We start from the raw sequence: 144,179 nt of genomic DNA, 5'->3' as shown, positions 1-144,179 counted from the left end.
AATTAAAAAAGCCCCGGGGGGGGGGGTTGGGCTACTTATCCTGGGATCCATGCTGATTGCACGGATTTATACAGGATTGATGGTGTCCATCTTTCCGACAAGGGAAATGACACTTTTTTGGATGACTTAAAACTTGGGCTTCGGGAAATGCTAGGCGTTTAGCGGGTGCAGCTGCCTAAGCAGAGGCTTGGTCTTGCGGTGGCTGGGTTTTTTGCCTAACTTCTGTTATACAGCTCGGTGAGCACCAATAGCATCCCAGTTTTGAGGCATGGGGTCTAGCTAAATCATTCCTGGGCCGTGCGGACTAGTTGAGTGATGAAGCAGACTGCCTCGGGTTTGCATGGATTGATCCGCCCTTCAGACGTGCAGATGGGGGTTGGAACTCCAGGGCATAACCTTTGCTAGGCCGGCTGGGTACGAGCCATGCATTTTGGCTATACCTAGGGACAAGGTGGCTCGCCCGTCATGTGGCAGGGGAGGGGTATTTCATCCCCTGGCCCTGCCTTGCTGCCTGTTATGTTTATAGCCCTTGTTGTTAATTTAATAATAAAGAAAGTGGCCCTTAGTTACCCAAACCCTTGTGTCCGTCTCTTCCTTATGTCTGTGGGGGCAATGCAGCTCCCAACCAGAGGCAGGCTGCACAGCCTTGTCTACGGGGGCTGTTTTGCCCCTTTGTAAGGAGGAGGAGAGGGCAGGGCATTATGGGAGGTGAGGGCGAAGCAGGCACACGTTAACGGTTGTCTCCGCTTCTACCTCCCAGTCTTTGTCTTGTGCTCGGCCCACCCTCCTGCCCTTGAGGCAGTATGGGCAATAGCTGGTTGCTCTTAATTTATATAGGGGACCGGGTAGGAATCTCTTCCTGTTTGGCTGTTGGAAGTGGTGTTTTTTGCCTACCTCACACTGCTTGTAGAAGGGATTGTGGAATTGGCTAGGGTGTGGCTGATTTAAGTAGGCTGGTCACTTTCAGGTTGGTTGGGTTTTTTGCCTAACTTCTGTTATGCATCTCGGTGAGCACCAATAGCACCCCAGTTTTGGGGCACGGGGTCTAGCTAAATCATTCCTGGGCTATGCGGACTAGTTGAGTGATGAAGCGGACTGCCTCGGGTTTGCATGGATTGATCTGCCCTTCAGCCATGCAGATGGGGGCTGGAAATCCAGGGCATAACCTTTGCTAGGCCGACCAGGTACGAGCCATGCATTTTGGCTATACCTAGGGGCAGGGTGGCTCGCCCGTCATGCAGGGGAGGGGTATTTCGTCCCCTGGCCCGGCCGTGCTGCCTGTTATGTTGTTAATTTGTTGTTAATTTAATAATAAAGTGGCCCTTAGTTACCCAAACCCTTGTGTCCGTCTCTTCCTTCCGTCTGTGGGGGCAAACCAGTTCTATGACTCTATATGATTGTATGCTTTTAGCGTGGAATGTCAGCTTGGGAACAGGGCTAAACAAGGCCTAGTGCAAAATTGGTCTGAATGAAAAAGGTGGATGGATCCAACCCGTAGATCAGTCTTTATTCGGAAGAAAACATTACATTTCACAATCTTTAGTATGGCTATTCTGCTGGCATGAGGGGGTGCTGCCTTCACTTCTTCCATATCAAGGACCTTCATGAATCTACACAGAAAAGAAAAGGCATCTGTGCAGAGCTCTGCACTTGAAGGTGCTCATCTCCTTTGTCTTCTGTATTCTCATCCAACCTGATAGCATTACTGTTCGAATAATAGCAACATGTGGAGGCAGGGATCCTTCCAGTTCTGATGTACAGTGCATAATAACATTATATGCTAGATAAGAAAGGGAGTGCTTAAATTATTCAAAGAGTAAAGAAGCCTAGCTTCAATGATTCAGGTTCTTCTGATAAAGATGACTAAGAAAAAAAATGACTTTAAAAAAGGAACAACCATAGCACCAAGAAGATGCTTAGAATAAGGGAAGTGATCTAATATTAGATTCCAAGATAAACAGTTTGAGCCAGAATCCAGATGCAATATTGGCATATAAAACAATGAACATAAAACCAGCTTTTGTCACTAATGGGGCTGTGGACAGTTCTAGGGGGTAGCTGTGTTGGTTTGCAGTAGAACAGCTATTTAGTCCTGTAGTACCATAAGAGTCAAACAAGGTTTTTTGGGGGGTGGGGGGGATGAACTTTTGTGAGTATAAGCTCCCTTCATCAGATACGAGTTGGAATGGAGATCTGAGTCCTTATATTGCAGTCAGAAGGTGGGAAGGGGTGTTGCTAAGAAGGGACTCGGGATGCAGAGGTACAATGTACATAGGAACTGGCTTGATAAAAGCAGAGAGGAAATGCTCAGGGACTGAGAATTAGCATCTATAATGAGATGCATCCTGTGCCTCTATTCAGCCCTGGGGGAGCCATTGTTCTGAATTTGTGAAGCTTCTCTGTTTGAGGACTGCCACTCTAGGTGAGCAACTGAATGACCTGGAAGATTAGAAACCACAACATTCTAATCTTTGAGGGAGAACATTTTAAGCTTTGAGGTCATTCCATTGCTGACCTAAGAGCAGCAATCCTCAGAGAAGCATCAAGGGGAGATTACAACATGAGATTGCTGAACATGAGTTCATTCATAGATTCAGAACAATGAATCCCCAGGACTGAATAGGGACATAGGATTCTTAACTAACTACAGGTTCTAATTTTCTACCCCCAAGTATTTCCCTTTTGCTCTAATCAAACTGATAATTAATATGCAGTGTACTTTTGCATCCTGAGTTCCTTCTTAGCAACACCTCTCTCACCTTCTGTCAGGGATATAAGGACTCAGAGATCTCAATTCCAACTTATATCTGAGGTAGGGAGCTTTGATTTTTGAAAACTCATACCAAGGCTGTAGCCAGCAGGGGGGCAGCACAGGTGGCACCCCCTATTGATTTTGCTGCACCCCCGCCCCTTCAGGGAGAAAAAGTGGACAAGGGTCACAACTGTGCCTGCCTGCCCAGCAACAATTTTAAGTATCTTTCAGTGAGATTTATGATGTTTCTGAGGAGTCTATTTAATCCACAAAAAGATAAGAGAATAATAAACTAGTCATAGCTGTTGAGGACCTTCAAGTCCATCCATGAGAGCACCTTGGTCTGAACTCCCCCTTATAAATGTCTCATTTGCCCAAGTTGCAGGTCCCAGAGGCAGCACTTTCAAAGTTGGTTCCCTCCTCATTGGGACTGGAAGTGCCATCCTAAGCAGAACCTTCTAAAACCATGGGCTTACAAGGGTGTAACTCTGCTTAGGATGCCACTGTTAATGTATCTTTGTAATTATTTTATTTCCAAATGTAAAGGCAAAACATAAGCAGAAAGGCTTATGTGAAGCAGCAAATCTGATGCCCCTCATCAGATCTTCAAAACGTGATGGAAAAGGCAATGTAAAAAGAAGAAGGAGAGAAGACCCTGTAGGGGGCAGCAAGAAGACAATGAGCAGACTGAGGATAGCACCTTCTCTTCTTTTAGGTGTCATTCCTTGTCTGCCTCCAGATTGCTACTCTTAGGGCAATTTCCTTCTTCTCATAAATTCTACACAGGAGGATGACTTGCCCCAGGTTGGCTGTATGGGCACACAGCACATCCCTAGATACTGCAACTAATGCAAGACTTTAGATAGAGGAAACCAAACCAGTGCAACTCTTTGAAAACAACCAAGGATGCATAAAACTTGCACAAATGGAGATCAGCTCAAGAACCAAACACATGGATGTGAAGCATCACAGAGTAAGAAACATGCAAGAAAGGCTTGTTGAGTTATCCTACAGGTGAAAATGAGTTGTCCTCCTAACAGATGAAATGTTTGCAAATGCACTCACCAAGTCATTTTCTCAAGAAAAGTTTGAAAGTCTATGTAAGAAGATGAATCTTGTAAACTTTGTACTCTAGACCTTGAGAAAGGATGTTAGAAAAGGCAATGTCTGTTGTACAAAGAAAAAGAGGACCCTGAAGAGGGCAGCAAGAAGACAATTAGAACAGCACCTTCTCATCTGTTAATTGTCTGGCTGTCTCCAGATTGCTATTCATTGGGCAGTTCCCCCCCTTCTCAGAAGTGTCACATCTAGTCTTCCTCTCTTTCTTGGCTAGAGACATACAGACCTTTCTCTGCCTCTCGTCTTTCCTATTGAGTATGTTAGTTCCTAAATAAATCTTTATCTACTCTTTAATCAGGTTGTGCACCATAGCTGTGTTAATTATCCAGCCAACAAAAAGGGACCCTGCCCATACATCACTCCTTCTGTCCCTTCCAGACTACTAATCCACTTTCCTCATGCCTGCCATCTCCCTTCAGCATCTTCTCCAAACGCTGATGGATAAATTGTTCCTAAAGTCAGATTCCACACTGGTCTAGAAACCATATCCAGACATTGCACTGCATCTCTAAAACGGCATATTTATTTGGGGGGAGTAAGTTTTAAAAGAATAAAGAGAGTCCAGTAGCACCTTTAAGACCAACAAAGTTTTATTCAAGGTATAAGCTTTCATGTATGTAACACAAAAAAGTTTATACCGATTAAAACTTCGTTGGTCTTAAAGGTGCTACTGGACTCTCTTTATTCTGTTGCTTCAGACCAACACAGCTACCTACCTGGATCTAGTTTTTAAAGGTCACTTATTGCTTCTGTCCATTAGATAAAGTAATCCAGATGGAGTTGTTTGGCTGATTTAGTCACAGAACAGTGGTCCAAGTGGACTCTGGCTTTTCTTCTTCCCCATGGAAGTTTACTCTCTTTCTTTGTATAATCAAAGTCTTCAGTTCCGTGAATTTCTCCTCGAAGGCTTGAAGCCAGCTGTGATTTATCAAGTGTTAGTGCTCAAATTAAAGTAAATATTTTAAACCTCAACACAGGCAGGACTGTTGTGCCATTGTGTCTACTCAAGACGCCATCTTGATTTTGTTTTATAGTGCATGGCCTGTGGGCTGTTAAACTCAAATAAACTGGACTTGACTTGAATATCCTGATATAAGCTTTTTGTCTCCAAGAGGAAGCTTTTTTCTGTGGCTAAGAAAGAGGAAGCACTATTTAGTATGGGGGAGACACAGAAGTACAGACAGATTATGAGGCACAGAATTATTGTCACTCTGCTAAAGTGTATATTGGAAACTGAACTAAAGGAATCTGGAAGATTTCCCTGACGAAGCTGTACACAAAATGTATATATAATCATTAAGGATTATTTCCTTTGCACCAGTTGTCTTTTCATCTTTGTTTTGCTTTGGTGTGACCCCCTCTTTTCTTCACAGGGAGGCAAGTCACTGCTGATTTTGCCCATGAGATGTTATAGCAGGTAATAGCAGATGAGCTGTAAAGGCATATGAGAGAGAAGAAACTGTTGAGAGATGTATTAAAGCAGAAGGTATATGATGAGAGGAGAGTTAGATAGTAGTGATTAGGGATGAGCAGTGTGATTTAACTGAACCAAATATATACATATCTGAAAATATCTATTTTTTAGAAAAGGCAGTAATAGTGGCTGTCTGTACCTGGACTCAATTGATTTTAAAAATCTGATGTTTACAAAAATGCACTTCTATAGCTTGCACCCTTAATAATAATAACAACAACAATAATAATAATATTTAATTTGTATCCCTCCCTCCCTGCTGAAGCAGGCTCATCTGCTATTACCCTTAAATCTTCACATCACTGAAATACTTATGGGGGCTTCTGTGGATACTACAGTCCTTTGCTGGAATGGCCTTGGGGAGGGAAGGAAGGAAGGAAGGAAGGAAGGAAGGAAGGAAGGAAGGAAGGAAGGAAGGAAGGAAGGAAGGAAGGAAGGAAGGAGACTAAGGAACATGTTAGAGTGTCACTGCTGGAGGACTAACATCCTCTGTGTCTTTGGTGTGTTTTGCAAGTCAAGAAAGCAGGTCTGCCCTGCCTTCCTGCTTAAAGAAGCCCCCCCTCCCCGCAACCCTCATTTGATCCCGTGCAAGTGTGCTGCTGGTGGGAGCTCTTTGCAGAGCTGGCAGCATAGGCTAACGCACCTTGGAATCCAGAATCTTTGAGCATCCTTGTTAAGTCAAGAGTCTAATCCAGGGATGGCCAAACTTGCTTAATGTAAGAGCCACACAGAATAAATGTCAGATATCTGAGAGCTGCAGGACATGAACATCAGATGTTTAACAGCTGAAAGACGAAGGAAGGAAGGAAGGAAGGAAGGAAGGAAGGAAGGAAGGAAGGAAGGAAGGAAGGAAGGAAGGAAGGAAGGAAGGAAGGAAGGAAGGAGACTAAGGAACATGTTAGAGTGTCACTGCTGGAGGACTAACATCCTCTGTGTCTTTGGTGTGTTTTGCAAGTCAAGAAAGCAGGTCTGCCCTGCCTTCCTGCTTAAAGAAGCCCCCCCTCCCCGCAGCCCTCATTTGATCCCGTGCAAGTGTGCTGCTGGTGGGAGCTCTTTGCAGAGCTGGCAGCATAGGCTAACGCACCTTGGAATCCAGAATCTTTGAGCATCCTTGTTAAGTCAAGAGTCTAATCCAGGGATGGCCAAACTTGCTTAATGTAAGAGCCACACAGAATAAATGTCAGATATCTGAGAGCTGCAGGACATGAACATCAGATGTTTAACAGCTGAAAGACGAAGGAAGGAAGGAAGGAAGGAAGGAAGGAAGGAAGGAAGGAAGGAAGGAAGGAAGGAAGGAAGGAAGGAAGGAAGGAAGGAAGGAAGGAAATAGATGGGGGGGAGAGGGGTGGAAAGAAAGAGACTTTAACTTTAAATATCTTCTCCAAGCTGCTGGCTTGCTTGACTTGGAGCAGTTATTTAAAGAGAGAAATGTCCTCTCCAAGCTGGCCAAAGGGGCAGTGGGGGCTTCAGGAGCCACACAATATGTATGAAAGAGCTACATGTGGCTCCTGAGCCACAGTATGGCCACCCCTGGTCTAATAATGTTTTGCAATTGAGTCTTCTAGTAATACAGGAGAGGAGACACTTTAAAGTGCCTCTAATTATACTTAGAAGAGGAAAGTTTTATTTAAAAATCTCACCCTCACTCTCTATTATTTCATTGCAAATGAAATCAGCCTTTAAACAATTAGAACAATTGGTTTTCCTTTTAAAATACTTATGGGATACTAATTACATGTTTAGCTTTTCTTAAAAGTTTGTTAAAGTGTAGATAGAAATAAAAAGTCTGTAACTGAAGAGCAACAGATTCCAAGCCATTCCTCCATTTACTTCAGCAGTATATTGGCTACTGTGTTAAGACCATTATTACTGATTGAACTTAAAGTTTTATGAAGGAGTGGATTTCATTAGGGCTCTACTATTGTCATCTTTTTCTCAAGATTTCACTGTGACTTCTCTGTTCATATAATGAGAACTTCAGAATTAATAGGAGGGCTTATTTCTTTGATGTCTAACTAGCATTCTTTGATTTCTTTGCTATTAAGTGTTCATCTCCATATTTCTGAATACTGTTTATAAAACATACAGGGCTGGTTTAAAACTCTGGTTTGGTGGTTTTAGAATATCAAATGAGGAGGAGAGTCATGGGGAGAGAAGGTGACAGGCATGGGTTGTATCTTTTGACACCTTGCAGCCCACTCTTCTCCCATGGTCAGCAAAGATATTCCACAGCCATTTGGAGCTGGGGGTGGAGGTGGGGAAGAGACAATAAATCAGTCTTGCTAACTATTTAGAAATCAAAGAAGAGAACTGCCTGTGTAGCTGGAATTTTATTTCAGTGTTCTTAGCATCAATTAGTTCCTAATGCCCTCAAACAAAAACCTCTGTGCAGTTTTCAGTAATAATAATAATAAATTTTATTTATATCCCGCCCTCCCCACCTCGGCAGGCTCAGGGCGGCTAACAACATTTTATAAAAACATACAATAGTAGATAAAAGCCTTTAGATTTAACAATATAAAACATTAAAACATTAAACTTAACATTAAAACCAATCCAATAAGTACAGTACACCTTGCCTGGTTGGCAAAAGAAATTCCTGCAGTGAAGAGTACAAGCAAAGCTCCTGCTGTGCATGGAGTAGTTTCCCCCCCGTCATATTATGTACCCATCCTTTGATTCCAGCTTTAAAAGGGTAAAGTCTAACCTAGAGTGCTGGACTATGGTTTGGGAGACCTGAGTTTGAATCTCTACCTTGCCAAGGAAGCTTGCTGGGTAACACTGGAATGCTCTCAACCTCTGATGGAAGCAGCTTGGGTTCCCATTAAAAGTAGGGTATAATGTTAGCATATGAAAATGCTCAGTAAGGCGTGAGGCAAGTGAAGCATGCTGATCTGACAGCTAGTGTCAAAACAGATGAAATCAGTGTTCTAGCAAGACTCTGCCAAGTAAGAACTGGTTCCAACCAGGTTGATGAGGTAACAAGGTGATGAGTGCAGAATAACTTAGCACTGAAAGCTCATTGGTACAGTGACTAAGGGCATATGTATAAGTAATGCTGTGCTGTATATAACTACCCTTCTACTCTATATGATTGATTGGCAGAGCACTTTGATGGGAGTCTGTATATATGTAAATAAACCTGTATATAGTTAAGTACACAGAGTGTTGTTGGACTGTGTCTTACTATAGCAACTCACCTACTGGACTGGTGGTGACTTACATGGACTGGTGGTGGTAGGACTAGGCAGTCACAAATCTGCTCAAACAACCACATATAAATCAGGATTGCCAGCCTCCAGATGGTGGCTGCAGATCCCCTGCTATTACAACAAAGGTTTGAAGGTCAGAAATCAATGTAAAGTGAGAAATTTCAATTTGGAAGGGGGAAATGGCATCACAGGAAGGTGTTTGGGTCCAATGTGCTGGAAGTGACATAATTTGAAGGGGTGGTGCTTGGGAAATGACATCAATTGACCTTTGACCTGGAAGTGACATCACAGGATATGACATCACAAAGTGATGTCACATCCTTTCTCCTGGCTCCACCCCCAAAGTCTCCTGGCTCCACCCCCAAAGTCCCCAGATATTTCCTGAATTGGACCTGGCAACCCTAAAACAGACAGAAACATGAAAAAAGTGCATATTCACCACTGCCATAACTAGTTGACCCTTAAAGATAGCAAAAGCGACACAAGTGGTATGGCGTTTCTAGGGGAAGAGACCTTTGTCAAAATGTATTGGATCTTTGTGACCAGGCACATGAGAACCTCTCCCTGAAAAAGTGCACAATATGCATTGTTTCCATTCTAGTATGGTTCCTACTTGATCCTGCCTGCTATTAGCAGGGAGGGCAAACTAAAGATTGGGTATGTGAGCATGTGGCAAGCAAGTGGGTCTTACTGCAGATTTCTTGCTCAAGGGCCCGCAAAAAAGTGGAGCAGGATCAAAGCTGACACACTGTTGAGTCTAAAAAGTACAGCAACATGGATATTGTAATGACCCACCCTACCCACCTTACCCAAGAGGACCTGGGAATCAGAAAGGAGACTTGCACTCTTGCTCCCTCCTTCTATCAAGCATGGTTAGTTGCCACCACTCAAACTCTCCCCTTTCCTCACTATCATTTGTTTGAGGTACTGATAGAGGTAACTGATTGTGTGTTTCACTTATGGCTTTTTTTGTAGCAGGAACTTCTTTGCATTTTAGGCCAACACCCCCCCCCCCCGATGTAGCCAATCCTCCAAGAGCTTACAGGGTTCTTAGTACAGGGCCTACTGTAAACTCTTGGAGGATTGGCTACATCAGTGGGGTGTGGCCTAATATGCAATGGAGTTCCTGCTACAAAAAAAGCCCTGTGTGTATATATATTAGTGGACATGCGTTTGCACACACATGTCTCTTCTGCTCACTTGCTAACTAACTCTAGCCCAGTCAGGAGTTTTTGTCTATGTGTGGATGAATAGCCAGTCACTTTGGGTAAGAATCTTTGGTCACAGTCTGAGATCTTTTAAATTAAAAATAAGATCTCTATTCACTAACAAAACATATTTGGGAGCACAGAAACATGTGCAACTCATGTCAGAACATTAGCAGAAATGTTACAGAAGATACATTAAAAAAACATCAACCCAAGAGGCTTAGCTAACTAGGTTGTACAAGTCACTGGTTTACCCTTGGCATTCCGTTCCAAGGAATGGACACAAATACAGCTGGAACATTGACATAGAGGCTGGTCAATTTCTCCCTATCCCTCAGTCCTTAGCTTACACACCTTTCATAGAGTGTGCTAAACTTTTTAACTCTTCCCCCCACCCTCACCTGGGAAGATTTCTCCTGTAATTGGGTTTTGAGTTCCCATGTGTACAGCCCTGTGCCTTTTCCAAATCATAACAGGGCGCACATCCTCCATTGTTATGGCCCCAATTCAGGATATACAAACAGCAGCTTCTCTTGATCTTCCTGGGAAGTGAGTAAATGGTCATCTTTATCTTGCCCATGTAAAGTGTTCCCTCTAAACTGAGTTAGCATGAGCTCGCTCACAGATTTTTAGCCTCCAGTTCACACATTTTTGCCTTAGCTCAGCCCAAGCACAATAATTTATGCAGTAACTCACAACTTTAATGCCAGCAGCTCATAACTTTAATATCAGTAGCTCACAGAGTAGAATTTTGCTCACAAGACTCTGCAGCTTAGAGGAAACATTGCCCATGTGTCTCCCTAAAGAAAAAAAATATCCTGAAACATAAGGAGTTATTTGCTTCATTCTTCAGAAAGATGGTAACTTATCTGGGGGCTACTGCCTCATGTATTAAACAAGGTATGCTACATTTCTTTATCTCAACAGGTAGTAAAGATAACATTGGGTTTCAAGACCACATGATTCTTCAGTAAGCGGCAATGATCTCTCTAAGCTGCAAGTCTTTTGAGCAAAAAATCTACTTTGTGAGCATTAAAGTTGTGAGCTACTGCATAAATTAGTGTACTCTGGGGTCATCCTTCCTGAGCCAAGACAAAAATGTGTGAGCTGGAGGCTAAAAATCTGTAAACTAGCTCATGCTAACTCAGCTTAGAGGGAACACTGGTAAATGGACAAATCAACCCTTGAGGTTTGCTGCTTGCTGACTACTATGGCATTCATAAATTTAGTCATCTCCCTGTGGATATTAGTCAGGTATTAGCAGGATTACTCCCAAGAAAGATTGGAGTTTGCCCTAGGAGGCTAGGAGGCTTCCCAGTGATCATTCCCAAATCCCTCCAGTAATTGTTCTTGGGGTATATGTGCACAAAATGCACAAACTTTTAAAAAGTAATATAAGTAAATATAATCAGTTTCTTTCACTGGTTTAGCAGGCGCAGAAGCCACTGCACCAGGTGAGCATTGCTAAATCTGCAGGACAGCAGGGCCCTTGGGCAGATCTCTTTAATTGACAATAAAAATGCTGCAGAAACCGCAGCAGAGGTGAAATTGCCCAAAACAAAGTTAAAATTGGGCAATAAATTTTCCAGAAGGGAAGAAGTCTTGGAATACTTTCATTCCTGCAGTATTGTTTTGTATTCTCAAAGCAGAAATAGTCTGTTTTGTACCAGTAGATTATATTGGCCTTGCTTTGTAATTCTAACTTTTGTGTTTATTACAGATGTTGTAATTGGCATTAGCGATTTTTTTTCCAGGCTACTGAAACTATATTTTACCTTGACATGTGGCTGTCATGACTTGAACATGTGAACACATGAAGCTGCCTTCTACTGAATCAGACCCTCGGTCCATCAAAGTCAATATTGTCTACTAAGACCGGCAGCAGTTCTCTGGGGTTGGCAGCAGCTCTCAGTAGCTCTCCAGGGTCTCAGACTGTGGTCTTTCACATCACCCCATACTATCTTTTTAACTGGAGATGCCAGGAATTGAACCTGGGACCTTATGCATGCCAAGCCGATGTTCTGTCATGGATAAGCATGAACTAGGAGTTCAGCAGGAAGAAGGTATGACAACTATGTAGACATATATTTTCAGGGCTTTTTTTGTAACAGGAACTCCTTTGCATATTAAGCCACACTCCCCTGATGTAGCCTATCCTCCAAGAGCTTACAGTAGGCCCTGTACTAAGAGTCCTGTAAACTCTTGGAGGATTGGCTACATCAGGGGTGTGTGGCTTAATATACAAAGGAGTTCCTGTTATAAAAAAAATCCCTGTATATTTTACTTGTTGTATTTAGATATTTATAACCCACTGTTCTTCACCAGTGAGGATCCAAAGCAGATTACAACATTCTCCTCACTTCACTTTTGTCTTTACGATAACCCTATGAGTTAAATTAGGCTGAGTGACTGGCTCAAAGCCCCCCAGCTAATTTCCATGAACTATATAAATATTCCAGATTTTAGTTTGACACCTTAACCACTACACCGTGTTAAAGAAGCATGCACTCACAGTAAAGTAGCAGTGTCTTCCTTATGGGCATGGTTATTTGACACATTTTCCAATACATTTTGGAGACATAAAGGGTAAGAACCTGAAGCTAAATTCTGACACAAATTCCCATACAACCTTAAACTTCACTGATATTTGCTATGCCATTTTCAAAGCTGAGGAACTGGGTTGATGAATGCAACCTTAAATAAAGGCTGCTCTTAATATTTGTCTTAAAGAGTTTCAAAGAGTGCAGAGGACTATTTTAGTTTCACAGCAACCCTGTGAATAATTTTTATAGAAATCTGTACATATTAAATTTATTATTATTTTTTTTTTTAAATGGAAACATATTTTAAACCTCCTGTGAGGCAGAAAGGCTGACGAGTTAGCAATTTACAGGAGTGGTCAATGACTGTGGAAATTTGAACATATATTTTCCACAGCTGAAACAAAACCTTGAGAATTCCTCACATCACCCATTTTACCTCTCTGTTTTGTCAGGAGCCAAACTCTCCACAGAAATGCAGTACTTCCTCAATACCTCATCAAAATGACACTTATCTGGACACCCAAACCAAGGATGTGAATGGTTTACAACAGTACAATGTCCAATGATGCGCAGAGCCAATCTCTGACCACTGAGACCCAAGATCTGATTCTATTCTGGTTTAGTTACAAATTTACAGAAAGCAACTGCAAAAGCCACCATCCATCAGGCTTAGTTCCGCAAATCTAAAATGGGGATAATAGAGATTCAATTACCTCAGAGGGTTGCTGAAGAAAAAGAGACTAAACATTGTGAATGTAGTCATTACAGAAATGATTCATAAAAATTAATGCAGAATTAAATGACTTCCAATTTGCTCTTAAAGTATTTGTTGTTGTAAATTGACAGCATTTACTGCTGCTCTATAAGCACATTTAACCAAAGAGCTCAGTACCCAAATTCATGCATTAGATTTTTATTAAGACAAGTCAGCTGCAGAACAATCCCTCCCAAAAAGACTTGCCAAAACAAATGTCAAGAATTTTTGGCTTTTGTTGCAGTGGCAGCTCTGCTCCCTTTGTTTCTCAAAAAATGAAACAAATAGATGTGAGTCTGTTCAATGCAATGCAGAACACGTCCTGACTGAGCAGCAACATTGGTGGCTCTTGTAGTCCTATTTCTTTATTTATGGTAGGGAAATATTAAAAGTAACCTTTTGTTTAACCACCTTGGTGTCATCCCTCCCCAATGTGTGAAGTGCTGGCTTCCTTATCTGTCCTTCTAGCTTGGCCTGCCAACACATGTACATTTTTAGGCATGCAGGATAACTGCAATGATGATGGATAGCCTATGAGGGCTATCTTTCCCTTGAGCACTCCAATACAAGAAGTGAAAGGATGCAGTCATTTCCATAAAAGCAGTAAGCTGGAAAGAGGAAGGAACGTGGGCTGAAGGGAGCTGGGATGGATCTGATGGATCTAACCACAGAACCCTTTGTCATAACAAAGCCATGTAGAACATATAAGTGTTTGTGGTAGTCAAATAGAAGAAGATAGAAAACACATTCCTTTGGGGTAGTCTTATTTATGGGGAAACCTGGGTAATTGCCCAGTGCCCCATACTGGAGCAGAAAGCCAGCTTGGAGTGATATTCTACATGACCTACTATAGAATCCACTAATTACATCACCCATTGTATAGAATTAACAGTGTCTTTAATCCATTTCAATTCTCTATGATAGCACAAAAAACAAAAAAAAGGCCAGCAACTAAGTAGGACTCAAGTTTCACCTTTAAGACTAACAGGTTTTATTCAGAATGTGAGCTTTCGTATGCATGCAAACTTCTTCAGACGAAGAAGAAGTATGCATGCATACAAAAACTTACATTTTGAATAAAACTTTGTTGGTCTTAAAGGTGAACTTGAGTCCTACTTTGTTCTACTGTTTCAGACCAACATGGCTGCCCACTTGGATCAGTCCAGTGACTAGTTCTAGACGTCTACCTGTGCTTCACAAATGAACTATTCCATTCATGCTAGTAGTTTTTTTTTAAAAGGCTACATGTGATACGTCTAGATAGTTCCATTTGTCAGTTGTAAATTTCTTTAATGACACAGTCTTCATCAGTTTAGTTAACGTTATTTTATAGCATACCTAAGCAAAGTTAGCCAGAAGCAATTAAACAAAATTATTCAAGCAGGGCAGAGAAAGGAGGGGGGGGGGATGCAGAGAAGAAATTACACAAAATTTGCAAAAAGTACTTTCTTCAAAAGTAAAAACAAGAAAGAAGCAGTATTCCTGTCAGGAGCGGCTGACAGTACTGGTACAGATTTCAGTTTGAAATCAAGTTTGCTTATCTTTGGATATGGACAATATTATATCTACTTCAACATGAAAAAACACCTTACTTTACTACCCTGCCATGGTAGCATGGAAATTAAGATAAATCTTGATTGAGTTTGGAACTGAAAGGTAACAAAAGACGGTGAAGAAGGTCACAGGAGCAATCCTAAACTGAAATACTCAGAAATCACTATTTTACCAGATGGCACTTACTCACATCCACATGAAAGTTCTGCAGCCTAAGTCAAGTGCCTTAAAAAACTACAAAACTTGCTTCACCAGAAAAACTTCAGCTGCTATACTTAAAAGAAAACTTGCAGGGGGGGGGGGGGAGGGTAGCCATAATTGTAAAGGGCTTACAATGTTACTATGTACAAATAGTAGTTTAGGGAAGCAATACTCAGAGCTAATCCATTAAGTTTGGTTTTTAAAAGTGTCTTCAATTAACTGAGCAGCAGATTTAATTGTTTTTTAAACGGTTAGTTCCAAAAACAGTGGATGGTAAGCACCTTTTAAAAATGGCATTGCTCCTTCTTTCTTGTATACGAGGAAATGCCTCTTTTCACACCTTGGTCTCCAGCCAGCCAGCTAAGCAAGTGCTTGGGAAGGCACAATGAGAAAACTGCTGATGCATCACAGGGGCCTGGTTCACTCCCATTCCAGCCCCGGGATCACTCCACCATCTGTGGCATGGGAGTAGGCTTGCCAGTCCCCAGGTCTGGTTGGGGGATCCCCTGGTTTTGCAGGCTCCTCTCTGCGACCAGCCAGCTGGCCGGTGGGGGGAAGCCCCCGCCCCAAAAGCCATGATGTGCAGGTTCAGAAGCTTGCAACTACTGTTTTGGAACAGGCATGTGCGCCTTTAAATCTCAGCAAGACTAAAGCTGGGAAGGTGAGCAGAAAGAGCCACATGTGTATGTGAGAGAAAGAGGGAACCAGAGAGCCCAATCCCTCTGTTCATTTTGTGTTCCTTTTAAAAGCTGAGTAATAAAAAGGATAGTAAAGAGTTAACTAGAACTTGAGTATGGGATAGAGGAAAACTCCACCCCTAGACCTCTGTCTCTGTAAGTTGGTTGAAATACAGCAGACAGTTACATTCAGCAACTCCAGTAGGTAAAGCTAGCTATACCATTGCCCCAGGGAGGTCACAAAAGTGTGAGCATGCAAGCTGTTTATTCTGGCTGTGTTGTGAATGTGTGTGTGTGAGAGAGTTCACTTTCATTTTAGTGGAAGTACAGCTGCTGTGGGAGCACTTGAATGCAAAAAAGAGGAGGAGGAAATTCAGGGGAATTGCACTGCTATATTTTATTTATTTTTAGGGAATGGGAAAGTCTCCTGGCTCATCAAAGTCCTTATTTTCTTAGTTGGACTTCATGAGAGGGGTCTGGTATTCCACACTGCCACTGGCCAAGAAGATGATGGGGTATGTACTTTACCTGGGCAATGAAATACTGTGAGCCAGCCTTTCCTCATCTAAGATAATGCCTACTGTGAATTATGGAAAAACAAAGTACCCCTGTTTCTGCAGAAGTATAATTTCAACCATATGCAAAGTGTATGTAGAAGTAATAAATACATTTTTATTGAAGTTCCTAAGATGAATTGACTAAAAATTCCAAAATCAAGAGGCTTCACTGGTAATTACATTACCCATTAAGATGTGAAAATATTTGTTTAAACAATAAACAGCCAATTTTCTCGTTTTGTGCTATAAGCCAGGAATTGTTTTTAAAGTATAGATGCTATTGGTGGCTGGCTGTATTATATATAGATGCTTTTAAGTGAGCTGTACTACTGTTTTACAGAATTATGCAGACAGAAAAAAGAACACCACCTCTTTAGTATCTCCATTAACTAATCCTCCTTCCAAATAAAGGCTTATGCAAAAGAGATGCATCTTTGTTATTTTAGCAAGGCACTTTAGCTAATGAGCAAAGGCAGGGTAGAGAAACATACAGAGGCCATTAAACATTTAAAAGGGAAATATTAATACGCAGAAGGATACTTTGAGAAAGTCAGTCCTCCTAAAACACATCATATTGCTTTGCTAAACCTTGCCTTTTAGGTTAAATAGAATGGACGCTAAAAAGAAATACAAATTAATTATTTAGTTCAAAGTCAGAGGCACTTAAAATAAATCAAAATAAGATGGAACTTGTTTTGCGCAAATGTTCATCAGATGGGGAACCCCCCCCCCCAATAAAGCAAATGCATTCTAATAAAGTATAATGAAGATACCATTGTGAGGAAGTTTAGCAGGCATGGCTGCCACGAAGTGTGCAACGCCTGAATCAACTCTCTTCTATGAGCAGGAAACAATGTCTTAGCCAGTAAATGAAACCAGAAGGGAAATTATGGCAGCTGGAGACTATTTAGGCAGCCACATACTTGGAGATAGGCCCCTATTATAACTGATCTCTGGACTACAGAAATCTATTCCCCCGAAGAAAATTACTCCTTCGGGGGTTGGATCCTATAGTATGATGCTGCTGCTAAGCTTCCTCCTCCCAAACTCTGCCCTCTCCAAGTGCCAGAGAGCCAGCATGGTTAAGAGTGGCATACTCCAATCTGGAGAACTGAGCTTGGTTACTCACTCCTCCACATGAAGGCAGCTGGGTGACTTTGGGCCAGTCACAGATCTCTCAGAACTCTTTCAGGCCCACCTACCTCACATAAAGTGCCAGTTGGGGAGAGAGGAAGGGAATTGTAAGCTGTGTTGAGACTCCTTAGGGTACAGAAAAGTGGGACATAAAAACCAACTCTTCTTCCCCCTTTCCCAAATCTCCAGCTATTTCCCAACCCAGAGTTGTCAGCTCTGTGGACCAACCCAAAACCACAAAGGAAAATGCAGGAGAAACAGTTTACTTTAGCATTTCTACCATGCTGAAGATGCAACCCACTTTTAAAATTTAAACTGAGGAGCAACTTGCCTTTTCATCAGTTAAACTGCTGCACTGGAACCAAGGACATTTGCAGAAATTTGGGTGGAAGGGACTGAGATACCACTCTAGACCTCTTGCTGACTAGTTGGAAATGTGTGTCAAGATCCATTTTAAAACCAGTAAATTTAGAGTTTGGGGTGAGTGTCCCCTCTGCCCTGTTGTAGACACCATGACTGGAACTCCAAATAAACTTTTACCTACCAACAGTTTTGCTGGGCCACAAAAGACAAATGCAGCAGTTGAGTTTTAGGTCAGAAGTTTCCCAGTGGTGGTAGCTGAAAGATTTAAAAAATGTAATGGATGCAAAGAATAAGCAAACTTAGATGAGGATCTTTACTTCATAAAGTTAAACACATCATGGAGGTAATAGACTATGGATTACACAATCATGACAATGCTCCAGTGCAGAGAAAAGGTCTGAAAGATAGTTAACATTCTTTAAAATGACATCTTAGTAAGAGTATAGCTCTCAAATAAATCATTCCTCAACAATTTTCCATAACAGCCTGCCCACATGATTTCTCTCTGTCACATTCTGAAGCTCTATTTTTACATTTCAAAACGTAGTTTTCCAATCTGCTTTTTATTAACCCCCAGTGTATAAGACACAGTCAGGTTTACTACGGAGCTCTTATTTTTGGCTGGGAACACAAGTTTCAAAAATAAAATAACTCTTGGGGCCTGTCTGTGCTTGTACTTTTTTCTCGTGATATATGCCAAAATTATCTTGCCTGTGATGTATATGTGGTCCTTATTACTGCTCTATCTCTGAAGATTTTTATATATAAGATTAGTGTCATATCTACTGTTCTTCACATGGTATTATTGCTCATGTTTGTTTCAGTTATGATTATGTGGTTATGATATTTGTCCTGGCCCTTGTCCTACTGGGTCTCCATTTTCTGAGCTTTACGAAGTGTATCTTAGTGTCCAGTGCTATCAAGTGGCTTCTGATTTATGGCAACCCTATGAATGAATGATCCAGGTGGGCAGCCATGTTGGTCTGAAGCAGTAGAATAAAGTTAGGGTCCAGTAGCACCTTTAAGGCCAACAAAGTTTTATTCAAGGTATGAGCAATTATGTGCAAGCACAGCTCATAACAATGAATAAAACATCGTTGGTCTTAAACGTGCCACTGGACTCTAACTTTATCCTATGAATGAATGACCTCCAAAACACCCTGTCATTAACAGCCTTGCTCAAGATCTTGTATATTTAGGGCTATGGCATCGTTTATTGAGTCAATCCATCTCATGCTGGGTTTTTTTCCTGATGCCTTCAACTTTTCCTAGCACTGTTGTCTTTCCCAGTGAGCCTTGTATTTTCATAATTGACCAAAGTACGATAGCCTCAGTTTAGTCATTTTAGCTTCCAGGCAGAGTTCAGACGATCTTATTTGTTTTTTTGATGGTTTGTAGTATCTGTAAAACGTTTCCCAAATACCACATTTCAGATGAATAAATTTTCCTTCTGTCTGCTTTCTTTGGTGTCCAGTTTTCACACCCATACATAATAATGGGGAACACTATAGTATGAATTATCTTGATCTTGGTCAGCAGTGACACATCCATATACTGAAGGATCTTTTCTGGTTCCTTCATGGCTGTCCTTCCCATTTTAATCCTCTTCTGATGGTTGCAGTCTCTTTTTTGAACAAAGTTGGAGTTCAGTAGCACCTTTTAAGACCAACTAAGTTTTATTCAGAATGTAAGCTTTTGTGTGTATGCACAATGAAGTGTACATGCACACGAAAGCTTACATTCTGAATAAAACTTTGTTGGCCTTAAAGGTACTACTGGACTCCAACTTTGTTCTGTTGCTTCAGACCAACACGGCTGCCCACCTGGATCACTCTCCCTTTTGGTTAATGATGGAGCCAAGAAACAGAAAATCTTTAACCACTGGTTCATTGTCAACCTTAAAGTTGTATAATTACTCAGTAGTAATTACTTTCGTCTTCTTGATGTTCAGCTGTAATCCTGGTTTGGCACTTTCTGTTTAATCTTCAACAGGAGTCTTAAGTCTTCACTATTTTCTGCCAGCATTATGATGTCATCCACATACCTAAAATTGTTGATGTTCATTCTTCCATTTTTCACTCCATCTTCATCTAAATCTAATCCTAATCTAATCTAATCTAATTCCTAATAAACTCTGCATATAGATTGAACAGATCGGGGAAATAAAATACATCTTTGTCTCACACCTTTGCCAACTGGAAAACATTCTGCTTCTCCATGTTCTGTCCTAACAGTAGTCTCTTGTCCAGAGCATAGATTGTGCATCAAAACAATCAGACATTGTGGCACATCTGTTTCTTTTAAAACCAACCATAGATTTTAATAATCCACACAGTTGAAAACTTTGATGTAATCTATGAAACAAAAGCTGGACTGTTTCCGTGTTAGCACTTGCCCCACCATCGGTCTTCCTAATGATTCAAGGCAAGTGATTGTTTTCCCATTAGATTATCCACTGCTATGGTTTGGTCCTCGTATTACTTCCATTAGCTCCACAGCTCCCTAATCCTGGCATTGCCTGATTCCCACCCCGCCCCCCGCTCCATTTATGAACACACGGCTAACGTGTGTGGAATTCCACCATTTGCACTGTATCTTTCCTGCAAAGCTCCCATTGGTCAGTTTTCACATTTCCCCACCCATTCCACAGAATGATCTGTCATCATTGGGATTCTTCCTCATGATGTGCCTTTGGTGTGCTTTGAAATTCCAAGGCGATGTGGTCACATTACAATGCAACCATGCATGCACTTAAAAAAACAAGAAGTCAGGGCACAAATGAATGGTGTACAGGGGGAGTGGCAAGAATGCTAGCAGATGTGGAACTTGAGAAGTGGAGCAGGAGACTATGAGCAATGAAGATAAACAGGTAATACAGAATCCATGCAGCAGACTTGAAACGAAGAGACTTGCAGGGAATGAGAGGCAACTGCCTAATGCAGATAAATGGTCCTGGTTTTCTTCTAAAATTATTTTCATATTAATTGATTTAAAATAATGGCAAATATGAACACTTACCACTTACCACCAACAAAAAGTTCCTCTCTCTCTAGCTGGCTCCCTAAGATGTTCCACTTTCAACTGCATAGGGTTACCAACCTCCAGATGGGGCCTGGAATTTTTTTCAAACTACAACTGATCTCCAGACTACATAAGCTTTTTTGGCTAACTACACTGGATTTATCACAGTACGGATTTCTTTGAGAATAAAGAACGGCCATGTCTTTCTTAAAGGAATAAGCCTTGTGTGAGCTTTATTCCGTTAGCTCCCTTTCACTATGCAAAACTAACAGTAGCCCAACGGTGTAGTCTAAAAGGAGCAAAAAATAGTCACCGCAATGTTGCAGGGATCTCTGATCTGACCAAGAGATTCTCTTGTGCTTTGCTTCCTCCTCTGCCTCCAGGCCCTTCTCCTGCTGCAAAGTGAGGGTTCTGCTGAGCTGTGGTGGGTCTCAGCGTGTCCCCAGTCCTGCTCCTAGTTCACCCATGCCCTGGGAAATACGAAAAACGGAATGGTAAAATCACCTCTGATTGCAAGTAGTGATAGTGCCACCTACAGGCAAAACTTTAGAATATTTCTCACATAGGTTCACATGAAGGAAGATGATCCTAGATGGGTAACTCTGTAGTAGTAAGATAAAAAAGGAGTCCAGTGGCTTTTGTAAGTTTTTCAGGTGCCATGAGATTCCTGCTTTATTTAGGGACACATGGATAAACTCATTGTGAAGGAAGTTTAATACAGCTACAACTCAGTGACATTTCCATTACTGTAATTGCTGGAAAAGATGTTTCTCACTAGATGGGCCAGATCACTCTATTCAGTTGTAGACACAAACATGATTCAGCACATCATTTGGAATTGGGATGAAAACATAATGGGGAAAACCCCCCCAGAACTTTTAAGTTATTTTGTTATTTCACAATTGCATTCTTCATACAACATAAAATACAGAGTAAACTGAAAGGCCATTTAGTAAAATTTTCACTACAAGGCAGGACTTTCCTTCACCAGTCTTCCTTCCTGACCAACCTATACACACTATATCACAATGTCTATTAAAAACATGCAATAGCCAAAGAACAACTTCAATTTCAGGGGTTACTGGAGTGGGTGTAATAATGTTTCTGAACTGCAGGCTGGAAATGGGGCCCCAGGACTGGAAAAGCTGGGAGTTACAGCTGCTTTCTGGCACTGGGCTATGAAGGGCCCCAGAAGGGTGCATTCAAGGCAGGAGCAGCAACAGGGAGTTAGGATGTGGAAGGGGAAGATGCTCCCCCCCACCCTCTGAATCACTGTTGTCAGAATCCTCTCCAAAGAGTGTTTGCAACTGCTGGTGTCTGAGCAGTTACTACCAACTCTTTTGCCTCTCTGGTGAGCCCCAGGAACAGATCAGGAGAAAGAGGCTCCGAGACCCTGCTACAGCCGAGCTCCTGTGTGCTGGCAGGACGGCTTTGGTGCCCAGGGATGGGGGCCTGTGGTATGCAGGGGATGGAGGACTTCTTCCCCCCATGACAAGACTCTTTGCACTCACTTTCACCCTCATGGCGCACAGAGGTGTTCACAATCACAAGGGGTGAGGGGGTATAAATGTGGGTCCTCAGCCACTGAGTAGTTAAGCCTCTCTGTTTGGTGTGAATGGAGAGAGAGGGTGGCTTAGTGCCTTGTCCACCTAACACTCAAACCCCACTAGGGGATAGGTATTCACAATCAGGAATAAATGAATGTGCTCTGCTTTTAACAAGTTCTCTGCCTCTCTGTCTAACTGCTAACACCCAACAGAGGAGAGGATGCATAGCAGAGTATACTGAGAACTCTGTTATTGGTTGCCAGCGGTGCCTGTTAAACTTTGGAGGCCCCCTATTGACATTTCCAAGGCAGGATAATGTTTGATAAACATTTCGATTGAGTGGAGACTGTCTGAAAATGTATTCATTCATGAACTGCTATGAACCACCACGAACCGTTTGAAAGTTTGTGGAACGTTCATGCGGATTGACCTGCCATGAACTTCAGTTTGCGAACCACAAACTGGTCAAAATCCATCATAAATTTTAGTTTGTTTCTTTTATTAATTTTTTCTTCCCTGGTCTTTTTTTTAAGTCCTTTTCTTTTTTATCTATTTCATTTTGCAGTGCTGACAGCCTTTCTTCTCTTGCTCTTTTGTCTTTATTATTCAATGTAATTAATATACCCCTCATTACTGCTTTATAAGTGTCCCAATCCCAAGTTAAACATTTGCTGAATAAAGAATTAGAATGGAATTTAAAAAATTTGAAACAGAAATCGTTTGAAAGTGCAAACAAACCTGGTAAATACCTGGCCTGGCAATTAAAAAAAAGGAAAGAAAATAAGACTATAAATAAAATCATGGCAAATGGGAAAACAGTAGTGGATCAAGAAGGAATTAAAAGAGAATTCTTTAAATACTATGCAAATTTATTCAAGGGTGTGAATGTAAGTAAAGAAAAAGTGGAAGAGTATCTACGAAACATTCAGGTGGCACCTTTGACGGAACATATGAAAAAGATATTAAATGACCCAATAGAGAAAATTGAAATAGAAGCAGCAATAAAAGCAATGCAAGAGGGTAAAGCTCCAGGGCCAGATGGATTCACGTCAAAATTTTACAAATCTCTCAAGGATGAATTAACACCCAAACTGTTGAAGTTGTTAAACACGATAAGAGAAGAAGGGAAAATCCCAAAGACCTGGAGGGAAGCTGTAATCTCTCTGATTCCTAAGGAAGATAAAGATAGCACAAACGTAAAAAATTATAGACCAATCTCATTGTTGAATAATGACTATAAGATCTATACAAGAATTTTAGCAGAGCGACTGAAACAATACCTGACCAACTTTATAAACAAAGACCAAGCGGGATTTCTTCCTAAAAGACAAATAAGGGACAATGTAAGAGCTGTTATTAATGTTGTGGAATACTATGAAAAGCACCCGGAAAAAGAAGTGGCCTTATTTTTTGTTGACGCAGAGAAAGCCTTCGACAACTTAAATTGGGACTTTATGTTTGCGGTAATGGAAAAAATTAATTTAGGGGAACAATTTATAAAAATGACAAGAGCAATATATACAGATCAGCATGCAAAATTGTGTATAAATGCAGACCTTACCAAAGAATTGAAAGTGAGTAAAGGAACAAGGCAAGGATGCCCGCTATCACCATTGTTGTTTATAATGACTCTTGAAATTTTGTTACAACAAATTCAAAAAGATGAAAAAATAGAAGGTCTAAAAATTAGAAGATTCTCTTATAAATATAAAGCTTTTGCAGATGATATAGTGTTCATAATGGAGAATCCGGTTCAAGTGTCACCACTGCTGTTAGCTAAGATAAAAGAATACGGAGAACTAGCAGGATTATACATAAATAAGGAGAAATCGAAATTCCTCTGTAAAAACATGCAACCAAATAAAACAAACGAACTACAAAAGGTGACAGGTTGTGAAGTCACAACCAAAGTTAGGTACCTTGGAATAGAGATAACAATGAAGAACATTGATTTATACAAAAACAATTATGAAAAACTGTGGTGTAAGATGGACAAAGATTTGATGAAATGGAATAAACTCAACTTGTCCTTACTGGGCAGGATAGCTGCAATCAAAATGAATATTTTGCCAAGGATAATGTATTTGTTTCAAACCATCCCGATTGTAAAAGAAGCAAAACAATTCAACAAATGGCAAAGGAAAATCTCTGATTTCATTTGGGCCGGAAAGAAACCAAGGATAAAGATGAAGATCTTAACGGATGCCAAAGAGAGAGGAGGTTTTCAACTTCCCGATCTAAGACTATACCACGATGCAGTTTGTTTGAAATGGATAAAAGATTGGATAATGCTGTTAGATAAAAAACCTTTGTGGTTAGAAGCTCACGGAAATAGATTCGGCTGGCATGCATACATGTACTATGGGAAGAATAAAATGGATGGTTTTTTCTCTCACCACTATGTCAGAAATACATTACTAAATACTTGGATAAAATACAAGAAATACGGGGACGAGAGAAAACCATTATGGATAGTGCCAGCAGAAGTAATAAAAATAACAGCTGATTCTGAAGAAAAAAGAGAAATGTCATATAACCAACTGCTTAAGATTCAAGGAGACAAAATTGAATTAAAAACCTCAGAAGAGCTAAATAACAATTATGATTGGTTTCAAATGCAACAAATTAAAAGTTTGATGGAAAATGACATAAAATCAGAGGGGATTAGACGAGAACAAACAGAACTGGAAAGAGTCCTGTTAGGTGACAATGAAAAATTGATATCAAAAGTATATAAGTTATTATTGAAATGGTCTACAGAAGAAGAAGTAGTAAAGTCTCAAATGGTCAAATGGGCAATTAATGTGAATAGAGAAATACAAATGGAAACATGGGAGCACCTCTGGAAGAACTCAATGAAGATATCAACTTGTCAAAGCATTAAGGAGAACTGTTTTAAAATGATGTATAGGTGGTATATGACTCCGAAAAAATTGGCTAAGATAAGTAAGAAAATGTCGGATAGATGTTGGAAATGTAAAAAACATGAAGGTTCTTTCTTCCATATGTGGTGGACATGTGAAAGAGCGAAAGAATTCTGGAAGATGATACAACAAGAAATCACCAAAATTTTGGGCTATGATTTTAAGAAAATTGCAGAGACGTTTTTACTTGGATTACAATTAGAAAAATACCCAAAAGAAGACAGGACTTTAATTTGGTACCTGTTATCAGCTGCTAGGACTTTGTACGCGCAGCTTTGGAAGCAAGAAAAAATACCAGAGAAATGGGAATGGACCATGAAAGTTTTATCGTGGTGTGAAATGGACAAATTAACCAGAACACTAAGAGACTATGATTTAGAGATATTCAAAAGGGAGTGGAGAAAATTTAAAGGATATATGGAGAAAACTTGGAAAGTAAAGAAATATTGGACATTTTTTTAGTTGTAAGAATATATATACGGAACTTTGAGCAATCAGAAGTGCCTTTAGTATGGATTTGAACTTATAACCTCGGGGAAGTCAACATTGGAGGGAGGGGGGATGGAAATGTCATATGGGTTAATGTGAAAAAAAAGAAAAAATTAAGAAATAGATAAGCTTTGTAACCATATGCTACCAATAAATTGTTTAAAACTATAAATTTTAGTTTGTGAGCCAGTTCGTGCCCATCCCCTACTCATACAGGTGGAACTTACATAATTGCTTGGTATCAAGGACTTCACTTCATCATGGGATGCATCGAACTGGTTGAGTGTCTAGAAGGGGACAGAGTTCGTGGAATCAGCTCCACCTCTTTTATGGTATTATGCTGGATCCATTCCGGAACCTTGTCTTGGGACTGAGCAGCCTTTGAAGCTAACGCCAGTTTACATAAACTAGAAGCACCTATTTTATCATGATGCTTGTGATGAGTTTTCTTTTCTGGAGGATTAGAAAAGCTGCAACTAGGAAAACTTATGTTGAACTTATGTACTTATGTTGAAACCTTTGTTGGATTTGCGGATGGATCTGGACACATCAGTACCAGTCTCAGAATGGTTGGAACCAAGCAGCAATGTGCCTACCTTTCTGGAGTCTTGGGCGGTGCTGGACTCAGAAACATAGCCAGAGAGTGCTTTCTCCCATAATGTCACCTTTAGGTGTGAGACTGGCCATGTGTCACTTTTGTGTGAATTATTTGCAGCTGAGGAATTTGGGAACATTGTGGCCCCCGTCAGACAGAGAAGGTATAGTGTATGGTAATCAGAATGGGGAATTTCCACTGCACAGGACATACATTTTTAAACAGAGCTTTTGGGGCCATTTCAGAGGCTGTTCTCTTTTTTACAAGAAAAAAAAAAGTCATTCTTCCACTAAGAGGAAAAAAAGAAACTATGCCCTGATTTCTTTAGACAGAGAAAAAAGCAAGGCTGGAGGTCTTCCTCAGAAAAAGAGCTCTGTCGGAGACAACCTCTCTCACTGGCAGCAAAGAGGGGACTGACAGACAAGCACCCCTTGCTCTTCCCTTTCATGCCCCAAAAGGCAGAAATTCAGCATGGGGGAGGCGGAAGGGAGCATTTTCTGCTTCTTGGAGCTTAGAAGAACCTGTCCGTAAAAACATGCTAAAGAACTATAGTAGGATGAAAACACTCACTAATTCAGAAATCAGTACCATACAAACTAAAAGAATTATCTGAAAGAACTATCTGTCTCTCACTAGTATCTGGTTGTTTTTATGGAAGAACTATCTCTAGCCCCTGTCTTAATTGGAAATGGTAAATCTGCAAGAAAATATAAGGAAATGCAGATGGTACAATTATTGTTTGAAGGAGCATTTCTGCTACCAGTGGCTGAATAAGATGTGCCTTTGCTGAGGTGGTTGGTTTGGTTTAAACATTATTGTTATGGCAGCTTCAGTTCTAAGTCAAGTATAATGTAGTCAAACCCACCATGGCTTTCTACGACAGCAACTCAAGTCAGAGTCAAGGAGAATGCTAGTTGAATGGCTGTATTTCACTGAGCTAGCAGAAAATTTCTGCATAAAGACGTATCACAGTGGGGGGTTCCTTGTGATCAGACACAGCATGCATCCAAGTGCAAAGACAGGAAGGGTGGATAACATAAACAAGCTGAAGCGCTACCTGGGCACAGTTAAACTATTAATTTCTTAAGCTGAGCACATTCTGAACCATTATGAGTTCCAAATGCAGCCATTTAATTAAAACTGTAAGATTGGCAAGGGCATTTATAAAGATCCTTGAGTAACACTTTTACTACTTGTGTCTTGGAAGGAAGCTTTATTTCCTTTGTGGTTAATTTGAGCACAAGTTTTTTTTTAAAAAGTGTTGCCTGACCTCTTGTTGGGGACACATTTTATTTGCTTAAAAATTGTGCATATTGACAAAGACAACTGTCAGGTACAATGAGTGGATTTATTTATTATTAACTTAATTTTTATTCTGCCCTACCCGCAAACAGGCTCAGGATGGATTACAATAAAAACCCCTGTAATAATAGTAAGATTAAAACTTTATAAACATTACATCCAATCAGAAATGCAAGATGGCAATTTAAAGCTCGTGCTATATCAGTTCTAGTTCAGAGTTCATTGGTATTCTGATATAGCCAGGTCTAAGAGTTCCAGGTATACTAACTCCCTGCCCACAAACAGTTGGAAAACAATTTGGCAGTTGGGCAGGGAGTTTGAGCAGAAGGGGCCAGATAGCATTAGACATCTGTAGCCTCAACTAAAAGCCTGGTGGTATTCCTCTGTTTCACAGGCCCTATGGAATTTTTAAAAGATCCCACAGGACCCTGATCTCTGTTGGGAGCTCATTCCACCAGGTCAGTTGGAGCAAAATAGATGACCAATTTCCCACTAGCCTTATGCCACTCTCACTCTCCTCTCCTCTGTGGGGCTTCCATCGGATTTCACACTATCTGCCCCGGGGCTGCAACTCACTCTGCCTTTTTCGCGCACCAAACAAGATCCTAAAAACCAGTTTCTATTTGTCACATGAAAAAAGCAAAGCTAGTTGCAGCCCCGGGGCAGATAGTGTGAAATCTGGCGGAAGCCCCATGGAGAAGTCATGAGAGCGGCATAAGACTAGTGGGAAATCAGTCAATGTCTTTTGGGCTGGGGATTACCAACAGATGTTGATTGGCCAGATGTAAGGCCACTGGAGCATATACAGGAAAAGGGGTCCTGCAGGTATGTTGGTCCCTGGCCTTAAAAGGTTACAACCAATGCCTTGAACAGATCCGGAACTATTGGCAGCCAGTACAGCTTGCACAGCACCAGCTGAATGTGCGCCCACAGACATTGCAGACAACAGTCACACTGCTGTGTTCTGCGCTAGCTGCAGCTTCCGGATCAGGTACAAAGGCAGGCCCTTATAGAGTGAGTTACACTAGTCTAATCAGCCCTCATAGTGGATTCTCACTATGCAGTTGCTTTATATAGGATATGGAAGAAAATGAACAAACAGCATGGTCAAGGAGTGGGAAGTATATGATAAAATATAATCATGTAAGTTTCAAATCTAACCAACAACAATACTATTCACTAGTTATAGTAAAAAATAGTTAAACCAGAACTGGGTGGTAAATCCCAAATTTTGCTGAAAGTTAACACCTGTAACTTTTAAAATTCCAAACCTTTATCCAAGCTGGGGACTGTGATCTAGCTAGCTTTCATTCAGCAAAGCTGTGGACCTGACCCAGGCATGTCTCCTCAGGGAAATAACAATAGCGAGATCTCTGACTATACAACCTGTAATATGTTTGGCTATGTTTATCTGTTGTTTTGACAACTTAATAGCCACAGACCATAGGAACTTTGCCAATTTTCTCTTCTCCTCTGGAACTAAATCCAAGAGTGAGGGTAAAGTTTCCCACAAGAATAACCGATACTTCCCCATAATGGCTTGATAATTCGCTATTTTTAAATGTGATAATGGAGAAGGAATAGACTTTCTTTTGTTAATGGCTGAGCAGAATGAGATGTATTATTTTCTTTCTCTTGCATGGCTTTCAGCACTACAGAACTGGTGATTTCAGAGGGCAGCCTTGTTGGTCTGCAGTAAAACAGCCAGATATGAGTGAAGTAGCACCTTAGAGACCAACCAGATTTTTGGGGTCTACGCTTTCAACAGGCAAAGCTCTCTTCATCAGATACATCTCCAACTCATATCTAGGGATGGGCATAAGTCAGAAAAATGAGGTTCGTGTTGGTTCATCATTTGTGGCCAAAGCGTGAACTGAATCAACCGGGAGGTTCATTCGAGAATTGAACCAGTTCTTGGTTGGTGGCCCTGAAAACCCCATTGAAAAGGGCCACAGTCTCCAACCAACAAGTCCCTTTTCATGAGGTTAGCAAAAATCCCAAAAAACATCTGGGCAGCAGGGAGAAGCATGGACTTGCTTTTTTCTGGGGAAATCCTACACAAATATTAAATGTATTTTTACAGTTGTACATGACCTAGAGCCCAGCACCAGCTGGTGTGAAGCAATTAATCAAATAAAATGCTACTACTACTACTACTACTAATTCCCTAGGTAACCTCTTGCATCACAATGAATAGCTGATTTGAGTAGCTGCCTAAACATACTATATATTTCCACTCTAAAATAACAAAAACTATGTAGTGGTAATGAATATAATGTATGAATCCTGCAGTCAGTTGAGCCTTATGGGCCAACATGATAGATGCCACCAACTGCACAGGTGCAAAGAGCAGTGAACTATTCAGTCACTTTAATGGCCTAACCAGAGCCTTGGAGGATACATGACTTCTTCTCTAATGACTGAGAGGGTTTAGTTCGTGAACTGCGCAACCACAGGAGTGGCAGCAAGTTGCAAGAGTAGTTATTACAAGAGGTAATGTATTTACTAAAGGGCTACAGTGCATGTGCAAAGCTGTTTAGCACAGCACTCCAGTGAGCTTCAGAATCTTCCATGGCTCAGCTGTATATGCACAATTCCAATGTGGGACTTTATAGACACACCATGATGACAGACTAATGCACCTTTATCTCCCACAAGCACTGTAGTCTCTTCTTCCTCCAAGGTTTCTCTTTCAAAGTTCAATGGCTGGAGCGCCTGATATAAAAGCTACCTAGTTTGTCAAAATGATCTTGCCTAAAAATAAAGTGTACTTTCTAGTTTGGTGACTATACAATTTGGTATTAAAAGGTAATGTGTGCAGCTGTGACATGGTAATCATTATTTTAGTAACTGACTTCAAAAGATTTCATTTTTATCAAATCTAATTCAAATTCTAGAACTCAAGAGTACACCACAATTCTAAAGGCAGAATTTCAGTGACAAACTTCTTTGGGAAGTTTTTAGTTTAATGAGGTCAGGTAATGGGATGGATCCCATGGAGAAATTCACAGGAGTTGGCAGAACAGATTGTCCATCATGCCTTGCCTTTCTCTTCAATTGCCTCCTAAAATGTTTGTGCTCTGCATTGAGGGACCCTTATAAACAAAATGCAACCCAGCATTTCCTGGGGGAGCTGCAATGAAAAGGGACACTCAGATGAAACTGTAATGGATTTTTAAAAGCAGGAAAGATGCTTGTGCACACACATTCATTTCTTTGTGCATTGTGCATGACCCCTCCCCTGGGTTCTATATATAGCAATTGTCAGAGACTCACACCTGAGTCTCCCTTGGTCACTGACCCTTTTTCCTTGAGCAACTCCTGGCCTGGCCCTGTGGATCCTTGAGGTTAAATGCATACAAATAAAGCAGACCATGTATCTCTATCTGTCAATCAATATAAAGGTTTATTCAATGATTTTTTAAAAAAGATATCACCATGCAGAACAGTCTCTATAGCTTGGCAACTGGGAAATAAAAAAGCTAACTGTTCTAAAACATTTGGTACCTGATTAGATGACATATCTTCTTGCGGTGGCAGCAACAGAAGAAGGAAGAGGAAGAGGAGATTGGATTTATACCCCACCCTTCACTTGGAGTCTCAGAGCAGTTTTACAGTCTCCTTTCCCTTCCTTTCCTCACAACAGACATGCTGCGGGCTGAGAGAGTTCTTTTGAGAACTGCATAAGAATCCAAGTTGAAGCCTAAAGGCTCTCTATACATCTACCCTGAAGCATAACATATCAAAACATACTAGCATGACATGAGCACAAAATTAGCATGGCTTCCATCTGGTCTATACCCTTATTGTAGTCTATAGTATACTTTCTGGCACCAGGTGGTTTCTCAGATCCAATCAGGAGTCCCTCTTGGTGGAACTTTCCAGATGATTTTAACATCCACTCCTGATTCCCCCCTTCCCATCTGGTTACACAACTGAGCACAGGTTCTCACAATTAACCAATTACCACATTCTTGAATCCAGCCTTGAAAGAGATACTGATGGTATTTGCAAGAAGGCCCAAATCATGGACACCTGCAAGCCAGAGTAGGCCTCCTGATAATCATGTTAATCCTAGAGGGAATTTAGGGTGCTTTACCTCACAGATGGAATGTGTGTTTGCTCACACCACTTCTTACATGAAAAATCGAATGTTCTGTCTTGAGCTTTTATTTTAATTTATAAAAAGTACATCACAATATTCCCTTTAAGTATATGGTTCATCATCTGGCACTGCTGGAGGTGGTGTGGGAGGTGTATACTGCAGACCATCAGCAAAAACGCATATCTCAAGCAAAACATGACACACCAGGATGCTCTATAGCTTTTTACTGCAAAACCTTTTTTTTTTTAAATGTGGCTGCTGTTACATACTCTAATAAAAAACATCTTTGTTATGAGGCAGTGTCAAGCAGTTAGAAGGGTCTTACCCAGACCTCCCTAATCCATGTACAGTTCATTGGGGGCCTTAATCTGTCCCCCCCCGCGCTTGCTTGATAAATACAATACATAAACCAAGGAAGATATAAGATGCATACCACTGACATTTTATTCAAGGAAATCCTACTATGCCTATCTGTTTTACAAAAATAAATAAATAAATAAGACGTTTCTTTTATTTTGAACCAGTTTCAAATCAATGGAAAGCAGTTATAGCTGTTTATATCCAGCTCCCTTTCTTTCTTCCAAAATAATTAAACCTCCAAATAAGCATGTATATTTTAAGCATTGCACTATTTTTTAAACCAGTAAGTTTTGTACTTAAGAGATCTGATACCATATTATAATGTTCAGGAATAACAATAATGGACAAGTGTGATGAACTGGGGTAGTAGGAATAGACAAAAAATATTTTTGGTAGGCAAAACCTCACTCAGTCCAGTGTTATGTCCTCAGGTTGGTAGTATTGATTGATTTGGAAAATGAGGACTGCTGCCCATATCACACTTAACTGTCACTCCACAGATGCACGACTGTGAAAGTGGCCAAAGTAACATTTGTTTACTGGTCTGCCAGTGCTTGGCACTATTTACAGCTAAATGAAGAAAAAGAAATATATGTATGGGAATGGTACGATAAAAAATCTGAAAGATTCCCCCAATTAAGCTGCATGCAAAACAAGTAGGGGTTGTATAACTATTAAATAGTCCATTCCTTCTGCACCATTTTCTTTTTCTTCATTTTGCCTTGGTGCGCCTCCTCTGCCAACCCCCCCCTTCACGATTTACAGCTAGCCAATGCTGAGGTAAACTGTGACAGTGTTCCTTAGGGACCTTCCCCCTTCCTTGGTAAACCTTGATTATAATCTTTTCTGCCCTTAATACCAAGGAAAAGAGAAACTGAACACAACAAGCGAAACACTTATTTTACAGCAACGGGAAAGTAAACAGTGGGTAGCCATGTTGGTTTAAGCCATGTGATTCCATTCTTTTTGACAAAGTGTGCATGCACACAAAAGTTCACATACTGAATAAAACTTTGGTCTTAAAGGTGTCTGTAGACATACAGGATCAACTTTATCCTAATGTAACCTTATCGATATAGGTATGGAGAGTTAATTTCTTAATAGAATATATACATATATTGTGAAAGGGTAGAAAGAATGGCAGTAACTTCCAGCCTACCTTGTACTCTGAAACTTTCTTCTACAGGCTTCAACTTCTTACATGGGAGCCATTTAAAACTGCAAGTCTCTGCCAGCCTCATAGCTTCCAAATAATCCTGAAAGTTGTGTGAGAATTACAAACAGTATGTGCCACAGCAGCCACCACACTAAACAGCCCACTTCCACTTGAAGTGACTAGAGACAGAGCAAGATCCCTATCCTGCCTAAGTAACCAAACTCTCTGACTCCAAATAACAGTGAAATAGCTCTTTCCCTCCCTGTTCCTCCCCTGTCCTTCTCTCTCCCTCCCCACCAAGGTTCAAAGGACCCTGATTGGCAGTTGTTTTCTCAATAGACTACCAGGGTACAATAGGGATTGGCAGATATGAAAAAGAAGAAAGACTTAGCAGTGTCCATCACAACAATCCCAACTGAATGATGTAAAAAACTAAGTATAGTTTGACACCTACCATTCCATTTAGCCATGTCATCTTCAACAGGGCATTGCCAACACCTATATAAAATGTTTGCTGAGACATGTTAATATTTCCAACATTTGTATTACTCCCATATGTTTTAACTAGTCAAGAGTTAAATATATAAACTCATATGGTGGTTTTCATATATTTTAGCTGACCTTGAAGCAAATTTCTTTTTCATTGAACATCATTAATTGCTCTGCTTTAGGGTGGCCAAACTGTGGCTTGGTAGCCACAAGTGGTTCTTTTACACATATAATGTGGCTCTCGAAGCCCTTGCTGCTCCATTGGCCGGCTTGGAGAATGTACTGAAAGCTGCTTTCTTCCTATCGTTGCCTCCCATCTATTTGCAGCCTTCCTGTCTTATGGCTCTCAAAATCTGACATTTATTTGATATGGCTCTTATGTTAAGCAAGTTTGGCCACCCCTGCTCTACTTAAACTCTGTTGGGAATATTTGCCATCAATTTTAACCTTAAATGTGTGGGGGGAGGGGAGGATTCTATCTAACACTTTTATTATTGGATCCAACCAGCTTCGCCATGGTGAATAAGGAAAGAAAGGGTCCTTTTAATCGCAGTAATCATTACACTGTAAATAATGGGACCTGCATAGGCAAAGCCATGTAGAATGGGTGCTGTATTAAGGAAGGGAGTTAAGATGAGGTTGAGTGACAAAATTGGCTGGATCTAATTCCCTCCTCTTTTCGATCTGAAGATTAATTTTCCAAACTTTTTCAATGTGAATCTCAGATATTATTCTCTGGAATCTATATATTCCTGTTAACTGAAAATCTTGAAATTGTATAGGTAGAAAGATAAGACATTTTTATATCCCCTGCTTTACTTCCAAATGCAACATACTATACTATTCCCAACAATCATCCTGTGAGGTAAATTAGGCTGAGAGAGAGAGAATGACTGGCCCAAGCTTTACTCAGCATACTTCCATGGCAGAATGGGGATTCAAGTCTGTCTCCTTCATACCCTACTCTGACACTCTAACCAGTAAATCACAAGCATGACTGCTATTATGCATTTTCTTTTGTATTTAAACTACATTGCCAATCTGTTACAACATAAATAACCCTGTCAATATTGTATTTTGTCCACACAAAGTAAGCTGTTTTAAAGATTGCATTAATTGTTGTGACAAGCATTTTTAAAGTTATTGCACACCTGCATTGTAGCATTAAGGCATATTATACCACCTTCATATTCAGATCTCTGCAGAGTACATAGAACACAGATATCCTGCCACATTAACAAATTTTTGCTAGTTTAGCTTGTCATGAGCCTATGTGCCTGTAGATCTTTTCAAATCTATTTCCATAGATTTGCTGTCAGCTCTATATCAAGATAACTATCAGATTTTACAGACCATGATAGAAACATTTTGAATCTCTTTTACTTGTGGGTATAAATTTATCCCCAAAAGTTCAGGTTCTTTAATTGATAACTAGATAATTGGCAATGGATCTTAAGCCAGAACACTATGAGTATTTGTTATCTACTAATGGAAAAATATCAGCGACATATAAACTGATTTTATATTAGTATTATCCAGTTGAAACATTATAATCTCTCTGTAATTTCTGTTAAAGCACTAAAAGGTTCTGTGTTGGTAACAAATTTTTGGTATAGCTAAAACAAACTTGAAAAACTCTAACCCTGTCTTACAAACAATTGGCATCTTTTTGAAGGCACGCTCCCATCAGTTGTACTTGCCATTTTAAAATTTTTCACTTAGCATAGAAATTGCCCATTCTAGGCTACTGAAGGCCTTTTCCATATCTACAAACACACGGTTTGCCTCTTCTTTTTAATGATATGCTCTGTACAAGACCACATCTTGTATTATTCACTAGCCTTTTCCAGTTACATACACAGTTTGATCATATTCAGTATATTTCAACATCACTTTTTAATAGTTCAAAATACTACAGAAAATATTTTAATCCACATTCAGTGCAGATTTTAGTTTATGTGCTCTACTGCGGTTTTATTAAATCATAGAATGAAAGTAAGGGATTCTAAGGCCAGATCTGCCATTCATCCCAAAGGGTCAATACCCCATTCCACAGAGTGATGTCATTCTGCCTTAAATTAAATAATCCTGTGATCAAATCACTTTACAAGTATCCCACCAACTCAGTTAGCAAGCCCAACAGGAGATTAGGTCATTATATGCTTAGAATGTATATACTGAAGAAATTTTGGTCTCACGCCAAAAGATGCTAAGTACTTTCATTCAAAAAGGTGCTGCTTATCTAATGGAAGCAAAACAGAAAGGCCGGCATTGAAACTAAAACTGAGAACACAGTTTACAAAATGAATTTTTATTAAATGAAAGAATCTGTTTTGTGGATCAAATATGAAATAGAATATACAAAAACTTTACATCTGTTCATTCAAAGAAATAAAATGCTACTGAGAATGAGCTAACAGCCATTCTTCCAAAACAACACAAAATGGATAAATATTTTTATGGCAGTACAAGAATGCACAGAGAAGCCTGTGCAAGAACTGCAGCTTATAGAGAAGCAAAGATAAAAATCTAAATGTCTCTTAAAGGATACAACTAATCCACAAAGTAACTTAAAAACATGGAAGTCAATCATCTTATATTCTCTTACAAGCAAGTGGCAGACAGATCAAGTGCAGAGTTCACAAAGCTTGCATATCACATTCTCAGTTCCTATACAAATATAAATTGTTCTTTGTTTTGTTTTTTAGAAAAACTTCTCTCTTTGATAACATCTCATTATGAAGAAAGCATATTCAATCAGGATCGCTTTACCTCTTCCATGCAGTTTACTTGTTAGGTGGTCTTTCCCCCCAAAGCTTGGTTTCCAAATCTATCATGGCAACATTCTTCAAATTTTCAATTGCAAATCTTTGTGCAGCTCTGTTTTATGAAGTTCTCCAGAGTTCAAAACATGTCTTTGGCATAACATACCAAGTCACCCTTTAATACTTCTCTCTTTTTTTTAAAAAGTATATATTCCTTTAGTAAAACACCTTAAAAACATCTTTCAGTTTTGTAAAATAATGCATCACCTCCTCCTATGCCACTTTGTAAAATATACACCATATTTTTGAGGGGAGGAATGCCCTCTGAGTATTGACACAAGGGACCTACTGGACTTATGACTGCTTCCAAAGAGAAACATGTAATTACAAACTCCCTTGCACATGTAAGTCACATAAAGTCATTCAGTTCCGCTTCCAGAGCTGCTGCCATTTCATCTGCCTCTGAACTGCTGCCTTCCTCATCTTCATTGCTGGATCCTTTGCTTGATTCACTGGCGGCATCATCTTCATCCAGCTTTCGTTTGTGGCCCCTGCAAAAATGGTCAATCGCAGTCAAAATATTTAAAATGTTATCAAAATGTAACAAAGTAGTAAAACTTTTATAACCTAAGCATGAATATATAAGGCAGTTGATGAATGCAGAAATGAAAATTTAAGTCACTGAGGCCAAACACTGTGGTGGGGCCCTTTCATTTGCCATCTCTCTCATTCCCAGAAGCTGTTCAATTTAATATGCAAGTATGGGAAGAGTAATGCTGGATTTGCCAGAACTTCTTGGGGTGGGGGCCATTGTTCCTGTTACACTTTCTCCCCAAAGCTGCTGCTAATAACTTTAGTTACCAATGATGGATATAAAGGGATTGTATATTCATCAAATGAACATCTACTGCAGCACTGTAATACACTGGAAGGTCTCCAACATGAAATGAAAAAACCTTTTCTTTTTTTCTTACAATCATTTATTCTGCCTTCAAGGGGTTCTCTTTCTACACACTTTGCAGCAAAACATTCCATTGTCAGACTGTGCCCTGTATTGGACAATTAGTCAGAAGTGGTACTGAATAATCAGCTTCAGAGAGAACAGACCTTGGGCTGAATCCTACCGCTCCCTTTATCCAACAGAGCAAGGTTCCTCAGTCACTGGCAGGGATTCACAGGACAAATAATTGTTCTTCATTTTTATTTCAGAGGATACAGTCAGAGGATATTTGAATTAGTGCTGCTACTCTGCATAAGCTTGTGATGGTAGGAAAACTAGTCATTTATAGGTGCAACTGTGGCTAGGACAACTGCTGCCACAAAGAATACTTCTAATCTATTATTAAAGATTATATGGGCAGACACTAAAAAGCCCTCTGGCCAAAAAGCCCTCTATGCCATTATGGTACTTACCATTCTCTCCAATATTTCCAACTCTGACACACCAATATCATTACATTAACAGTCAAAGAGCTACATTATCCCCAATGTATTAATTAGAGATGTTACTGGAAATTAATTTACATTACTGAGATCTGAAAAAAATATAGTTGAAGTCAAATATTTCTAATATTTGAATTTGAGATGACTGCTGCAGTAAGAGTACTGATATAACTTTCCAAGACGGAGTTTAATTCCAGTTGTGGTAGTGACAGAAGGTTATCTCTACCAATTTTGCAGTTTGAGTATGGATTGTTCTGGATCCAATCACTGCTAATTAATGAGCCACACTGATGCCAAGGCACAAGTAGCACTGATTAATGTTCCAAGACAGTAGGCTGTTGTCTTGCCAACATAAAATGAAATATCAAGAGGCTGTACATAGACTACTTTACTGGTAAACTGATACAGTAGAGGGAAAAATCATACAATTATACTTGTTCTCAAACTAAAAAACAGTGAACAGTAAAGGATAATTAAATTCATGTTGTGCTCCACTCTGAGCCCCTATGGGGAATGGGCGGAATATAAATAAACAGATGATGATGATAATAATATTAGAGATGACTCTCATGAGGCGGATTTTCTTCCTATATTCACAGACAAGCCCTCTATGATCTCTCTTCAAGCCAGATTAGGGTGACCATAGAGATAAAATGCTAAGCATCATGAGGCCTGTATTAAGAAACGGGAATTAGAAATCACTCTCCTTCTTTCACTAGAAGAGGATGCTCAACCATTCAACATTATGGTTTGCAAGCAGGTCACAAGTTGCCATTTACACAGCTGAATATGTACTATTGGTTTGAATACAAGCAGCCTGCATCTATTCCCAACTGTGCAAATAGGGTGGTGTATATTTACATGCTATTTTCCTGTGGTCCCCCTCATCTACTGCACACCACATTAAGTATATTTGCATTTCACAATGAATGACTTACAGATGTGAGATCTCTCTCACACTATTAGCTTGGAGAAGTGCAGCTCCAAGCCTACAAACTTGAATTTTCATTAAATCAAGGCTTCCTTAGCCAAGGTAGTGTGCATGTCCATAATACAAAGGGGGGGGGGGGGAGGAAAATGTCTCAGATGTAAAGAATGAAGGAGACGGAAGAAAGGGAGGATGGCTGCCAACTATGCAGACACAGAAGTAGAACATAGTGCCCAACACCATTGCTTTTTATGTGCAATAAACCCAGAATGCATGATCAGCAGTTACCTAGCTGCCATGCTGAATGCAACTACCGCTATAGTTTAAAAATGGCTTGCAATACTGCTTACAACCCAACCTTCAAAGTTATCAAATTAGACTTGACCCAAGAAAGAAGGCATTTCAAAGAAGGATAGTTTGCATATTGGCTACAATTTGTTATGGAGCTTACAGCATTTCTGGACCAGCTCCTGCTCCCAAGTTTGTACAACTGAAGAACAAGTTTACTGCTTAAAACTGAGAAACTGCGATCAGGCTGCAGGCAATAGAAAAGCTGACTCACAAAGCGGCCAGGTTCTCCAGGGAGGACACTCCCTTGGAAATAGTTCTGCATTTTGGCTCCTTGAAGGCTCATCAAAGTTCAGACCATGATCAAGACTTGCAGAAGAAACACTGCCTTCAAGGATCATCCAGGAAACAGCATTGCACTTACCTGTAACTTTTGTTCGAGTTGTCCTCTGTAAAGGTACACAGGCTCAGGCTAGCCACTGCAGAATCCTTTCCAGCTTTTCTAACCTTAACTAGAAAGCTAGGGGAAAGCCCCTCTCCTGAGAGCCAAGCAGAGCCACTTTCCTATTCAGTCAAATGTTACATTAGAAAAGTGGCTGCTGGAAGTAGCAAACGTACGGAATATCATCAATATTAATTCTAGCAAGCTAAAGAACACATACCTGGGCACACTACCTGTCAAACTTCTTTCACTTGATGTTGTTGATACAGGGCTCTCTTCTACTGTCATATTTAGCGTCTCCTCTGCACCACTCTGAGTTTTCTTTCCTTCTCCTGCCTTATTTTTTTCACTGTCACTATCATCACTGCCTTCTCCTAATATGTCATCAACCTGCCAAGCAAGCAAGAGTTATAATGATTCAATGTAGCAGTCATTTATAATGTTAATATGTATGTTTTTAAAAACAGAACAGCTTTTAAACTGAAGCATTAAAGAAATTATTATTAGCAGCATGTTTAATATTTTATTACTTTTTATTCTAGCTTTTCTCTGGAGACCATTTGAAAAAAAGGAGAACATATTATGGAGACCATTTTTATTCTAAAACTTCTGAGGTTTGGCTAAAGTGGCCTGCAACACAGAACAAAAACAATCAAATAATAACGTTTTATTTATTTTATTTATAACATTTTGTTTATATCCCGCCCTCCCCACCGAAGCAGGCTCAGGGTGGCTAACAGCATTTCATACAATAAGTTATATAATGGGTATTAAAAACAACATTAATCTTAAAACATTCTAGCTATAAGTTAAAAATCAACATTTCTGGTGCTATTCTATCAGCAAATATGATGGCAAGTCACTTTAAGCGAATCCATCCATTCAATCGGCAAAGGCCATCTTAAAAAGAATGGTCTTGCAGGCCCTGCGGAACTGTTCAAGGCTCCACAGGGCCCGCACTTCTTCCGGGAGCTGGTTCCAAAGGTGTGGCGCTGCAATAGAGAAGGCCCATGTACGAGTATTTTGGAGTTTTGCCTCCTTTGGCCTGGGGATAGTCAGCTGGTTCTTCCCCGCTGACCTCAGTGCTCTCTGGGGTTCATATGGGGAGAGATGGTCCCTTAGGTAGACAGGTCCTCGGCCATATAGGGCTTTAAAGGTAATAACCAGCACTTTGTAACGAACCCGGTATATAACTGGCAGCCAGTGCAGTCTGCGCAGGCCCGGCCGTATGTGCTCCCACTTCGGGAGCCCTAATAACAACCTAGCCGCCGCGTTCTGCACCAGCTGCAGCTTCTGGGTTCAGCACAGAGGCAGCCCCATGTAAGGAGCATTACAGTAATCCAATCTTGAGGTGACCGTTGCATAAATCACTGTTGCTAGGTCTCGGCGCTCTAGGAAGGGGGCCAACTGCCATACCCGCTTCAGATGAAAAAACGCCAACTTGGCAGTGGCCGCTATCTGGGCCTCCATTGATAATGAAGGCTCCAGTAGGACCCCCAAGCTCTTGACTTGGTGCACCGCTTTCAGCGGTACACCGTCAAAAACCGGGAGAGAAATTTCCCTCCCCAGAGTGCCGTGACCCATGCAAAGGACCTCTGCCTTCGTCGGGTTCAACTTCAGCCCGCTCAGCCTAAGCCAAGTTGACACGGCCTGCAAAGCCAGGTCCAGGTTCCCTGGGACGCAGTCAGGCCGGCCATCCATTAGCAGATAGAGCTGAATGTCATCTGCATATTGATGACACCCAAGCCCATACCTCCGGGCAATCTGGGCAAGGGGGCGCATATAGATGTTGAATAACATCGAGGAGAGGACTGCTCCCTGTGGCACCCCACAATCTAGAGTGTGCCTTTGGGATAGCTCACTCCCGATTGCCACCCTTTGTCCCCGTCCCTTGAGGAAGGAGAAAAGCCGACCCCCTAACCCCTATGTCAGCAAGGCGATGGGTCAGTAACTGGTCGACCGTATCTAACGCAGCCGACAGATCTAATAACATCAGCACTGCCACACCACCTCGATCCAGATGTCGCTGGAGGTCATCTACTAAGGCGACCAGCACTGTTTCCGTCCCATGACCCGGATGAAAGCTGGACTGGCAAGGGTCTAAGATGGAAGCGTCCTCCAGAAAACCCTGCAACTGCAACGCCACTGCCCTCTCAATAATTTTATCTAAAAACGGTAAATTAAGAGACCGGTCGATAATTTGCCAATTGGTCTGGGTCTGTTGTACTTTTTTTCAGGAGGAAAAAATAGCCTCTTTCAAGGGTGTTGGAAAACGTCCCTCCGTGAGGGATCTATTTATGATGTCCCGTAAAGGACATCTAAGCTCCCTCTGGCAGGATTTAATCAGCCAGGAGGGGCAAGGGTCCAAATCACAAGTTGTTGGGCATGCAGTAGAGAAAATTCCGTCAACTTCCTCCAGGCTGAGTGAGTCGAAGTGATCTAGAACTAAATCAGAAGACAGGCACGGAGCCTCAAGTTCATATACTGTATCCAATGTGATAGGCAGGTCCTGGCGGAGCAATGTGATCTTATCTGCAAAAAATTTCGCAAAAGCCTCACAGCCTATCTCTAATTCTCTCTCGTTTGGTCTGCCTTGAGGCAGTGTAATAAGATTTCCAATTATTCTAAACAATTGTGCTGGGCGCGAATTTGCAGACGCAATCCTGGCCGCAAAGTAATTTTTCTTTGCGGCCTTGACTGCCATCTCATAAGACCTCATAAACGTTCTATAGGATGTTCTCGTTGCTTCGTCAAGAGTATGCCGCCACTGCCTCTCTAGTTGTCTGAGCCCTTGTTTCAGCTGTTGTAGCTCCAAGGTGTACCATGGAGCCAGCTTCACACGAGGGCGCAGAGGGCGTCGAGGTGCAATCTCGTTGATAGACCTGGATAGCCGGTTTTGCCAGGCCTCAGGGATCCCGCAGAGCCCTTTGGAACTGTTCTGGGTCCATCAGGCTCCGCGGCGGAACCAAAATAGGCTCTCCGCCCATATAGGGTTGAGGCGGCGTCTCCATACGGGCCTTGAGGGCTAGGTGATATGACCATAGTACCGCTTCTATCGCGATATCATTCACCAAAATCCGGGACGCAAAGATCAGATCTAACATGTGCCCTGCCTGATGCGTAGGAGTCGTAACAAATTGAGAGAGTCCTAGTGTTGCCATGGAAGACACCAGGCCCATCGCCTGATTGGAGGCAGCGTCGTCGGCATGAACGTTGAAGTCACCCAGGACCATAAGCCCTGGGTACTCCAACGCCCAGCCCGCCACCGCCTCCATCAGGGATGGTAAGGCGCTGGCTAGTGCATTAGGCGGACGGTACACCAGCCAGATCGCCAACCCCTCTCCGACATCCCATGCCAGGCCGGCACACTCAATACCATCGATTGTTGGGGCCGGGAGAGCCCGGAAGGAGTAACCCTCCCGTATGAAAAGCGCCACCCCTCCCCACCGCCGGTCCGCGATTGGTGAAAGACCGAGTAACCCGGGGGAGGGGTGTCATCTGGGAGAGTGCAACTGTCTCCCCATCCCGCACCCAGGTCTCGGTTATGCAAGCCAGGTCCACGTCCTGCCGAAGTAGGAACTCCCTAAGGATCGAGGTCTTATTATTTATGGACCTGGCGTTGCATAACACCAATGACGGAGACGGGCAATTCCTCTTGGCCCCACTACCTGTCACCTGGGATGGAAAGTAGATTGGAAGAGGGCCGAGCACTGTTTTGTCTCCACCTCCTTCCCTTATACTTCTGTCCCTTCCCACCGTCATACCTTCCCCTCCCCAGGAGCACTGGAATCCCCTGGCTGAGCATCCACACCTATGCCCGGTATGATCTTATTAGTACTAGGACGGCCTCACCCTCTCAACCAGGTTATCTTGACTTACAGCTTAGATTCCCACCCCACCATCCACATTCAGCTCTCTAATTATCTGACTCACTATTTAATCAAATTTAATTAATATGAAAGCCCCCCCCCAATACTCCCTCTAATTGATTAGTCAGAATTTCATTCCCAGCACATTAATAAAAAATCCCCCATACCAATCCCCCAATTAATTTGCTAAAAATATAAATATATAATAATAAGTCCAATACTAATCAATCAACTATTATCCAATTAATTAATAATATTCCCAATTAGCGGTCAGTAAAAAAAAAATCTTTGTTTGGTGGAATGGAAGTCCAGGGTACTAAGTCAAGGAGGAAGATAGTAAGTATTGTTCTTAAAGTGCTGTTCTTAAAGTACTCTTAAAGTGCCAGTTCTTATGGAGAATCACAGATGTTCTCAAGTGCGGGTGCAGTTCGCGTGGGTTTGATTTTCTCAAGGCTTGCCAGCGCTCACAACTTGGACGACCCAGGGGGGGTGAGACCTCCTCCGTATACCCGTTGTTCGGCTGAACCCCTGCAGCTTCGGTCGAGAAGAAATCACAACCCCGCCGCCGCCTTCTGATCGTCCCGTGGCTTAGCACACCCCCTGGGCCTCCCTGCGTCACTCGAGCCCCATACAGGGCCTCCCAGTCGGGGAATTCCCAGTTGACGGCCCAGCCGCACTTAGGTAGTGTCCACAGGGCAAGGGGTGAAGGGCGAGGGACAAAGATTGGAGGGTGCTCACCAAGACTAGTGCCCCGGGACCAGTCCACCACTCCGTCCACTCGCAACACTCCAGCAAAGTCCTCAACCTCCGTCTGCAGCAGCCTCCAGCCACACCATGCAGCACGCTCGTCGTTCACGTTCTCCTCACACCACACTGCACCACATTCCTCTCCTGGTGCCGTTCAGACTCCTCCCGCATGCTAGCCCGCGGCCGCGCCTCGCTTCCACCTCAGTGTCGGCCCAGTCAGCAGCAGTTTTCCTCTCTCTGTGAGAACCAGGAGCCACCGCCGTCGTCGTCACGTGAGTTAGAAGCTCTAGTTGGTATTCGCGTTGTTGTTGAGTTCAATTATATGTTTTAATAGCATGTTGTTCTATGGCTATAGTTGTTAACTGACGGGAGCCCTAGCACCAAGGCTCTCACCGTCGTGGCCATCTTTCCATCCGTATCACGATACTTTTAAAGGAAAAAAAAACTCAGCAGAAAGTTTGAGAAATTACAAGCCAGAGGAAAAAAAACTGGAAACCCCAATCTCTTTCCTCCCTGCATGATTTTAAGGTGTCAGGGGCTTCAGCATGTTAACTCAACCTCTTTCTGATAACCAGCTCAACTATTCTCAACATCCCCTGCCCCCTAGAGCATCTTCAAACTGTTTTGGTATTTTTATTCCTTCTCTTTTGGTTAGTTTATGAAGTCATTTTTTCCTACACACTGGAAGTTTTCCAAGTATGTTGAAACTCCCTACTTTGTGGGTGGCCAGGTTTTTGCTGTTTTTATTAAAATAACAGTGACCAGCCAATTTACTATTGGGAAAAGAATGATACAAAAAGATAGCAGAAATAATAAAGAGAATCAACCGTCTCAGATAAATCTCTTTAACATACATTATCCTGACAACTTAAAAATGCTAGAATATATTAATCAATTTACTATTTTGAGGATACTTGAAAAACAGTGCTTTTACAAATGTAGTTGAATTAAGGTATTAGAAAGTAGAAATTAATGCTATTTCATACACCCATAAGTCATAATCTATAGAAAAAGAGTACTTGAATTCTAATTAATGCCTTTAGTATTTTTATGCAAAATCTGTTAAACTGTTAAGCTTTTCTGATAAGATACAGGAACTTGAATCCTGAGCAATGCGAATGCAGCAAATTAACCAAGAGGGTTTTGATGCCTCCTCCTTTTGCTGTATGGTTCTTTTCACTCGCCCCCCCTCTCAAGCCAGTCAGGAAGAATGTGTAACGTGGCACAGAAAATTTTGGCAAGAAAGAGGAACTGCTTCCATGAACTGAGTTTAAGCTTGTGCAAGAACATGTGTGGGGAGGATATGTATTCATTTGCCTTTCCTGCTTGCACCCCCTGGTCAAGCATTCCATGTCATTCCCAAAGGTTTCTCAACCTTTTGGAGTGGTTTCTGCAGGAAGAATAGTGCTGCTGCAAAAGGGAGAAAGATTCTGACCGATTTCGCACTCAGCTTACCCGCTGTCACATTCCTCTTCTCCACGCAGCAGCCTTCGGATTTCCCACTATCCGCTCCGGAGATGCAGCAAACATCGCGGTTTTCACGCGGCCAGAACAGTATATATCACGGGGCTAAAAACCAGTTTGTTTGCCCCATGAAAACTGCGATTTCCTGCACTGAGAAGAGGAACGTGACAGTGGGGTAAGCGAAGTGTGGAATTGGTCTTTGTCTGCAAGCTTGCTCTGTTTGCAGTACTGAGATTTCACCTCATGAAACATCAGCCAATAATCAGACTATCCAGCCCTGTCCTGGGCAGCCCATCTTGTCAGATCTCAAAATCTAAGCAGGGTCAACTCTGGATGGGAGATCTCCTTTACTCAGCCACCTTTCTGAATATCCTCCATGCCCCCGGTAGGGATCAATCACCAGGGGTCACAATGACTTCCAGGTGAGCACGCATGAACACACACCCCAAAATCAGGCTGTCCTATCCATATTATTGTAGGTTTTCATTAAATAATTACAGAAAATAAATACTGAAGAATCATCTATTGGAACTGTTAATCATTCCTAAAACCTCAAGGTTACAGAAAATGCGTCAAGAAGAGGTGAGGGGATAGGAAAGAGGGAAGCTGAGCATGTTTGGAGCACAGAAGCTAGGAAACAATTATACTTTGTTTCATCTTGAGGCTGAAGGCAGAGATAAAGCTGGCAAAGCTGTTTAAAAAGGGTTTTTAAAAGCCACTTCTAAAGCATCCTTTTCTTCCAATTTGAAGGATTTCTTGAAATCAAATAGTAAGATGTTTAAAGAGCCTTCATTTTGTATTAGTTTGGTATAACTATTGATCCTTTCTGACTTGCTGATACTTGCTGGCAAAAATGATCAGCAATACTACACACACACAGAGCCGAGAAAGAAATCTGCTCAATTATGTTTCAGAGAAATTAATTATGTTTCAGAGAAACAATAAAACATTTCATCTTAAATAAGTTAAGGCAATATTGAAAAAAAGCCTTTTTTCATACTGAAAAAAAGAAATGAAATCAGGTCATGATTTTGTAATGACCTTTGAGAAGCTGCCAATTATTCCTAAATTAAAAGTAACTACAATTTTTTTAAGTCACTTGTTAAAAAGAGTGCAGTAGATTAGTCTGGTATTGCAAAGCAAGAGTTAGAAAGTAAATCTGCTTTACAGATCGCTTAACACATACAATGCACTGAAGTTAAAAGCAACAGGAGACATGCTTGCAATGTAAGAATCACTATACTTAAGATTTTCTAACAGTTTCTTTTATAATTTGTATGGGGAAACCTAATTCTGTTTGGAGGAGGGGCATTCTTAGACACTGACATACATGCTCCAGTCAAACATTTTACTGCACAAGTTAAAGTATGGGGAATTGTGCGGGTGACTGCACTCAGTTTCCTGTTGATAAGGCTGATATTCCCTTAAAAGCCTTGGTTGACTTATGGATCTGGAGATGTTCTGGACTACTGACAATCACTGTTTAAGTGCCATCTTTATTTCCACAGACCTTGTTCAGCTCTTTGGTTAACTGTGGAGTTTTGGTCCACAAAGACCGTTCAAAACCTGAGCACCAGGGGAAAAACTCAAGACAAATATAACTAAACAGAAGCTGGAACTTATTTACTCTGTGGCAGTTATGGTATAGCAGGCTCACTTCACCAGAAGAGTGCCTGTATAAAGCTGCCCAGCTGAACTGTTCTAATTAGGGAAGGGACTGCTTAATTCTTTCCTTGATAATACAAACTGACCAAATGGTACCCCACTATGACATTTTTGCAAGTTGTTCTGCAGAGGAAAATTGGTTGCATCCATCACAACTCTGAACTGCTGAACTAGTGGAGTCTCTCTCAAAATATTACAAGACCATTGTCTATACCAAAATTGGTCACATGAATTTCAGTAACTGCAGCAGGTTGCTTGGAGAAGCCCAGCTAACAAAGAATTGAACCCTTTGCACATCCTGGATTATTAAATCTAGCCCAAGAGATTATCTAGATGAGTTCATGAGACAGTAAATGGCAAAGGACAGAACAGTATATATCACACTGAAAGAGGAAGTTCAGGAAGCTTTTTCCTGAAAAACAAAAAAATCTCCCTTGGACCCTGAAGAATTGCTCAGTGACAACTGTCACCCTCAGTGACAACTGTCACCCTGACACAACTGGTAGCTGAATGTCTCCAAGCTTTTTTACATGAGCCATATCAATGTAGCTCCACGCCTGAGTCTGGAACTGAAACTGTCTCATTTGCCCTAGAGAATGACCCTTTTCAGGCCAAAGATGGAGGAGTGTATCCACTGATCCTCCCAGCTGCTTTTGATAACATTCAGAAGCCACAGTGGGAGGGCTTCTAGTGTTCTGGCCCCACTGATGGGCCTCCTGATGGCACCAGGGTTTTTTGGTCACTGTGTGACACAGAGTGTTGGACTGGCCACTGGCCTGATCCAACATGGCTTCTCTTATGTTTTTAGTATCTTTCTGGATATCCTGGCAGGGATAAGTGCTCTGGTGGTTTTGCTTCTGTCTGGTTGATCAGCACTAACCTGTAGTGCTAAGGACTACTTGAACCCATGATACTGTGGTTGCAAGACTCTTCAAAGATGTTGGAAAAAAAACAGGTAAAATAAAGATGTTGGGAGGCTTTATCAGGGAATATGGAGTGAGGTGATACTTAATATGCAGATGACATCCAACTCTACTTCAGGTGAGGCAGCTGTCTGGCAAGTAGTAATGGCCTCAAAGAAGGCCAATAAATCAAAATTCGTTCAAGACAACAGAGGTACTATTGGTCAATAACATTTATTACATTTCCCAATGATGGACTGTAGAGTCAAGTTATCCTGAGAAGATGTGCACTCACCCCCAAAAGGAGTACCGGTATGTTCATACTTTGAGGTGTTGTTAACATGTTCAGGAAGAATACCAGCTGTATGCATTGCTTTACAGTTAAAACTAGAGGGTGTCTGGGGTTTGCTTTTTTTCTGCACTACGTTCAAACTTTTATTGAGGACATGAACACTGCTCTAAGCCTTCCCCAAATTTCCACTGTTCTAAGCTTGTCACACTTCTGCTTCACACTATAATCCAATTAGCATCTTAAGAAAAAGGCTTGAATCCAGAGCATCATTGCCACAGGGACATGGATCCCTCTGATGGAACGTGCTTTCTCACGTCCCCTCTCCTACTGCAACCCAAAATGCACCCAAATGCTACTCCTGAGCACTGTGGTACCTCAAGGAGGAGCATTTCAGGGACCTCTGGAGCTGTAGCAGGAGGGAGGAACATGAGAAAACTGTGCTGTGGGCACAAGTCCTCATACCCACTGGAAACTAGCTCTCCTGTGTGAAAAATACTTTACAGGTTTCAACACAATTCATACAGCCATTTCTAAGTTACAAAGCACATAGTCAAATGTCTCATGCTCCATTAGCAATTTCAGTGGTTACTTTATCATATATATTAGGGCATGCATCAATGCAATAAATACTATTTTCCAATTACTTCTCCTTTGTTCTCTTTACAAACAGTGGGGTTGCAAAACAAGGTTACTGGGAGCGAAGAAGATGTGCAGAAAGTATATTCATTGCTTCTTGACACTGAAAGGTCCCATATTTTTTCTCGTTCACTTCTAGAATGTAACTTATTCAGTATTTATTATAAAAGAGACTTAAATGTTAGCATGCGTAACTTAGTCAGGATTTTATAAACTAGTTACAAGACATGCTGGCGCCTAATGTATTCCTCCACTACTTTAGCCACTTGAAATGCAAGTGCAGAAATGAATAGATGAGACTTTTAATTTCCTAGAAGTGAATTTATTTATAAATAAAAGATAACAGTGTCGTCGTCTTGTTTATGCAGAACTTCTTACTGTTCATATGTACTCTCAGGGTATGAAGCAACTGAACTGTTTTGCCATGTTAGGTTGAATCTTTAACAAATATTCCACCCATGGAGTTTTCTTTGAGCGGTTGTCTGTGCACTCACATTGATGGGCTTTATACCTATGCAGAACTTTCAGCTGGAAACTTCTGGAGCTAGGGTTTAGGCATCAAATCCTCCTCCCCTTAAACTTTACAGAGTATTCTGGTACAAAGAAGTGTGCAGATATCTTGCAACATTTGAACAGCAGAGTATGTATCCATTAGTATACTATACTCGATAGTCACAGATGCAGTAATAAAACTCTTCTTAAAGCATATACTATATGAATATCACCTATATAGATCCTCCTTCAAAGCAATTTTTCCTCAATAGCTGTCATGCTTACAGGACTTCACCTTGCACAACATTTGATATACATACCCACTTTGTATGAACAAATTATGCAATATAGTTCTATATATCTATGACTGCAGAAATACTGGCCTATTACAGTATATAGATTCATAGCTGAAGTGATGGCTGAGTGCTCATGGAAACATCCTATTTATCTTAGAGTTAAAACTTGGAATTATACCAGGTTCTAAAGAGATGACAAGCTATCCAAGGATACTGCTTTCACAGTAGATTCCACTGTTCTCTCTTCATGAAGTCAAGTCCTATGTGGCTCTGCAATCCGCCCTGAGCCCACTTGTAGGGAGGCCGGAACAGAAATTGAATTAATACATTTTTAAAAGCTCATCTGTATATTAAGAGACTGAAATCCTAGAAGAATGTCAATAATTTTCATATGAAAAACTTCCTTATGTAATCGTAACAGATGAAGATCAAACACAGTGATGTCCTCCTACATAATCAAGAAATCACTTCTATAATTCTAAGGACAATGAGCCAGTAATCTATGCAAGAAATACATTTTCTGGATACTACTGTAAAAATACACAATGGATGCACAGACACCACCTTATATTGGAAACCTACTTACCAACAAACATATCTACATGCTCTCACCACCCTAAACATACCAAACAATCCATTGTATACAGTCAGGATCTATTCTACAGCTGCATCTGCTCCAATCCTTCACTCAGAGAATCTCACCTAAGGGATCTACGACAAACCTTTTTGGGACCAAAGTATGCGCATCATAAAGTCAAAAAACAGATTAACAAAGCCAAAGTAGTACCCAGAGAAAACCTGTTGCAAAACAGGCCCCAAGGAGACAATAACAGAACACCGCTAGTGGTCACATACAGCTCTCAACAGTTCAACGCATCATCAGCAACGTACAAGCTCTACCAGATAATGACAGTTCTCTTTCACAAGTATTGGGGACAAACCTCTTCTTCCAAACAGACAGCACCCTCAATCTAGGACAACTCCTCACCCACAATACAACATCTAATCTGAATATGGACACTGGTACCAGAACTTACAATAAAACCAGATGTCAGCTTTGCTGTCACATTCACCCAGACAACACCATCACTGGTCCTAACAACATCAGCTACACCATCTCAGGCTTATATTGATTTGCTCATCTTCTTACATTGCATATGCCATGAAATGCCAACAATGCCCTTTGGGTTTGCTACACAAGGCAAACAGATCAAACTGTATACCAAAGGATAAATAGACACAGATCTGACATCAAGAATCACAAAACTGAAAAACATGTAGGAGAAAAATTTCAACTTCCCTGGACATTTGATGGGCAACCTCAAAGGAGCTGAAGTGCAAATGAATTTCCGAAACAGACTGGAATGGGAGACTGCTGAATTACAAGTTATCAACACTCAGGATAATGACCCCCAGGGATTAATGATAGTGTATTCTTATGCCACTACACATGCTAAGTCAGTTCTCACTTAAACCTGGAATTAAACTTTGTTGGTCTTAAAGGTGTCACTGGACTCAAACTTAGTTTTCACATCTGTTGTTAACTCTTTTATTATCTGTATGCTATTTGCTGCTATTCACAAACCTTACCAACTGCATTATTCCAGTCTTAGCTGTACTTATGCATCTTGACACTAACAGTCCTTTCTGGCAACTACCCCCTCCCCCCATATATAAATGTTTTAATGTATCTGAGGAATGTTCATCTACACCATCTACATATGCTAAGCCTCTCAGTTCTCATTTATATTGAACTGAATGTTGTTGGTCTTGGAGGTGCAACTGGATCCAAACTATGTTCTCACATCTGTTGGTAAACTCTTGCATTTGTATGCTAACTTGCTGCCATTCACAGGTCTTAATAATCGCTTCAATCCAATCTCAGCTATACTTACCACCCAGTTCCTTACTCTTAACTAATCCTTCCTAGCAACTAACCCCACCCCACATAAGTAAGGCTTGAGGAAAACTGTTTCAGTCTCTCTGACGAAGTGTGTATGCACATGAAAGCTCATACCAAGAATAAAATTTTGTTGGCCTTAAAGATGCCACTGAACTCAAACTTTGTTCTGTTGCTTCAGACCAACATGGCTACCCACCTGAATCATACTAAGGACAGTAACTGAAAATATGGGAACTTTTCATAGAAGTTTTTCTGTAGTCTCCATTGTAGATATACCACAGAGTTATTAAAATGCCAAACAAAACAGAAATAAAACTTCTGTGACCTTGAAATTTAGACCCAGGAACTGCTTGTCACTGCAATATTTATTTCTAAATGGACTGAACTGCTATTTTTCAGAACTATCTTAAGCAGTACAGTGCATTCACAAACCAGGAAAACGAGACATCCTTATCTTTGGATGCATATCCTCCCATATCACTGTTCCAGCTTCCTATTGCTGTTATAATTTTTGCTCAAGCATGACAGAACTTGCCTGAAAAAATAGCCACTTTATTTTAAAAAGAGGCAACTTTGATTTCCAGAGGGAGATTGTGAACCAACAGAATATTTGACACTGGAGAAAATGAGCTGTAGAATATAAAATATTCCTTCTTTATCTTTGCCTTCTCCTTCAACTATTCTTTTTAAAATTCCAGCACAGAGAATGTCTATATCATGGCAACCTCCTTTCCTTCCAATTCAGATATTCAGGAAATGAGAAATGCCCTAAGAAAAGGAAAGTAAGTATTTGCGTCAGGACACTCCTGGGCTCACTGTACTGTAGCCATCTGGACTGCAGTAAGGTACCAACATCAGGGGAAGCACTCAGCACATGTGAGCTGTGAATAAAGTGCTGAAATAGAACATTTGATTATTGTTATTAGAACCAATGTATTGCTGCAAAAACTCAAAGGTTTGTACAGATGACGTTTCATGGAGGATTCCTATTCTACTATTAATTAACAGAATAGTGCAGGAAGTTATTCATCAGATTACAGTCTGCTAGCAGTTTCTCAGTAGACTGGGGGATCCAACTTCAGTCTATTTATTTGACAAAGATTCCTGGGCAGGCAAATATGCTTTAGTACATACTGCAGCTTGGGAGTCACATGCAGCTCTTTCACAGGCTCTCAGAGTTCAAGAAGGAACTTAATGCAGGCTTACTCTCAAGTAAGCATGCTTAACATTAGGACCTCATCAGCCTCTGAGTGCTGACCCATACGTAGGTTACTATTTTCACCCTGTGTGAAGTGGGGAAGGAGAGGGAAATAGGCAGGCTTGCAAGCTCTTCTTCTCTATCAAAGAGGTCAAGTGGGAAGAGAAAGCAGAAGAGCCGAGGGAGCCACTGGAAGGAAGGATGGAATTAAAGAGGGCTGCACAGGGTTCCCCCTTATTTTCATAGCTCTTGTAGGAGCTGTATTTACTAACCTTGGTGCCAAGGCACAGAGAGATGCATAATGATGCAAACAGTGGTCAGTGATTTATATGGCATGTGTGTTTCCTTCTCTCAATGGTGTCGAAAATAATTTCCTAACCTTACCCTATGCTGATCTTATGGGGACTATTATTCTCAAACTTTTTAAAAAAGGTCTCCTCCTAGCATGGTCATGTTGTAAAGTACATACATATCTATTTTATCTTACTGTGCAAAGAAAATATTAAGAGTTTTAATAAAGTTGTGTGTGTAATCTGTTCATGTCTTGCAGCTCTCAAACATCTGACCCTTATTCTATGTGGCTCTTATGTTAAGCAAGTTTGACCACCCTTGCTTTAACAAGAATTAGAGTTGCTGCAATTTAAACAGAGTAAGAAAATCTGTATCAATCAAATTCAATAAAGTATATCTCCGGAACAAACAATTTTGACACATAAATACAAAATGAGTGCTAAATAAATAAAACACAACAATAAATAAACAAAACAGAATTCAACTTTCAGTGTCCTCTAAATACTATGGGGGATTTGCACTCCTTTCCCGTTATTTTATGACTTGTTATTTCTATCTCAGAGGGCATCCCAGCCTTGTCAGAGGGCTAGAGATGTAAAATTCCTGGAAACATTGAAGCCATGGGGAAAAGCAGAAACTGTTTTGTTTTTTAAAATATATATATACTTAATTACCTACTAAATCCAAAGATATTTTCGTTGCTTTAACCACATAAAACGCACCATTTACATCTCAGTTCACATCTAACATTGTATTATTAGGAAGTAAAAATATAAATAATTTTCTTCAAGCAACATTGTGAAAGCATGCAACACTAAAGCAATATTAAAAACTGCTGCTTTGTTAGCACATTTCACACATTTTAAAAGAAAACCAAAACCACAAGTGTTTTGCAGTGTTCCTCCAAACTTTCCATTTGAAAAAATGGGAGGCGGGGGGGGGGGGGGGCTCATTGGATTATAAAAATGTTTTCCCTAAATTTTTCCCTGGCCTACAATCTCTACAGACAGAAGACTTCCAAGTGCAGGCGCTTTCATGTCTAACAGTCATTTCAGAGAGGCAACATTTGAGAAATTTGTGTCCAGAAAAATCTACTTAAGTTTTTGACTTAGGTCTTTCCTGGAGCAATGTTCTAAGATGTGTTAGCTTGTATCTAACCCTAGTCCATGGTTCTGACTGTCTACAGTTACTTTTGGAGGTCAAGCTGCTTTACTGATTTCTAGCCTAGAGCACAAAAGATGGTTCCATCTCACAGTGAAGGGTTAACTACCCAAGAACCAAGTGCTGTGCCCACATCTTAACAGGAAAATGCAGCCCATCAGGTTCAACTGCAAGCATCCTGAAGTATAGCCATAGGGAAAACGCTCAGAGACCAGGAGATGTTCTCAATTCAGTGGCACAATGCCAGCTATATCTTAATGTTACAATTTGAAGATTTCCTGCCTACCCAAGAGAAAAACTACTTATCAGCCTGCTGAACAACAGCATGGTCCAGTGAGCCAGCCTTTTGGAGCCCAGCCTGCTCTTAAACACCACATCCTTCATGATGGAATTCAAGCAAGCTTTGGAGAAGGAGGAATCTTATCACTGGCGTTGGCCTACAAAGGACATTTATATTACATTTATCACCACAATAATTCCAGATGGATAACCATGGTAGTCTGCAGCAGCAAAATAAAACTGGAGTGCATTGGCACCTTACAGATTAACGAAATATATTCAAGCATAAATTTTCATGAGTCAAAGCTCACTTTATTGTGAAAGTTTACACTGGAATAAATTCTGTTAAAGGTGCCACTGGATCCCCACTTTTTAAAATCACTATATCATTCATGCATCCTTCTCCTTGAGCTGTCTACCAGTTAAGACAATGAATTAGGTTTGAAAAACCTCTTTGGAATACATCATAAAAAAGCATCAAACAGTTAAGTTTTACAAGCAAGTATAGTGTGCACTTGAAGGTTTCGATGCAAAGCAACATTGAAGTACTAATCCCAGTAACTGGACAAAAATAAGTGATAACACATGAGCTGCTCAGCTCAGAAATGTTACATAAAAATATATGTTATATAATATTATATATAGAAATGCTTGGATAAAACAGCAGGAGGTGCTAAAACTATTAGAACCAGTACCATAAAGCATTGCAAAAGTTAGAAAATGTTGAAAAGAAATCCAGTAGTATTCCTCGAAGACAGGACAGGGCCATTAATTTTTTCGGTGGATTTCTATTCCACTCTTTCCCATAAGGGTTCAGGGTGGATTCCAACATATCACACAATTAAAACCGACAATACCTCCATAGATATAAAACAATTAAACAGTCAAGATATTTTAAAATTTAAGACATTTGAGCCAATAGCTCAATTTAAGTACAAATCAAGTGCAAATTAAGGCAGCGTGGAAAATGTAGACACTTAATCCAATCTCGCTGGCCTGATCTCCTCCAGTCCAGATGGTAGTCAGTATCTGTCAGTATCAGTGTGGGGAGGCCAGTTAGATGATGTGACTAGTTAAGGACGACTGCCTGCCTCAACCAAAAGCCTGGTGGAAAAGCTCAGTCTTACAGGCCCTCCAGAATGGTAACAAATCCGGGAGGGCCCGAATCTTAAGAGGGAGCTGATTCCACCAGGTTGGGGCCATTAATCATACAAATATCAGTACTGCCCATCTATAAAAGCTTGGTATGCCGTTCACTGCCTCTGGAACATGCTTGTAAACACAAAATGCCCCAGGACCTACAGGTAATTATGGCACTAGATATAGCTTGTGAATATTTTACAAAGAAATACAGAACTTATTTCTGAATTTACCATATACACAAAATTAAGCACTTTTTTCATTCTTTAATGACAATTACCTATAATTAGGGAGGGACAGTGGCTCAGTGGTAGAACATCTGCTTGGTAAGCAGAAGGTCCCAGGTTCAATCCCCGAAATCTCCAACTGAAAAGGGTCCAGGCAAGTAGGTGTGAGAAATCTCAGCTTGAGACCCCGGAGAGCCGCTGCCAATCTGAGTAGACAATACTGACTTTGATGGACCGAGGGTCTGATTCAGTATAAGGCAGCTTCATACGTTCATGATTTGAGGGGGGTATTTTTTTTCTTTTTAAATCTACAACATCAGACAATCTATCATCACTGGAAGCTAAAAAGCCATGACGCATCCCCAAAACAAGGGAGTTTCCAGTACTTAACAATCATGTGGTATCTTCCCATAAACTAGAGGTATGTGGTTACCACTTTAGAAAAAAGGTAGCATGTGAACATATTATTCCATAATAGTTTGATCCCCTAGCATATCAATCATTTGGCTCACCTCTTTATCCATACTTTCTAAATCCTCTTTACATAGCGTATACAGCGGCATTGTCTCAGACATACTTGGCTGCCGTTTCCGTTTAGATGGACCAGCTTCTTCATTCTCACTCACTGGCATCTCCTCTTCATCAAAAAGCTGTTGCTGATGTGGTTGAACAACTCTGAAATATTTTTAAAAACCCACTATTAATTATTTTTTTTTAATAAATCAGATTCAACACGTAATACAGAACCATTTCAAAACTTAAATGAAGGGGGGAAAGCGATTACTTCTATTGACAATGCTGCTTAACTGGTATTGTTTTCTCTTGCACACAAACAATTCAAAAAGAACTCTCAATGGAATGTCATTGGATTGTCAATGATATATGTAAATTGAATAACGACCCACAACTCTTCCTCTAATGTAACCTGTTTCATCAAGGACAGAGCAAGCAAAATCTATGAAACCAGGACACAAATTTTAAAAAGGATACAAATTTAAATACTAAGGGGCTCAAAACATACAACAACATCCAGACTATTTTAAAGTGTGTATGCGTTTTCCTTAGATCTGTGATTAACAGAGTTCCCACATTCCTGGTACTAGCAGGCAAACTGCCGCCACTACTCCCTATCGCCTGCCATAAAAAATTGGCTGGTGGGAGAAAAAAACGGTGAAGCTCTCTCCTCTATTAGCTTTATGATAAAGATCCATCCCCTGCCTTAAAAAAACACTAAGCATATGTGCGTGTGTGTTGTTTGCGCACCTCCTTTCCTAGCTGTTTCTCACCACCAAACAGCTTGCCTGGCCCAACTGCTGCCCTTCGTTGCTGCTTCTCCAGGTGCTGTCACCCTGCCAGGCTCCTGGGCCCAAGTGGCCGGCTGCAAGGTGTTTGCTTGCTTATGCTGTGGTTGCCTTGCTTGGGCAAAGTGTAGGATTGTAGCACAAGTCTCCTGCACTTTCACTGGCTGCCAGGAGGGTAAGAAAGGGGTGGCGGTAGAGAAGAAGAGTCAGTTTCCTTGTTCCAAACAGAGGGAAGAAGAGGAGTTTTTCTCATTGTGTGTTGGGGGGGGGGGCAGTTTCCCTCCCTTATTACTTTGCCTTTTTCTGTTTTCACCCCGGTCTGACAATTGCTACGAGGTGAGTTTGTTTCTTCTTCACTCTCTAGAGACAAGGGGGAGAAATTCCCAGTAAAAAAGAACTGTCTTCTGTTTCTTCTCACTCATCTTTAGTGAAAGAAGGAGTTCATCTGACTCCCCCTCTAAGTGCATTTTTAAAAGCAGATGCTTTCTTTGTGGACTTAAAATTGGCTTCCAGCTCCACCATGGTGTGAGTCACTTCCACGTCAACACAAGTGAGATGTATCTCAGTTTGTGGGGCATACAGAGTGGGAAGAGTGATATTAAAATAATGTAGAAATCTGGTAAGAACAGTGGTTTACTCTGGTTTCTCCATGCATGTGGAAACAATGGCTACCTTAAGTTTACACATATTACTTTATTTTGTTGATGTAACTTTTTTGGTAATGAGGATTTCAATACAGTATAACTTAAGGCCCAACTTTCTGTTTTCAGAACAGCAGACACCTCAGGCCCCAGTCTTACCACTGTTTTGTGGTTTCAGAATTTATCTATTTACTTTATTTATATCTTGCTTTTCTTCCCAGTGGGGTCCCAAGGAGGCTTACAATGTTCTCCTCACTCTCATGTGAATCTCTTTTCTCCTAAGCAAACTCTAGATTGTTCATTTTAAAACATGTTAGTATTTGGGTAGTGCTGAGAACATGCAACACAGAAATGATTTCTCATTGCATGCCCACTGAACTTTAGTTCTTTGGCACATTATAGCAATTCATTGGCAATATGTTGATTAGAAGTGGTAATTCTAGCACTAGGTTTCTTTATGATCAAATTATGATAAAGATACATGAGGAAACTCAAGCTTTTTGCTGCCAGTCAAGTGCATATTGGAAAGGAAAGGTCCCCTGGGCAAGTACCAGTCATTTCCGACTCTGGGGTGATGTTGCTTTCACAACGTTTTCACAGCAGACTTTTTACAGGGTGGTTTGCCATTGCCTTCTCCAGTCATCTACACTTCCCCCCTCAGCAAGCTGGGTACTCATTTTACCGACCTCGGAAGGATGGAAGGCTGAGTCAACCTCGAGCCGGCTACCTGAAAACCCAGCTTCTGTGGGATCGAACTCAGGACATGAGCAGAGCTTAGGACTGCAGTACTGCAGCTTTAACACTCTGTGCCACGGAGCACTTCTAAGTGCATATTAATGATTGTGTAAATATATGAGTTTAGGTGAATATATGACAGCCTAATGTATAACAGATTGTAAAATGGATATTTTGTATAAAAATAATAAAAAGAGATTGGATTTATACTCTGCCCTTCACTTGGGAATCTCAGCCTGGTTCTTCAAGGTAAGAGTCTGCACACTTAACCACTACACCAAACTGGCTCTCTAAAGAATGTGAAATGTGCAGAACTATAGCTTCTACTGTTGTAAATCTTCAGTTGCTGGACAAAAAAAAAAAGATCCTAAACACTCACTTTAAGAAAAAATAATCAAAGGCTATATTTTTGCCTTGCCTACTAATGAAAAAAATATACAAAACTAGGAATAAGGCTCTAGAAAGTGGCTCTGGGCAAGTGCTCCAGCCTTGACCACTCACCGTCAATTTGCTATGGTGTCACAGCATGACGACAATCATGCAGATACTGAAGTTCAGTATTCCTTTCATCTGCAGTGCATTGTTGCCACCTTTTCCTGTTGTATTCACTCCTGCAGCATTTAGCATCAGTGTGAGCTTGTGGCGTGATCTGTCTTTTTTGGCCTGGCATGGTTGTGTATGCACCTCAAGGCAGCCATTTTCTGTAGGTGAAGTGATCTGAGTTCAGCTTACCATCTCTTCCCCCCTCCCTGCAGCCTCTACCTAGGAAAAGTACAGTCTTTCTCCACAGTGGGGAACAAAGCAGCTTACATAATCCTCTTCTCCCCCTTTTGAACTGCACAACAACCCTGTGAGGTAGGTTAGGCTGAAAGTCTGTGACTGGTCCAAAAAACCTAAGTCAGCTTCCACGGCAAGAACCTGGGTCTGGCAAACGCTACCTGCTACACCCCACTGGATGTCATCAGGGGGCTGCTGCTGAACCGTAGCAAGCAGCCAGGTCTAGTTAAGTTATGCCAGTCAGGTGGCATCACTCAGGGGGTGCTGCCAGGCCTATGGTAGCCAACATCCAGGTGGAACCTGAAGATCTCCTGATATCACAACTGAACTCTAGAGAACAGATCTCTCTCCTCCTGGAGGAAATAACTGCTTTGGAGGGTGGACTCTATGGCATATTCAGCTGGGGCCTCTCCCCTCCCCAAATTCTGACTTCCACAGACTCCACCACAAAATCTTCAGGAATTTCCCACCAACCTGGAGCTGGCAACCTCAGAACCGGCCCCAAAGAGTTCTCCCTCAAAGACCTAAGTAGGCCCTCCACCACCTTTTACTGACAGACCAAGCTCGGAATACTATGGTTGTCTAGCAACAACTACTGAGGGAAAAATTAGTGAAGAATGGAGGACCTAATGGGACAGCCAATGGATGCAAAAGCAACTTCCCCAGTGGCCCAATCCTCATCTGTCCTGGGGCTGGAAGGTGGGGTTGTTCTCCATCGAGACTGAGCGACACGTGGTTCAGTCAATGGAGTGACTGGCAATGTGGTTTACCTTTTATATATAAAGAGATTATGTCAAGCATAAAATAGTCAGATTATGGATACAAACATTCATAAACTGGTCATAGAAGCACAAGATAATTTTACTGTTACTGGCATTTATTTAAACACAATATTTCAGTAAATTAGTCTTTGTGCAAAAAATCTGAGAGTAACCTCCTTGAATCTCACTGAGAAGACAAGAAAATAGCGTTGCACTTACCTGTAACTGTTGTCCTTTGAGGATCATCTGAGCAGGTATACATGGGGACTGCAAATGAGCAGGCCTGTAACTGAGAGGTTTTAACAACTAAAAGCTTCCAGGTCGGGGGGGGGGGGCGCTGCACTGTGTGCTAGAGGACTTGTTCCTGTCCAAACAATAATGTACCTGGAACTCCACTGACCCCACCCAGTACCTCTAGTGCAGTGGGGTTGGAGGGAGGGTATTTGTGCCTGCACAGGAGATCTCCAAGTACAACAGTTACAGTTAAATGCAACCCTTCTGTGCAGCACCACATAACAAACTACTCACCAGGAGGTGGATAATGCTCTCATCACTTGAACAAGGACTAAAGAACTGCTTTGTGCTTCTTTCCTCACTTGCAAATCCGAAGTGTAGTGGTATACAAACATGTCTGCTGAAGCCCATGTAGTGGTTTGACACATCTTTGCTAATGCAACCCCAGGGGAACAACCACAATTTGAGGGCAACCTTCGATGTCAAGATGAAACTGACTTTTGAGATGGAGTTGAAGACATACTGCATGACTGATGATGGAGTGGAATGTCAAAGAATCGAACAGCATCAGCCTTCAGGAAGCGGAGACTGTTGAGGTCTAGGTGACGCCCCCAGTTTAGACACCTATCTGCTGCAGGAGAAGCAGACACTGACAGGCATGCCAGTGCACGACCTGATTGCTGATGTGAGCACTCACTGGAACTCCACCTGTGCCATGTTTGAGTACTTGTTGGAGCAGGAGAGAGTCCTTACTGCCCTGATCTCTGAGATTAGGGTCATTCAGGAAGACAGCTGGCTCACCCACAAGGAGTAGTCAGCCATCTCTCAGACTGTGGAAGTTCTTAAGCCCCTTAAGAGCTACAAAGAGATGCTTTTGTCTGACACAGCAAGTCTGACTCTGGTAATCCCCATAATCCACCCAGCTCATGAAAGTTAGCCTCTTTTCTGGACCCAGCTGCAGAATGTAGACATGGTTCCAACAGCGCATGTACTGGTGAAAAGGCTGCACGACGGACTTGTGGACTGCCTTCAGCTTCTCACACAGCAGAAAAGCTGCATGTTGGTGAACATGTGTGACCCGTGCATGATGACCACGATTATCAAGCAGGCTGACTTCATTCACTGGAGAGATGAGCTCTTCTGGTGAGCTGAGGTTATGTAGGAAAAGAGGGGCATACTAGTATGAGCTGAAGAAGCAGGGTGTGTGTGTGTGTGTGAAAGCAGCTTTGCTGTTCATCCCCCACCTCCCCTGTAGCTATTGCCATGACAATCTGTGAGATGGCACTGGCAGTCATCAGACAGATTCTCAGTCCCTTTGGAAGCAGTAGGTGCACAAGACAGGACACAGTGACTGCGATGGTGACAGAGTACCAGTCCTTTGGGTTATTGAGCGATGAAGGAGATGGTCTGGCCAGACCTCTCCGTCGTGGCCCAGAGAGTCCTTTCATGCCCTCTGATGAACATGCAGAATGAGTAGCTTTTCCCCCGTGTGGACAACATTGTCTCTTAGCATTGCTCATGCCTGCTACTCTAGACAGTGAAGCAGCTGGTCTTCCTCGGTTCAGTTTGCCACAGTTTAGCTAGTTCGTCCTGGACTTTGAGGGAGGCTGAAGCGAGCACATATTTTTGCCTGCATTCTCACTCAAGAAACCCCCATGTGTTAAGAAAACAAATCTAATACTTAGCATGTGGCGATTTCTTTGTATTGTACTTCTCACACCATGTTTGATCCTTTGCTTGCATTCTCATTCAGTCTGTGTTGGGAAGCTGGGGCTAAATGCTCTTCCTCATATTCAAATGAAAGACTTGAGAGAAGTAGCAGGGCCATTAACCAGTTGGACTGGCACAGAAATGCCCCATCCGTTTCCCCACTGCTGTTCTGAATCCACCTGCACCAAAATACCTCTACAGAACCCTGGCAGCAATACAGCACAGGGTGATATTAAAGGTGGTGCACCACCAGCCAGCCCAAACCAAAACTGCATGCTGAAATTAAAACAGCAGCACAAAAATTGTTCTAAATCTTGATGGGAGATGAAAAGAGTAGAGTAGGACAGTGTGATCTATGTGCCAAACAGAAACCAGTAGAACGCACAGGAGCACAATAATGAAGCTAATTTAAACATTCGCTGTGTGTATGTGTGCGTGCAGGGGAAGATGGGAAAGGGAGAGTCTGATGAACGGCAGCTGCAGCACCTAGGTGAAGGTTCCTCCACTGAGGCAGTGATGGTGTGCACTGCTGCTCAGAGAGGACTATCGGGGTGGACATACATAACACTTCCCTCCCACCTTGCAGAAATGCCCTCCCTTCACCCCAGTACTTCCCTGGGGAAATTGTGTACAAGGTTTCTCTGGGTTTGCCCTTGGATTTGGAACAAACAAACATTACTGGGCTTCTGTGCATGGGGCTGGCCTTGGTTAAGGTGGGCCTGCAAAAGTGCTTGCCCACCTGCAACTTTGAGCATTCTGTGGGGTTTCTATGGCCCTTGTTTCTGCCAAAACCATTTTTAAAGCCCTATTGGGATCCTCTGGTGTGACACTGGTTAGTTCTGTTGGGATTGCACTGCTGCCACATTGGCACTGAGTTCTGCTGCTTGGCACTAGAACACTGCACTGGTTTCACTGTCCTCACAAGAAATGCTCCCCCTCAGTTTGTACTTCAGAGATTCTCAAATTTGACCTTAGTCCTGTTGGCTTGTTGGCACTGCCACACTGGCTGTGTTTCTGAGTACTACTGCACTGGTTCTGCTGTCCTAGCAACCCCTCTCCCCCTTCTTCAGATTGAGATTCTGTGCTTGAGATGAATCCTCTTGAGCTGGCATTTTCCACAATGGCACTGGGTTCATTCACCTGCTGGGCACAAGTACATTGCACTGGTTCTGCTGTCCTTGCAGAAATGCCCCTCCCCTGGTACTTCTTAGATTCTCAGATTTGACCTTAGTCCTTTTGGGATTTTGGTACTGCCACAGTGGCACTGGTTCTGCTGCTGACTTCACAAAAAGCACCCCCACCCCACCCCAATACACTTTCTACTACAGAAATTCTCTGGGACATTATGCTGGGCTTCTATTGCCTTGTCATTCCCCCTCCACTGGAGCGAATGGAGGATGGGGGCACCTTCTTTGGGTGCCCACAGAATTGGACTAGCTGGTCCAATCTTTTTGAAACTTGGGGGTTCTTTTGAGGAGAGGCTACACAGCAAATCTGGAGCCCATACCTCAAATTACCTCCCTCCTTCAAACCACTCAATATATCTTAGGAGATTTGTCATTGACTATAACGGCCCCATAGGGTATAATGGACACAAATATATTCGGTATTTTTGAATATTTACCAAATTCAAATACCAATACTGGTAATTCAGGAATCCCAAATATATTCAGGTCCAATATATCCAAACCTGGAAAAAAACATTTTTTTTCTTGCACCCCGCTAATTCCAGTTCTACAGAACAATACAAAACTATTGTAAGTCTTCTAGAAAGGGTGTGAACTGCTACAGAGCACCACAAATAACCCAGTCTCAATGTCATTATAATATGATTGAAAAGAAAGACACCAAGGATTTCAAGAGCAAAATTTGGTTCCAAGCATGTAGGTTATCAGATATGGAATCCTAGTGTAAGTTTCCATTTCTAAAATCCTGACCCTGCAGGCCTGTCTTAAGGAACAACTGCAACACCACAGAACAGAAATAGAGCTAAGGAGAGTTCTAATATTCTGCAGTCATTATCTAAAAAGTTCCTTGTGGTCAACAAAAGTCTGTACATGGCACATTTGAGCCAGACAAGGTCTTGGAGCACAGAACTAGCACAGCAGGGATTAAGTCCAATTCTCAGTAAAAGGTGAATGGCTGCCCTCTTGTGCTGGATTCTACAAACCAATCACATACATCAGGCTTCAAGAGCTCTCCCCTGTACATAAGAGTTCAATAACCCAAACGGTAGTTCATGCAAGAAAAAATGCCTTTATAATGACCATTTAAAATTAACCATATATATAAAGCAAACTTTTGAGTTCAGAGAATTCTTTTTAAGTCAGAATGTTAGAAACACAAAGCAAACTGTATGGAATTTTAATGCTGAAAGGAGATGTTAAAAAATGCACTACTAATATAATCTGCTGCAATTATACTATAAAGGAAGCCCACAGCAGACTATTAGGTTCTGAGCCTTGTGCGAACACACACACAGATTAAACAAAGGCAAACTGAGACAGACTTTTCTTTTGAAAATATATAAAACATAAACTACCAAAAACAGTCTCCAGAATTGTGGAATTCAAACTCCTTACAAAAAATATAGGGAGCATTCAGACATCTCTAACAAGTGAGGTTTGTTCATGATGGGCACAAAGTTTGTTTGCTAACTGTGCTCATAACACAGGATTAAACCATGGTCTAGAAACTTGATTTATGGGGAAGAAAGAAGTTCCCATTTCTCAGGGACCTGCATTTGGACATCATGGCAAACTGGAGTTTAACTGAAGGCTTGAGCCTATCGTAAGCAAATACCTGAAGCTGCCATAGTATTACAGTTGTTATTGGAGATTAAAGTAATAAATAACATACTAGTACTGAGTGAACAGAAGTCAAAGAAACCAATAGTTGACAAAAATAAAATAATTTATAGTAGGGAATTCAAATGCAATTAGATGATCATTTCATAATCCTACCTTGAAACGAAGAACAAATGTGTATGATTACAATAAGAAATAAAACTACTATGAATTTTTAAAATAAATATTACCAACAGAACTGTGACAAACCATGGCATTTGCTTTCCTGAAAAGGTAACTAACATGAAATGAACATTTACATGGATTGTATCTTTTTAAGCTTACAGCATCTCATCACCACACAAAATGTGAAATTCATTTAAGAAGCCAAGCTACATTCTCATGTACCTGAAAGACGAATGTTCTCCATGGACAGGTAAAGTGAGGGGAGGAGCTGGTGGCTGAATATAGAGAGACTGACTGGAACTCCGAGATCCTTTCCTAATTAGTTTTCCAGTGTTGGGATCATAAAGTCGAACTTCAGGACCAGGCTGACACTTTGGATGGATGGGAGTTGGATGAAAAAGAGCAGTCTGGAAAGCACCGTGAATGTCTGGAAACATGGCAGGACTGTCTTCTCTGGTAAAATAAATATTTAGACATTTTAAGTTAGGCAATTAACCTCACCCATTCGTCATTACGAACACACACACACACACACACACACAGAAGATAATGTAAACACTGGCTTACCTTGATTCCAGCTAAATTGTTTTTAGTAACAATTTCTTGTCAAACTGTGTTAATGGTGTTCTATGCAGTTGTTTTCACGCAATGATAACAGGTTTACTGATCTTAACTTATACTTTTTTGTCTTGTTGTAAGCTGGTTGTTTTGGGTTTTTTTTGAAAAACAGCTAACAAATATTTTGTGAAATGTTTTTTGTAAAATAAGCCAATATAATAGATACTACATGAACATGTAGAAAAGCAAATTCATAAGCAGTGTAGTTATTTCCAAAAAAATTGTTCTTGAACTCTGTGCCATAATCAACCAGAATTTTACCACTAGATTTGCAATTATTTAATAAAGTCCTCACCCAAATTCTGAAACTGAAGAATGGGGTTGACATCATTAAAGTATGGTTAATTTCAGAAAAAACAATGCCAGCTTAGACCTATCCCAATGTTTCTGCTTGTGGACGGATTTCTGCCTGTGGAATTTGACTCTCACCTCCTTCCTCCTACTGCCATCCAAAATGTCCTACAATACTGTTCCAGAAGGGATCCCTTGTCCCTTAGGAACAGCATTTTGAGGAGCACTACATCACAAATTCAGAAGATTTTTGAAAGTAGAACTATTAAATTGAGTATATTCTTATTTAAGAAGTAATTACACAGAATGGAACACTGGACTTACCATAAAGGTTGCTTTTACTTGAAGCAGAGGAGAACTCTCTAAGGCATTCAGAAACACTGAACAGGAACTTAGAAAGTCAGCACTGAGGTTGCTCTGGCAGCTCCATCCTGGACAATTCATAGATGTCTCATCCAAAGGATAGTTCCGTCTATAGCAGCATGGGTCCAGAGAAAGAGTCCTCTGCTTCAAGCAAAGGGAACTTTTATAGTAAATCCAATGTTCTGTTATCTCTTGAAGAGAGGAAGACACTCAGACATTTGGGATCTTACCAAGCAGTACATCCAAAACAGGAGCCAGAATTGTTAGCCAACCTTGTTGATACCAAAACTCAAGTCCCGTCACTCAAAAGTTCCATCAGCTGAGGCAAGGGAGTCCATTTTGTAATGTCTAAATGTGAATACTGACACCCAAGTGGCTGGTTTGCAGGTGCCAACAACAACAGCTATGACAGTCTCACCCTCCTTCACAGGATTTCCTTTATCTTCTTGACTAAGCCAGTCCCTTTTCCCCTTCTTGTTTTCCCTCTGGCTATCCCACCCAGTCATTTGAATGCCTACTGGTAAAAGCTGACCCAGCCTAGGGAACTGAGGGGAGAGACTAAAATCTTTTTAATGTCCTGGTTTGATAATGGCACATGAGAAGCTGATGGTAGTTTAAAAATAGCAAACTGTTTTATTTAACTTTGAGGGGGAATGGTCAGGTAGGAATCAGGTATAGGACTTATGAGGTGAACAGGCAACAGGAATGAGATAACTCTGTATACAAATAAATACCAGACAACAAGTCACGAACAAGTAACCGTTTCTGATATTCAAACAGATCTTTAAAACTTGAGGAGAGAAATTTGTTGGCAGTCTCTGCTTGCATAAACAAGAATAAGCTTCTTGGTATCACAGAAATTGAAGCTGGTGAAGGCAGGAACATTCAAACAAATTGCAACTTCCCTTCTTAATAACTTAACCCCCCCTTTCTCTAGGATCTAGTTTCCTCAGGCTTGAATGGGGATTCTTTTTTATTCTCTTACTCACTTAGCCTTCCTCCCCAGTCAACAGTCAGTTCTTCACAGCCACTCCTGCCACTCTCAACTCAAGAATTCCATTTGAATCCTGTCACTCAAGGTTCTCAGACTGAGTTACAGCATTAACCATCATGTAGTCCATCATGGCAGCATTCACACTGAAGGCTGTAAGTAGATGTACTCCTGCTTGAATGTACAGTAGCACCCTCTGGTATTTGTAGACCTCAAGATGTATATACTAGTGCTATGCATTCTCTTAGCCACTTATTAAGGGTAGATTTGGACATCTTCTTGCCTTTGATCACATGGTGAAAGACTACAGAGAACATCTTCTGCACCTACTGTAGATATGTAGGGCTTATTTAATATCCAAAGACTGCCAGTTCTTCTGCTTTGGATGAGATGGCTTAGAACAGAATGATGATAATGGAACAGTGAGTTCACCTTGGACACAAAGGTGGGATCTGTATGGAGTACCATATTATCCTTATGGAACACACACAATTCTTTCAATTATGGAAAGTACACCCAATTCTGACACTCTTCTGGCTGATATAACTGCCACCAAGAATACCATGACAGTGAGGAACTTGAGTGAAATCTTACTGGTCCAAAGAGAGTCTTGGGTGAGGGTTTGCAACACTATGCATAGTATCAATGATGGGAAGCGCTCTACAGCTGGAGGATGTGTGAGGGAAGCACCGATCAAAAAACACTTTAGTGTTGGTTATCAAAGAATGACTCCTTTGATAGGGGATAGGACAGATAGGCAGCCATCTGTCTCTATGTAGGGTGTTGGTACTCAGTCTTTGAACTATGCTATCTGGCAGAAAGGGTATGATCTGGGGTAGTTTAGAGACCCCTGGATCAACACCTTTCCTCCCTATACCACAGGAACACAGGTGATTGGCTGGTCTGTATAAGGAAACAGAATCTGGACCAGGAAGACTTTTTGGAGTCATTAAAAAAACCTGGGTAAGGACCAATGAGAACTGAAGGACCAGTAATCATGATGCTTAGACTTCTAGTCCTCTTTCTTTCTTAAGGAAGGAATGGAATTATCCTTGTGGTGTGTCTCCAATCAGATCTTGTTGAGGTTTGGCAAAAAAGTTTATTATCTAGAAAGCCAAGTGACTAAGTTAGTCTTGATGGAGGGCACTGGTAATCCAGGTCTTGACCCACAGGTTCCTGCAAGCTGTGACTGCAGAAGCTGTGGTTCTAGCTGAAAGCTTCACTGAGTTCATGCTGGCATTTGACATGAAGCAGACTGCTCTCTATTTTGTGGCGATAAGGTGGCAATTAGTCAAGTCTGAATATTTCCTACGCAAATAACCAAAATGCAGATGCTGTGGCAATGAGTAAAGTGGCTATTGAAGATGTGAGACAGGCCCAGCACATTTTGACATTTCTTGACACGGCCAATTGATCAGCTATGACAATCTGATGTCAGTGCTGATGGTAAGGCCATTATTTCATGGGTTCTATGGAGTAGAATTGGAAGGGACCTCCAGGATCATCTAGTTCAAAACCCTGCACAATGCAGGAAATTCACAAATACCTCTCCCCACACCTTCAGTTACCCCTGTTCCATGCCCAGAAGAAGGCAAAAAACAAACAAAACCCTTGGCACGGATACAACCCTTCCTGCCCTCTCTCTCATAATTTGCCTATGAGAGAAAGACATTGCTTTTATAGTCGGTAGCATCCTTGGAAGATCCCCTACCCTCCGTGGGTAGGTCTAGGCCAGAATCCAGGCTTGTTAACTGGGGCACCCACTGTGGAAACCTGAAGAACCCGTTAGCCTTAGAAGAGAAGGAGTATAGCCTCTAGAATGCCCTGTATGGAATGTCAGGGTGACTGGCATGGCCTAAGTCTCCTTAATTTTTGAAATGAAACAAGGGAAATGGAAAAAAAACCCTCTACTTTTTTAGCATCACACAAGACCTCCACACACTCCTTGTCATTATGGTCATCTTTGGGGGTCAGGGAATTGCTCTGAGAGCTTGAGTGTTCTGAGGAGTTTATAGAGAAGTGAATGAAGTTTGTCCACTGAAAGAAGCCATTTAAAATACTGCACTTCTGTGTGTGGGTAGTGGGGGTGCAGTTGTCATCCAAAAATTCTTCCTCCTCCCAGTCTGAGTCCTGATCTGAGTCTCCGGGAAAAAGGTGGAGGAATCCTCCTCTTGTTTCTGGAAAGAATAGGATAACTTAGGCCTATGGCATGCCTTCTAACAAGAGGGGTCAGATAGGCTTAAAACAAACTTTCACATCTCTTTGCAGAACTTGTCCTTTGGGAGGAATCCTATGGGAAAGTGGGGGGGAGGGGAGGAGAGCAGGCTGTCTGCTGAAGTCTTTTTTCTTGAGGACTGAAGAGGTTGCTACTCTGATCCCCCACTGCTGATCAATGAACTGCTCTGTCCAAACCTGAGGTTACAGGAAAGGCATCATATCTTTAATCTGTGGAAGTGCACAGATTCCCTGCCTGCTCACTGCTCCCCATTGCTGAACACATCTGCTCCTTATTGTCTAGAGCCCCAGCAGACTCCCCTTGTAATTTATGGGTTTCTATGGGACAAAAAGCCAGGCAACTTCTTTTGAGCCAGAACAAGTGGTTTTTCCTCAAGAGGAAGGTATTGGGTTGCATTGTGATACTTGTGCCAGTCATCTTTTGGCCCTTCACCAGGGAATGACTTACTCTGTCTCTTGGGATGAGGACACTGCTGGATCTGAAGCCTCTGCCAATGAGAGAGCGGAGACCACTGCCACAGCTGAAGGAGTGGCTAGCAAGGTAGAGCCAAGAAAAAAAAAGTGAAGAGAGGAAAGAAGCTTTGGGGAGGAGAGAAAGAGAGACACAGGGGAAATAAAACAACCTGAGAGCTGGAGGAGAAAGATTAAGAAGCTCTCCAGAAACCCTGCACTTTCAAAGAGACAGGAACAAATAACTGAAGCTGGTGGACACTTCCTCACCACTGGAGACAGAAAAGACCAACCTACTTCCTGCCTCCAGGGATTATGGGAAAGAGAACCGAAATGTCTCTATGTCCACTTCTCTTCAAGTGAAAAGGATTAGATCATGCCTACTAATGCACTTCTACTAGCTTGGTCTTATTAACTGCTTTTACACATGCAGTTAACCACTGAGGTTTTTTTAGCATAACATTTTAATATTGTGCAGACTAAATTACATACTCCCCATCCACATAAACATATAAATCTGCATGTTAAATGCACTCATTATCTCCTGATAATTCTATATTTGGAAATGAACGCTAGAATAGCAATTATTCCAGAAGAAATCAGTCTTGTTCATTGGATTTTTAAAATTGCCAACAAAATGTTGCTTACATTGTGAGACCAAAACACCATTTATACCCAGAGAAAATATGCATATGTTATTGAAATTATAGGTCTTATTTGAAGAATCCATACCTTGACCTATTGAGACACAGTGCATAAAAATATTTTAACAAAAGCGCCAACATTTCTTAATAGAGATTTCTGTAATACAGTGGACTGGATCTAACCAGCTTCTCCACTGATGAAAAGGAAGGAGAGGGTCCTGTAAAAGCTATACTAGGAGATCAAAGGACCTGCCTAGACATGTGGTATGGATGTGGTATGGATAATAAGGAAAGGAAAGAGCCAAGAGGAAATGAAAAAGCTGCTTGAATCAATCAAATGTTAGGCTGTATCTAACATGTATGGCATCTTTAACTCATAGGGCCTGACCCTAGCTATGGGTATTTATACAAACGCAAGAGTGCTGAAGGCTCTTACAGCATTCCTCCTGGACCCATTACCCTTAGGGCCTAAATAGGGACCCATTTGCCACTTGAATTGCTGTAAACAAAGCTGCATGTAGTAGCACCATCCCACCTTCACAAGAGCTGTTCTGAGTAAGCATTTTTATTACTTTCCGGAGATTTCAGCTGAAGATTCCAATGCAGAAGTCCCATAATTAGCTAAATTTCATGGAAAGGTACTACATTCCACTAAATAAAAGTTGCTTTGAAGTTCAAATCTATGAGGATTCTAAGAAAACTAATTTTCTATAGTTCACAGTTCTTTATTGTGCTTTATATATTCATTCTTTTCCAAGAGAACTCCAAATCCACATTAAGTGGATATAATCTATTTTTACCATGTTTAATCAATGAGTTAAATCTTACCCAAAGGTAGAATTTACATTGTTTTAATTAGCTACTTTTTACCTTTGTGTTTTCAAGTAATCATCCTTCAAAGGAAAGAGCTGTTCTTCTACTTTGTCCCAACGCTCCAAGCAGCTCCACAACCAGTCTGGATTTACAATATGGAGATTTTTACAGTTCTGAGCTTGCTTGACCTTTTCTGTGCCTATTTAAACAGCCAAACATTAGCACTCTTAGTAGAAAAAGTTAGCAATATATTCGTCCATGGATCCATTTTATAAAAGATGAGAAAAATCTAATCCCCAGTGCAACCAAGAGGATTTAAGGACAGTTAAGTCAAATTGATTTCAGCAGTCTAACCATACTTATAAAATGGATATTTATTATTAAAATGACTACATGTTTGTGACCTTAGCTGCATTAGTTCTTTTATAATAAAAATACAACAGACTTATATTTTAAACACAGTTCTATACCACAACAAAGCATGCTGCAGAACCAACTGGGTAGATAAATTATCTACACATCTCCTGAAATAAAGCAAGATACAAAAAGGAAAAAAATAGAAGATACTTCTCTTAAAATACATATTCATGCACTGAAATCTTCAAATCACAAATATGTAGGCTTACTGGATTACTGTAAGCTACAGATCACCATGTATCAACAAAAATACTACTTGCAAATGTTTCTCTGATGATTTGAATCCATTCAACAGTACACTTACCAGCTCTAGCCGCAATAAGGTGGGTTGGCTTATTGGGATCATCATCATTCAATACTAGACTTTTTGCAATGTTGGCTCCAAGGGCAGTGGCATGATAATGCTCACGTGTTTTTTCAATGGGAAAGTTTGTAGGATACAGCCCGCTAAACAACACAGTAACTCCTGATAACACTTTTTGTTTAAGTTCTGGCACTATTTTTCTTATATCTGGAACTTCATCAATTTCCTTTGCTACGTATTTGTCATACTTTGAATAATAATCTGTATGTACTCGAACAAGAATCTCTTCAAGATATATTAGATGATCGTCATCATCTGTATCATCTTCTTCCTCTTCCTCCATGCTCTGATCTAAAGATTCTCCCACGGTTATCCCTGATTGTTCACTATTCTGTGACTCTGTCTCTGCTTCCTTCTTGTCAACACATCCGTTTCCTAGACTACAAAGACTATCTTGTTCACTCTCTTCATGTACTTCCAGATCAAATGCCTTGGGATGCGGATTGTTGTTAGCAGAGGATGTTGAGTCCCCAGAATGATTAGACTGTCCATCCTTTTCTACATTTGTATCCGTTCCCAGCAAAAATGTACTTTCCTCCTGTACAGATTTCTTTGATTTTCTCCAGCTTCTTTTCCCTTCATTTTCACTATCGGAGGCAGAAGAGGAGGAGGATTTCCTAGCATCCAACCCACTGTCACTTTCACTATCACTAGACAATTCAAAGTCCAAACAATTTTTTAAGTTGTCTTGAATCTGTTGCTTGCCTACAACTGCCCTATCATTATCTGAAGACACATGAGATTCCTTGGCACTTATGAGTTCATTTGTGTCAGTAACAGTGTGACCAGGATCTCCTAAGGAGTCTCTTTCTTTAACTTTATCATTAACATTTAAATCCCAGGATGTTGGCTCACTGTTGATAGAGTTATTGCCATTTACTTCCTTTGTTGATTTTCTAATACCATTACTTTGTTCTTCTGCAGTTTCAATATTCTTTACTTCTTCACAATCCCTTGTTACCACTGTTGCATCAGATGCTTCAGTTGTCTTTGAGGAATGATTTGCTAAAGTGAGATAAATACAAAAATATGTCCTTAAAAATCAACTAAAATGCCTAGGAACAAGAAAGACTAACAGCGTATCCCTCATTCCCCCTAAAACCAAACACACTTAATTCACTTATATTCATTTAAACCACAAAAGGTGAAATTCTATTACAACATGACAGATGTTTTAGAAGTGAACAAAAAGATGCCACAAAAATAACTTCTACCAAAATCACTGTCCAAGACCAGACCATCTCCCAGACTTATCTGGGCTGTAGCAGGTGGCCATGACCCCAGCCCTGACCTTCAGGTTGCCAACCACTCCTATGGTAGCTCTGATGACAAGAGACCCAGTGTCACTGAGTCAAACAATTTATAGCTTCTATATATCAAGGAGTGGCAATTGCAACTATGCGAAATTGGCCAGGTTATCAGATGCCAAACCTCAAGGAAGGCTGTTGTGCACCCGGCACAATTAATCAGGCAGACATAAAGGGCTAAACCAGAAGCCAGAGAGGAGGTCCCAAGCTGCAGAGGAGATACTTGGGAAGAGAGGTGGAGGAACAAGGTGTGGCTAACCTCTTTCCTCTCTGCATCTGAGGCCTGTACTTGGGACTTGGCTGGGACCATGGAGGCAAGTAGGAAGGACCAAGGGAGGACCCTGAATCTCCATAACAATTTCCCCTATTAATTCTAACAATCAATTGGAAACAATGTAAAACTGTAAAGTATGTTTTAAGACCCTATGTGTTTTTCAAAACCTTACAAATGCAGTATTGAATTTAACTGGCTTAAAGGATAAAAATAAGAAAATGTAGCTTGGAAACTTCTGGCAGATACACTAACTAAACAACTGATTCATTCTTAACCATTTAAAACTGTAACACTTCATTTGTAGTTTTCAGACACTTACAGGGCAATTTGCCCTACAGACAGATTGGATGAAAATGAGACTAATCTTGTTATGCTGGTGCAATAGAGTCACAGTGGCATGGCAATGATATTCGGTTAGCATAATAAAGTCAATGAAATTGCCATGCTGTCATGAGCATAACAGCATAAAAGAGAATAAATGTGTAGAGATTTAGGGCATGAAAAGAAATAACCAAAGAAGGGATCACCTTATTTAGATTGTTATACTTTCCCAAGGCATGGTCCCATATAATCCACTTTTACAAAGCCAATACAGTAAAATATCTGTCGTAACTATGCACACTTCCACTGGAACTCTCTCATATCCCTCCCTCCTCAGCAGAGATGGGACTAAACCAAAAGAGATGGGACATACTATTCTTTACCAGACCAGATCTCAGAGGGATATCTTGATATAGAAAAAGGAATATGGGAGATGACCAAAGAAGAAAATGTTTAACAATGGGCAACTTCAACTACCTTCACATTAACTGAGCAAATACATGCTTTGGTCATAGCAAAGAAAAAATAATCTAGATACTTTATATGATCACACCTAAATTATGTAGAACTTAGACGGAAGGCAACCCCTGATGTGAACCTGAGTGGTATTCCGGACAATGTATGAAATGTAAAACAAAGTTGCACTTCCCTGTAACTATTGTACACTGAATATTTTCTGTGCAGGCATGGTTTTGGGACCAACACATCTGAAGGACCACCTAATCCCTTAAGAACCTGCCCAGCCATTACAGTCATCTTCAGAGGCCCTGTTCTGAGAACCCCCACCTCTGAAATTAGGCAGGTGGCGATCTGGAAGAGGGTTCACAGTCATGGTACCAAAGCTCTGGAAGGACCTCCGAAGGGCCTTTCCCCTGTCCCCTTTCTACTGCTATCTTCCACCAGCAGGTGAACTTTTCTGTTTTGTTTGGCATTTCCTCAATGATCCCTCCTTCCTAACCAATGTTTTATACGCTTTATGTGTATTTTAACTGGTTTAGTGTATTATAATGATGGTTTTAACACTTTAAAAAGTTGTTTTAATGAAGTATGTTTGGGTTGACTTTTATGGTTTTATAGTGTGTTTTATCATGTACGTTTTGAATTATTAGCCACCTTGCTGGCCCTTGTAAGGACAAAATGGAAGGATATAAATTCTGCAACGAATAATAAAATATAATTTTAATAAAAAGAGAGTTGTGCCAAAAGTCCAGGTGTAGACAAAGTAATTCAAATGCAGAACTACTGATCACCTAACAGTAACATGTAAAACAATACCTAAAACCAGTCTCCTTTTTATAGGACTGGAAAGAAGTACACAACACTGACTTTTTTAATAGCTACATGGGGATGCAGGAAACCAATTAGTCTGACATCTGTTCTGGGAAAAGTTGTGGCAACCATTAGACATAATTATGAAGCACAGAGAAGAACAAGCTGTACTGAGATAGAACTGGCATGATTTGTGCAAAAGGAAGTCGTGCCTCACTAATATCTGGGAGTTTGAGAATGTTAATTAGTATAACGATAGTTCCGGTTCCGGTGAATTGCAACACTCTTTGGCTATGCTCTGCTGAACATTCTCATATATATATATATAATTAGCTACATAGCTGTTTTATTTTGTATTTTTATCAGACTTACTGAAGACTAAAGTTATATGGAGGGATACTAATTAGGCTGTGGAGAGCAGGGGAGTGAGTGACTGAAAGAAAACTCTTTTACTTGTTAGAAAGGGAGTGAAAAATAAGTGAGCATGAGTGTGTGAAGAGATGGCAATAAAGCCATAATGCTCTTTGAGTTCAAAAGATTGTTTGAGGTTTTGGCTAAAAGCCTCCTTTCTCTCCCTTAGTTTTCTCTTAATTTTCACCTTCCTCTCCTTATTTGTAAGCCTTAAGCTTTATGTTCCAGTTTTATCTTTACACTTTTATATAAGGTTTTATGTTTCATGTTTACATTTCTATATTGCTTTATCCTATTTTCAATTTAGCTGAAGTGTCCTTCTCCCATCAATTAACATTCTTGAGTTTTCCGGCAGTAAAACACTCTGCATTTCTTCATTTGAGTTACTTCCACCTCTTTGAGCTTATTTTATGTCATGGAGGGGGAAAGAGAAAGAAAGGGATAGAAAAGGATTCCTCTATGAAACTACAATGTATGTGTTTCTCTTGCATTATCATGAAAAAGGAGACAATTAGGACATGTGCTCCTACATACAGTAAACCAGACTTTTAAAAAATCCTGCTGTCAAACTTCAGAACAGATTCTCACCCTTATTTGAGGAGACTGAAGAGTTCAAATCTGTGAAAGAGTTTGGTTAGAAGGAGGCTCCGCAAGTGTAAAAAGAAATATGATGTTTCAGAGAATACTATTTCCTTAAAGGGCCATATTCCTTTGCTCAACAATGATAGTGACACTCATGTACTTAATTTGATGGCCTTATAATCATTTCTGAAAGTAGCGACTCACCAAAATATCTTGGATAAGATTAATACATTATTTTCAATTTTTTCAAATGACCATAGATTAAAGTTAGAGTCCCGTGGCACCTTTAAGATCAACTGAAAGGTGTCACTGGACTCTAACTTTATTATATTGCTTCAAACCAACATAGCTACCCACCTGGATCTATCTTCAAATGAACATATTTCCTGGATTCCACCAAAACCAAGCAACGATACTGTAAATGTCTCATTCTTCACTATTTAGACTCACATGAGGTTTGTAAGATCTGTTTCTCCAGGGCTTTTTTTGTAGAAAAAGCCCAGCAGGAACTGCATTCCTGCTCAAAAAAGCCCTGTGTTTTTCCCTTCTGTGGACAGATTATAAAGTGGGCAAGTAAGTTGTGTATTAAAGAACACTTATTTTTTTTAGAATGCCTTCCCAGAGATACTGATTTATAGTTCTTTGACAGACTCCCAGGTTTTAGAGAGAATCACATTCTTTCAACGTTTTATTAATTTTATTCATTATTCGTTTCCATGTTATTTTTAACACATCAGAGATGTTTAATCTCTCATGAGATTTCCCCTGTTTTAGTTCTAAATCTATACCACTTTTTAAACTACTCTTCTAGAAATTGAGCAAAAGAATACACCTTCTCCCCCCCCCCCCCCAAAAAAAAAAAGACTGTGGGAACAGCCCAAGAAGGCAATGATAAACCTCTAACTGAATTTTCCTCTACTAGGAAAAATCTGAGCTCTCGGTTAATCAAAAGGGACCAAGAAAGATTTAAATCTTGATCATGAGCCATTGACAACTCTAGCGAACAGACCATGACAGATTAACTTCATCAAACAAGGAACTGATTCAATCTTTCTGCAATCTGCCTGGCAAAGATCAGGATAATTTAACTGATCAGTTAAACCTACTTAGGGATAATCTAATATTAATTAAAAGTGAAAACGATAGTAATTTATTTTCTGATCCCTGTGGAGTATGGCTATTGAGTCAATCAGGCCCTCAGTCCACTTTGGGAACCACAGAAGGAACATCATCTTTACTAATTGATATTCCAAGTATTCTTCTTGTCCTCCCCCCCCCCCCCCCAAAAAAAAATCTAATAAACATCTTCATTATGTTGCATGCTAATTTACTGCTCACCCTGTGCCTGTATGTATGGACTGATAAATTCCATTTCACTGTATCTGAGGAAGTGTGCATGCACATGAATAAAACTTTGTCTTAAACGTACCACTGGACTCAAACTTTGATTTGTTTTAATGAATAACCATGTTTGTCATTATACCTGCAGTACATTTTTAACTATAGTCTGAACAATATAACTGTACAAATGTAGACTATACAGACACATAAAACAGAGATACCTTTCTTTCTTATTTGAGCTTCCCTTGATCCAGGTGGTGCATTAATATCTCCAGTGCCCTGAAAGTATACATATTTCTTCACAGTTATCAAATTAGGTGCAAATTTCCAGACATCTTCTCGGTCATCAATAATGCAAACCATGGAATCCCCACAAGGGAACAGGTTTCTAGAAACAGAAGAACCAACGCGATTGATATTTAATACCATTAAGATGCATCAGCTAAGTGTTGATGGGGGGGGGGGGGGAGACCTGGAAATTAATCCATCTATGAACCCTCTTAATATTGTTAGGTTGGTTTTCTGCAATTCTGTCATAATAATTTGAAGCAGTTTTTCTTAAAACCCTTTCAATGTTAGGAGAAGACAAGATACTCTAATATAATATAAATTATGTAATAAAAAGGGAAAAAATTATGGAAGCCCTTCAGTTTAAATCCATGGTTCATAAAATCAGAGTTGTGAACCACACTTACTCAATACAGTTTTGCCCTGTTTGAATTGTTAGCCACCTCGGTAGCTCTTGTAAGGGCAAAAAGGGGGTGGGGTATAAATTTTGTATATAATGTTATTTTGACTTCCATATGTAGAGACACCAATGCAGCATTTGAGCTCATAAGCTTCCTTCAGCTCAACCCCTCCTGACTACTGAACATATGGAAAACAATGAGCTATAACTAGGATAAGGAAGCTTCCCACATGTGCTGGTACATACATTCATGTATAGCATCTGAACATCCCCATTCTGCAAAGTTCTCAGGTAAAACTAGTTGTAACAGGAGAGTACTAGAACAGGTGGTGTTAAATTCCTAAGAAGTGGGAAGGGGAGAATTTAAAACAGTGTGGGGTAGATGAAGAGAGCTAAACTATTTCCTGCTTGTGCCTTCGACCTGGAATCCATTTTTGGTTTTTTAGAAGAGTTCTCCTACTGGCACTCTATGACCAGAAGCAATCTCTGCTAGAAGAAAATAAAATAACAGGTGAGTGAGAGGAAGTGACTGGCCCTACCTATGCTACTAAACTGAGATGTAAAGACCTCCTTCACCACCTCGGCACTGACCTGATTCTGGAATAATGATCAAAATGTTTAATTTAACTGGTAAAAGCTAACAAAGCTTAACTAGCGGTGGTGTGCATACCCTATCCAAAATACATACTTTGCAGGAATAGCGTTAAAAGAACTGTATTAATAGAAAACAAAACAGTAAACTCATATGGATGAGGTGGAACATCATTTTACCATCCTACTGTGGTATCTACACTCAATATCTAGTTAACATCCTCTTTACTGTTTGGCAAGATTGTTCAGACCGGGCTGGCCAAACTGTGTGCACTTTCACACATATTGTGTGGCTCTTGAAGCTCCCACTACCCCATCAGCCAGGTTAGGAAAGGCATTTCTCTCTTTAAATCACTTCTTCAAGCCAAGCCAGCTAGCAGTTTGGAAAATGCATTTAAAGTTAAAGTTGGTTTATTTCCACCTCTACCTCCCTCCCCTGATCAATTTCCCTCTCTTCCTCTCTCAAACATCAGATGTATTGCAGTTTTCAGTCATCTGACATTCATGTCTTGCAGCTCTCAAACATCTGACATTTATTTTATGTGGCTCTTACGTCAAGCAAGTTTGACCACCTCTGGTTCAGAAAAATAAACCATTCTGCACTTTGCACCACAGGGAAGTTTGACTATTTCACTGACTTATTAAAGGACACAATACTGTGCATGAACTGCTCAGATTTTCAGCTGCTTTTCACAAACCTCCTTGTTTATGAGTAGCTGCATATCTCTCTCTCATGTTAGATACATATATGCGACGATGCTTCTGATCTGTGTACTCAATGAAGCTCTAGGTCATCCCAAACAAGCACTTAAAAGAGAATGACTGAACAAAGAAATATTTCTGGCAGCCTTCAACATTTTACTTGCAACAGTAAAATATTTCATGCTAATTCATTTCAGATGTACCACCTACTATGCAAATATCTGAAAGTTTTATTAAAGATACCTGCGTACATGGAGATATTCTCAAATGAAGCTGGGGAGATCTAACTGCTGATTTAAACAGCTTTAATATTAATCATGCAAGTTGGTAAATAAAAATTTAGAGGTGCAAAAGTGAAAATACACAATGGAATATACCTCAGTTAATGGCATATACAACTATCAACCATTGGCAACTACTGTAAAAGTTAAATTACACACTATTCTGTACATGACATTTATAGCAGCAAAATGTTATTGCTAAAGTTAATGTAATGCCATTCCTTGCTATATGAAATACCAGATTTCCAGACTATTTACAGAAGACTCTGATAGAACATTGCTGAAATTCAGCTTTAAATTGTATTTCTGAAGAGCTAGGGCAATTGCCATCAATTCCTATCAAGCTTCACATTAAAAGCATGCATTTGTGCATACAGCTATGGTCTGGAAGGAGAAAAATGGAAGGTCTGGAGGAGAAAAACAATTTAAAATATCACAAGAAATGGCTTCTACAGTTTTATTAGTTGTTTCTAGAAGTAAGCCATTCATGTTATCAACAAGCAGCCTTCCCCCTCCCAATACATACCTAAGGTTCCCAGTTTTAGAGCATGGATCAATACATTCGTCCCTTGACAATATTCGATGAGAAAAAAGCTTCTTTTCAGGATCCAAGAATCCTTTTAAAGGGAAAACAGTCTGAAATTAGTCTCTTCCAAGTATGCTATATATATTATTATTAAATATATTATATATTATTCACACTATATGCCATTCTCTCTGGAATCCCACATAATCATGCCAAAGATATACTTTAAACTGAAATGTGACTCTCAAATATGTCTACCTACCAAACACTAAATACTCTTGTATTAAGAATGTCATGCTATTTCCAAATTTATCTATTAATCAACATAACTTGGAACATGATGACTTAATGTATTTGGTAGTATGTGACTTTGTCAGACACAAACCACAGATTTACAAGATTACAACTGTATAACCAGGTCCTTAATATTTAAGACATATTGTTTAATACCATGTTTGAGATACTGCACTTGTACACCTACTAGTAATCTTAAACACTCACATGTTTCCGTAGTAAATCTCAGGACTGCTGTCTTTTTCTATTCAACATTATGCCTTGGGATTGCAGAGAGTCAAAGCAGTGGAAAATATGCTACAATGCTTAAGCAAAATGGGCAAATCAAGGGGGAAACTAAACTAGAATTCTTGCATTTGCAGGTTTTAAGTTATACTTGTAAGATCTGTGCAAAAATACCACTATGTACTCTTGAAATGTTTTTTTCAAATAACAAAACCTGTTTTTATGCTAGTTGTTCCTCAGTTTTGAGAAACTGTTTTTCAAGTGTTACAATCAGTTTGTATAACAGGTATTCTCATGCAGGAATTATCCATGTAATCTACTGCTTACATAAACAAAAAGCAGTTTCATAAAAGCTTTCAGAAAAAATGAGGTTTTCTATTGTGTAATACAAATTCTTGGGGGCATTCAATAAAGCTGATGGGCAGTAGGTTCAGGGTGGACAAAAAGAAATACTACTTTATACATAGTAGTTAAAATGTGGAATTTGCTGCCAGAGGATGTAGTGATGTCCACAGGCATAAACAGCTTTAGAAGGTGGTTAGATAGATTCATGCAGGATAAGTCTATCAATGACTACTAGCCATGGTGACCAAGGGGAACTCAAAGGCACTAAGCCTCTGAATCCCAGAGCCAGGAGACAACGCCAGGGGACAGTCTTGGCCTCTATGCCCTGTTGTTGAACCTCCAGAGAAACTGGTTAGCTACTGTGTGAGACAAGATGGATCATTAGTCTGATCCAGCAAGGTTATGTTCTTAAATCTGCATAACTGGTTCCCCAAATGGAAAACAGCCTGCCCAGCACCTTTGGCAGTTGAATAAACCATCTGTTTTTATTTTGCTTGGGAATAAAACATAGGATTGTCAGAAATCTGGCAGGCCAAAATAAAGTCTTATTCTGTAATTGTTAAGTATTCCTAAATATCCTTGTTTGCAGTCCCAGCCAAAGAGCAAGACCAGATAGTTTACTGAGCTGCCATACATGTCTGGTAACCTGCAGTTAGCTTCGTCATCACAAGATGTGTTAACCTGTGCTAGTATGACCAGAGTAAACTTACTTTTTAAACAAATAACACTGTCAAGTATCTCAAAAAGCTGTTTGCAACAATGCCCCTGCTGAATGGTGGTATTTTATTTTCAAACACAGTGTTTCAAAGAGATTGATTCAACAAAGGGTCTCAGCTATTCAGGGGTGACTGCATAACACATTGTAGAAGTCCTTCTATGAGGCTTCAAGGATACAACCCCTTTGATCACTGGTCATTTACTAAAAACTGATGCATGTAGGACAAAAATGTCAAGTGTGTTACAGGAATAACTTAAAACCCATGAAAGCAAGAAAATTTGAGAGTTAAGGATAGAAGCTCAACCTTAACTCACCCGACTATGCTTAAGAATTTCAGCAAATTCATGTACGATCATCCCTGTTGAGACCCTTGCAGTACCTAGGCATAATGAATTGAAAGAATTAGCTAGACAAACCATCACCATTTAAACTTAGAAATATGAACAGGCTAATCAAAATGTAACTATCATTTGGAAAAGAGTAATTTATAAATATTTTAAATAAACATAGTGATTAAAGATTTACATGCATGGTCTGCTGTTCTTCTAGACTTATCTACATAAACCATACCAAAGTTACACTTGCCAACTAGACAGGTCAGTGGACTAAGCCTAGCACCAGGTTTGAGACATTCCTATGCCTTTCACTGGTACATGCTTCAGAACGGCCAGAGGGCATTTTATTTATTTTCTGCAGGTTTCACTCTAATCACAACCAGAAATCCTTAGCAAGAGCAGCAGCAGATCACTGCTTATGTATCAGCTGGCAAAACAGAGAATAGATTTGACAATGGCCTACCAGTTGCCAGATTTCTGGTTGTCAGTTATAGATCTCCCAGTATTTAACTGAATCAGACATTTAGGATTAATAGTAAAAAGTTAATAATTACAATAATTGTTTTCAGTGGATCTGTGAGCCCTGAACTGGAATCCTAATCAACAGGAAAAACAAACTGTTCATACTAAGTCTTGATTTATTATGGGCTTTGGAAAATATCATTTCATTTATTTGTTAAATTATATCATTTACATAATTAACTCAGCTAAGGAATTCCTAAGAATTCTTCTCTCTCTCCTGGCCAGTTTACATTTTTATACATAAACTTTTACAACAAAGAGCTAGATTAGCAACCGCCTTAAAGTGTTAGTTTCTCAATAGGCAATGGAATATCTTCCTTTTTGTTCACTTGAAGATATTAGCTATATGCATTCAAACCCCACAATAAATCTACTTTTAAAAGCATAATTAAATTAAACTTGGGGTTAGTGTACTATATCTCAATACAGGCTGTTGAACAAATTGTGGAAAGTAAAATGGGATTCTAAAGCAAGGTTAGCTCATGCCTTGTGAACTGTGGCATATCATGAAACCTCATTTTGTTCAGTGGCAGCCCTCTTGGCTTTCTGTACAGGGATGGAAACACAGACCAGAACAAATCTTAGTTGCTACAATTACATTAACCTACCGATGGCACTACTTTACTCTGCGGTCTCTCCATGTTGCCCACCCACAACAACTTTCAAAAAAAAGAAACTTCAGCCAACTTGGATAGAAATGTTAAAGGCAATGAAGCAGGAAAAGAAAAAAAAATCTCAGCAGAAGAATCAATATAAAAGCACAACTGTTAATGAAAGCTTCTGCCTGCATCCAGCAGCTAGAGAAGTTACCTACAATCTGACAAATTGAAAGCAGAGAATTTTATCAATGTTTGAAATTTCATTTGGTAGACAATGTGGTAGAGGGCAGGCTCATCCTTTTCTTGAGACACTGAAGACAAATATTTCCTGCAGGCTGTATTTCCACCCATAGTAGGAGGATAACATACCAAAACTAAGTTTGAGGTGGTTTTGAATAACTTGTAAGACCAATACTAGGCATACTCAAATACACACCTGCAGTTATTTTAAGAACAGAAACAGCAACCTATCAATGAGAGGTAATCTGTTTTCTAAATTAATGGCTCAGCATCTTCTCTATGGAAGAAGGCAGACATCGAAAACTATACTTGAAAGAGGAGGCCAGAAATACGAGGACAGAGTTTACAAAGTACCATTCCAAAACCGTAATGTTGAGAAGATCTGAAGACCGCTGGATGCATTCCCATATTAATAGAAAGCCTATTTAACTGGTAAAGAGCTGAGGTGCATATATGGATATAAAATTATAAGGAAAAAGGAACAAAGTAATAAAAATAATGTGTACTACATTATGTTGGGTCCTGACTTTAGAAAAGCTACAGCATAAACCATTTCAAGCTGAGAGGTCACCTAGTTATTGCTCTAACATTCAAATGAGAGCCACAACTCACTATTGTATAGAATATGTACACTTAATTTGAAGGACAGATCACATACTTGACTTCGAACTACTCTTGAGGAAACCAATATTCCTTAAGAAATTAGCCATACTGACATTAAACAGCACACACATTCTGAATAAGCACATCAAATTGCATGAGAGCCTGTTTAATCAGATGACAAACATTCAATCTTTAGTTGACTGACTAATTTTCTCTTTCATATACATAGTCACACAGGTCTCATATTTTAAACTGCTTATCATCTCATTCTTAGTCATGACTGCTATTTATAAACCTACAACAATGATGGGAAAGTTGATTTTGTTAAAAGATGAAACTGAACCATTAGCAGTGGTGCTCACTATTATACCACAATTTGTCCTAAACTGTGGCTCCAGAGTCACAAGTGGCTCTTTCACACATATTGTGTGGCTCTCAAAGCCCCCACTGCCTGGTTGGCCAGCTTGGAAAATGCATTTAAATTTAAAGTTGCTTTCTTTTCATCTCTCTCTCCCTCCTTCCTCTCCCATCTATTTGCTCCTTCATTTCTGCTCTCAAACATCTGATGTTTATTCTATATGGCTCTTTCATTAAGTAAGTTTGGCCATCCCTGTTCTAAAGCACACTTCATGTGTCCTTTCAAAAATACTGTACACAGCGCTGTAGGACAATGGATTATTAACTTGAACAAAATGACATTTTTGGCTCCCCTAAACTACCACCACAGACCTAGACTATGATTTAGCATACCTCTACATTTTCTCCATAGCATGAGAAACACAATACATATGGCATTACAAATATATTTGGCATCCCAAAATTCTGCTCTTGCTTTTGGAGGTCAGGGGATCCACACAAATAGCACAAGGGTGAAGTGGGGCTCCACAGTGGAGAAAGAGCTGGCAAAAAGCAGTGGAAGTACTGCTCTGGTAGAATAAAAGCTAAGTCAGTGGAACATTACTGCTGGATCCAATCCAAGATCAGGTAGTGAACCATTCCAGCAAAACCCTGCTTCCCTATTCTAAGCAGGAAAACGGAGTCATGCCCTTCCCAGAATTCAAAAGCATCCTACTTGCAAGTAGATAAAATGTAAATTCATTTCCTGGTACATTTAGTGGAGACCTGGAGTACAGTGCTTTTTTTTTTTTTAAGGGCTTGGGAAGGATCTGCTTTTATAAATAAAGATTTAACTAGCAATAAGGTCTATTGTGAGAAAAAATACAATGCAGTGTAGAAAGAGGGTGGGGTTGATGAATGTGTATTGAATTTTGGAAGTGGTAAGTGCAGCGTCCCAACTTCACCCCACAAAGCAGATGACATTTGAACAGTCATGATATTACAGAGGCTTATATTGAATCAGACCCCTAGTCCAGCAAGCTAAATAATGCATATCAGAGTGGCAGCAGCCCCTCAGTGTCTCATGCAGAGTTTTAAAAGGACATGGAAGGGATTGAAGCTGCAAGCTTCTGCATGCCAAGCAGATGCTATACCAGTTAGCTGCAGCCCCTGCCCTTCTCATTCCTCTGTACCTGTTAGCAGCTTGCCAGTGTCATGCAGAGAGAATCTGAAGGTATTTCCAGTTAACGTCAAGACAGGAAATTGAAGTTACTTATGGGATTTTCTGCAGATGCTGGTGATGCTATGTCATTCCCCCTCACCACAGTATCCTCAATCTCCAATGTATTGTATAAACAACCCCCACCCCCGCCAACATGGGCTGGCTCTACTTGTGAAGCACAGTTCCTGCCTTTCTCATGCAAAGTAAAACATTCCTCTGGAGTTAGTAGTGTAATTGTGAACAGAGGCAGACTCTCTTCCCTTTCAGAACAGAATCCTCACTCTCCAACCCAGCATGGAAAGGAGCACCCCCCCACACACACATGGCCTGGCTGACACAGACAGTAGAGGCTCCAGCAGTCATTGCCTACATGTGTAGATGGTGGGCCTGTCGAGAGGCCTTGGGCTTGCATCGGGAAAGGGGTGCCCTCTAAGGTGTCATACCCCAGGTGCCCCAAGGTCTATGGATGGAACTCAAGAGGGCCATACGTGTTGTGGACTCAGCAAGGCTTCAGGACAGTGGTAGCTGTAGGGCTCTTCCTGATAGGGTAGAAAGTGGCTGGAGAGCAACGGGCTGAGTGGCAGCCCAGAGGGCGTCATTGTTTTCCTCTGAGAGGTCCAAAGAGGGCTTTCACAGTGGTGGCTCAGAGGGCAGGCCGGAGGTGGATGCACAAGCTCTGAGTGCAGCCTTGGAGGGGCGGAGGATGGAGACAGGCGCTGTGCGATTTTGGAGGCAGTCTGGGGTGAGCAGCATCTGGGAGAGCGGGTCTGTGGGCTGTGAAAGGGGTCAGAGCAGTGCTGGCAGCATAGGCCTCAAAGGCATTGTAGAGTGTGCGGTAGACCGTCAGGGTCCAGGGGAAGCCTCGTAAAGCTGTTGTAGGGAGAGAGAGGATGAGTGTACTGTATTTGGCTGCCTGTGTGGGCCATTTATGGACTAGAACTACATTGGCATGGATGGCCTGGAGGCCACTTGGGAGGGTGCCAGACAGCAGGAGCCATTTTTGAGGGCTTCTGAGGGAGAACAGTCCCTGAAGGGTCAGAGATGTGTGTCTGTCAGAGGTAAGAGTGTATGTGAGGGTTTAGGTGGTTCTTTCTAATGCTCTTGCCTGAAGTGGGTGGGGGACAGGGGAGTGAGCCAATAGGAGCACAGATGGGTGATGGGCCAATGGTTTATGGAGTGCAGGCATTAACCATTGTGAGAGTTCCATTTGGCCAATATCATTATGGTTTTGTTATTATATAAAGGATATATTTTCTGTGCAACTTTGCTTTTTGTTTTAGACTAATACGTTATTTTTGATTCTGAACAAGTAAGCAGCAAAGGATTTTAAAATCCAACAAAATCTCTCTACTACTGCTATCAAATTAACTAGCCACACTTAATCATTTCTATGTGTAATACTGCCATCCAGTATAGGCATACTTCTGCAGCAGTAATCAACTGTGTGGGTGGAATCACCTACCTATCCTATAACAATGATCAGAGGGGGCATTCAGGATTTTAGATTGCTCATTTTCACACTTGAGATGGTTTCTGACAGTAAAAGGAGATCCCAGAAAATGCCAGAATGTAAAGGAAAACTGGCTGCAAACTGAAAGTTTCTGCTCGTCTCCACTTTCGTTTGCAGAGGCTTATTGCGGGGAATCTAAACACAGACCTCTAAGCATTAAAGATAATCATCTCTTAGATACAACCTGCAAAATCTGGGAGAAATGGAGGAAGATCTTAGTCCCAGAGAACTCACCACTAAAACATTTTTTTAAAATTAAGAGTGGTTCCCCCCAACAAAAGAACATACAGCTTCCTTGAAACAACATCAGGCAAGAATAACCAGATTAATAGACTTATATGATAAGGGCAAGCTCTTAGAAAAGACCTAACTGGAAATAAATGTGGGGCAAATAATTCCCTGGGACAGATACCTGCATGTTAAGGAATACACAATATAACCTAGGGCCAGATCCTTAACAGATTTTGTACCAGGGTTACAACAGGTAGAAACATATTAAGTAACCTCTTTAGAAATTTCTGCCTACCATCCTCTAACTGGGTTACGGTGGGTAGAGATTGCAGACAGGTAAACCTGTCTTGATCTGGCTGCTAGCTCCCCTTCCTGCAACTCTAGGAGATATTAGAAAATTCTGCCCAAGTTGCAAAACTGTGGATTAAGCCTTTGTTACTTCAGTGAACAAACCTTTTCCGTATGTACCTGTATGACCTCGTCATGCGGTTATAGGAGGCTGTAATGACCTTGGTGAAAATGGGTTTTTCCCAAAGTAGACCGATTCACTTCAGCAGACAACACAGTGCCACCTTTTCTGCTCTAGAGCAGCCAAGTGCATTGGGGGTGTCTTCAATGGTGATGGCATGACCATTTTTTTTAATGAATTCACCCCATTGGTATTCTTCACAAGGTAATTTGCAAACTAAAGGCAGACCAAACATCATGCATACTCCTAGCCCCTTTCTGGTCCAGAAAAGTTGTGGTTCCCCATACTGTGGAAGCTGGCCAGAGGGCAACACAAAACACTGCCTCAGATGATGATCTCCACATGTGCCCCATTCACCACCCAGAGGTGCAATTCTTGCACTTTAACAGCTTGGTTGATCCTGCAGAAGAAAAGTTCTTTGAAGATAGAGGCCAGACAGCTATCTGATATGGACCACTCTTGCTCTGTACTTAACACCCTTGCTCAGGTTGTCTGCTAGAGTGCTGTCTAAACCAGTCACATAAACAGCTGTCAGTTGCACCCCGTATCTCATCACCCAATGCCAGATGAGTATGGCCTCTCTGCACAGGTGCAGGGCCCCCATGCCACCCTGTTTGTTCAGATAGAACTTTGCTGTGGCATTGTCCATTTCTACGTGCCTTCCTTCTACAAAAGAAGCAAGAGGAAGTTTGATGGCTTTCAACTCTAACAGAGAGATGTGAAGAGTGGACTCCTTTTTTGTCCATGTGCCCTTCACCATTAATCCCTGGCAGTGTGCACCCCACCGCGTGAGGTACACATCAGTGAAAAGCATGCTAGTCCTGCAAGTTCATGCTAGTCAAAACAGATCCTTCCCTGCATTCCTGCAGCAATCCCTTTAGACCCTGAAAGGCTATTGAAGGAAGGGAGGAATCCTCACAAACAAAAAACTACATGGGTCAGGAACAATGCAGTGAACAGGAGAATGAGACAATATTTCCCTTCTATCTTTTGCGAGGAGAATGGTGGTATAACACAACTTATTATGTACAAAGACTTTAAATCCTGTTAATTACAGTGACAGTTTTCACAGTTCATACTTTGCAAATTAAAAAAACCCTAGGATCTATGAAATTCCTAAAAATAATTTTAAAAAACTAGGGTTCATGAAGAGCTTATGGTGGGGGAGATCTGCCACAGCCTCCTTATGGTGACTACCTCTACTGCTTCACTTCCCTCTTTCCCATGGAGAGGAAGGAAGATGAAAGCAGCAGCTGTGGTAGTTGTTGCTGCTTCATTTTCCTCCTGGACCTTCTGCTTCACCACCCCATGTTGCTTTCCCCTGCAAAGACACTATCCATCCCTTCAACCATCTCTTGTCTCTTTGTCCCTGACAGCCCCTGTTCCACAGATCCTAGCAGCTGCCTTCACCCCCATTCACTATCACTAGTGTTTACTGGGATTGCTATGTATCTACTTACATAGTCTATTCCTTTTTGCTGCCTGCACAAGTGTAGACAATGCTGCTGGGAGCGGGTGAACCAATCCATTTTCTAAAAGCACTCTGAGTTTTTCTGCAGACTAGGAGGGCAGGAGATCTAGAATGTCCCTCCTGTCTGTTTTTGGCTCTGCTTTGCAGGCTTTCTGATCCACAGTCCAGGAGCCAGGTTTAGAATTAGATATAATAATATCCTCAAAAACATGTATGGACCCAAAACAAAATCACTATTATCAGGATCAACTAGGACTACCTATTTAACAGTCACTAGTGCTTTTATAATAAGTGCAATTTTTACAACACTAGAATGAAAGGTAAAGATGACAGCTGACTAACTGAAATCCTATTGTTCTTCCATTTTTTAAAGTTACAAAACTCAAAAAAACAGGTTTCTTACCTGTAACTGATGATCTTCGAGTGGTCATCTGTGCAGTCACACTGATGGGATAAGGCGCCAGTGCCGATCTTGATGGGTAAACTTCAAAGCTGTGGATTTCCGCGCTGACGTCCCAGTGCGCATGCCCAGAAGCCCCACTGCACATGTTCACTGAGATGGGGGCGGATATCCCACCAATTCCTTCTGGCCGCTGCATAAGCCCCAAAGATGGACCGGCAGCAGAGGGAAAGGAGGGCGGGTAGTGTGACTGCACAGATGACCACTCGAAGATCATCAGTTACAGGTAAGAAACCTGTTTATCTTCTTCGTGGTCTCTGTGCATCACACTGATGGGAGACTAACAAGCTCAAATCCTACCTGGAGGAGGGTGCGATGGTCCATCAGCAGGAGACAGACTGAAGCACAGCACAGCCCACTGAAGAGTCTTGGCGTAGCCGCAAGTCCAGCGCATAGTGATTCACGAAGGTATGTGCGGAAGACCAGGTGGCAGCCTTGCAAATGTCCTGAAGAGGAACACCTTTGGGAGGGACGGTGGCTCAGTGGTAGAGCATCTGCTTGGGAAGCAGAAGGTCCCAGGTTCAATCCCTGGCATCTCCAAAAAAGGGTCCAGGCAAATAGGTGTGAAACACCTCAGCTTGAGACCCTGGAGAGCTGCTGCCAGTCTGAGAAGACAATACTGACTTTGATGGACCAAAGCTCTGATTCAGTATAAGGCAGCTTTATATGTTCATATATGTTCACCTTTCATAAACGCTGCCGAGGTTGCCACCGCCCGTGTGGAATGGGCCTGGATCGGTCCTGGGAGAGGCGTTTTACTCAATAGATAACAAAGCCGGATGGTTTCCGTAATCCACTTGGACAGCCTCTGAGACGATATCCTCTGCCCTAAAGAGGAGGTTGCATAAGAAACGAAAAGTCTGGAGTCCTTCCGAGAGGGATTAGTACGATGCAGATAGAAGGATAGCGCCCTCTTCAAGTCCAAGGCATGCAACCTACGCTCAGACTCATTAGTCGGATTGGGGAAGTAAACCGGCAAGTAGATCTCAGTATTAAGGTGAAAAGACAAGATCACCTCGGGTAAAAAGGTGATATCAGGACGAAGTACCACACCCTCAGCAGTGAAACACAAATAAGGAGCATCGCATCGAAGTGCCGCCAGCTCGCCTACGCGTCTGGCAGATGTAACAGCTACCAGGAAGGCTGTCTTCCAAGCCAGTAGCTGGCGAGAGCAGGTGGCCATCGGTTCGAAAGGCTTCCCCGCTAAAGCCCGAAGAACCAGGGACAAGTCCCAAGCTGGGGCAGGTACCCGCACCGCGGGATACAGTCTAGCAATGCCCTTGAGAAACCTCTTGGTATCAGGGTGGGTCAAGACGGAATGTCCATCAATCTGGGAATGCTCAGCCGAGATGGCTGCCACGTAAACACGCACCGAGGACACTGTTAAGCCTCGATCCAGCAGAGATAGCATAAAGTCAAAAATTATAGGCAATCCTGCCACCCACAGCTCTGAGGCATAGTCCGCGGAAAATTGGACGAATTTCGACCATTTGTACAAATACGATTTCCAGGTAGAGGGTTTTCTGCTGTTTAGTATGACGAGCTGAGCTCTCTCAGATAGCTGAGATTTTACAGGCGCCACGCAGTCAGCTTTAGATGTGGAACATCGTGGTGCACAACCTGCCCCTGATGAGAGAGCAGGAGGTTTGGAACCCGAGGGAAGTGGTGAAACCTGCCGTTGGTGAGACGCAGAACCAGTGCTGCCTCGGCCACCACGGTGTTACTAAGATGCCCACTGGCCTTTCCCTCAAGATCTTCTGCACCACCCTGGTAATCAGGGGAATGGGGGGGAACAGGTACACCTGGTGATAATTCCACGGGATGAGGAGACCATCCCTGAGGGACATGGGGTCCGGTTCTCCTCTGCAGCAGAATAGTTTGCATTTTCTGTTGCTGCGTGTGGCAAAGACATCCAGTGCAGGAGTCCCCCATCGATGGAAGACGGGTTGCAGAAACTCCCAGCTGAGTTCCCACTTGGCTCCCCCTCGGCTGAGGAAGTCTGCACAGACATTTAGGTCCCCCAGGAGGTGAGTTGCCAGCAACGACACCCCCAATGACCTGCACATCTCCCAGATGATCATGGCAAGCTTGCAGAGTCTGCGGGATACTGTACCCCCCTGCCTGTTTATGTATGCCATGGCAGTTGTGTTGTCTGTCATGACTGCTACCATCTTGCCCCTTAGAAGGGTCTGGAAGGACTGGATGGCATAGAAAATGGCCAGTAACTCCAAAAAGTTTATATGGTGGTGGGCATGATGGCTGGGCCATCGGTCCCCTACGCAAAGCCCCTTCATGTGAGCTCCCCAGCCCCAGAGGGACGCATCCGTTGTGATTGTGATGGATGGGGACGGTCTGTGAAAGCGCGCGCCCTCCGTCAGGTGATGTTTCTGTTCCCACCAGGTGAGAGATGACAGGACATCTGGAGGAGCAGTCAGCAGGCGAGAAGGAGAGTCGAGGCTGCACCTGAAGTGCCTGAGGAACTAAAGCTGCAGGGTCCGCATGCGAAGCCTCGCAAAGACTAGGACCGAAGTTGTGGCCGCCATGAGCCCTAGGAGCCGCTGTACCCGACGGGCTGAGACTGTGGGATTTCTTTGAAAAGAGCGGACCATATGGACGATGGCGTCTGCACGATCTGGGGGGAGGAACGCCTTGCAAACACGGGTATCCAGAATAGCACCTATGAACTGCACCCTCTGAGAGGGCTGGAGATGCGACTTCTTCTGGTTGATCTGAAGACCCAGCTCGTCTAGAAGGACGAAAGTGATGTCGATATGTTGCAGTAGAATCTCCCTTGACCCTGCTGCTAGAAGCCAGTCGTCGATATACGGGAACCGGGTTATCCCCTTCAATCTCAGATGGGCGGCAATGACTACCATTGTTTTGGTAAAAACCCTGGGGGCTTTGCATAGGCCAAAGGGTAGAGCCCTGTACTGGAAGTGACCATCTCCAATCGTAAAGCGTAGGAACTTCCGGTGGAGGGAATGGATGGAGATATGGATAGGGTTTTTGAAGGCCTGGTGTAGACGAACGTTGGAGTAGGTGGGTTTTGACTGAACTCTATCACATAACCCCACCGGATTATGGATAAGACCCATTGGTCCGATGTAATTTGGGACCATGCTGGGAAAAAACGGGAAAGGCAGGTAAGGTCCGTATAGGCAGGGTGGCGTAAAGATGGTAGGCAGTCAAAGACCCTGCTTGTGCTGCTTGGGGCCCTTCTGTCGAGACGACTGGGAAGAAGGCGGTGAGTACTTTGGCTTGGCTGGGTATGGTGGCCTTGAAAACGCCGCTGTAGATTTTGGACGCCATGGTAGATCCGGGGATTTGGAGTAAGGCTTCTTCTGCCATGGCTTTGGCCATTGTTGCTTCGCCTGAGGGCGAGATGCAGAGACCCCCAGGTTTCTGGACGTTTTGATGCTTTTGTCCATTTCTTGCAAAACAGAATCTGTGTTCGAGCTGAAAAGACCAGTGCCGTCAAATGGGAGGTCTTCAATGTAGGCCTGCGTGTCAGGTTGAAGGGCTGTAGATCTCAACCAGGAATGGCATCTTAACGAAATGGCTGTGCTCAGGGTCTTAGCACAGGTATCCCCCGAGTGCTTAGCTGAGTTCAGCTGCTGTTTAGCCAGGGTCATTCCCTCTTTTTGGATTTTCTTGAGGGCATTCCTGCTCTGCTCCGGAAGGGTATTCAAAATGGTCGAGACCTGGTCCCAAAGGGCATATTGATAGCGGCCCATGCACGCTGTGTAATTGGCAATCTTGACCCCGAGGGAGCCTGCTGAGTAGAGTCTCCGTCCCATAGAGTCCAGTTTCCTGCCTTCCTTATCAGGCGGTGTAGAGTGTGTCTTCTTCACCTTAGAGGACGATGACACCACGACCGAATTTGGCTTAGGATGGGTGTAGAGAAAATCTGCAGTGGACTCCTGGATGCGATACATGTGGTCCAGCCGACATGAAGAAACAGGCGTGGACGCTGGCTTGTCCCAAGAAGACTTTGCTGTGTGTAGCATCACATTGGTGAGTGGGAGAGCAACTGCCGTAGACATGTCCCTTTGGACAATGTCAAAGACATTATCTGTGACAACTGGTTGTGGCTATACCATAGGGAGAGATAACATCTGAGCCATTCTTTTTATGAGGTCTCCATATGATTTCAAATCCTCAGAGGGCGAGATGGGCTGCTCCTCTGTAGTCTTCAGTGGTGGAGAGGGTTCCCCCGGTGAAGAGGCTTCATGCTCTTCGGGGGATGATCCTTCCAGGGACCTAGGCGACGCCCCAGGGGAATCTGAATGCTCTGATGGGCGGTGAAGCGTTGGTGACCCAGCTTCTGCGGGTGCAGCTTTTGCTCTTTCCGAAGAGGTGCACTGCGCAGGCTCTCGTGGACGACCTAGATGTTCGACCTCGGGTGGTTTCGACACTGACGCCAATGGGGCACGTCGTGGGGGTCTGTACGACGTTCAGGACCGATAGAAAGTCTCGGACAATTGGTTCCAGTCCAGCTGCCTTGGGGGGAGCCATGGAAAAAGATGGCTGCATGGGGTATGCCCCATATAAATACTGCCACTGACGTTGATCCCACGGAATCTGAGCCACTGGGCGGTGTGGAGAGCGATCCACTTCTCGGTACCGAGGTGAGCGACTTCTCGGGGATCAATCCTGATGAGGTTCCTGCCATCGACCTCGAAAGGGTGGGCTTTGAGAGCGAGGGGTCTCCGGCGCCAACGTGAGTCGACCCGGTGGGCTTCTCTCGGTGCTGGAGCATTGAGCTGGGTCAATCTCTGAGTCCGAATCGGAGATGACTAGCTGGGTCGACATTGAGGCGATCGGAGGGCTTGGCCGACAGGTGAGCGAAGCAAAAAGCTTCAATGGTGGAACGACTGGTGCCGTCGGGTCTGATGGTGACGTCGGAGAAGTTTGAGATGTGGATTTGCTGTGTTTCGGCTTCTCTGCTCTCTTGGCTTTCTTCCCCTTCTCCACGTGCATCCCCTTATCCTCCTTATGCCGCTTTGCAGGTGCCGAGTATTCCGAGACAACAGCCGAGCCCGAGCGCTTACTAGGGCGATCGGTGTCAGAAGGGGGCCGATTGGTGTCGACCGATCTCGATGTCGACGGGTCCGCGGGGCCAACGGGGTGCTCAGCCTGCTCCGAAGACATTCTTCGAGGGGAGAGTGCCTGTTCCATGAGAGCCACTGCAAGTCTTGCTGCTCTGTTCTTCTTGGTCTGTTTTGAGAACTTGGTGCAATGCACACAGGATTCCGGTCTATGCTGCTCTCCTAAGCACAACAGGCACAGCGAATGTCCATCCGGTGGGGCAATTTTACTCCCACACTTGGAGCACCGTCTGAAAAATCCCCACCGTCTTTCCATGCGAGGGAACGAGAAGACGGGTGGGAAACAGGGAGGGGGGGCCCCAAAGGGCAGGAAATTTACTAACCCCACTCTCCCGCAACTAACAGCTATCTAACTACTAATAATTATTATAACTACTACACTAATACTATAACTAACTATACCAATAAATCTTCTTAGAAACGAAGTTCACCGACCGTAGCAGAAAAGATCAACTGATCAGTGCGGCGGTCAGAAGAGAACTGGCAGGATGTCCACCCCCGTCTCAGTGAGCATGCGCAGTGGGGCTTCTGGGCATGTGCACTGGGACATCGGCGCGGAAATCCACAGCTTTGAAGTTTACCGATCGAGATCGGCGCTGGCGCCTTATCCCATCAGTGTGATGCACAGAGACCACGAAGAAGATTAGAGAGCTATCAGCTATTCAAAGCCAAAAGATTTTAAAAAATACCAGCATGTATTTGAGTAAGAATGTTTTCAAAATGAAAACAGTGAATCTCAGCTGTGTAAGATAGACACAAACATGTAATCGCTGACACAGAGCATCAGCTAACAGTTTTTGCCCCTTCAGAAATTATATTTATGCCACTAATACCTGTTCCTAGGCAATGCAGATCCAAGTCAACAGATGGCTAGATTACATATTTCATTAAGGGATACATACCTAGGCATGTGTTACCAATTCCAATGTCTTTTAAAATAGTACTGCTGTTGAACTTTAATATATACCAATTTTCATCATTAATCTGACACTAATTATTTCTTGACCCCTGTGCAAACAGATCTGAAAAGTAATTTTAAAAAGCCCTGAGTAATGTATCAGCAGTCTGAGGAACACGGGCTTTCAGGGACAAAGAGCCTGGAGAGAAGGCGGCTGAGAGGTGATATGATCACCATCTTCAAGTATTTGAAGGCCTGTCATATAGACGATGGTGCGGAATTGTTTTCTATTTCCCCAGAAGGTAGGACCAGAACCAATGGGTTGAAATTAAATCAGAAGAGTTTCTGGCTCAACATTAGGAAGAACTTCCTGACAGTTACAGCACTTCCTCAGTGAAACAGGCTTCCTTGGGAGGTGGTTGGCTCTCCTTCCTTGGAGGTTTTTAAACGGAGACTAGATGGCCATCTGACAGCAAAGCGGATCCCGTAAATTTAGGGGGAGGTATTTGTGAATTTCCTGCATTGTGCAGGGGGTTGGACTAGATGACCCTGGAGGCACCTTCCAACTCTATGATTCTATATTGTATAACTTACCTGCAATAGTATGTGCATAAAGTCTGCTACCAAAGGTGAACACATGTAATTCATACAGCTTGGCAATCTTTTCTAGAAACTCCTTGCAATGAGGACGCAACCGAGTATGCAGCATAGGTTCTCCTCGTCCTAACTGGAAGTGAAATATTCCCTAGAAGAGAGGGAAAGGTTTCTGTAAGACTTACAGAACTGATGCCCAATCAGAAATACTCATTCATACAACATCTTACATAAACTGCACTCCAACACAACATTTTAAATTTCTACCTATATGATATTGTTAAGTGTATTGGAAGGTAAACTATTTGCATATAGATTTACAAATGCATACCATATATTTCACAAGATTTGTGTGACCCTGCTGTTTGATATTTTAAGCACCATTAGTACCAGAAAATCATTAGTATCATAACACAACTTAAAATAGACACTATATTATAATAAAGTTTCACCTGTTTGACAATTAAGATAAATTTAGTGAAGAATATTTAAACATACATCTTGCTTAAACCAGACTGGTCAAGACAGCCACAACTGTGCCGGCAGGGAAAGTTTTCCTTGTGGGATCAGCTGCGCTTTGCAGCTTCTTTTGGGCATCCTGGTTTAAAATGCACTGCTAAAGAGATCCTCAGTTGAACCAGGGGAGAGAGTGCCTAACAGTCTTCCCACCCTGAACAACTTAATACCTCTGCAAACTTAATCACTTCACCACTTACTCCCAACTCCAAGTCATTAATGAACAAGTTAAAAAAGCACTGGACATAGTATTGAGTCCTGGTTGCACCCCAGGGACAGGAATCTTCTCTGCTGGTTTGTCTGAAATCGAAAAGGATGATTTCAGCATCAAGAAAATACAATTCACCTGACCTGGATAGAGCAGGATAGCGCAATCTTGTCAGATCTGGGAAGCTAAGCAGAGTTGGCCCCGGTTAGTGCTTGGATGGGAAACCAACAAGGAATACCAGGGGCTCTAGGCACAGTCAGGGAATGGCAAACCACCTCTGAACATCTCTTGCCTTGAAAACCATACAGGATCACCGTAAGTCAGCTGTGACTTGATGGCAGAAAAACACAAACAATTTGTCCTTATTTTTAAAAACATGCAATGTTGAAGTGTTTATTCTATATTACTGATCTTGGTGATTTGATGCTATTTGGAGAGCCAGTTTGGTGTAGTGATTAAGTGTGCGGACTCTTATCTGGCAGAACCGGGTTTGATTCCCCACTCCTCCACTTGCACCTGCTGGAATAGACTTGGGTCAGCCATAGCTCTGGCAGAGGTTGTCCTTGAAAGGGCAGCTGCTGTGAGAGCCCTCTCCAGCCCCACCCACCTCACAGGGTGTCTGTTGTGGGGGAGGAAGGTAAAGGAGATTGTGAGCCACTCTGAAACTCTTCAGAGTGGAGGGCGGGATATAAATCCAATTTCATCTTCTTCTTCTTCTATATAATTTTACACTTTATTTTACTTTAAAAAAATATTTTGCAATCAGGCTTGAATCAAAAGGCAGGGTACAAATATTTTAACTAAACAATAAATATATATAAATAAAAATAATATTTAATTGGTATATTTGATATTTTAAACAATACCAAGTTCATTAAAATATGATCCAAGAATCATTTTTTAAAAACCCAGTAACACAGCTTTACTTTGTTAGACATCTGTTGGCAGTGCTGCTCTGTGGTATGAATTAATGTCTGGTCCAAGTCCACCATTAGCACTAGTTTTCGATTTCGACGCAGGCGGTTCTGGTCTTCTCTTCCTAACTGTTCTGCTTGCTGCAATAAAGAGACTGACATGTTAAATGTGCTTGGACAAGACCTAAAATAAAAAAGATTAAAAAATAGATCTTAAAAATAGCATGAAAAATGAACACAGCAAGAACATGCACAATAACCTCAAGTGAAACAAATATAACCATTACCATCCAATACACCATAATTAAGTTTTAGATGGCTTCTGCCAGCAATATTCCAGAAGGTGCTGTCTCTCTCTCTTCTACATAGCGGATAAACCATAGAAACGGGCAGTAAAATGTCTTTCCACATTCTGCATCTTCAGAAGATGCAATTTTCAAGAGAAAGGGCAGAACAGAGTGCTGTATACACTGCCCATGTTTTTCCACATATACCAACAACATACAGGCTGCTTATCCTGTCTTACAAGGAATGATTTCGCAATTCTAATTTTCTCTCATTTTTAACTGAAACTGCAGCCTTGTCAGAGAAATAAAACAATACCTCTCTCTTCTGCTACCACCAATACAGTAAATAAAGCGGCTTAAAATGCTGGATCCCAGTTCTACTTAGCCTATCAACAATAATATAAAAAGAAGCCAATTGAACCAGGTAACATTGCTACAGAATTTAATTTCAGCTGACATCTGTTTGGAATAAACAGGAAACAGTCTTAAGTACAAAAGTTGTAATTTAACGAAATCTCATCTTAGAACAAAGTTTGAGTCCACAACTACCCACCTGAATCAAAGCTCATCATAATTATACACAGGTTGGGAAAATATGCAAAGTAGCTATCTATCTGAAACCTGATTAAACAGGTAGTCTGCAATATGTGTGCATGCTGATGTGATTCCTCTAATTAAATCTGCTGAATGCTCAAAATGGGGAAAAGAGTGGGAGAGTACATACCTCAGAACTAACCATCAGTTCTGGAACGCTATGAACCATTGATACTGTTGCTGTGGATACTGGCGTATTCTGGTTTCCATTCTTGCTTTGTAGTCTAATAACAGAGGAAGTATAAGAGGAAACATTAGACATATTCCAGTAGTAATGTTCTCAGTATGTTAACACAGAAAATAAATGTATTGCACCAGGAAATTTCACATGAAACCACCTTCCTTATTACAAATATACAAAGACAATTAAGGCTGGGATACACAAATAGTAAATGCACACGTTTAGTTCTTCGGTATAGGCATAACACTTTCAAAACTGAAAAATGATCAATTGCATACCTTCATTCTTAAAACTAATTCACTTTTGAACATTTGCCAAAAATAATCAAAATTAAATCTGAAAATGCATGCATAGTACCTGTGAAAGGAATGTGCATGTTTGAATATCTCAGACCTCCACAATAAATGTGGAAGTTTCAGTTTCTGTATTTACTGTAAGAAAATACACACACTTAAATTATTGTGTCCTATTACTATGTACAGTACCATGCTTGTAGTTTGCCAAACTTGGAAACTTTTGATACCACACTTGAAACAGCAAGTACAACATCAACCAAGTGGGTTCAGTGGATTAACTTAATGACACAAAAAGGATCTTTGAACTTACCATGAAGGTCCCTTCTATTTGAGGTAGAGCAGGACATCCTGACATTTAAATACTCCTTCTCCCACAATCACTGGAGGCAGAATATTAAATAATTTTCTTCCTGCCCCTGAGGAGAGGAGTACCTACTTCTTCAGTTCAAAAACTTCCAAAGCTTTCCATAGAAAACCACAAAGTATGCCATCAATCGTTGCTGCCAATAGGATTTAAACAACTATGGGACAAGGCCAGAGGGCCAACAACATTCAACAGTTAACACTAACAGTGGAGAAAACTTTAAGATAACTGAGACAAGAAGGCTATTATCCACTAAGCAGATTTCCCTATATTAGGGTGGGTCTAGGAAGTACTCTTCTACCTGAGAGAAGGAACCTTCACAGAAAGTCCAAAGCATCTTTCTTATTTGAGGAGAGGACGACATCCTGACATCTGGGATATTATAAAACTTTCCCCAAGATGGGATGGCAGCCATGTCTCAACTAGATCTGACAGATCCTTCCAATTACTGCCCAGTGTCAAATTACTGCTGTTATTATTGGACCTGACAGCAGTGTTTGATCTTTGGATATACCACCTAATTGATGTAGGAGTATGTAGGACAGTCTTGAAACAGCTGATCTCATTTCTCCAAAGCTGGGGACAAAGGGTGGCACTTGGCGAGATGACCTCCCCACGACACCCACTAGAGTATGGGATCCCTCAAGGGGCAGTCCTCTCCCCATTGTTGTTTAATATCTACACATGCCCCCATGCCCAGTTGATATGGAGTTTCAGGCTAGGCTGTCATCAATATGCTGATGACAACCAGCTATATCTGTTGATGAACGACTAACCTAATACTGCCTCAGACATGTTGGCCATGGGATTGGAGGCTGTGGTGAGATGGTTGAATGAGAGCCGGTTGAAATTAAATCCATCAAAGACAGAGGTCCTGTGGCTGGGTTGAAGAGAGGCCAGTGTGGGAGGTCAGCTCCCAGCACTGGATGGCATGCCACTAACATCACTGTTGGCTGTCAGGAGCTTGAGCATGTTCTTAGATGCCTCCCTTTTGATGGTCGTGAATGTAACTAGGCTGGTATTCTGTTATCTACATCAAGCTAGTTTACTGGTTCCCTATCTTTCTTGTCTACCTCATCTAGCCATAGTGATCCACACAACGGTCATCTCTAGGCTGGATTACTGTAACTCGCTCCACACAGGGCTATCCTCAAGGATGATCCAGAAAATGCAATTGGTTCAGAATGCGACGGTGCAGGTCCCCATAGGTACACTGCTGAGAGAACATATTCAACTGGTGCTCTGCCAGCTGCACTGACTCCAAATTGAGTACAAGATCAGGTTTAGGGTTCTGGTGTTGACACTTAAACCCCTAAATGATCTGGGACCAGTGTATCTCTGGGACTGCCTCTCCCAGTATGTACCTCAAAGAGCATTACATTCAGCCAATGACAACCAGCTGGTGATTCACAGCCCAAAAAACATCTAGCTATCCTCACCAGGACAGGGCCAAAAAGCCCCCAATACTGGCGGAACTGGTGAGACCCAGGCCCTGCAGGCCCTGAAACAATTCTGCAGGGCCTGTAAGACAGGTGTTCTACCAGGCATATGGTTGGGGATAGCTATGATCTGAAGGAGCACCAACCTTTCTCCTTGTGGTTTCCATTTTTCTCTCACCTGTCCCTTCCTGACAATTACCAGCTGGCCACCTGGAGAGGAGCATATCCATCTTTTCCACTTGTGGACAGTTGTAACAGGAAAAGAAGCAGGTGGTCTTCACAATGAGGCAAAGTGGTCTACACAGGACTGATTGAACTGATGAGACACTTGTTTGAACAGGGCCTGGAACAGGGACCTTTAGTCAAAGCAAGTCCGGCTGAGCCAGTCAGCTTGGATATTGGTGATGTCTTTGATATGCTCTGCTTGGAGAGATGCTAGGTGTCTTTCTGCCTACTTCACTATCAAGGCCACTTGCTGTTGTAGCTTCCAGGATACTCACATGGGCCTTGGTTATGGTGTTTGCTGTTTGAGCACAGACATGAAGACACTGAGATGTTCTCAGCAAGAATTTTAACACAGGAAAATCACCCTGAGTTCCAGGAAACTGACATGCATAGTCTGTTCTGACTAAACCGACTGTGTTCCCTGGATCTGGACCAGAAACCAGTGGCCTCCCCAGCCCAGAAGGCTTACATCTGTAGTGATCAGCAGCTCCATCCCTGGATGTGAAAAGACAGTCCAAAATGTGAATCAATTCGCAGTCTCAAGTAGCTTGAGAACAATTGACTGTTGGTGAGGAAGCAAGACCCACTAAAGGTCCCTGGAGCACGCTTGAGTCCATGGGCAATTGCTGCAAGCATGGAACACAGGAGCTCAGTAGGAAACATTAGGTCCAATGACATTGAAGCAATGACAAGACTTGCTGCACTCTAGCTTTTGCCACTTTTTCTGGTGGAAGGAAAAGGTTTTTATGGACTAAATCCACAATTGCTCCTAAGTGAATCACCACCTGTGACAGGGACAACTGATTCTTTTCAGTATTGATGAGGAAACTATGTGACAACAAATGCTGGATAGTGAACTGCATATCCTGGAGCACCTCCGCTGAAGGAGATTTGAAGAGAAGGTCATCCATGTAGGTATGCACATGGATAACCTGGGATCTGAGACTTGCTACAAGTGGCTACATTAGTATTGAAAGTAGCATACAGAGTCCAATTTTTCAGCTATAAATTCCTCCTTACCACCACAGTGGAAGTAGCCTTCAAGGGAAATTTCATAGAATCAAAACTGGCATCAGACATGAAGGCTGCAGTTCTTTCTGGCTTGGAGAGGTAGCCAAGGAGCTTCCTTGATAAATTGGAAGTTTCCCTCAGGAGTTGCAAAACCACATGATAATCCAGCCACAAGGGAGGTGGCAGATATAGCTCTAACGGCATAGGCTATCACTTCATGAGGTTGGTGTAAGGCTGTCTAACTTTTTAAGTCCATTCCTTGATCCTTTTAGTGAAAAAACAAGGAAATGGAAAGGGAGAACCCAAGGTTTGGGGCGTACTGAACAACCTCATCATATTCATTGGTCTCTGGATCCCCCTTGGGGAGCGGGAAGTTGCAGAATCTTTAGGGATAGAGTAGAGCAAAGACAAAAGCTCATCAAGAGAAAACTGTAAGCCTTAGAACCCTGCTGAGGAGGGCCTTTTTGTGGCACTTCAGTAAGCCAAGAGGATTTTTTGGTGATCTTAGTCTGGCCCATAAGACAGTCCCTAGTCCCCTGGGTAGCCTGCATTTTAGCCAGGACGTAGGCTGATGGGGGGGGGGCACCCAAAGAGTTGTGTCGCTTTCTGCCCTGAGACTGTTCTCTTCTGGTCAGCCACTCCTGAAAAACCTCTGGGGCAACAATGGCATCTCCACCTCCTCCTGAGGGCAGGGACAGATCTGGGGGGGGGGGGCAGAGGGGGGTGCTTGCCCCAGGCACCGACAGAGGAGGGGCGCCAAATTGGGTATGGAGTCCATTGTATTCTATAGGACCATAAGACAGAATGGCCCAAAAGGGGCATCATTTTTTAATTTTGCCCCCCCTCAAAATACATGTAGATCTGGTCCTGCCTGAGGGGCCCAGGGAAGCAGGATTGACCTGCACACTCACCACCTCTTGATCAATTTGCATTTGTGCTGCAGGGGAAGCTGGCAGCTGAGGGGCTCAAGGAAGCAGTGGAACCTCCAGGGCTTAAGAGAGATAGTGGGGGTCAACTCACAACACATGCTAAGTCACTCATTTCTCTCTTATACCCAGAATAAAACTTTGTTGGTTTTAAATATGTCACTGGACTCAAACTTAGTTCTCATAGCTGTTAATTCTTTTATTGGTATGCTAATTTGCTACTTTTCACAGGTCTTATCGACTGCTTTTATCCAATCTTAGCTATACTCTTTACTCAGCTATACTTTTTGCTCAGTTACTTATGCATCCTGACTCTAACTAGCCCTTCTGGGCAACAAACCCCCCACCCCCATCCTCCCTCTACCTTGAGGAAGTCTGTTTCAATATATCTGAAGAACCACACATGCACACAAAAGCTCATATCCAGAATTAACCTTTGTTGGTCTTAAAGTTGCTACTGGACACAAGCATTGTTATATTACTTCAGACTAACATGGCTCCCCACCTGAATTTAACCTCTTGATCAGTTTGTGTTGCTGGGGAACTGACAGCTAATGCAGGCTGCTGGCAGCTGCTGCAAGAAGGCAAGGGGAGGGGGTTGATATCAAGGATCTCCTTGCAGCCAGCTGAACTTCTTTCAGTTTCAGTTCAACCGTTTTTTGTTTGCTTTCCTTTTGAGCATTTACATTACCACTTTTGCTTAGAAAAGATACCTAGAAAGGAATTCTACAGCAGAAAAGAGGCCAAAAGGCAACTGGAGCTTCTCTGAGACCTGCAAATGTGAAGGAGGAAGGAACCGGAGGTACTCCTCTCCTCAGGGGCAGGAAGAAAATGACCTAATATCTTGCCCCCAGGGACTGTGGGAGAAGGAGTACTCAAATGTCAAGATGTCCTCTCCTCAATGAGAAAATGGTCTTCCCTGAAACCAGTGGATAGAACCTACTGCCCATAAAGAATGTTCTCTATATATTAAGTTCAAAACTAAATCCTTACCTATGTGGTTTGCAGCTTTATTCATAACACTGATTATTCCATCAGAGCACATTATATATCTTTGCCTCCCTTTAACTAGATATAGCCAATATATCTGAACTTGTATTTATCAACGGTTGTCAACTCATGACACGTGTCAAACATATTCTGCCTATCCTCAAACTGTTGCATGTATTTGTTTTACAACTTGTTCTATCCTTACTTCTTATGTTCTACCATAAATTTCTATTAATATTTTCCTTCTATTACATTTTATACTACATTTTATTTACTTATTATACTGCATTTTACCTATTAATATTGTTCTTCTATTGCATTGTGTACTGCATATTACATTTTATACTGATTCCCGCCCCAAAAGAGTTCAAGGTGGCATAGCTATCTTCCCCCACTAATCCTTTTTGTCTCAAGATTGTGAGATAGATTAGGCTGAGAGAGAAACAGACAGACAGACAGAGTCACCCCATGAGCATCATCTATGTATGGGTTTGGACATCTGTCATTCTTAGTTTGACAGTAACCACTATGACAAACTGATACTGCTAGCAGAGAAGAGCATCATTCCAATGGTCCTAAATGGTTACAATTCAAATTTAACTATGCTTCCAATTCTCAATTTTACCCAAGCACAATCACAGAAACTTAACACCTCACAGTGATACTTACTGTGTTAAATCCTGTCCACATTCTGCACATAATCCTTTCATAACAACAGGATGGCTGCATCCTTCCAATCTCAATAGAGTGCCTCTGAAAATAAAATTAACACCTGCTTTATGACAACATTATATAATACATAAAAATGCACACCACTATCATAGTATGGACAAGCTACAATATCCCCACATCTCCAACTACCACATAGTTTGGAATCTACCAGCTTTTTCATTCTCTCACTTAACGCCACTCCTTACTATAGCCTCAGTTGGAACCTAACACCCACACAGACTGATCTCAGTATCAAGCTCAGAACTCAGTCTAATATGAATTTTGTCCATGCACATCCCATGATCCCCTTTTGGTGGTCAAAGTGGACCCACGCCTCACTGTATTTTGGGCCTTCATGGATATCCTTTTAGTATGCAATTCCCAAGTATTTATAAAACTGAACTTCTTCCATTATGTGACCTGAGATATTGCAGCATAATTTCGACCTACAACATCTAGCAAAAACTAAAACCTTGGATTTTTAAATTATCAGCACAATATTAAAGGAAGATCTCAACTGACAGACGCAGCCTCACACTGGGTACCGATACCAGAGCCATGACATCTGCATACAGCATGAGCGGAATAAGATCAGTCCATAGCTGTGAGGGGGTGCAAAGACAGCATATTCAGTCTAGGGGCTAGATTGTTAACATAAAGGTTCAACAAAGTAGAAGCAAGGACACAACCTTGTCCTGACCTCAATGAGAGCAGATAAACTGCCATTTACATCATAACAGACTCTAATTTGAGTATTAAAGACAACTGATCAAGAAATGTAGCCTAACAGATATATTTATCCTGCATAGCTTCTCTCAGAGTCTATCCTGAAGGACTATCGAATATAGATTTTTGCTCAAAAAAACCAACATATAATCTACCCCAGTTTAGTTCTAGTATGCTTCTCAGTCATATGCACAAGGGCCACACAATGATCAGTTGTTGACGTATCCTGTCAAAATCCAGCTTATTCTATTCCCGAAAGTTGTTCCAAGTCCACCCAAGTTTTCAACTTGGTGAATAAATGACGTGCATAAAGCTTGCCAAAAGATCACAACAGGCTCAAAGATCTGTAATTTTTCAGGTCGCGTTTATCCCCTTTTTCATAAATAAGAACCACTATAGCCTCCTACTAGGTCACAGGACACACCAGTAAATATCAAATAGACTGGTCTTTTAGTTTTTTTTCTTGTGGTCTTCTTTCTAACATGGAAGCAAACTCCCCCCTCCCATGAGGATTGCCTTATTAAACACTAATAATTTAGGTGATTAAAAGAAAGAAGAGATCTTTTTTAGATACTCATCACTTGGAAAAGCAATATTGCCTGCCCACTTAAGAAACAAAGTGTCCTAAAAGGGGGAGGGGGGTTTGAAGGTGAATTCCAAATGACCCAAAAGACAAGAGGCAATGGCCCTTTTTAACAAATGCCTCCTTCCCAAGCCCCATCCCCATTACCTGGCCCAGGAGAAAACCTCCAGGTAGCTGCTGCTGCTGCCACCCCCATGGAGCTACAGTCCTGTAACATCAGCACATAACCAGATCACATGACTGCAGTGAAGCCTGCCTACCTCATCCACCCGCTCGCTCAGCCTGGGAGAGGGAGAGCCGGCAGGCTGGTGTGATTAATAGTCAGCAAGCTGGCCAACAAGCACTCCAGCCATGCTGCCTCTGCCTCCATGCCCATTCCTGAGTCAGCAGGTAAGGGTATGGCCGAGGGCAGCAGGAGTTGTGGGGCCTGGGCCTTGAGTGATGTCCCTAAGTGCCTCACCATGGCTGTGTCCCTAGATGACACAAAATTATTTAGGATGGTGAAAACCAAGTCAGACTATGAAGAACTCCAAGGGACCTCCAAAGACTGGGTGAGTGGGTGACAATCAGGGCTGGCCCGATGCCCTGGGGTGCCCTAGGGAGACTTGCTGCCTGGTGCTCCCCCAAGCTCCACGCCCCCTCTCCCCACATGATGTCCCACCCGGCCCTCCCCGGTGCTCCGCTTGCTCCCTTCCCCTGGGGCTCGCTAGCTAAAAGTAAGCTTAGCTGGCTTCGCAGCCTGCGCTTACACGTTTTGTTAAGAGACAAAATGCACAGGCGCGAGCTGCAAAGCCGGTTAATTTTACTTTTAGCCAGAGAGCAGGGGGAAGGGAGCGAGCGAAGCACTGCCTTTTTTAGCAGCGGCAGGCAGGCAAGCAGAGCGCCTGGGGCGGGGTGGGCAGGTGGCGGTGGGCTGGAGGGGACTAGTGGCGAGGGAGGCAAGCTAAGCGCTTGCCTGGGGCACCGGAGGGGGGGGCGAGAGCCCAATTTGCTGCCTCCCCGCCTCTTGGTGCCCTAGGCAACCGCCTAATTTGCCTAGTGGGAGGGCCAGCCCTGGTGACAATGTGGCAAATGAAGTTCAGTGTTGGTAAGTGTAAGGTGAGGCACACTGAGACAAAAACCCACCCCCAACTTCAAGTATAGGCTAATGGGTTCTGAACTTGCTGACACTGAGATTGGAAAAGATCTTGGGGCTGTAGTGGATAACTCAATGAAACAGTCAACCCTGCGTGCTGCATCAGTGAAAAAAACAAACTCTGTGTTAGGGATTATTAGGAAAGGGACAGAGAATAAAACAGCCAATATTGTAATCTTCCTGTTTAGATCTATGGTGCAGCCTCACTTAGAATACTGTGTACAGTTCTGGTCCCCATATCTCCAAAAAGACACTGCAGATCTAGACAAAGTACAGAGAAGAGCAATATTAGGGGGCTGAAGCCCCTTTCCTATGAGGAAAGACTGAAGAGACTGGGACTTTTCAGTTTAGAAAAGAGACGACAAAGGGGGGGGGACTGATAGAGGTTTATAAAATTATGCATGAGGTGAAGTGAGCTGACAAAGAGAAAAATTTCTCCCTCTCCAAAATAGCAGAGCTCGAGGACATCCAATGAAATCGATGGGCAATAGGCTGGGCCATAGGATGGATAAAAGGGAATACTACTTTACACAGAGAATGATTAAAATGTGGAATTTACAGCCAGAAGATGTAGTGATGGCCATAGAAATAAACAGCTTTAAAAGTCAATTAGATAGATTCATGCAGGATAAGTCTACCAATGGCTACTAGTCTTGGTGACTGAGGGGAACCTCCATATACAGAGGCACTAAGCCTCTGAATCCCAGAGCCAGGAGGCTACATCAGGGGAAGGCCTCAGCCTCTATGCCTTGTTGTTGGCCTTCCAGAGGAACTGGCAGGCCACAATATGATACAGGATGCTGGACTAGATGGGTCATTTGTCTGATCCAGCAGGCCTCTTCTCATGTTCAAAACAGAGATCTGAAAATCCTAGCAACAGGGACACAAGAACAGAGGCTTTCAGTACAGATACTCAAAGATGAAAAAGAAATCACAAGACAATGCATCATAAAGCACACAAAAATATCCTTTATGTTTCCTGTACTTACAAGTACCAAGAAAGAACAGCAAAATTCAGATGCATCAGCTAATATGGCTCAGATTATTAACACCCTGTTCATCTTTTCTGATTCTCCTTTACGTATACTTCTGTGCTTACTTATATTTCTCTTTATAATTAAGTGTCATTGTGGATTATTATTCAGTATTGTTGAAAGACACTGCTAGTTCAAATCAGTTACACAAATCCCAAGAAGCATCCCTTGAAAAATGTCGAGTATGGGCATAATCATTTGGAAAGTTTTCTTGCACGAGCTGTCCTAAAATGAAATCATATAAGCACACTACACACTTTACAATAATGCTTTTCCACAGCTTCTGTTCATTTGAATGAGATCTGAGCAGAATTTTCCAGCAGATTGTGGTCAATGCAGACACTGATTTTCAATCAAGGAACTGCTAGTTTCTCAAATTAGAGAAAGAACTGCAATAAGAGATAATTACTTGCTGCCCTTCAGAGCAAGGAAATGACATCCTGTTTGAAAAAAAGGCCTCTTTGAAGTGCTAGCTAAGAAGTCATTTCACCTCACAGAAATACAATTCCTGTTCTAAATTGGGAAATAAAAATGTAGACAGAGCACTATTTAACATGCCCATTAAAGACACAGGATGGCTGCCCTACTTACTTACTAGATTGGTTTATAGAAAGTGCACACAAGACTGAAACCCAAAATTATGAGAAAACGAAAAGAAGTTAATAATAGATCACATGCTTTGTTGTTCAAAGATAGCAGATGGGAATTCACCACACAGAATTCAAAGCGAGAGAGACAATCTATTGCATGAGGATTCACAGAAAGTCAAGAAATGTTCCATGTGCTCAACCCAGGTAGACGTGAAATAAGAATCCCAATTTGAAGAATGGCTCCTTCACATGCATAAAACAGCACAGCTTTGGACTCCAGAAAAGCAACGGAGTGTCCAAGCACAGACAACTATCTATCATTTCTGTCAATCACAAAACACTACCCATTTTAGAATCTGATTTACACCGCAGTTTACCTCTCAAGGAAGTTTACTTTTTTTTCTTTTTGCAAGACAGAATCAAATTACATAACTTTCATTAAGGCTATCTCTGCAGATGGCTCTAAGTATTATTTCAGTTGGACTATATTAATAAGTCTGGTGCACATTTAATCTCAAATTAGTCAAAATAAAATGACATTTCATTCTCTTAATTTCTCTACTCTTGCTTTGGCACTCTATGAAGCCAAATAACCTGTTTCTGCTAACACACATTCCAATAGTTTTTATTGGTAAGGCAGAAAACTGTTGTGAATTGATGTACTGACTAGAGATGTGTAAAGGTAGTCCCCCTGTGCAAGCACCAGTCGTTTCTGACTCTGGGGTGATCCTGCTTTCCAACGTTTTCATGACAGAGAGATATGCAGGACCACAGAAAAAATGCCAGGGAAAACTAAGAAAATAAACATGTATTTTAAAAAAAAAATTCTTGCTGAAAAACTGGAAAATCTGGAGAGCACTTTTAAAAAAACCCTCACAAAATATTTTCTCTTTCAAAATGAATAAAATGAAAAAGGTCTTCAATTTTTCCAATGACAAAAAATAGGGAAATGTGGGAGGGGGGGGTACTGTGGAAAAATGTTATACTATACAACATCTTCAAGGACTTTTTTGTTTAAATATATTTTTTGAAACAATTCACATACTACATGTGTTTAAAATACATTAGAGAGTTGGGCATTTTCAGTGCTTAGTACCCAAGCATGCTGTTAGACTGAATTTGTTTTCTACCCTCAATTTTTATTTTTCCTGTCTCTCAGAAGGCAAAAAAAAATTAAAGCTCCATGTTCTATGGTGGCATAGGGTGCAGAAATCAGCAATTCTTTCTCAAGTACAGGGTATACTTACAATTTTTCTTATAGAAACTGAAAGTATTTATACTCCTAAATTCCATAAATATGCCAGATAAGTGATGTATTTGATGTAGTTAAACCAGTAGAGGAGATTTAGACTTGACAGGAAAGTAATGCTGCATATATTTTAGTTTTCTGGAAAATTTCTGTTTTTTTGCAAAGTTTCAACATTTCTGAAAATTTTACCAAAGTACTGACAAATTTGATAGTTTGAGTGTTAGGGTAAAGCTGTATGTAGGAGAAATGAAATGTCCATTTTGCTGAAACATAGCTGGCCTGTGCCTGATCAATGCCTAGATGAAAGGCCTCATACAGACCTTAATTACTTTGAGTTTCAACAAGAAAATAAAAGCAGACACAAATACAAACAGCAACTTAAATAATGCTGTTCTTGAGCATTTTGACAGGCTGACACTGTACAAACAAACCTAAGATTAAGTGGTAGAAAGTACCATATTTAATTTCAAAATTTCTGCTTCCTCACATAACACAGTTCACATTCACAATTGCAACTGTGCCTCAACAAAGTGAGGTTATCCAATACTGTGATAATTACTCTTTAAATACTATGCAACTTTAGCAAAAGGTTGTTTTAGCTTGTTGTTTCCAGCTTCAAGTCATTGGGGTATGGTAGGCTAAACTATAAATCTGATCACAAATAATTCAGTACTTCGTACCACTGTCTATTACAGGGCAGTTCATATCTCATCGTTTCAGTTTCCACCATCATCAACACTTAAGACTGTATGTACTTGTGAAAAAACATTCTGTCTTGCTTGTTTATTGAGTCTGCATAGTGATATTAAGGATTAATATCCATTTACATAAGCAGGACTAATAGCGTGATTCATGGCAAATGGTACTTGTATCATATGCAACATGTAACTGCTGAAAATTTATTCAATGTTTACAGTTCCCTTCAAAAAGGTATAATTTAAAAACCTGTGGATCTTCTAAGTTGGCACATTCCCTGCCCTGTATCTAACGAGACCTTCTGAAAGATCAAAACAGTACAGTCAACTGTAACCAGAGGAGATCCAACAGATCTACTTTCCAGAGCCTACTGCGACACCACAAAATATGAGCCAGTGACATCAAGGAAGTTACAGCACACAAGTCACTGCATGAATTGTCAATGGGGCATAAGTGATCATAAATATACCCTACAATACTGATTAGCCTTCAATTAGTAGAATAGAATTAAAAACCCTTATTTTCAACTTTTTTTGCGTAGTTATCAAAGCACATTCAGGTACCTTCTGTGACATTGGTCTAACACTAGACCAGCACAAACTGTAGGAGGAGGTGTTGGAATTCTGAGGTAGCAGAACAGGCTGCATCATTTTAGACAGCATGTGGTTAAGGTAACATTTTAACACTCCCTCACATAAAAACTCCTTGCAAATAAAAATCATGTATACGAAAGAAAGTTTTCTCTGCATGCTGTTTGCGGGCTTTCACACTTACAGGGAATTACTGAGAAGAAACCCGGAAAAATTAAATTGCTCAAGACGGGGTCTAAAGCAAAGCTGCACATCAACTTCATGCACCTCATTCTGCTCCATGTAGTGTATACTAAGTTTGCCTGCACCACCCATTCAACAACAAACGTTTGGTCCCTACTACGTGGAAGAAGACAAAACGCTGTGTGCGAATGATATTGCAACGTGCCTACCAAAAAGGAGCAACCAGAAAGAAAAAATGTCTCGGGTGGGACGAGTACACCATCACTTGCGCTACCATGTTATTTTTTTAGTGGCTAACCCCGCCCACTTCCTCCAAACTGGAGAAAAAAAGTTTTCAGGATCGTTCAACGGGCCAGGAAACTGGATTAAACGGCTGTACAGTGGGGTCGACGCTTGCTCAGAAAACCAGTAAGTCAACAAGGCGCACAACATCCCTATTTTCTTGTGGTTTTTTTCCCCCCCCCTACGCTATATTCGGGTTTGGGGAGGGTTTTTGTTTGTTTGTTGTATCTGGCAACAGTACGCGCCAGTCCCCGGCACGGGTTGATCACGCGAAGGCTAAGGAGAAATCGGTTCCGCCGCTGCAGGCGAGCCGACCGACGTGCCCAGGACCACCCCAAGGCCGTGCCTGCCCAGCTGGCTTATCTATAACCAGCGGAGAGAAAGGAGGAGGAGCGGGGCTTCTGCTGTCACGGACGCCGCAGCGCAACGCAAGAGGGCGGGGAAGGGACGAGCTGCTTTTCGCGCGGTTCCCTGCTCGCCTCCTCCTCCTCCTCCCCCACACTCTGCCCAGGAGAGGAGCGAGAGGCCCTCGCAACGGCAGGAGACCCCCTTTCCCACCCCTGACAAGACAACCACAGGAGGCGAATGCAGAGGCCCGAGGGAGCCCGCCGCCCGCCTCCAGTCCCCGCCCCAGCTTCCCTTCCCTCCTTACCCGGGCGAGATCACCTGTCCCCGCTGAGCGCACAGCTCTCGCACCACTCCGGGCCGTTCCGCCTTCACTTTTCGCTCGGCTGGCCGCGAAGCTCCGGTTTCGCTGGGCGAGGCGCCAGGCCGGGCCGGGACCTGAATCGCCGCGCAAACCGCCAACACCGACCCGATTTTCACCGCCGACCCAGCCGACACTTTCCACTCCAGCAGCCGCAGGGGCTGCAGGCCGGCCACCCGAACCTCCGTCACTTCGGAAGCGGGGCCGGCCCCTCCTGAAGCGGCGGTGGTTGCTGGCGCTTCCTCCATGGCCTCGGCTGCTGGGGCTGTCCCAGGCCGGGCCGGGGACCGGTCGCTATGGCAACGCGGAGCCACCACCGGCTCAGTCTTGAGAACTGAGCGCAAAACGTTCTCTGTTCCCCTCCCCCCACCACCCAACTACTACCTTCAAAAAAAAAAAATAACAACAAGAAGTAGTCACGAGCCGCGCCGACTGAGCGCGAGGTCAACGATCCGGTGCGCAGGCGCGAGACAACCTTCCTTTACCCCCCTCCCCTTCTCGTGCCAGAGCAGGTACCCGCCTCTCGGGCCGCCCAGAGGCAAGGTAGGCGTTGACGCACTCTTCCCGAGCGACCTCTGAGGAGGAGAAACGGTTAGCCACGTCTTCTCGCTCCTTGCCACACCCCGCGTGTAACGCGCGCACGCGCGCAACGACCTCGCCGCCAACCTTCACCGCGTTTTCTACTAGGGCGGCCTACGGTCCCGTGTTAGTCTCTGCAAAGCAAGGGATTGTGGGATATAGATGCGGAATCGAAAGTATTGTGTGTCATGATGACTACAAGTCCCACGATGCACCTCTGACTGCGGTACAAGCTCTTCTATTTTTTGAGGAACGGAGTTCTTCGTCGATTTTGGTGCCTTTGGCATTTCAAAAGGGAGCCCTTCCTTTTTTATCAGCAGAAAAGCTGGTTGGATCCATCCCTATGAGTTGTATTAACACGCTTTGTCAGCACCTAGGGTTGCCAGCCTCTAGGTGGGGCCTGGAGATCTCCCGGTTTTACAACTGATCTCCAGTTGACAGAGATCAACTCCCTTGGAGAAAATATCTGTTTTGAAGGGTGGCTTCTATGGTATTGTACCATGCTGAGGCCCTTATCCTCCCCAAATTCCCCCTCTCCGAGATCCATCCCCAAAGTCCCCAGGTATTTTCCAATACCGACCTGGCAACCCTAAGACTCAGCAGCCTTCTGGGCAGGTCCGGAACTCACCTATTTCAGTGAAAGCAGGAACATGAAAACTGAAACTCCATTGTTAATCACAATAGAGTTAGTTCCATTGGACTCAGTGGGACAAGCTGTTGAGTAACACGCAGAGTATGAAGCTGCTAGGTTCTGTTTTCTATCATGCAGATAGGGATGAAGTTTGAAGACAGCAGAGCCCTGAGGAGGGGAGTGAACTTAATGGAAATGTGATTCTATAACACCGACATGCCACAGCTGCCATTTTCTCAATGGGAACTGATCTCTAATCAGACAGGAGATCAGTTATAATTCTGGGAGAGCTCCAACTCCCACCTGGAGGATGACAGCCCTATTTGAATATATGACGCTGCCTTATATTGAATCTGGTCCATCAAAGTCAGTATTGTCTTCTCAGACTGGCAGCTGCTCTCCATGGTCTCCAGCTGAGGTTTTTTTATTTGCCTGGACCCTTTTTTGGAGATGCCAGGGATTGAACCTGGGACCTTCTGCTTCCCAAGCAGATGCTCTACCACTGAGCCACCGTCCCTCCCCATGTGTTTCCATGTATTTCCCCATGTATTTCCATGTGTTGCATAGTGCAAAAGACAAAACCTAGTAATAGTTTCTTTTTTGTTGTAGTTATTAAAAATGGTTTCTACTTTAGGATTAAAATTTGCTTGGTTCAATTCCGAATCATATTGGTGATCATAAGATTTTGACAAAACTTGTCTTTCTGGCTTGTACTATTAGCACCTACCTTCAGATCGACCCCAAGCACTGGCATTTCCAGTACCAAGCAACTGGAAATTCAGTCATCTTTTACCTATTAAACACACTTAGGAACAACAGGGAAAATGAGATCTGGAGGGCTGGGGGCAACAACCACATACAATATTTGCAAGGTGCAAGCAAGAGAATTGACTCAGATACAATGCTTGATAAACAAAATGGCTTATATGGTCATTTAATCCACAAAAATCAATAAGGATTTCTTCCGGAGTAAGACATTCTGTGTATGTGTCTATAAAGCTTTGGATGTCTGAGCTGCTAAATGCTGACACCATGTGTCTTTTACATCTCGAGCTGGGAAAATACTTTTGGGAGAAATCATGTTTGATTTATCATATGCCGAGTATTGCAAACTGAATAAATAAATACTACAAACCAGGAAATGTGGCAGTATCACTAGTGATAGCTGATATGTAAGAATTGCTACAAAGAACAAAGCATTCAAAGATGTCAAACTTCTTTGGCTTTTTTTTTTTAAAAGTGCATTGCTAGAAATAGTCTAACATGAATTTGGGGGCACGACATGGTTTTTTTTAATTTTAAAACATGAATTGGTAGTCACTTTGTCAACCTAACTTACTTCACAGGGCTGTTGTGAGCATACAGTACGAGAACACATCATGGTCACCTTGAGCAACTTGGGGAAAGGGTGGGATAATACCAACAATAATTTTCATAAGAATACTTTCATACAATTGGGGAGCACTAATGCCAGACAATCTAAATTATTTGTGAGGGATAGTCTCCAGTGTACAGGAAGATTAAGCAGATCAGTACTAGTGCTGAAACAAATACCTTTATTTCATAGGTCTGTTCACAATCCCCCTCCCCCCAAAAAAGAACGAAGAAAACAGTATTTTTAATGCTCTTTTTCATGTTTATCAAACCCATTTGACTTTTTAAATATCTGATTTGTAAATAACATCTGATTTGTAAATTACAAAAAGTAATTTACTAAGCATTGAAGACAAAACCACAAGAATATTTCTGAAATTAAACCAGTAAAAGATGTTGACGGTATTTGCTTGTGCAAAAAAGGGTGTTGATTCACTCCTGGTAATGCTGCACAGGGTGCCTTTGTTGCTGCACCACCCAGAGGTACATTCTGGGAGTGCTGGGATCAAGTGAAGGGTGCCGCCCCCATGCTTCTATCAAGGAGGATGTGGAGCTCAGTGGTGGAGACGTTGGTGGAGGTGGTGAGGCTTTCAGGCCTGAAGCTGGCAGAGATAAGGCAGCACCAATGGTGAGGGGTGGGGCTCTGCAGGTAGCTGGGAGCTCCTGTCAAGTGATCACAATATTTCCCCCTCCCCAGGTGCCTGTTCCCTGATGCTTGCTGCTGATGTGGTCACCAGGCTACACACCCTGATGAGGCACATGGTGACAGCAGCCTCTGTAGTTCTGTGAAAGCTGGGTATCCTGGGTTCCCCACCCCCAATGCCAAAGGGGGAACTGACAGAGATGGAGGACTTGATATCTTTGGATGCCAGTGTTGCTGGCAAGGAAGACAGAAGAGGAGGCCCTGACACTTCCAGCCCCAGGTTACTGCTGCTGCTTGAAGGAGGGCTCCTTGCCTGGTCTCCAGGCTCAGGGCCTGCACCTTGCACATCCCATTCCACCCACCCTGACCCCAGAGGGCACTGAGGTCAGCCAGAAAAAATAAAATGACTGTCCCTGGGCCGAAAGAGATCAAGCTTCAGAATACCCGAGCACGGGCCTTTTCAATCGCGGCCCCCGCCCTATGGAATCAGCTTCCTGAGGAGGTGCGGGCCCTGCGGAACCTTGATTAGTTCCGCAGGGCCTGCAAGACTACCCTCTTTAAACAAGCATATATCGACTGCTGAATTGTTGTTAATTAAGGATCCGCCAACACGGTCCTGTCCAAGGACCTATGTCAACATGGAACTAATCAAATCGGCAGAAACTAGCGTCAGAACGCCACTATTGCTGCCAGATTAATTTAAATTATGAATTTTAAATACATTAACTGGTTTTTAAATGATGTTAAATTTAAGTTTTATCGTTAAATTTAAAGTTTTTATATTTATTATTGTATATGTATGAGATGTTGTTAGCCGCCCTGAGCCTGCCTAGGCGGGGAGGGCGGGATACAAATAAAATTTTACTTACTTTACTTTACTTTACCCTGTCTCCAGTGGCGGACTGGATCTAAAAATATTGGTTGCCAGGAGACAAAGGGGGCCCACCCACAACTATAAGGCTATCATTTACTTTTTATAAGAAATAAATAACATTTTCAAAAAATACATAAGTGGAAAAAAGGTACAATTAAGACTTTTGCAAAATGTATATATATATATTTAGTAATTACAGAGTACATATATTGTACATTTTACTGGCAGTATGCAGTAGATATTAAATAATAATAATAATAATACATTTTATTTATATCCCGCCCTCCCCGCCAAGGCAGGCTCAGGGCGGCTAACAACATTGGTTAATATAACAAGTTATACAGTAAATTAGACAATAGATAACAAATTGATTAAAATTCTAAAAACAGTAAAACAATAAAATTAACATCGTGGTGCTATTCCGACAGATAATAAGTCATTTAAGCAGACTCTCAGGTTTTAGTTGGTGAAGGCTTCGCCAAAGAGGATGGTCTTGCAGGCCCTGCGGAATCGGTCAAAGTCCCGCAAGGCCTGCACTTCCTCCGGGAGCTGGTTCCATAAGTGTGGAGCTACAATGGAGAAAGCCCGAGTACGGGTACTCTGCAGCTTTACTTCCTTCGGCCCGGGAATAGTCAGCAGGTCCTTCCCTGCTGTAAATACAGGTTGCATTTTCGCCAGGGAAGCTGATCTCTGCGAGCTGAAGATCAGTTGTAAAAGTAGGAGATCCCCAGGTCCCACCTGGATGCTGGCAACCCTAAATACAATGTAAATTTTAGTTGCATTACAGTAATAATATTGGAACTTCTGTTATATTTTCAAGCTACTAAAAGGACATTAACATTTTAAACATATTGTCTAATGTTTAAAGGGGCCCACTTCATCAGGGTCCCACTTGCCGTTGGGCAAGCTGACACCCTGGCCAGTCCACCACTGCCTGTCTTCCATGTGGGCAGCAATTGAGCACAAGTGATGGAATGCCATGGCCAACAACGGATGGAGAGCCTTGAGGCATTTGTGACCACAGTTTAACAGCAATAAGTTTTTTGTAAGTACTCAAGAACAAACAAATGTGTTGTAAAATGTTTAGTGCAATAGTGAAATAGTAAAAAAAATGGTGGTACAAAGAACAATAAAAACCCTGACCCAACTAACTATACGTTCCCTCCTGATTTCAACTCACTCCTCTTTGGATGAGGAAACTCTCCTACAGCTTCTTCCCAGCTCAGCCTTTCAGAGAGAACATTAGGGTTGCCAATCCCCAGGTGGGGGCAGGGGATCCCCCGGTTTGGAGGCCCTCCCCCCGCTTCAGGGTTGACAGAAAGCGGGGGGGAGGGGAGGGAAATGTCTGCTGGGAACTCTGTTATTCCCTATGGAGATTTATTCCCATAGAAAATCATGGAGAATTGATCCGCAGGTATCTGGGGCTCTGGGGGGGCTATTTTTTGAGGTAGAGGCACCAAATTTTTATTACAGCATCTAGTGCCTCTCCCCAAAATATCCCCCAAGTTTCAAAACGATTGGACTAGGGGGTCCAATTCTATGAGCCCCAAAAGAAGGTGCCCCTATCCTTCATTATTTCCTATGGAAGGAAGGCATTGAAAAGGTGTGCCGTCCCTTTAAATGTGATGGCGAGAACTCCCTTTGGAGTTCAATCATGCTTGTCACAGCCTTGATCTTGGCTCCACCTTTAATGTCTCCTGGCTCCATCCCCAAAGTCTCCTGGCTCCACCCCCAAAGTCCCCAGATATTTCTTAAATTGGACTAGGCAACCCTAGAGAACATACCTCCCTCTTCAGCTAGTCCTTTTATTGTTTCCTCCCAGGTCCCACCCATCTGGCCTCCACTGGGCAACTTTTCCCTCCAAAGTTTCTGCCATCTAATAAGGACAGAAGGGGTCCTGGGAGATGTAGGCCTGGTTGCTATTTTAATACAGGCTTCCTTGGAGCCTATAGACCACACTAGGCCTAGGATTATGACACCTCTACTGCACCAGCAGCCTGCAGTGCTACAGGAATCAAAAAGCCAAGAAACTGTGATAATGACACAATAAAGCTGTATCTAAATTATCAAAACTTACCTGTCTGTTTTTCTTATTATGCTGAAGAATATCAAACTCTGTAGAAAACATATTCAGAATACAGTGCTCATGAATCTCACAGTTCAATTCCGACTGTATCAAGCTCATAACAGCAAGTGCAATGTATAGTTCATTAGTTGGCAATCTCTAACATTCATGGAGTAACCTGGAGACTCCTGGTAGGTCCCAGAATGCCGTGTCTGGATTAATTTATAATGTTTTCAGCCACTGGCTCCAGCAAAAGAAGGCTTTGTGGCTGAAAATGTATAAATGAATCTGGATACAACATTCTGGGACCTGCCAGGAGTCTTCAGGTTTCTCTGGGAACGTTAGAGATTGCCAACTAACGAACTATACAATGCACTTGCTATTATGAGTTTGATACAGCCTGTGGAATTGAACTGTATGATTCATAAGCTCTGTATTCTGAAAGTTTTCTATGGAAAGTTTGATATTCTACAGTATAAGAAGAAAAACAGACAGATAAATTTTGATACTTTAGATACAGCTTTATTGTGCCATTATCACAGTTTCTTGGCTTTTTGATACTGTCTTTGGGCTGCGATTCCTTTTTTGGTTTTGCAGTGCTGTTGGGGCACCTTTCCCCCTGCTCAGCCACCACATAACTAACTACTTAGGGAGCAGACTCACAGCACTATGCACCTCAGGACTGCACTGTTAAACACCCATAGCCTGGCCACTTTACAATGGATTTTTCTGAGATTTTGGACAGGTTACATAGTGCAACAGATAGATTCTCTGTGCCTGATTTCAGGCTGATTAGACAAATTTCCTGGTTTTAAAAATCATCATTAGAATTTTTAGGCATTGTAATGACAGAATGCTGTTTAATACCAACTAATTGAATGCCTCTTGAAGCTTCATAATGGTGTAATATGAACATTTCTTATTCCTGTACCAATTACTTTCCATCTAAATTAGTCAAGGAAAGTGAACAAAGGGAAGGACAAAGATAATCCAGAAACACGTATACCTGGTAGAGCTACAGTATCTGAAATGCACATAGCCAGACTTGCATTCCATTTAATATTTACCTGAGATAATTAATTATTATAATTTTTGATTAAAATCATTTGAGGAAGGGTTGTGGCTCAGCGGTAAACCATCTGCTTGGCACTGGTACTTAGAGGGTAGCCAAAAGGATCAGGTAATATGGGATGAGAAAAATGTCTGCCTCAGTCCTTGGAGAGTCTCTGCAAGTCTGAGTAGCTGATGCTGACCTTGATGAACCAGTGGTCTCGTTCAGTATAGCAGGGATGGAATTCTAGCAGGAGCTCCTTTGCATATTAGGCTACATATCCCTGATGTAGCCAATCCTCCAAGAACGTACAAAAAAGAGCCTTTTAAGCTCTTGGAGGAGCTTCATGTATATCCATGTTCCTATCTATTGTTCATGTTTCCTAATGGGAATGTTTGCTCAAATCAACCAACAAATTAAAATATCAATAAACAATCATTAACAGAAGCAGCAATTGCAATACACTAAAAATCCCACAAATCTTAAGTCTATTAACAGCATGAAAAACAAAAACTGGAGAGTTTCCATTATGTACCCTTCACTAAAGTTACTAAGGTGTATTTTCTGTCCCCCAACGTGTTCAATTTTTGTTGGTTGATTTCTAATCTTTTATTTACAGAGCAGGTTACATGAATATTTATTTTCCTTGTATAAAATCCTTGTCTTATCTATCCACCAAGGCCTTCAAATTATATCCACAACGCACATATGTTTTAATTCAGTTGTAGGGAATGACTGTTCCTGGAAGGAAGTGCAATACCTCTTGTTATCTGTGACATGGATGTTGCTAAATAAATGGCATGATTGTTTGCCATAGGCTATTAATTCCATCTTCACATTATTCAGGCTGACCATACATAGCTCCCTAGATGGTGATCTGTGCTTTTATCGTATGCAGCTCTAGTTATATATTATCTCTGTATAGTTGCATTTGGGAACACACATAAATACAGCCATAGTATCAGGGCTGTGATTTTGAGGAGGGGAATTGAGAGAGGTCTTACATAAACAGGGAGAGAGCCAGTATGGTGGATGCTTAGGGGAAAAAAGTATAAATAAAAGGAATAAAATGAGAAAAAAAATTTAAAGAAGGAAGGAAATTTAACAATGTGAGCTGTCTTCTCAAGTCTTAACAAACCAACCAGCTCCTGCTAAATTACTAGCTCAGCAGCAAATAAGCTAGTAAAAGCCAAAGCTGTTTGCAATTAGATCCTTTGTTGCACTGATGCCTCTTTGTAATTAGTGCCATAAAGGATGCCCAAGTGAAATATTTAACAGTGCTGAGGTTGCTGGATAAAAAGTAGCATTAATTTCCACCAGTTCTGGAGGCTCTTTTGCTTGGCTAGAGGAACAACTGTTCTTTCTTTCTTTCAAGAAAATGTATTGTAAGTTCTGACATGAGACCTTATGGATATATTTTGCGCTTTCATCATTATTAACCATGTGAAATTCTGTGGGTGAGGTTACAAACTTTGGTTTGTAACCTCTGGTTACAAACTTTCTCATGTAACCAGAAGTACCAAGCTGCAGTTAAAGAATACGTCAAACCCGGGGGGGTTGACACCCAAGCTTCTGTTCTCTTTCCCTATGCTATTTAATATTTATATATGGCTGCTCAGGAAGACAGTTCAGATCTTTGGAACTGGGCGTCATGAATATGGTGATGACACTCATGGCGTTATTTCTTTGCCTAAGCCAACAGATTAGGCTTCCCAACCGCCCCGTCCTGGCGGGGGAACCCTGAATTTGCAGCCTCCTCCCCCGCTCTCCAAAAATCCAGAAGCGGGGGGGTGGGGGGGAGAAACGGCACAAATTTTGGTGCCACTCGCTCTGGGCCATTGAGAGAAAATAACATGCGTGTAGACTTCCCAATCCCCAGGTCCCAGCCGGAGATCCCCCGTTTTTACAGGCTTCTCCCCGCCCCCAGCCAGCTGGCCAGTGGGGGAAACCCCACCCCCACAGTCATCATGTAGTTGTAGAGCTCCTTCAGGTTTAGAAACCTGCAAACCGATCCGTTTGTAAAATGTGTGCCTTTAAGGCTGTGCAGGAAACAGGAAACAGGAAGGGCTTCATTGGAAAGGGTCAATAATAGTTTCCATGGAGAACGGCCCCTCCCTTTCTTTTGCTTTCGTTTTCACAGCAAGTAAAGTTCTGCAGGAAGAAGATCTAGTAAGTATTTGTGTGTGAGAGAGATGGAGGGGGCAGGGGATTCCCTGGTTTGGAGGCCCTCCCCCCCTTTAGAAAGCGTGGGGGGGAGGGAAATGTCCACTGGGCACTATTATTCCCTATGGAGAATGAGTCCCATAGGGAATAATAGGGAATTGATCCGTGGTTATTGGGGGCTCTGGGGGGGCTATTTTTTGAGGTAGAGGCACCAAATTTTTCATATAGCATCTAGTGCCTCTCCCCAAAACACCCCCCAAGTTTCAAAACGATTGGACCATAGGGTCCAATTCTATGAGCCCCAAAAGATGGTGCCCCTATCCTTAATTATTTCCTATGGAAGAAAGGCATTTAAAAAGGTGTGCAGTCCCTTTAAATGTGATGGCTGGAACTCCCTTGGAGTTCAATTATGCTTGTCACACCCTTGTTCCTGGCTCCACCCCCAAAGTCTCCTGGCTCCGCCCCCAAAGTCCCCAGATTTTTCTTTAATTGGACTTGGCAACCCTACAACAGATGTAGCCGTCTTTGTTGGGGCCAGTGCTTTCATGCTGTGACCAGGTAACTGTGAAAGAACAAGCTAAAATCCAGCCAAGATCGATTCTGGTCTGTGATATTTCAGAGAGGATTGCATTGACATCTTTAGTTGGGATTTATATACTTTAATATTTGCAATATGATGTGGTTTATATACGTATTTTTCAGTCCATAAGGTGCTCCGGACCATAGGACGCACCTTCCTCCTGGGGGGCGATCCGCTGCCTCCGCCTCCAATCCCGGCGCTTCCCCTGCGCCTGCCTGCCTGGCTCAAGCTCTGCTTCCAGAAAGCGCTGGGATCACTCCACGCTGCCCCCACCGCAAACCCAGCGCTTTGCAAGTGCCGGCTGCAGAGGGGGCAGCATGCTTCCTCCGTGCCTGTCTGCCTGGCTCCAGCTCTGCAAGCGCCAGGATCGCTCCCTCCGCCCTCCAATCCCGGCGCTTGCTGTAAGCATCAGAGCTGGAGCCAGGCAGACAGGCATGGAGGAAGCACTCGCCCCCTCCGCAAACCCAGCGCTTCGCGAGCGCCAGCTGTGGAGGGGGCGGGTGCTTCCTCCATGCCTGTCTGCCGGGCTCCAGCTCTGATGCTTACAGCAAGCGCTGGGATCGGAGGGCGGAGGGAGCGATCCTGGCACTTGCTGTAAGCGTCAGAGCTGGAGCCAGGCAGACAGGCACGGAGGAAGCACACTGCCCCCTCCGCAGCTGGCGCTCGTGAAGCGCTGGGTTTGCGGTGGGGGCAGCGTGGAGCGATCCCAGCGCTTGCTGGAAGCAGAGCTGGAGCCAGGTAGGCGCAGGGGAAGTGCCAGGATCGGAGGTGGAGGCAGCGGATCGCCCCCCCCCTCGGAGGAAGGTACGTCTATCGTCTCTTCGCTCCATAAGACGCACACACTTTTCCCCCCACTTTTTTTGGGGGGGGGGAAGTGCGTCTTATGGTCTGAAAAATACAGTACTTTGTGTAGCACCTTGAGTCTCTTCTCTGAAAGGTGACTTATAAATATTTTAATAAAGCTTTAATAAATTAATATAGTTTCTGCCCAAGCTAAACGTACTTAGTCCAGCATGCTTTGGCAAGTACAATTGTAATGGAATAGTACATTTGACAGTGTTTAGTAACAGCAGATGGCTGACATGAAGAAACAGACTTGTCCTCAAGCCTTCTTTTATCACACCCGCATGTTTAACTGTATGATATGAATGAAGGCATATGTACTAATTATCAGTTTGGGAAAATCTTCCCATTCACTATTTCCAAAGCGGTGAGACTAGTGAGTATTCAGCTCTGCCTCGACAACTGCTTCCCTCACCTGAGCCACAGAGGAGATGGAGGCGGAGGGGATGGGTGCTGAGCTGTCAGGGTCACTGAGAAGGAAAACTCCTGGAGGAGGTGGCAGTGGAGGCAGTGGATGCCTTTGGCAGCAGCGATGACATCACTTCTTCGCCTCCTCCTCCTCTTCCTCCCAATGCTGCCAGCACCTTGCTGGGCTAGCCCCTGCACTGGCTCTGTGCTGGGCTGCACCTTTTGCCTGTGCTCCCTGGTCTCCCTCCCTCCCCAGTGTGAAGTTGGGGGATCCTTGGGAGGAAAACAGGAGGGCAGGACCCCAGGGGCTCCACCATAGCTAGCTAGGCTTCCGGATCTGACCTCAAACAATACTATGATATCACTTCAAGCAATGCTCAATAGTATAGGCTGGAACAGACTTCTAATTCTTGTCATTTTGGAGATACTGCTTATATCTACTATACTGGATAAATCTGGGGAACAGCTATTTACTATGAGGGAGGCAAGGGTTACTAGAGAAAGAAATACTTTATAGGTGTCTATATGCCAACACTAGAAGTCTCTGAGCCAAGATGGGGGAGTTGGAGTGCTTGGTCCAGTGACAACTTAGATATAGTAGGTATCTCAGAAATATGGTGGAATGGGGAAAATCCAGGGGATACAGTCAATCCTGGGCATAACCTTTATAGTCAGAACAGAGAGGGACTGGTTGGTGGTGGTATGGCATAGTACTTGGTATGGCATTGCAATCACAGTCTAAAAGCAAAGCACCAATGTACATTACTTGTTTTAGGGTTGCCAACCTCCAGGTGGGGCCTGAAGATCTCCTGCTTTTACAACTGGTCTCCAACTGGCAGAGATCAGCTCCCCTAGAGAAAATGGCTGCTTTGAAGGGTGGACTCTATGGCACTGTATCACGCTGAGGCCCCTCCCATCCCCAAACCCTGTCCTCTCCTGTCTCCACCCCCAAAGTCTTCAGGTATTTTCTAACACAGACCTGGCAACCCTACCTGGTTTTGATAGAACTTAGTGATATAAATTCTCATGGAATGGCCCACTTGAGGAAAGCTTCTCTTCCTCTATCAATCTGTAAACTATGTAAATCAGAATTGTTCAGCAGGGTATTTATATAAAGGTAACAGCTAGGACTATATTATAATGGAATAGTTCAGGAGAGTACTTTAGTAAAGGGAACGGGACTGCAGACTATATTACTCAGGGACTCCTACTGCTCATACTACTCAGGGACTCAGCAGGAACGCATTTGCATATTAGGCCCTGATGGTTCCATTCCCCCCTCACAGAGCTTTTTTGTAGAGAAGCCCAGCAGGAACTCATTTGCATATTAGGCCACACCCCCTGAAGCCAAGCCAGCCTGAACTGCATTTCTGTGTGTTCCTGCTCAAAAAAAGCCCTGATATTACTTCTCAATAGTATGTGTTATCTGTTTGCTATATGTATTGTTTTTCTCTCATTGCATTGTTTACTAATGTTGTATTTTCTGCATTGTTTAACGTATCATGTCTGTTATCTATGCTTTGTTTCAGGTTTTGTAATTACATTGCTTACTAGATCTTTCATCCTATTGACTGCATTGACTTGCACTCTGTAATCAACCCTGAGTTTCAGAAGGAAAGGCAGACTATAAATAATCTAAATAAATGTACGGTATGTTACAAATGAGGGCCTGCAAGATTTGTGGAGTGGAATCCCATCCTCTCCCCACCCCCTCCCGGCTGGGTCAGCCGCTCATTGGCCCTCCTGCCCATCTGCTATACGGCCACCTCCACCAGCCTACTGGCTGCAACTGCAGTTGTCAAGGTGGGGCTGCAGTGGTTCTGTCTCGCCTGCCTTCCCTTCACCTGCAGTGCCAACAGCAGAGGGATGAAGTAGCGATCCCACGCCTCGTCTCCCTTACAATGCCACCACTCTCAGTCTGACTGGCTCATACCGTGGAGGAGGCTCTGACTGCTCCCACTCCTCTTCACCTGCCTGCTGGTTGGCTGTCATGACCCCCTCCAGCCCACTCATTATTTATTTGTTTGTTTGTTACTTTAGTTTTCTATCCCGCCCTCTCCGTAAGCGCACTCAGGGTGGCTAACAGTCAATCAAAACACAATTTTAAATTATGTTTTAAAACAATAAAACTTAACAATTAACAATTACAATACATTTCATGGTGCTACTCAAAGTTCAGTATAGGCAGGCTCATAATTTTCTTTCTTCTGATGGTGATCTTGTGGTGGATATAATGCCTCATAAATGATGCTACTCAGCAGTGTAAAGTGGCAGTCCTCTCCTGTTAGATATTAAAGGCCTGTCGAAACAATTCAGTTTTACAGGGTCTGTGGAATTGGGAGAGATCCCACAGGGCCCTTATGGCCTCAGTGATTCTGACTCAGAATCTCTAGGGAAGGAGCCAGGGCCAGTGACTGAGGAGGACCAGAGGGGCCAAGAAAGGCCATGCGCAGCAGAGGCCACCTCTCCAGAGCCTACAAAGGAACCGTCTCCAGGCATCTACCAGGCAGGACTTGAGCCCAGCCCTATAGCCCTCCCCCCAGACCTTTTCCCAGTGCACAGGAACACTGGCAGCAGAGGGCAAGGGCCAGTGGCACAAAGGAGGCAAAGTCCCAGGCTGGCCATGCACAGCAGCAGGGTAGAACAGTGAATTGAGGGTGAATCCTTGCAGGACCCTCAAGAGCTGTCTAAAGAACTCCAGCACCTGTTGGCAATACAGTTGGACTCTGTTACATCCCAGCCCGCTTAAGCTGGAACTTGGAAAGACAGCCTTGCTGGATCAACCAATTTGCAGTGCCCAAATCCCTGCCTGCTACATCTGGTTTGAGACCCTGCAGGCTCCGGACCTTGCCTGCTCCTGAAACCCAGACCCTGATCAGTGACTACCTTGCAGGATAAGTCCTGACTCTTGAGGTGACCAGCCAAAGCCTGGGTTCAGAACACTTCCCACTTGGAATACCAGCTGTGAAGGGTATTTGCATTGCCACTGCCTCAGCTCAACTGGCTTACACTGTGGCGGCAGTTTCTGGTCCTCCTTCTCCTCCTCCAAACCTGCCTGCCACCCACCCACAGGGAGGGCATGGTGGCAATGGCCTCTGTCTTGGGTAGAAGGTAGACAGCTGCTTTGCTCTTCTTAAGAATGATAGCCAAGATGATGATGATGAAGACGAAGATTTATACCCCACCCTTTTCTCTGAATCAGAGTCTCAGAGCGGCTAACAATCTCCTTTATCTCCTTCCCCCACAACAGACACCCTGGGTGGGGCTGAGAGGGCTCTCACAGCAGCTGCTCTTTCAAGGACATCTCCTACAAGAGCTGTGGCTAACCCAAGGCCATTCCAGAAGGTGCAAGTGGAGGAGTGGGGAATCAAACCCAGTTCTCCCAGATAAGAGTCTGCGCTTTTAACCACTACACCAAACTGGCTCTCGTCACAAGATCACAGCATTTGAACACATCCCCTATTTGTTCATCCCCTTTGAAGCTTAGAGGCGGCTAAAGTTCCCATTTTCTATAAATAGGGGAAACCATATCTTTTCAAGTTTTGGCACATGAGAACGGAACATTATATTTTTCAAGGGCTGTGTATTATGAAGCTGGAAAATACATACATCTCCTTCCTCAGACAAAATAGAGACCATGCATAGTAGGAGCACTCTGTGTGTAGCTTGCACTCCCAGTGCACACAGTTAGACCTTGCAAACCATCTGGAAAAGTATTAGCACTGCAATACAGAACTTACTAAGGGTGTGCAATGGAAGCAGTGGTGTAATTTTAAAAATCTCTCGCAGGCCATAATTATAAAAGGTTCCCCCTTTAAGTGTGTCCCAATTTCTCCATCTTTGTCTATGCTATTCTTTAAAGAAACTGGAAATGCAATTAACATATAATTACACGTCTGTAGACAAAGAACTTACTAGGTAATATGTGAAGCTCATTCCCCATTCACCTACTCCCAACCTCTACTGTGTCTTGGTCCTCATTACCCCTTTAAAATTGCCTGGTCACAATTCTCCAGTAACAATGAAAGCCACAGTTGACAAAACCCTCATTTCATGCAACTCTGATATATACCGATATAGTTGGTAGTATCCGCCGTCTTCAATACTCCACTATATTTTAATGTGAGATCAATAGCACCTACCATTGTTTTATGTAATTGTTTTATATGTTTTGTTTATGATGCACTTGTGTTTTTATCTTGTCTATTAATGTTGGTCGTATGACCTCCTAATGTGAGCCGTCCTGAGCCTGCTTTGGCGGGGAGGGCAGGATATAAATCCAATAAATAAATTTATGAACTTGGGGATTCTGCCAGGTTTGCAGAATTTTTATTTATTTATTGGATTTATATCCTGCCCTCCCCTCCAAAGCAGGCTAATGTTTAATGGGTGCGCCCAGCCTCATTCTTTATATCTATCAATCTGCATAGGAGCCAGGTTCACAATTAGATACATTATTTTGTTATCACTCCAAAGCATTTATGAATAAATATATATATGCAGAGCTACTGGGGGCTCAGACATTTGCTCCAAGCACATGTGAAGAAATGTATTTTTTTTCTTTGGAGGTTTAAAATGAGCTTTAAAAGCTTTTTTCCATCTCTAGACAGAGAACAAGAAGGAAGAGGAAGGGGAGAGTCAGTTCACTTGCTTTCCAGACTTACCTCAACCCGCCTTCATACAAATGCTAATAGGTCTAGACAATGGGATGGTCAAGTCCCCCCCCCTCCCCCCCTGCAAAGAAGGGAACAGAGATTTTGAGGAATTAAATACTAGAGAGACTTCAGGAAGGAAAATTCTAGAGACTTCAGGAAAAGCTTCACTGACTTGACCTGACTTGGTCAATGGGTAGGGAAAGGAGAAGAGATAAAACTCGGGAGCAAGGAAGAAGTTGTTTTTGGGTGTGGAATCTATCAGAGCAGGCTGAACTCTTAACTGAGGTACTGGCCTGAGGAGTTGAAGGAAACTGTAAAGTAATAGAAACTCTGTAGAGATCGGTAACTTCCTAACTCTAAGAACCCAGTCCTATATTTTAACCTCTAATAGGCATGTATAACAAGAGGGTCAGAGGAAATGCATTTTACCCATTTCTTTTGAATCCCTTGCTCACTCTGGTGCTGCACTAAAAGTATGTTTGTGAACATTTTCTTTTTTAATAAATACTTAATAACTTTTGATGCTTGTAGTGGTTCTCTGTACCACATAGACTTCCATTGCCTTGGACATGTTATTTTAAAAGGAACACCAGGGGGGAGGCAGTCGGCAAGTGGCTATTCCACCAGGGGCATACAAGGCTAATGGTCCCCATGGTGACCAGGAGCTGGGCAGCGGGAGACACAGAGGCAAGTCCTCAGAACTTGGAAAGGAAGCTGGGAGTCCTGACTCTCCCAGTGGGCAATTCCTACAAATGTCAGGTTGTGATGGTGGGTTACCGAAGAGAGAGGAAAGCCTCTCCTAGGTGTTGGGAAAACTTTGGAGGGCAGGGTGGAACAGGACCTGCAGACCCAAGCAGACCTGTTTCATCACACCACTCATCCAGTTAAGGGCAGGGTTTGACTCTTTACCTAATCCATCACAATTGACTGGGGCGAATGTCCATTGCTTTGCCCTAATCACTGATCTCTTTATCAATACTGCAATCTTAAACTGAGTTACACCCTTCTAAGCCCATTGATTACAATGGATGTAACTCTGTTTAGGATTGCACTGTAAGACAGTAATTAATGGGAAAAGTGGAGAGAGGATTTAAAATCTCCCCAAATTTACACTCAGTTTAACTGCATGACAACACTGTATCAACAGTAGAGTGCGTATTTTCTCATCCCACAAGATGGCAGCATTACTGGATTTATTTCAGATTTGTATGCAGAACAGGCATTGTGCCATAAGCCACCAAGGAAAAACAGTAATATGATATCCTCTGGAACAAGACAATGGATGGAAACAAAAAAGGACTGATCCTTTTGAATAATAGATTCAGGTGGGTAGCTGTGCTAGTCCAAAGCAACAGAACAAAGTTTTAGTCCAGTGGCACTTTTAAGACCAACGAAGTTTAATTCTGGGTATAAGCTTTCATATCTGGACTCAAACTTCCTTTCAAATAATGTTAACATCTAAATAAATGAATAAGTAAATAATAAAAATGCAGGAGCAGATTGCTGAGAAAACATATAGAATACAGATGTTTTATTTTTCTTCAAATACCATGCAGGGCATAAAAAGAAGTGGAGGCAATCAGATGTCCACACACACACAAAAAAAAACAGTGTTATTTGCACATCAAATATATTTGGCTGCATGGTATGGAAGACAGAGAAATGGGGGCACACAGTAGAATTCAAAACCAGCCTATTCAACTAACTGAATTTGACATAATAAGGTGGGCTCCACTGTAATGCAAAACAACAACCAGTTTTGCCAAAAGGTGGACAAAATTAAAAGCAGTACCCAAAGAAGTTGGAGCTTTGCTCAAGATGCCAGGAGCAGGAGGGGTGGGGGTGGGGGTTACATGGGGAAGGATTTAGAGAAAACTATGTTTGGAAAGTAAAACAAAGAAACCAAGGGGATGAAAAGAAAAGGGTCTGTGGTCTGGAGCAAGGAACAGGCCTTTAATCAAGGAGAAGTTGCAGTTCTCAGAAAGATGTGAAGAAAGCCAGAACAACTCTGATCAAGGCCATTGTACCGAAAGAGAGAACAGAGGACTATATAGAAAAACGCATCTGTTCTTAGCCCAAGAGGAAACGAGGCTGATGACAGGATGTTCATTAGCAACTGAGGAAAGGATAAACAAGAGTTTCATTTTTCAAGATGAATGATATAGATGTACATTCTGTTCAGTGAGATGAGTGCGGACAAATGCCAGCACCAGACATGATTAGACATGATGTTAAAAATTATAGCTCATCAAGAGGAGGAAATGCCATGCTCTTATTCTGCATTGATGTGACAGATGTGCTAATATTAGGGGATTGGATGTGTGGCAGGAGGGTGTTTTCTGATTAAATGATCACCCACAAAAAGCTCATTAACACAGCAGCTAGGTGCCCTTCTCAAAGCCAGAACAATATCTTTAAAAAAAATGTGACCCAAATCTTTCTCATCTTGCTGTAGTTCAGAACAGTGCTGTGGCACACTCAAGTCTCTGATTTTCTGGACACTTACACCTGCATCCCACACAAGGGGGGGGGAGGGGTCTGAAAGTGCTATCAGCAAATACTACCACCCACCCCATAATCAAAGTAGTGAACTGTCTTTTTCCAAGAAGCTTACTAATCCAGATCAGATCTCTTTACATGCATTCCAGCTTCTAGAGTGCCACTGCCTGCATTCCCACATCAAGATCTTTCATGTGCATGTGGTATAATGGTTAGAATGTCAAGACTAGGATCTGGACAAACCAGCTTCAAGTCCTACTCTACCATAGAAGCCTGCTGGATTAACTTGGGCCACACGCTTAGTCTAACCTACCTCACGGGTTGTTGTGAGGACAAAATGGAGGAAGGGAGAATGCTGTAGCCCATTTGGGATCCCTGTGGGAGACTAGTGTTGTTTGCCTTCAAGTGATGGCTGGAGATCTCCTGAAATTACAGCTGATCTCCATGTGAGATCAGTTCACCAGGAGAAAATGGCTGCTTTGGAAGGTGGACTCTGTGGCGTTACATCCCCTTGAGGTCCCCACTTGTGGGGGAGGGTGGGATATAAATCTTAAAAATAAAACAAATAAAAGTAAATCCCATTCTCCCAGGCTCCAACCTCAAAATCTCCATGTATTTCCCAACTTGGAGCTGGTAACCCTATGGGGAACCCATGAATAAGATAAGATGGTCTGAGTCTGGATTGCTTCTGTGGTATATGGATCTGTAGTGGGACTAGCCCAGTCCATTTCCTGCATCTGATGAACTAGGTTATAACAATTAGTTTATATGTATTTACTTCATTTATACCTTGCGAATGGCAAAGCACCCTGTAAAAAGTCTGCCGTGAAAATGTGAAATTAACATCACCCCAGAGTTGGAAACGACTGGTGCTTGCATAGGGGACCTTTCCTTTTTCTTTTTCCCCTAACAAGGACTAAAAGTGGCTTATATAATTCTCCTCTTCTCTTTTGTATCCTCTCAACAACCTTGTGAGGTAGGGCAGGCTAATGTCATGTGACTGACCTAATGTTCACCCAGCAAACTTCCATGGTTGAGAGGGGGGAATTGGAACCTGAGTCTCCAAGATCCTAGTCTAACCACCACACCACACTGACTTTGGGAAATAATGTTTCCCAAAGCAGACAGAGGCTCCAGGTAGCCTCGCTGGATCAAAGAAGTATTAAGAACCCAAACCTACAAAATGTCTCTTACAATAGCGGCCAAAAATGACACAAAAAATGGAACATTCTGAGAACTCTTCATTGGGCTGGATGTTTAAAAGGGTGAGGGGGTAAAAGAAAGGGAGGGGGGCTTTTTCAGTCCTTGTTCTTGAAAGGGTTCTTATCTTCTAATTGGAATGTCCTGAAGACATGGGAAGCATAGAGGTGCTGGTCAGCATTAGAATCACGCTGTATCCTCTGCTTTCTAAAGTTTTTTTCAAGATGCTTCGCCCTATTAGGCTACTCTTTTAAAAACTGTATTTTCTGTCTTTCACCACATGATGGCAATGCAAGATTTTAGTTTTCTGGGTAGTATTTGCATAGCTGTGTTAAAGTGTTAACGTAGTTAGACTGAAAATTAAAAACAGTGGTGAAAAGTATTGATTCAGTGGTTATGTTTCAAATAGGGCCAGGCTATAATATGCTCCAGCATGAAAGTACTGAAGCAATCTCAGAAATAATTCCTAAATATGAAAATTATTAACTCAGCAGTTTATATAGAATGTATGTGATTTGCCTTTATAAATCCTTAAAGAGTTAGGAACTGTGTTGCTTTACAAAACATTTCTGAAGCCCAGTTCTTATATGACTTATTGGATGCAAGACCGATATGGAACAGCTTAGGAGTGCAGTCTTGGAAGGGGGTCCGGAGTGTCTTTCTCTTCCTTGTTTTTCATGGTTATAGTTTTTGTTGGATACATAAATCACTGAGTTGGAGGTTTTAACATTGTTTTTTATATTGATTATTCTATTGTTTTTATTACTATAGTTTTGATTTGGTTTTTTATGGAATACAGTTACTTTCCTTGGATCCCAAGAGAGTCAAAAGAAAGGTAAGTTTAAAAATATCTTATATAAAGCCCTATGGAATTGGCCCAGTCCAGCTCTCCCATTAACTGTGGCGTGAACTGCATCAGTGATTGGCCTATGAACTGCCAATCAATCACTCTCCCATGCCATTCACTAGGTATACTCTCCCCCCTCCCACTGCCAGCCCCAGGACAGATGAGGATTGGGACTCTGGGAAAGCTGCTAGTCTGTGGCTGTTGCTAGCCAACCAACCTTGGTTCTTTCAGTACAAAGCAACCAAGCTTGGTTCTGTCAGTATAAGGGAGGAGGAGGCCCTTTCCAGGCCTATTTTGGCCTCTGAGGGAGAACTCATTAGGGCCAGTCCTGACTAGGGCTGCCAGATTGGTGGAAAATTCCTGGAGATTTTATGCAGAGGGCAGGGTTTGGGGAGTGGAGAGACCTTAGCTGAATATAATGTCATAGAGTCTATCCTCCAAATCAGTTATTTTCTCCAGGGGTGGGGGAGAGAGATCTGTTGTCTGGAGTTCAGTTGTGATACCAGGAGATCTTCAGGTTTCACCTGCAAGTTGGCTACTGGCGACCTGGCTGCTTGCTACTGTTGATCAGCAGGCCCCCCCCCTCCAATAACAGTCAGTGTGGCATAGGCGTTCATGTTTCAGAGCAGGGTCTCCAAGTCCAAACCCAGGTTCTTGCTGTAGAAGCTAACTGGGTGATTTTGGACCACTCACAGACTTTCCACCTAACCTACCTCACAGGGTTTGAAAATTAAAAGGGGGATAGGAGAATGATGTAAGCTGCTTTGGCCCACATTGTGGAGGAAGACTGTACTTTTCCTAGGCAAAGGCTGCAGGAAGGGGGGCAGAGATGGAAAGCTGAAGTCAATTCAATTCCTCTACAAAAAATGGCCACTTTGGGTTGGGGGGCCATTTACCCAGCAAGGGTGGGGGGCACTCACCCAGAGCCTCTTTCTAGAGCCCATTGTATTTTTCCTCACAACAGACCTTATTCCTAGTTCTAAATAAAACCATAAACCCATGAACCTGACTCAGTGCCTCAAATGCACTGCTTTTAAACATTTGCATTTGATAGTTCTGCAGTTCTGAGTTTAGTTGCTACTATTTTGATTGTTGCTTTTGGATTTCTTTTTTATATTTTAGGTTTTGTATTATTACATTTTGTTTAGCTTGCTCTTTCTTTCTTTCTTTCTTTCTTTCTTTCTTTCTTTCTTTCTTTCTTTCTTTCTTTCTTTCTTTCTTTCTTTCTTTCTTTCTTTCTTTCTTTCTTTCTTTCTTTCTTTCTTTCCATTAAATACATTTGACAAACTCTGCTTTGAAATTGAACAGGTCCAACCATCTGGAGCCAGCAGGGTCTAGAGTCAATCCCCATGAAAAGCCAAGGACCTCTCCCAGACAAAGGTTCAGGTCTTATGAAGTACGGAGGAAAGATAATGCTCTGAGGAGCAGTCTTTGACAAGACCAGGCAAGGAGACACAGATACCAAGTCAGCAATAAAACACACAGCAGAACCATTACAGAAGGTATTCTTGTCATCTGCTAGCAGCCTCATGTGGGAAACAGGATGGAAGGCACTGAATCCTATCAAGGGGAGTCTGTCATAGACCCTCATGTAGACTTCTGCTCAGATGACAAGGCTGAAAGGGAGGAGAAGGGAACTGGGCACTTACCATCACTGCAGAGTGAGACAGTTTGATGAGCAAGAAGAGCCCCAAGAGTCTGAACCAGCCTATTCACCATGGGAAACAGCTCTGCCTTTAGACTCAAGCCCTGAACCACCTCATCTCCATTGCAGTACTCAGCAATGTGATCAGGTACGCTACCTTTAAGTACTAGTAGCTGACTCCTGGAGAGGAGGGGTGTGTATTTGCAACCCCTTGCAGTAGCATTTAAGGTTTCAGTGTACCCAAAGTTTTTTTGCTGAAGCAACATCTATGTAACACGGCTGGATTTAACTCTTACCTGGGCTCTGTCATGGACAGTCTTAGCTAAATTAGATTTGTACTGTCAGTGTCAATCACTAAGTTGGCCAGATATACTGGTTGGCTGCCCCCAGACTCCAATCATTTTGTATTGCACCTTATTATTTATTTTGTTTAAATATTGGTACACTGCTTTTCTGCAAAATGAGGGCCAAAAACTGCTTACAACATCATTATCCTTTCTTCTGTTTGATCTTCACAACAACCCTGTGAAGTGGTGATGATGAGAATTTGTGACTGCTCTAAGGTCACCCACAGAGTTTCCATGGCAGAGTGGGGTTTCAAAGAGAGCCAGTTTGGTGTAGTGGTTAAGTGTGTGGACTCTTATCTGGAAGAACCAGGTTTGATTCGCCACTCCTCCACTTGCACCTGCTGGAATGGCCTTGGGTTAGCCATAGCCCTAGCAGAGGTTGTCCTTGAAAGGGCAGCTGCTGTAAGAGCTCTCTTAGCCCCACCCACCTCACATGGTGTCTGTTGTGGGGGAGGAAGGTAAAGGAGATTGTGAGCCGCTCTGAGACTCTTCGGAGTGGAGGGCGGGATATAAATCCAATATCTTCTTCAAATCTGGCTCCCAGCCCAACATTATAACCACTATTTTATTTTATTTATTTATTTCATTAGATTTTAGACTGCCCTCCCCTGCCTGCTCTGAAGTATCTCTGAATTACACTGGTATGTCTCCATGTCACACCAACTTGGGGATTAGTTGCCACCCTCAGAAATTTACAGATTGGGTTTGGAATTACACTGATAGTATCAAATATGATTCTTCTCTTCCTCTCCAAGTTTCTGATTTCCTGGCAGTTTTACACTGTTTTTGCTTCTTGAACTCCTGTTAAGTGATCACTTACGCTTCATGTGAGTATTAGAAGAGTCACTAGATCAGTTGGTATGAAAAGACAGACACAGGATAGGCCTTTGGAAAAGAAGTAGGTTTACTTAAATGGGCACACTGGAAGATTTCCATTATAACTAGATAGTTTAAAATTAAAGATGTGGGGGAAGTAGAGTGAACTTACAATGCAGCAGGAGTTGGACAAAGATAAGAATTAGAATTCTCAGTATATACTAAAACCGGTCCTGTTTGCTAGAAGATTTTTATGTAGACTGGGAAGAAATACGAGTGATCCAACTAGTGACCTGCATGCTTCTTGCAGGAAGGGTCATTCAAGCAGCCAAGAAATGTCTATTGCAGACCTGAGAAATGTATGGCTATCTCATGAATCCCAAGGAAGATTGGGCCAATCCATCCCCACAGAGAAAGGAAAACAAGTTAATAAGTGATTAGCATTGGAGAAGGCATCAGGGCAAAATGACTTCTCAGGCAGGCAGAGCAAGAAATCTCAAGAAAAACTTTCCATTTGCTTTGTCACCTTTTCAGCACCAGCTGCAAAGACATTTAAAAATATATCAGGCAGCACATGTAGCTTCCAGACAGAACACTCCAGTGACAGGGCACATCTCTCCCAGTGGTTTCCATCTAGAGTTAAATACAAATGAATACCATCAATTCTAAAAAGTAAACTGTGAAATCACCACCACTGTGATAGTTGTATCAAAATGTTAGGGGGGTGTATTTCCATTACGGGCAAGGCTTGTACGCATAAATACCCTTTAACAGCTCTTTAATTGCATTTTATTATTCTTAAAATCTTCCAGGTGATAAGGAAAAACTGTGTTATTAGAAATAAAAAGGGGGGGAGGGAAATATGGTTGGAAAAACCCAAACTGTTGTATATGTGATCAGAAATGTGTATATGTGATGGTGTTCTTGCCTTGCTCATTGGAGCCTGTAGGACTGAGCTTGGGGACTCCAATCACGGACCCCCTGCTGGTTTGAATGGTCCAATAGCATGCTAGCACAGGAACCTTGAGTGTATATAAATTGGCCCTGTTGACCCAGTCTTAGAGTGCAGCCCTATACTATGCTGAATAAAAAGAGTTATGATCACTACCACCTTGCCACTTCATTGCGTTGAACCCACTATATTATACAAACGTATGTGGGTCAGTGGCTAGGTCAGAAGTGATGAGCGTGAACACCCTGTGCAATTGGAATTGCCAGTCACAAAAATGCTGGCTCCAACCCAAGTGCTTTCTGTTCAGTGGAACTCAAGCATGCATAACAGCATACTGAATTGCCACACTGATCATGGTTAAGGCTCATGAAAACTACTGAGACTGTCAGCCTGATCCTATGCATATTTACTCCAAAGTAAGCCCCAGTGGACTGAAAGGGACTTGTGGCCAAGCTAAGGGTACATACAGTTTGCTTCTGAAAGCTGTAAGCCTATGAACCTAATTTGGGACTATTCCACTTATTCCAGTAGGATTTATTTCTGAGAAAACATGAATAGGATCAGACTACTAAATACAGTCAGATTTTAGCTAGAGGCTGCTTTCCTAGATATTGATCCTAGATAGGATAAATGAGCATGGGATGTTTGCAGAGACAAGACTGTTTGCTGATGCAGCCAATGACGACTACCATTGCGGCACACCAAGCCCCGCACTGTTTGATGCCACGTATCAGTGGAGTGACTCCAGCACAGCAACTGTTTGGCATCTCAGTATTAAGATTTCTGTTCAATGTAATGAAGAAGCTAAATTTCATAGATAGATGTGCAGTATAAGAAACCTGTAAATGTATCTGCAAGTTAGCTTAGGGAGAGGAGGAATCGCACAATTCAAAGCATGTTCCTGATGTTAGGCTAATTTTTAGAGAGGGTGAGGAACCTTGATCAATTGGGAGTTCTGGTGTTGCATGGTAGAAAACCAGTCTCTGGCTCACTACTCAGTATGTACATGAACTGCTTTGAAAAAGCTTTCTGTACTTACTAAATATAATTAAGTTTCATTTGTGAAAATGAACTACAGATTGCAACCAGCTACTCCCAGACACACACTCACAATGCAAGACTGATCCTCTGTCTTGACAAGAAACACTTGGAATGAAAGCAATTTAGGTCTTCAGCTTAAATGCTTTGTGGATTAGGCTGCAAGAAAAGTTATTTAAACAAAAATAGCTACTGAAATCCTACCACTGTTGTTTTACTTAAGGTTTGGTAAATTTTACATTTGCTCAAATTCTAAATTGTGATATCTTTACAATCCCACCCACCATTGAAATAATGGATATTGATGTTCTGCTGACTTCAATAGCCCAGGTGAGCCTGATCTCATCAGATCTTGAAAGCTAAGTAGGGTCAGCCCTAGCTAGTATTTGGATGGGAGACGTGCAAGGAGTACCAGGGTCAACATGACATGGAGGCAGGCAATGGCAATCCACCACTGAACGTCTCTTGCCTTGAAAACCCCATGGGGTCACCGTCAGTCAACTGTGACTTGATAGCAAAAAAATTTAAGTTTTGCCCAGCGCATGAACTGCAGGTGGCTATTGGGAGCACAAATGTAGTCATGTTACGCTTAAGAGATTTATAATCCCATTCTCCTTTGGCTTCAACGGACTTAGAAGGATGTAACTGCTGCGGATGGCAATGTAAATGTGGCCAGACACAAATACTAACTCATCTTACGAAAGAATTCAGTAATGACAGCAGATGCTTGCCTATATTTAAGATTTGCAAGGGGAGACACATACGTGGTAGCATTCCCATTAGACCTAAATGCATTTCTTGAATGTGTAGAGTTCATGTACTATGCTGGTCATGTACATTAGTTTCACTTCACATTATTCACATGTTATTAACTGGAATCATGCAGAAAGGAAATATCCTATGAATCCTTCATCAGCATTTTATGGAAACACCAAGGGGTTGGATTCCAAATTGTGCACGTGGAGTGACACTTGTGGAACAGGACTTTCCTGCCTCCCCCTTCCCACTGCAGCTCTCCAAGCCCTTTGCATGTCTGTTCTTAGGGGATTAGAGGACCATCACAAAAAACATGGGGGTCAAAAGTGGGAGGGCTGTTTCAGATGGGTGGAATGGGCAAACAACACCTCTGCTCCACACTGCTGAAGGAAGGGCTGATCTGCCAGTGTCAAGTTCCATTGAGCCAGTAGGATTTCACCTTAAGGTTCAACCAAAGCAATAAATGGTTTCGTTATTTGGTAACAGAGATGCTCCAGCATGTAGTGGTTCAGGTCAAGTTGCCCTTGGCTATCATGAGCAAGGAGGTAATTGTTTCATGGGCAGTTCAGGTTGCTCATAAACAGCTTGGGCCAATTTACTGCTTAGACTGACATTTGTATACAATGCACATTAACCATCCCTCATCACTGTTGCTAGTTTAATTTTTTTTAAATGAAGAAAAAAGTAATATTAAAACAAACTTCATTTTAAAAAATCTTACTATCTGAGTTTGTCTGAAACATGTCAACAAGCTTAAACACCATTTTTCTAGAGCATTTGCAGCATCATTTAATTACCTGATGATCAAACCATGACCGTGGGAGACAACTGATTTTACCTAATGTGTAGATGCAAGAATAGTCAGAAGCAGAAGGAAATGAAACCACCACCAGAGCTGCTACATAGTCCCAGAGTTGCTTACCATAGTGCTTGCGTTGGTCAAAGTATGGTGAAAGAGAGATGAACTGATCCAAGGCTTGGCTCACAAGTGGTCATGGCCGTCAAAAATGATAGGTTTGCCTGCCAAACCAGTTTGTCACCAAGTTGTCAGCATGCCTACTTGGAGATGCATTGAATTGACTTTTGACTATATACATTTAGAATTGGCAATCAAGGTTATCTGATGTTTTCTTATGCAACCAGTGAGATAGCAAGAGTTTTCACTTGTCTGATATATTGTGATTTTTCCTACCCAATGGCTTCCCCAGAAATCTTTAGAAGGAAATGCTTCAATTTCTTCTCAATGTTAACTTTTACCTATTAGTCCCCTGTTCCCATGACCTATTATCCTGTATTTCTTTTCCCTTGACAATTCACTAATAGCTTCATTCCCTTTCCCTATCATTGGCTCATCTTTCTCCTTATGTATAGGCATAAGTCAGTACCAACGTGCAAGTCTTTCTTGTCTTCTTTCAAGATTTGATTTTTTAAAGATCTCCATTAACTTCCAAACATACCTGTGGAGCAAAGTAAATGACTGTTAAGTTGTCATTTGTTCTAGGTTTAGAATCTAAGTGGAAATCCATTACATCCCTGTATAGATTTTTATAGTTCAGTTTCATTTATGTTATAAATGAACACCTAACTGTACTTGGCACCACGTATACTGGCTAATGAATAGACCTTCCACAATAAATGCCTGTAAATTTAAACCCATATTTACTGGCCTGGATTAAATCCTAAATCTATTGCGTATGTCAAGGTACTTCTTTTAGAAGGGTCGGTAACGACCTGGTGCTTGCACAGGGGACTACCTTTACCTTTAAACCAGTTTCCAATGCCATGGAAGAAATTCCTACCCCTTTATTCCACTTATTGGTCCTCAAATGTGGTTGGAAGGATCCATTAATTTCTTATTGTAGTTTACTATAGCCCAGGGCTTTTTTCTGTAGCAGGAACTCCTTTGCATATTAGGCCACACACCCTGATGTAGCCAATCCTCCAAGAGCTTACAGTAGAACCTGTACTAAGAGCCCTGTAAGCTCTTGGAGGATTGGCTACATCATGGGGTGTGTGGCCTAATATGCAGAGGCATTTCTGCTGCAAAAAAAGTCTTCTGTATAGGGTTGCCAAGTCCAATTCAAGAAATATCTGGGGACTTTGGGGGTGGAGCCAGGAGACTTTGGGGGTGGAGCCAGGAGACACTGGGGGTGGAGCCAGAAGACACTGGGTGCGGAGCCAGGAGCAAGGGTGTGACAAGCATAATTGAACTCCAAGGGAGTTCTGGCCATCACATTTAAAGGGACAGCCCACATTTTAGAATGCCTTCCTTCCATAGAAAATAATGAAGGATAGGGGCACCTTCTTTTGGGGCTCATAGAATTGGACCCCCTGGTCCAATATTTTTGAAACTTGGGAGGTATTTTGGGGAGAGGCACTAGATGCTATACTGAAAATTTGGCGCATCTACCTCAAAAAACAGCCCCCCCAGAGCCCCTGACACCCGCGGATCAATTCCCCATCATTCCCTATGGGAATCGTTCCTGGAGGTGCATAATGGCTATGGGGGTGGAGCTTCCCCCGCTGGCCAGCTGGCTGGGGGAGGGGGGAAGCCTGTAAAACCAGGGGATCCCCCGCTGGGACCTGGGGATTGGGAAGCCTACTTCTGTAGCCACATAATATGATACCATGTGCCCACTGTTGATATTCAACCCCAGTTTATCTTGAACTTCCTAAGCAAAGAACAAAAGAAATGTCTGCATCTTGTCCATTCCCATTAACTGCCAGCTGCCCATGGAAGAGTCAGGCCCGCACTGGTAGAATACCTGCCTGAGTAGCTGGGCCAAGAAGCAGACCCAGTGACAAAAGAATCAGGAAGTGAGAATGCTTTCCAGCTGCAGCCAGGCTGTTCATTCTGGCAGGAGAAGAAAGAAATTACACAGAGATCAGTGTCAGTTGCCACCAGTTTCTCCTGAACTAGCTGAGTGCAGAAGAAGGAGAGGGCTCTTGGCAGCTCTAGAGAGACGGAGTACCCATCTAATCACCCAGCAGTTATAGACGTTAATTCCTGGAGCAGAGTCTTTGCAGGATAGGGTTGCCCAGGTGGGGGCAGGGGATCCCCCGGTTTGGAGACCCCCCCCCGCTTCAGGGTCATCAGAAAGCGGTGGGGGGGGGGAGGGGAGGGAAATGTCTGCTGAGAACTCTATTATTCCCTATGGAGATTTATTCCCATAGAAAATCATGGAGAATTTATCCGCGGGTATCTGGGGCTCTGGGGGGGATGTTTTTCGGTGTAGAGGCACTGAATTTTCAGTATAGCATCTAGTTTCTCTCCCCAAAATACCCCCCAAGTTTCAAAAAGATTGGACCAGGGGGTCCAATTCTATGAGCCCCAAAAGAAGGTGCCCCTATCCTTTATTATTTCCTATGGAAGGAAGGAATTGAAAAGGTGTGCAGTCCCTTTAAATGTGATGGGCAGAACTCCCTTTGGAGTTCAATGATGCTTGTCACAGCCTTGATCTTCGCTCCACCTCTAATGTTTCCTGGCTCCACCCCCAAAGTCTCCTGACTCCACCCCCAAAGTCCCCAGATATTTCTTGAATTGGACTTGGCAACCATATTGCAGGAGTAGGAATGACAAACCAGACAGGGAAGCAAAAGATTTACACCTGGAGGATGATGAACTCAGAAGTAAGAAGTGTCACCTGGGCTTTGGGGATGAGTCAGTTAATAAGGCAGGTAAAAGGAACACGCTGAGCAAGGCTCATGGATGAGTCAGGCCCCACACTGGTAGAATACCTGCCAGAGCAGCTGGGCCAAGAAGCACACCCAGTGACAAAAGAATCAGGAAGCGAGAATGCTTTCCAGCTGCTGCCAAGCTGCTCATTCGTGTAGGTGAAGAAAGAAATTACAGCTGTGGAAATGGCTTTGCATGTCACACACCTCCATGGATGGACTGATTGACTGACTGACTCTACCCTTCCTTGTTGCCTTTGTATTCTGTTCTTGCTAACCTTTGTTTTTGTTTACAGTTGCACTAGTTCCAATCTTGGAGCCTCTTTTCCTCTGACCCCTGAACTGAACCTTTGGCTCCGACTTCAGATGGATTTGTAGACCTTGCTCTTCTCTCTTGCCTTGTTGATTGTCATTGTATTTGTGTATCCTGGAAACTCTGGATAGAGTAACAATGCCAGGCTTTGCCCTGAATGTGACATTAACCATCCTAAACCAAGAGGGATCAATCTATCAGATTCTACTGCTTGTGCTAGAACTTCTGTGAATGCAGCCTTGGTACTCTTCTGTGTTGTCTAGAGTAGTTTTGACCCTCTTTTCTGGAGTAAAGAGAAACCCAGGGGAGTTAAACATGCAACCTCTTTAGTTACAGTGAGAAGCTGAGAAGGGGGAAAGAATAACCTGTGCAATATTAGCACATTTATTAGTCATCTGCAGATCTGTAGAATAAAATTTGCGTCCAGTGGCAGTTTTAAGACCAACAAAAGCTTTCATGTACATGCACACTTTTTCAGATACATTGAAATGGAAGTTACCTGTCCTTACATATAGGTGGAGGGAGCAGATTTGTAGCCACAGTATTTCCCTGTTTAATAAATAGATGAATAAACCCATTTTAAAAATTGCCTTTCAATTATTTCTACTTTAGAAAAGGATGCTGAAGCATATAATCATAACATTATTATAATCTCAGTTGAGGAGTCCTTATCTTTCCCCTCCCCACTGTTACTCATTTCTGGGCTGTAAATATTCAGAACTAAATTAAGTACAAAACCTAGTCATTCACCTTGTATTCTGGAAATATCATGCTGTCAGCACAAGTCTGATAGCCTGGGGACTGTGTCCTGGTCAGAAACAAGAAGTCAGTCTTGGTGACTAATGGGAGAGGTTGATCATTGCCAATTTGCCCTCCCCCAGCCCCCTTTTTGCATGAATCTTCCTTTTGAAGGCAATATGGACATATGCATTCCACAGTCAAGCATGTTTTCCTTAAAAACTAGAGGGGATTTCTAAGTTAAAAAGAGGGAAGTAGGGTCCATCCAGCTGTGCTTATTTTCATCTACTCTTAAGC

General features: G+C 42.2%; 1 protein-coding gene across 1 annotated transcript; it reads right to left on the bottom strand.

The window, feature by feature from the left end:
• Positions 1-35,831: 35,831 nt before the first annotated feature.
• CTDP1 (CTD phosphatase subunit 1) lies at positions 35,832-113,657 on the bottom strand. Its single transcript, XM_060244099.1, has 13 exons — positions 113,137-113,657; positions 105,375-105,458; positions 99,404-99,497; positions 98,405-98,533; positions 96,755-96,905; positions 80,575-80,665; positions 78,008-78,174; positions 72,222-73,286; positions 71,558-71,699; positions 65,318-65,548; positions 56,477-56,639; positions 39,623-39,792; positions 35,832-36,852 (listed from the first exon to the last, which is right to left on the bottom strand). The coding sequence occupies exons 1-13, from the start codon at positions 113,436-113,438 to the stop codon at positions 36,711-36,713; spliced, it is 2,931 nt and encodes a 976-aa protein (XP_060100082.1). The 5' UTR covers positions 113,439-113,657; the 3' UTR covers positions 35,832-36,710.
• Positions 113,658-144,179: the final 30,522 nt, after the last annotated feature.

The sequence above is a fragment of the Heteronotia binoei genome, chromosome 7, assembly GCF_032191835.1.
Source record: "Heteronotia binoei isolate CCM8104 ecotype False Entrance Well chromosome 7, APGP_CSIRO_Hbin_v1, whole genome shotgun sequence".
In the NCBI taxonomy this organism is placed as follows: Eukaryota; Metazoa; Chordata; class Lepidosauria; order Squamata; family Gekkonidae; genus Heteronotia; species Heteronotia binoei.
Note: the sequence above shows the minus strand (reverse complement) of the source record. Positions and strands in the feature narration are given on the sequence as shown.

Bases quoted from the DNA above. Each gene is read 5' to 3' on its own strand.
- CTDP1 (XM_060244099.1), bottom strand. From the start codon at position 113,438: ATGGAGGAAGCGCCAGCAACCACCGCCGCTTCAGGAGGGGCCGGCCCC. The intron at 105,459-113,136 runs GTAAGGAGGGAA...TTTTATTTTCAG, and splicing joins GGACAGGTGATCTCGCCCGG to AGGCACTCTATTGAGATTGG. The intron at 98,534-99,403 runs GTATGTACTCTC...TCTTTATTGCAG, and splicing joins AACTGATGGTTAGTTCTGAG to CAAGCAGAACAGTTAGGAAG.